Raw genomic sequence first — 134,513 nt, 5'->3', positions numbered from 1 at the left:
CCATGCCGTGAGACAGAAATGATCCGTCTCCTCCAAACGGACGGGGCCTTGATGAAGAAGAGCCGTGGACTTCTGAAACCGAAGCAGCGTCTCGACCGCCAAGTTGAGTAGATCCGCAAACCATGGACGCTGCGGCCACTCCGGCGCCACCAAAATCACCTCTGTCGGGTGAAGTTCTATGCGCCAAAGCAACTTGCCTATCAGGGGCCAGGGAGGAAACATGTACAGCAACACGTTTGTTGGCCAGGGAAGGACCAGGGCATCGACTCCCTCGGCCCCTCTCTCCCTGTGCCGGCTGTAGAACCATGGAGCCTTTGCATTTTGGAAGGTGGCCATCAGATCCATGTGTGGCGGGCCCCACCACTCGCAGACTAGCTGAAACGCCTCATCGGCTAATTCCCACTCTCCGGGATCCAGATGGTACCGACGGAGGAAGTCTGCCTGTATGTAGTCTACCCCGGTGATGTGAGATGCTGCAATGTTGCTGAGATGTCGTTCCGCCCAGTGATATATGAAGACTTTGGCTCAGGCCTTTGGCTCATTCAGCTTCTCCCAGAACCCTTTGCTGTCTGACTTAACTGAACCTGCTGGTATACAATGAATTTTTAACTGACCTCAGATTCAAGACTTTGGAAGATATCTGGAATACCTGTAGGCTCTACAAAGCCTATAATTAAAAGGTCATGAGGTTATCGATGGCAGATGGCTGAAACTGTATTCTTTGCTTATCTGGCTCCAAGAGACTCCAACTGAAATCAGAGTTTCTCCCTGCCCCCTGGAGATGAAATGCTTGAGCTATCGACAGAATAAAGAAATTCAGAAGAAACAGGGCACACATCAAAAGCAAGGCCAGAAACAAAGGAACCTTCATAAGGGTGGGGATTTCTCAGGCTAAAGAAGGTTAGCTTATTACACTGTCATACGTGATCCTCGTCACAGGCATCCTCGTCATAAGTGATCCTCGTCACAGGCATTTTCTATGTATGGTTTAAACCTATAAAATACAGCTTTTACAAGATACTGAGAGAGACAGGCTGCAGTGCTTTCCCCTGTGTTGAAGTTCTGACGGTCTGTATCTCCCAAGGATATGCAATAATAAATTTATCTTTGCTTTTACTAAATTCCTTGTGATATCCTTGTGTGTCCTGTAGCAGAGAAGCGCCGTGTACACAGTCAGATAATATATACACCAGCTTATCAAGTGTTGCGCCTCCGTCGCAACTAGTCGACTCCTGGTTCCTCCTTGGCGATCGATGTATGCCACTGTGGTTGCATTGTCTGACAAGACTCTTACCAACTTCCCCCGAAGAATCGATAGGAAGGCTTGCAGGGCCAGAGCCACCGCCCTGGTCTCCAGGCGGTTGATGGACCACTGAGACTGTGCTCTGGACCACTGCCCCTGTACAGACCTTCCCAGACAAACCGCTCCCCGGCCGGAGAGACTGGCATCTGTGATGATCTCTGTCCAGTTGGGCATCATCAGGGGTACTCCACACGTCAGATGATCCGAGACCAGCCACCAGTCGAGACTGGCTCTCACCTGGTCCGTAAGCGGAAGGGGTAGATGGAACTGCTCTGACACAGGATTCCAGCGGGACAGCAATGCGGATCATAAGGGATGTAGATGTGTGAAAGCCCAGGGAACCAAAGCTAGCGTGGACGCCATGGAACCCAAGACCTTCAGATAATCTCTCACCTGCATCTGTAGGGACAACAGGTGCCTCACTTGACTCTACAGCTTGACCACTCGTTCGGTGGTGAGGAATACTTTGCCCTGCCTTGTGTCGAAAAGAGCTCCCAGGAACTCCAGGGACTGTGTAGGGGTCAAACGACTTTTGGCAAGGTTGACCACCCAACCGAGAGACCGCAAAAGGTGAAGAACCCGGCTGACTGCTGTCTGACACAGAAGCTCGGACTTCACTTGAATCAGCCAATCGTTCAAGTAGGGATGTACCAGAAAACCCTCCCTCCGAAGTTGAGCCGCAACCACCACCATCACCTTGGTGAACGTGCGGGGAGCGGTGGTGAGGCCGAAAGGGAGAGCTCGGAACTGATAATGCCTGCCTAGAATGCAGAACCTGAGGAACCTCTGGTAAAAGGGCTATATGCCGATATGGAGATATGCTTCCGTGAGGTCTAGAGAGGCCAAAAACTCGCCTGGCCGGACTGAGGCAATAACCGAGCGAATAGTCTCCATTTTGAAACGTGGTATCCGAAGACACCTGTTGATCCTTTTTAAGTCTAATATCGGTCTGAATGTCCCCTCCTTTTTGGGGACTATGAAGTAAATGGAGTAGCGGGCCCTGCGCTGTTGCTCGGCTGGAACTGGAACTATGGCCCCCAAGTCCCGTAGGCGGTGTAGAGTTCCCTGCACCACCTCTCGCTTTTCTCGGTACTCGCAGGGAGAGATGAGGAACTGGTCTGCAGGAGTCTGTACAAAATCTAAAGCGTAGCCTTGACTTATCACAGTAAGGACCCACTAGTCCAACGTTATTTTGGTCCACTCCTCAAAGAACAGCGACAGTCTGGCTCCCACATTTGGTACTGGGTGAGAAACCTGAAGAGAGGAATGGACCGGACGTATCTCATTGCGAGGTCTTAGTACCTGCCCCCGATTGAGGGTTACTTTGTTTGCCGAATTGTCTGCTGCGAAAGGACTGAGGCCGTCTGGATGAACTTGTGTGGTAAGACGACCTGGAAGACCTCGCTGGACGAGACCTCCTGTTCCCCCAGAACAGAGTTCTGGTGGAAAATGAGCCCCGAGACCGAGGCCTGACCTCTGGAAGTTTATAAGCCTTCTTTTCTCCTAGCGATTGCATCAAATCATCCAACTCCTTGCCAAACAACAACTTCCCTTTCAAGGGAAGGGAAGCCAGGTGGGCCTTGGAAGAGCCGTCCGCAGCCCAATTCCAGAGCCAAAGGAAACGGCGCGCAGAAACCACGGAGACCATGGATCTGGCCGACGTGCGCAGGAGATCATACAACGCATCTGCGCTGTAAGCGATCACCGCCTCCAGGCGATTTGCCTGAGCAGCTTCTCCTTCCGATAGATTGGCATTGGCCTGGAGTTGCCGAGCCCAGCGAAGGCCCGCCCGCAGTGCAAAGTTACTACATATTGTCGCGCGGACACCCAGTGCAGACACCTCAAAGACCTTCTTGAATTGAAGCTCCAGCTTCCTGTCCTCTAAGTCCTTAAGAGCTGTAGCCCCTGTAACTGGAATCGTGGACCTCTTTGTCACAGCCGACGCTGCTGCGTCCACCCTAGGAAGGCGAAGAAGCTCCAAAGCGTCCTCTGGGAGAGGATATAGCTTGTCCATAGCCTTGCTTACCTTCAGACCCAAATCCGGGGTGTCCCATTCCTTGAAGAGAAGATCCGTCGCCGAGAAGTGGAAAGGAAAAGACACCGTAGGACCCCTGAGGCCTAACAAGACTGGATCCATAGCTCCCAGACGGGACTCTGCCGGTGGAGCCTCTATTCCGAGCTCCTACAGGATGGCTGGGATGAGCAGTGCCAGCTCATCCCTCTTAAAGAGATGTACCACCCGCGGGTCGTCCCCTTCCATCGCTTGTGCTCCTTTGCTGGTACCTGGCCCCAGGGGCCTTACCTGCAGATCTGTCTCATCCTGAGATGTGGAATCCGTGTCCATCCCCGGTGGGGCGGACTGTAACGGTCTTTTATCTTTAGGTGGGTCCGAGTCCCCCGGGACTTATTCCTTTTTCGTCTCTCCTGGGACTTCGGCTGTAGCCCCAGCTTCCCAGGAGCCAACTTTCTCCCAGCTTTCTTGGCCTTAAAAACTTTGTGCATAAGTAGCATAAACTCTGAAGAAAAAGAAGATTCCAAGGATGAAGCGTCCCCAGGGCTATCCTCCTGCAAGGGAGAGGCTTCTCCCGCCGGAGCGCCCCCCCCCCCCCCCCCCCCCCCCCCGGTGGGAGCTGCTGAGGAGAAAGCGTGGGAGGTAGCATCCCCTCCCCCAGCGCTGACCGCGTGGCTTCTCGTAAGGAGCCCAAAATGGCCACCGTTCCCGTGCTCAGTGGGAACGGATCTTCAACCCCTGAATCACCCGGTCCGGCGTGCACCAGCGAACGCGGCGCCCGAATCAGACCCCCCTGACCGGGATCGGATGAACCCTCGCTGCCCTGCACGCAGCCGAAACACAGGCCTTCGCACGAAAGACGCATGCATGGCACGATAACCCCCGGGGCATCTCCCCCAGCGCCGCTTGCAAACAGTAGCCGAAATTAAACTAAATTGAAACTAAACCAAATAACGAACGACTGTAGCGGAGAGTCGGCATGCACAGAAAAAACAAACTTTTTTTTTTACAGAGAAAATTTGCCATTTGCTGTCCCTGGTACTGGACCTCCTACTCCAGTGGGGGGTGAGTGAGCCGGGCTCCCCGGTATCACCCCCGACGCTGCTAACCAGATGGGGCCGGGTCCTCAACCCTTAGCAGCGGCCTTGACCAGTGGGGGGATGGTCCCCTCAGAACCTTCCAACCCCCTGGGAGGATCTCAGAAGCGACAAGGGACTTGACTTGACCTTCTAAAATTTTGCCTTTTTTTTTTTGTAAACTTTAAAGGAAAAAAACTGATCAAAGCAAACAGATCCTGACTAAATACTAAACTACCAAAAACTTTACAATCAGGGATCCCCAGAGACTGTGGGCTCAGCACCTGCACCATCTGCTGGAGACAGAGTAAGACTGAGAGGCTGTGGGTGGCACCCTGGTATATGTGGCAGAGCCTGTCAAATCTTGCTCTGTCTCCATCTGCTGGTGCAGAGGCAAAACACAGGTGTCTGGACTGATCCGGATATGTACAGGGAACAAGGAATTTATACTGTTTTTGCTAGCTGAAGTCCTGGTTTTACTTCCCCCCTTTTTGACCACACTGATAAGCGCATTCTTGCTTGTTCCACCCCTTTTAGTTATCTCTTCCTTTGCAACTGGGAGGGGCCCCTTTCCTCCATCCCCTGATGCTTATGTGTCTGGCAGGTCTTTGTACATGCGTTTTCTAAAAGGCATGGCTACAATATCTTATCTTGTAAGAAGCTAATTTGCACAGAAGCAGAATTTTAAAAGAAGAAGGGGGATTAGTTCTAACCTCATGCCTTCACTTTATGCTTTGTCAGGAAGAGGCCCCTAACTGCTTTCCCGGCATATTCTGGGCAAAGGCATCTAGAAAGGGAAGTTCTCTTTAGCAATGTTTAAAGATCATTTTAAACAAAAAGATTTTTAATATCTGGCTTAATTACTGAGATGGCAACATTAAAAGTCATTTGTCACACCCCTGATGCTGGATGAATAGAAGACGAGCTGCTGCAGGCCCAGCAGAGAGCTATTGTACTCAGTGTTTAGCCTTTTTGTTCCGAAATTTGGTACTTTTTCAACCCAATGGAGACTTTACAAACGTGAATACAAAAAAAAAAGAGAGCTTATTTAGCTATTTTTTTAAATGTAGGGACAAATCTGACAACTGTTTCATATTTTTTAAATCTCCATCAAGGTCTCACACAACTAAGGATCCAAATTCTCTGAAGCAAAAAAAACCAAAAAACCCAACAGTCTTTCAGCAACTCCCCCCTCCCTTTTTGGGCTTCTGATGACGTATTCATTTCCATCGACCAATCCTATTCAGGAAAGGTCCAGGGGTCGGGTAAACTGAATAGAACACAGCCAATGGGGAAGCGCTGGTGGCTGCCTACTGGGAAGCGAGCTTCGGCCATAGGAAGGGAGGGGCCGACTCAGCGAGGAAGTGCTTGTGCTGTCCCGGTAAGGTGTCTGGGCTGAGCTGGGAGAGGCGGTGTAGCTGGTGAGTGCCCTAGGGGGGTCGAAGGAGGAATTAGGCGAGGGTGCTGCTGCAGGCTGAGGAAGACCTGGCGATAAGCACAATAATTTTACAGGATGATGCCGGTCTGTGGGAGGAGAGGCAGTGGCTGATTGAGCAGTAGCACAACAGATGCAGGCGTGGGTGTGTCTGAGAGAGAGCGTAAAGTTCCTAGTTGGCACCCTGCAGAACCTTAGTTCCAGCTACTCCGTACCCAAGCTGGAGACTTTTCGCAATAAATCTAGTGACTTTATTCAATTAGGAGTTGGCAGTGCTGCTGCTGTTCTTCCAGGTACCGGGATCCGGAAATGGTCTTAGAAGCCAAGCTCCACCTCTGCCCATGCTGCAGCCTCCCAGATCCACACCAATCAGAGTTGCCAGGTTTTCATGAAAGAACAAGCACTTTTTTCCAAAAAAACAAGCCCAAAAAAAGCCCAAAACACGTGAAATTGAAACACCAATGTCTGTGAGTCGCATAGATGACAAAGGAGCTTAGCTTTTTGCATGTTTCTCTGTTTTAGCATGTTGCAGAAGGTCTGCATGATATGCACGAATGTCACACTTACAAAATTTGCACGTATCCTTATTCTCATTGCTGAAACAGGCTGAATCCATGCTTTTCGTTCACGTTCCTCTTCCCATGCTTTGCAGTACTTTTTACTGTATTTAGCCCAGTTCTTTACTGTAGCCATAGTAGCTCAAAACCATTTAGTAGTGTAGCAGCCAAGGACGGAAACAGTAGGTATGGACTGGCTTTCTTACAGAGGTGATCTTCTACAGGGAGAAGAAATGAAAGAAAAAAAAAAGCTAAATTAGAGGAAAGCAAAAGTGGTGTAGAAAAATAAGAAAAATAGCATTACAAGTTTCCATGTCACATTTTTTACCTGTAGTCAGCAGGTATGGACAAGCTTTATTTTTGTCAAAATAAGGGTTTTTTTTTTATAAAGGTGATCAGCTACAGGGAAGAAATGAGAAAAAAAATAGATGAAATCAAGTGGAGTAGAACAAATTGGAGAAATTACTTACCTGATAATTTCATTTTCCTTAGTGTAGACAGATGGACTCAGGACCAATGGGTATAGTGTACTCCTGTTAGCAGCTGGAGACGGATCAGATTTCAATCTGACGTCAGCCCCTAGTGCATATACCCCTGCAGGAAGTGCAGCTCCTCAGTATTCTTCCTTGAAAAGCGTTGTGGATATATATATGTGACTGACAGATAGTTAAGTTAACCATAATATGAAGTTCATCAAACTTCTTAGAACGTTTAAACTTGATTAAACTTGATTAACTTGAACTGATTGGTTGACTATAGCTGGAGACCGCCAGTGTACGGAAAGCGTAGACACCGGGCAGGGTGGACGTCTTAGGTAAATAAAGACATGGCTTACCCGTAACTCATTGGCACAATGCCTCACGGCAGCCCAGGGTGGGATGCTGAGTCCATCTGTCTACACTGAGGAAAACGAAATTATCAGGTAAGTAATTTCTCCATTTCCTAGCGTGTAGCAGATGGACTCAGGACCAATGGGATGTATAAAAGCTACTCCCAAATCGGGTGGGAGGCTGCCCATGGTCCACTTAGAATTGTCCTTGCAAATGCCGTGTCCTCCTGAGCCTGTACGTCCAGACGGTAGAATCTGGAGAAAGTGTGGATGGAGGACCACGTTGCCGCTCTGCAGATGTCCGCAGGTGACAGCATTCTAGTCTCTGCCCAGGACACCGCCTGGGCTCTGGTTGAATGGGCCTTGATTTGTAGAGGTGGTGGTTTTCCTGCTTCTATGTAGGCCGCCTTAATGACTTCTTTGATCCAGCGGGCAATGGTTGCCCACGAGGCCGCTTCCCCTTGCCTCTTTCCGCTGTGAAGGACGAAAAGGTGGTCTGTCTTTCGTACCGGTTCCGACCTTTCCAAATATCTGGCTAGGAGTCTGCCGATGTAGAGGTGACGTAGGCTACGGTCTTTTCCCCGAGTTCTTCACGCCGTCTATCGTTGGTAGTGCGATGGTTTGGTTGAGGTGGAAGTGAGAGACCACTTTGGGGAGGAAGGAAGGAACTGTGCGTAGTTGGATGGACCCTGGGGTGAATCTGAAGAACAGTTCACGGCAGGACAGTGCTTGTAGCTCCGAGATGCGGCGGGCCGAACACACGGCCAGCAAGAACACCGTCTTTAAGGTTAACAGACGGAGAGATAGGACTCGGAGGGGTCTGAAGGCGGATCCCGCTAGGAACTCCAAGACGAGGTTGAGGTTCCACAGAGGTACCGGCCACCTTAGAGGTGGGCGAATGTGTTTGACTCCTTTCAGGAAGCGTGATACATCCGGGTGCGAGGCTATGCTGTCACCCTCGCTCCTGGAGCCATAGCATGACAATGCTGCTACCTGTACCTTGATGGAATTGAGGGACAGACCCTTCTGTAGCCCATTCTGTAAGAATACCAGGATCACGGGAACTCTGGAGGAGCGTGGCTTGATGTTGTGGTCTTCGCACCAGGCCTCGAAGACTCTCCAAATCCTTATGTACGTTAGAGATGTGGAGAACTTGCGTGCTCGGAGGAGAGTATCTATTACTGCCCCCGAGTATCCGCTCTTCCTCAGTCGAGCCCTCTCAATGGCCAAACCGTAAGCGAGAATGGAGTCGGGTCCTCATGAAGGATCGGGCCATGTTGGAGCAGGTCTCTGTGCGGCGGCAGGGGTAGTGGGTTCCCTGCCAGCAGTCTTCTCATTTCTGCATACCAGGGTCTTCTTGGCCAATCCGGGGCCACCAGGAGAACTAGTCCCCTGTGTCGCTGTATCTTGTGAATGGCTGCGCCCAGCAAGGGCCACGGCGGGAAGGCGTATAGCAGGGTCCCCGGAGGCCAGGGCATCGATTCCCTGGGACTGTGGGTCCCATCTGCGGCTGAAGTATCTGGGTACTTGAGCATTGGATCTGCTTGCCAGAAGGTCCATGTTTGGGATCCCCCACCGATTCACTATTATTTGAAAGGCTGTGGATGACAGTTTCCATTCTCCTGGGTTTAGACTTTCTCTGCTGAGGAAGTCTGCCGCGATGTTGTCTTTCTCGGCAATGTGGATGGCCGAGATCTCCTGGAGATTTGCTTCCGCCCACGCCATCAGGAGGTCTATTTCTAGGGACACCTGTTGGTTTCTGGTTCCACCCTGTTGGTTGACGTAGGCCACAGTCGTGGCATTGTCCGACATCACTCTGACCGCTTTGCCTCAAAGTCTGTGGGCAAACCGCAGGCAGGCTAATCTGGCTGCCCGCGCTTCTAGGCGGTTGATGTTCCATCCCGCCTCTTCTACGTTCCACTGCCCTTGGGCGGTCAACTCTTCGCAGTGTGCTCCCCATCCGTGTAGGCTGGCATCTGTGGTGAGCAGGATCCAGGTTGGAGAGGATAGGCTTGATCCCCGGCTCAGGTGGCTGTTCTGCAGCCACCACCGTAGCTGGGTCCGGACACTGCCCAGGAGTGGAAGGCGTACGGTGTAGTTCTGGGACCGTGGACTCCACGGTGATAGAAGTGAGCGCTGTAGAGGTCTCATGTGTGCTCGCGCCCATGGCACTACTTCCAGCATGGACGCCATCAGTCCGTGGACTTGCAGGTAATCCCATGCTGTGGGACGAGGAACGCTCAGCAAGGTCTGAAGCCGGCCCCGCAGCTTTGACCTCCTCGCGGGGGTCAGGCTGACCTTGTCTTCCTTGGTGTCGAATCAGACTCCTAAGTATTCCAGCGACTGTGCGGGCTGTAGGGAGCTTTTGTTTATGTTGACCACCCATCCTAGGCTTTCCAGTAGTGCTATGACTCTGCTGGTTGCTTGGTGGCTTTCCTCCGGTGACTTCGCCCTGATCAGCCAATCGTCCAGGTAGGGATGAACGAGGATTCCCTCCTTCCTGAGTGTTGCCGCCACACTATTACCTTGGTGAACATCCGGGGTGCTGTGGCTGACCCGAAGAGTAGTGCCCGGAACTGATAGTGACGATTCGGGATCTTGAAGCGTAGGAAGCGTGGGTGTTCCTGATGAATTGGGATGTGTAAGTAGGCCTCCGACAGATCCAGGGATGTGAGAAACTCTCCTGGTTGTATTGCCCATATGATGGATCGTAAGGTTTCCATGCGGAAGCGGGGAACCCTTAGGTGGCGGTTGACCGACTTGAGGTCCAGGATGGGCCTGAATGTGCCCTCTTTCTTGGGTACGATGAAGTAAATGGAGTAATGTCCAGTATTAATTTCCCATATAGGCACCAGGGTTATGGCCTCGAGGGTCAGAAGCCTATTCAGTGTAGCTTTCACTGCCGCCCTCTTGAGGAGGTCGTGGCAGGGAGATTCCACGAATTTGTCTGGGGGAGTTTGAACGAAGTCCAGGTAGTAGCCCTCCCGGATGATGGCCAGGACCCATTTGTCCGTAGTTATCTCGACCCATCTGCGGTAGAATAGGGCTAGTCTGCCCCCTACAGCATCTTCCCTTGGATGGGTCGGCTGATTCTCACTGTGGGGTGCGGCCGGAGCCTGCACCCGCGCTGGTTCCTCTCTTGGTGTGCTTGTTCCGAAAGGACTGGTTCCTGCCCGTAGGGCGGAGTGCTTGATAGTTGCTTTTGAAAGAGTTGAAGCGCTGTCAGCTTCTGCCTCTGGCGGATCTGTGGAAGGGACGCTGGTTTCTCTTCGCTGCCGAAGAGGAGGGATCCTTTGAAGGGCATCTTTGTTAGGCTCGTCTTGGAAGAGGCGTCCGCCGACCAATTTCGGAGCCAGAGCTGTCTTCTGGCTGCCACAGTGGATGAGACTCCTCTGGCTGTTGTATGCACTAGATCGGAAGCCGTGCCGGTGAGAAAGGACAGAGCTGATTCCATGTCCTCTCCCGGGGTGCTGTTCCTGGCTTGAGATAGGCAGGCACGTGTCACCACGGTGCAGCAGGCCGCAATCTGAAGGGACAGAGCTGCAACCTCGAATGACTGCTTTAGCAAGGCTTCTAGGCGCCGGTCATGAGCGTCCTTGAGCGCCGCTCCTCCCTCCACTGGGATGGTAGTGCGCTTAGCGACCGCGCAGACCATGGCGTCCACCCTAGGGCACGCCAGGAGTTCTTTGGTCGCTGGGTCCAGGGGATACATGGCCGACAGTGCTCGACCCCCTTTGAATGAGGACTCTGGAACATTCCACTCTAGGTCAATTAGCTGTTGTGCCGCCTGTAAGAGAGGAAAATGGTGAGACGTCTGACGAAGGCCCTCCAGCAGGGGGTTCATTCTAGGTTCCCCTGAGGGCCCTTGGCCCGGGATAGCAAGTTCCGTTAGACATTGGAATACTAGGTCCGGGAGCTCATCCTTTGTGAAGAAGCGTCTCATGGTTCGGTGTGGCTCTGTCCCCGGGGGGAGTTCCCCTTCTTCCAGGGGCTCAATTTCCTCTTCAGAGTGGTCCATGTCCCCGTAGGCGGAACTTCTGGATGGTGTGGACCTGTGCCTATGCCTCGAGGGTCCTGGGGCATGAAGGTCCTCCAGAGGCGCCTGTGGCTGGACCTCCCGGGGTTCAGTTTGCATCCTGACAAAGGCGTGAATCCCCTTGAACAGCTCCACCCAGGATATCGAAGCTGGGTCTAAGTTGAGGGGCGCCGGTTCTCTGGGAGTCCCCGAGTGCGGGGTGGACTCCCTGGGGCCAGCTAGGTCCGGGGTGCCCCCTGAAGAGCTAGCATTGGGCCCTGGCTGGGAACGGCCCTGGCCTGGATCTCCCAGGGCCTCCTCACACTGTGCGCACAGGGCGTCGGCCTCCTCGCTCTGTGCGGCTCTGACGTGGCATGCTGGGCAGTGGCCTTGCGCTTTTCTGCCCGACTCTGGAGGTGCCATGACTGTGGCCGCGTGAGCTCTTGTGCGCTCCAGTGCGCCTCAGATGTGCGCGGAGATGTGCGCCTAGCCGCAGATATGCGCCTTGTTCCGTGCGCGCAACTTATGCGCGTGAGGTATTATGTGTGCCTAAGTTTATGCGCACAAGGGACTTGTGCGCCTAGCTCAATTTGTGCGCTTGAGTTGAACGGTGAGGCGAGTCGGGTCAAGATGGCGACGGCGAGCATGCGGGCAATATGGCGACCTCCTCGGAGGGTCTCCATGTGGGTAGACCCTCGGGAACAGCCAGGGCCTAGCCCTGCTAGGGCGGATCAACCCGGCGGCACTGGCTCCGATCGGCGGCCTGTGCTCCTCTTCGATCCTCGGAAACCGTTTCCATAGAAGATTTCTACCTTACCTTGTCTTCAGCGCTTCCCGGTTTCGTCCCGGGCGGGCTCCGGCTGCGGGGGGAGAGGGCAAATACCTTCACCGCCGCGCTCGAGGAATGCACCCGCTGCCTCTCAGCCGCACCCGAAATCGGGGGCTAAGTCCCTGCCGCGATTCAGCCACCGGACCGAGGCTCACCTCCGAGGGACCACGGAAATCACCTCGGGAATCTCAACTGGGGGAGGGACCCGAGGGTATCACCGCAGGAGAGCGGGGCTAGTCTTCAGGTAAACTTTTCTTCTTAAATTTGGGTTTTTCCTTGAATTTTGGTTCTACGCTCAGAGAGCGTGCAGATAGTCCCTAACTGCTTTGGAGACGGAAAATACTGAGGAGCTGCACTTCCTGCAGGGGTATATGTACTAGGGGCTGACGTCTGATTGAAATCTGATTCGTCTCCAACTGCCTACAGGAGTACACTATACCCATTGGTCCTGAGTCCATCTGCTACACGCTAGGAAATAAAAGATACCAGCCCCTCACACTCATTTCCTCCTCTGAGCACATCCCTGGCCCCCACACACTCATTCCCCTCTCCCTACCCCCCTCCAAGCACATCCCTGATCGCCACACATTCATTCCCTTCTCCCACCCCCTACAAACACGTCTTCAATTCCCTCATGCTCATTCCCCCCTCCAAGCACATCCCTGGACCAGGGCCCTCACACATTCATTCCCCTCTCCAAGCACATCCCTGGACCAGGGCCCTCACACACTCATTCCCCTCTCCAAGCACATCCCTAGACCAGGGCCCTCACACATTCATTCCCCTCTCCCCACCCCCCTCCAAGCACATCTCTGGCCCCCCCACACTCACTCATTCCCCTCTCCCCACCCCCCTCCAAGCACATCTCTGGCCCCCCCCCACACTCACTCATTCCCCTCTCCCCACCCCCCTCCAAGCACATCTCTGGCCCCCCCCCCCACACTCACTCATTCCCCTCTCCCCACCCCCCTCCAAGCACATCTCTGGCCCCCCCACACTCACTCATTCCCCTCTCCCCACCCCCCTCCAAGCACATCTCTGGCCCCCCCCCCCCCCCCACACTCACTCATTCCCCTCTCCCCACCCCCCTCCAAGCACATCTCTGGCCCCCCCCCCCACACTCACTCACTCATTCCCCTCTCCCCACCCCCCTCCAAGCACATCTCTGGCCCCCACACTCTCATTCATTCCCCTCTCCCCACCCCGTCCAAGCACATCTCTGGCCCCCACACTCTCATTCCCCTCTCCCCACCCCCCTCCAAGCACATCTCTGGCCCCCCACACTCTCATTCCTCCCCTCCTGATACCTGGCTGTAGCTGCACAGTCTAAAGATTCCTTTGCTGTTGCCCTCCAATGCCGTGCTGCTGGCCTTCCCGTTCCAGGTCTGCCAACAAAAATGTGCTGGTGAGGTATACATCAACAAGGCTTGCAGCTCACTATTTGAATCCTGCTCTGATTGGCTTACTGCTGCAATATAGGGATAGGGTGTGCCTGCTATGGACAGGCTTCATCGCAGCAGCAGCCAATCACTGTAACATCAGAGCACAAGTCCCGCCCAACAAGCCCAAAAAAACGCGACTGGCAGAAAAAATAGCCCAATTAAAAGCAACCAGCGAATCGGGGGGAAAAAACGCGAATGACTAGGAAAAGAAGCCCAACTCGCGGTGAATAAGCGAGGTTGGCAACACCGAGGTCACCAGTACTCTCTGAGGATGGAGCACATCAGAACCACCAAGGTACCGCCTCGTCAGGAAGGGAGGGGTGTTGGTAAAATCTCAGCTTGCTGGGGTAGGGTGGATTGGATTGGCCTGTCTCTGCGCTTCCTGGGGTAGATGGATAAACTTCCGGCGATATGGTTCTGGGAGGTGGTTCTTGTGTATATGGTTTGTTTCTGTTCTCCTGAGGGGTGGCGGGGGAGGAAAGGAGGTATATTGATTATTTCTGCTTTCCTAGAGTTGTTGTTGTGGATCCCTGTCCTTCCGTTAGTGCACAGGGTGTTATAACAGAACTGTATTACAGAGTTTCTGTGCTTCCTGTGTCAGTTGTACAGTAGAATCATAACTTGTAGGCTTGATTAGGACATAGCTGAGAAACGACGTCAGTATTAGCATGGCAAATCTGTTTGCCCTTTTGAATTATGTTTAAATATTTCAGCGTGCTTCTAATTTCACAATAATATTTGGGGCTTTGATGAGAGAGCAGTTGCCGAATAATCTCTGATGGAAGAATACAAATTTCTGTCTCTCCCCTTGTACTTTCAGTCTTTATTCATTGCAAATCTGTGAAATCCATGATTACTGTTGTTACCTAGTTTGGATGGCATGCTAAGGTCAAGTTTCAGTCTGTAAAAGAATTCTGGACCCAGTGTACTAAAAGATTTTCTCCTTTTGTATGTGGGGAAAATACTTTGCATATGACCCTAAATATTGAAATGTGCCATGTAAATGATGATTTCTGAGTTAAAGCATGTTAACCCAAAAGTGAGTGCACTTATAAAAAATATGATTAGCACACACAAAACATGATAGAGAGAGATTCACAATCAAGGCTCCCTTATTTGATATTAGTGATAAATACATATAAAAAAATTAACACAAAATTCTGTGGATTCACAGTTCGTACAACAGTGATATTTTCATAGACCTGACCTAGCCAAGTTTTGACTAACACATCTGCATTAGGGTATATTAAACCAGTGATTCTCAACTTTTTTTCCCATCGTGACACATCAGACAGACCTCGTTCACATGTGTGACACACTGCTCATTTCAATTCATGGCGGAAATTTAAAAAATAAATAAAGGCCCAGTATTATTATTGTTAAGAATGAGACATTTTCTTTTCTGCCTGAACAGAAATTGAATAAATAGTAAACATCCCATACCAAAATAGCACCAAGGCAACACTGAACATATTACACTAGGCCTTAAGATATCAATACACCACCTATTAGGAAAACAGAACAAGCCAGGCTGCTATAGAGACCTACACAGAAAACTACATGCCAGCAGAATAGCTCACCTCAGTCGCATGTGCAGACCCTCACCTAAGAAAGAATAAAGAGACCATAAAGCTTAACTAGAAATCTGCAGACAAAAATTGAACTTGAAACTGCAACAAGCCAGAGAGACTGTGTGCAGTGTAACAAAGAGAAACATCACCAGTCCTCACAAAACAAATCAAGAAATGTAAAATCAATAGCATTAAAACCATACTAACAAAAAGAACAGATTTCAAAACTGCTGTTGAATAGAATATCCAATAATTAAAAACTCATATCAAAAAGTTCCAGATGCCAATAAAATATTTCAAAATAGCAGACACAAAGACCCAATAATGAAAAATAAGGATAAAAAATGCTTTGTTCTCCATACCTGGGAACATTTGATATCCAGGTACCCTGAGATTGTTTTGAATTAGCAGGAAGGGGGATGGTTTGCTTGCAACTTTCTCCTCTCTCTGTCACACACAAGCGCTCTCTCTCACACTGGTTGTCAATCACATACATTATGCTAATGCTTCTTCTCACTTACATAGGCTCTTATTCACACATTTACACACATGCTTTCTCTGTTTCTTTCTTACACTCAGGCTCTTAATCACACTCACATGCTCTCAATCTCACACACACACATGCTCTCACTTACTGATACACACAGGCTCTTAATCATACATACACATGATCTCTCTCACACATACAGGTTCTCAATCATACACATACATTCATGCTTTCTCTCTCGTACAAGGGATCTCAGTCACACACTTACACATACAGGCTCTCAAACATATATGCTTTCTTGCCCACTCTCTCTCCCTCCTGCAAGCTAGGGGCAGCAACAGCCTCCTCCACTTCCAGCCCTTGCGACCTCAAGAAAGGAGTCCCATCTGCTGCGGGGGCTGATGTTGCTCTTTTCTTGCTCCGAGCCACACTGCTCTTCTTTGTGCCAATGCTGCCATGCATGGTCTCTCCTTCCCGTGCACGTGGCCGCTGCACACTACTTCTACTTCCGGGGGGTGGGGGGGTGGGAAGAAGAGACCATGTTGGTGCCGCTGATTCCAGCTCTCCTGCTGCGTTCCGCCCGGGCTATCAGCATTTTAAGCCCAGGCAGAGGAAGAGTTCCTATTTTGCAGGGGCAGCAGCTGGGCCAGCGGGGAACCGGAAAGGGTGGCGACATACTTGCATGTGCTTGGTGACACACCGGTTGAGAACTGCTGTATTAGACCAAATTCTTCTGTGATGCCTATAAACATAACTGTTCAAGAATATTGTAAAGTATGATAATATTGGAGAACACTTAACTTATAGCTTTTAATAAAATTGCAACCCACTTGTTAAAATCAATGATAAACAATAACAAATAATTTTATTAAAGTTTATTCAAGAGGTAATTAAAAACAGATTGAAAAATTCATAAAAATGAGATGAAATATAATGGAAAACTACTAATTTACCTATAAGCATATACACCAGTGGAGAGAGAGAATGAAAACCATATGTTTGACCAACAAATTTGAAATTAAAACAGCGCAAAAAGTAGTACTACTTAAAATAAGTACATGAAAAATATTATTTAAATTTAAAACTACCTAACCACTTATTTGTGGGATATATCTCTAAATATAAAAATGAAAACAAATTAAGATAGTTTAAAAAAGGAGATAAGAGCAAAGTGAGAGAGGGTATGTGTGTGTGTATGTGTGTGTGTGTATATATATATATATATATATATAGGGGAATAGAAGCGGAGCTGAACTGTTTTATATACTTCTATAATACTATGTGTTAATAACATGTTCTCTGCATTGAGAAGTAATACACTAGCTAATGCCTCAATGTGAGATTTGTATGGAAAAGTGCTAATTTATGCAAACATTTTTACTCACATCTGTGTGCACGTTTTGTGCCCTAAACTCCTTGTTAAATCTGGAGTAAAGAGCACACAAAAATGTGCAGACGACCACTCATTAACACGTGTATAGCTTAGCACACCTTATTCCACTGAGGCCTGACATTGATTGTGAGGAAAAAGGCACTCTACTCTCATAGGTGACTTATTAGGAAATGAATACTGACTCGGAACAGCTTACTGTATTTATAGAAACAAGTTGGTGCTTTCTATCGATTAATTCTTTTTGTTGTGAATTTGTGCTCTTTGAGTTTTTCTTCCCATATCCCTTGCACAGTTTGAGTAGTGAATGTGTTCCCTTATTGGCCTTTTTTGGGAGGGTTGCACCTCATAGGATCTGATTGTATCTTCCCTTTCTGGGATATTCAGTTTGTGCCATTAGCTCTAGTTATTTAATTTAAAACATTTGTTATTCACATGTCCTAGTTCAGGGCGAGGTATATAGTAAAACATTCTCAATATCAGAGCATGAAGTCATTCTCTATTATAGAGAAGGAAGGAAAGTTAGCTTTTATTAATTGGTGTTTTGCTGCCCTTTAAAAATATATATATATACCGTATATACTCATGTATAAGTCAAAATCTTACCCCAAAAAGCAGTCCTTTAAAATCGTGGTCATTTTATCTACGGGTTAATCCACATTAATGCCAGTACCGTAATTCAAGATGCATGATTGAATCGTCCGCACGCTCCTCCTCCCAATCCCTTAACTCACCTGCTGCTATGAGGAGAACAGTTGCTAAGGCACATCCTCCCTCCTCCCTGTGGGGTTCCATTGGGGCATTCAGACAGCTTCTCCTCTGCACCCCCCTCCCTATTCCTTAATTCACCCGCTCGCTGCTATCAGAACAACGACAGGACTTGAGGTTGCGCAGGCGTGTCCTCCCTTCTCCCAAGCCAGGGTCTGATTGGCACACTCAGAACCATGTGGTTAAAAGCGCTCCACTGGGACCCCATGGGGGAGGATGGAAGGAAGCGCCTGAGCGACCGCAAGTTCATCATCGTCCACATAGCAGTGAGCGTTTTGAGTTAAGGGATCCGGAGGAGTTGTGGGGGAGAAGCTGTCCTACCGCTACACTGGGACACCGCGGGGGAGGCGGGAGGATGTTCCTAAGCCAACTGCAAGTGCTGTTGTCCAGATAGCAATGGGTGAGTTAAGGGGGGGGGGGGAAGGATTCAAACAGGAGAGACAGCCATGGGGGAGGGAGGGAAGGATTCAGGTAGCAGGGATTTCCATTGGAATAATGACATCTTACCCTCAGGAAAATGAGCTCTGAGAAGAAAAAGAGAGCATCTTACACCGCATCACTGAAACTGAAGGTTATAGAACATGCAAAGGAGGCCAATAATTGTGTAGCTGCAAGAGAATTTGACATTAGTGAAAAACTCGTCAGATTGGGGGGGGGGGGGGGAAGAAAAGCTGCTAGAAATGCCAAAGTCAAAGAAATCCTTATGTTTCAAAATTGCGCCTTTTGAAGGAATGGAAAAGGATTTGAATAACTCGCTACATTGTGACTCGCTCGAGCATTAGGATTTGTGCCCTTCAAATGGCAAAAGGAGAAAAATATTCAACGACCAAAGGTCTGAAAGAATTCACAGCATCATTTGGTTGGTGTTTGTGGTTCATGAACCGATATGGATTTGCCTTCATCAGCACACGCAGATTTCACAGAAACTGCCTAAAGAGCTTGATGAAAAGATTTGTTCGTTTCACAAATTCATTATTCAGCAGAGAATAAAGAATCACTTCAGTATGAATTACATTGGTAATGTAGATGAAAAGCCTTGACATTTGATATGTCTGGTAATCGTACAGTAGCTGACGGTGAGAAGACAGTACTTGTAAAAACAGCTGGTCATGGTGGTCCAGTCTTGCCTGGCAAATGGCACAAAACTGCATCCAGTGGTAATATGCAATAGGAAAACGATGCCCAAGAACCTAAAAATTCCAGCAGGCATAACAGTTCAGGTTCATCCTAAAGGCTTGATGGAGAGGAGGGAGCAAAATGATGGCTGTGTGATGTGTGGGATAGGCAACCAGGCGCAGGGCTAAGAAAACGGCCATCACTATTGGTGTGGGATATGTTCCGCTCACATAAAACAGAGGATGTGAAGGACTAGGCAAAGAAAACGGTGATCACATTAGCAGTGATTCCAGGAGGTCTGACATCAATGCTCCAGCCGTTAGATGTCTATCTCAACAAGCCTTTCAAGGACCAATTGCGGAATATATGGCAACAATGCATGTGTCCTGGTCAAGCAAAGTTAACAGAAGGAGGGAACCTGGTGAAGCCAGACATTGCTTTGGTAGCTAAATGGATAAAGGAAGCCTGGGAGTAAATTCCACCAGAAATGGTCAAGAAATCATTCCTGAAATGCGGCATTAGCAATGACATTGATGGATCAGAAGATGAAACCATCTATGAAGACACAGATGAATCAACATTAGATGATGATTCAACAGATGAAGACAACATTTACGCTGATGACATCACCAAAGAACTATTCCATGATTTATTCGTATATTCCAACAATGAAGAATCGGACTTGGAAGGATTTGAATAAAAGAAAAGGATTCAAGCAACAGGGACAGCCATAGGGGAGGGAGGGAAGGATTCATACAGTAAGGACATTTTCTTAAGTTGTTAAATGATGTTTCTTATGAGACATTTCATTTTGCTTTTAAAAAAACTAAAAGCAATTTTCTTAAGTTATCGGTTTGTTTCTTATTATGATTTCACCATTTAATAAGCCTCCCCCCCCCCCCCCCCCCCCAAGGTTTCATCCTCTACTTATCCATGGGTGATAGATAATTCTTGATTTTGGGGCCTAGAAAATACCCTTGACTTATACATGAGTAGCGATACTAGATTCTAGAGAAGTATCCTTTAATCTTAGGTAGTGATGGTGCCTCCAAGACTAGATTGACTATTTGAGCCTGAAATGCTTTCTTTTAGTTGTTACTTTAAAGGGAAGGAGAGAAATGAAATGGGCAAGGACAAAAATATTAATGAATGGTTGGATGGGTAATGAAGATCTGTACTTGAATTTCTTAGCTAGTGGGATGCAGGAACTTTGCAGAGCTTCTGTGCCCATTCTCTGGGAGGGAGAACAGTTTGCAACGCACTCAAGACCTCTGCTGGTGCAGAATGCTGAATTAGATTGAGCATTTGGAAAAAGAAAAGGGATGGTTGTGGTATTTGAATCCTTGTTAGGGGAGAGAATGTGGAAGAAAATTCTGCTTGTTGGGTTTCTTTAAATACTTTTCATTTTTATTTGATTCTATTTTGATTTCATTTATATTTCAGTGGTGATAATTATTGTACTGTTATTATGCTGAACATAAGATATGCCATACTGGGTCAGACCAGCAGTCTGTCAAGCCAAGTAACCTGTTTCTAACAGTAATCGATCCAAGACACAAGAACCTGGCAAATACCCAAACATTATAGATCCCAAGCTACTAATGCTGGCAACAAGCAGTGGCTATTCCCTATTGATTAATAGCAGTTTAATGGACTTCGTCTTCAGGAACTTATGGTTTAATGGGACACGGTTAGCATGGATTTACCCAAGGGAAGTGTTGCCTCACAACTATGCTACATTTTTTTTGAAGGGGTGAATAAACATATTGATAAGGGTGAACTGGTAGATATGATGTATTTGGCTTTTAAGAAGGAATTTGACAAAGACCCTCATAAGAGGCTTCTAAGAAAACTATAAGTCAGGGATAGGAGGTGATGTCCTTTTGTGGATTACAAACTGGTTAAAAGACAGGAAACAGAGAGTGGGATTAAAGGTCAATTTTCACAGTGGAAAAATGTAAACAGTGGAGTGCCTCAGGGATCTGTACTTGGATCGGTGCTTTTTAATATATTTATAAATGATCTGGAAATGAGTGAGGTGATCAAATTTGCAGATGACACAAAACTATTCAGAGTAGTTAAAATGCAAGCAGATTGTGATTAAATGCAGGAGGACCTTGCAAGACTGGAAGATGGCAGATTAAGTATGTGGACAAGTGCAAGGTGATGCGTGCAGGGAAAAATAACACATGCTGTAGTTACACAATGTTAGGTTCCATATTAGGAGTTACCATCCAGGAAAGAGATCTAGGCGTCATAGAGGATAATATATTGACATTGTCTGCTTAATGTAGTGGTGGTCAAAAAAGTAAACAATGTTTAGGAATTATTAGGAAGGGAATGACGAATAAAATGGTGGATGTCATCATGCCTCTATAAATCGCTCCATGGTGAGACTGCACCTTGAATACTGTGCGCAATTCTGGTCGCCGCATCTCAAAAAAGATATAGTTGCGATGGAGAAGGGCAACCAAAATGATAAAGGGGATGGAACAGCTCCCCTATGAGGAAAGGCTGAAGAGGTTAGGGCTATTGAGCTTGGAGAAGAGTCAACTGAGGGGGGATATCAGGACTACAAAACCATGAAAGGACTTGAACGGGTAAATGTGAATCAGTTATTATGACTATATGTTCTATGATTTTATTCTTTATAACAGTTTCCATGATTTTTCCCGACACTGAAGTCAGGCTTACCATCTATAGTTTCCCGAATCACCTCTGGATCCCTTTTTAAATATTGGGGTTGCATTGACCGTCTTCAGGTACAAGGGATGATTTTAATAAGTTACCAATTACGTGTTAATAGGTCTGAAATTTCATTTTTGAGTTCTTTCAGAACTGTGGGGTGCATACCATTTGGTCCAGGTGTTTTGCTACCCTTTAGTTTGTCAATCTGCCTACTACCGTGATTTGATTCAGTTTATCTGAATCGTCACCCTTGAAAACTGTTTTCCAGAACGGGTATCTCCCCAATATCCTCATCGGTAAACACTGAAGCAAAGATTACATGTATTCTTTCTGCGATGGCCTTATTTTTCCTAAGTGCCCCTTTAACCCCTCGATATCTAATTTTCCAGCTGACTCCCTCGCAGGCCTCCTGCTTTTGGATATGTTTAAAAACGTTTTTATTAGTTTTTGCCTCTAAGGCCAACTTCTTTTCAAATTCTCTGTTAGTCTGTGTTATCAGTGTTAACTTGCCAATGCTTATGCTTTTTTATATTTTCCTCAGATGGATCCTTCTTCCAACTTTTGAAGGAAGATCTTTTGGGTAAAATTGCTTCTTTTACCTCACCTTGTAACCATGCCTGCAATTGTTCAGCCCTCCTTCCACCTTTCTTAATGTGTGATAAACATCTGGTCTGTGCTTCTAAGATGGTTTTTGGGTTTTTTTTGGTTTTTTTTTTTTAACAATGTCCACACCTGTCTACACACGTAACCACTGTAGCTGCACCATTCAGTTTTTTGTAACTTTTTTTTTCTTATTTTATCAAAGTTTCCCTTTTGAAAGTTTAGTGCTGGAGCCGTGGATTTACTTATTGTCCCTCCTTCCAGTCATTTAATTCAAATTTGATCATGTTATGATCACTTTTGCCAAGCAGCCCCACCACTTTTACCTTTCTCACCAAAACCTGTGCACCACTAAGAATTAGATCTAAAATAGCTCCCTGTCTTGTCTGTTCCTGAGCCAGTTGATCCATAAAACTGTCATTTATTCAGTCTAGGAACTTTGTCTGTCTAACATGCCATGCTGTTACCCCAATAATGAATGAGTAAATGTAACTGAAATCTCCCATTATTATTGCATTACCAAATTGGATAGCTTCCTTAATTTCTCTTAGCATTTCATAGTCTGTCTTATTTTGGCCAGGTGGATGATAGCATACTTCTATTGCTATACTCTTCCCCCAAAATTTTTATTGTGCCTTTAGTTTCTTGCAGGATCTTTATACTGTTTGATTCTATTCCATCCCGGATATAAGGCATCACCCCACACCAAGTCACTCCTCCCTATCATTGCAATATAATTTGTACCCTGGAATAATATTATCCCTTTGGTTATCCTCCTTCCATCATGTCTCTGGGATGCCACTTACGTCTATTTTATCATTCACGTCTATACACTCTTAACTCTCCCATCTTCTTAGACTTTTGGCATTGGCATACTGACATTTCAAAGTATGTGTTTTGCTTGTATTAACATTCTTCTTTTCAGCTGACAGGGATAATATGGAATCTTTTAGCGCAGGTAATTCTTTACTTATAGGCACATGGACTACTTCTGGTTTTATTGGAAGCTCTCTGTTGGGATGCCCTAACTACTGCTTCATTAGTATCCTTTGAAGAGATTCCTCCCTCCAAAGCATGTGTTGCTTGAGTGACTGTTGGCTTTCCCATTTGTTCTAATTTAAAATATGCTCTACCTCCTAACATACCATGAGTCCTTTTTTTGGAGTAGGGCAGTCTAGAAATGTAGCAATGAAATGATTCTTTGAAGACTGTTGCTTGGGTTTGGAACAATCCTAGGCAGCTAAAATTTGATGACTGATGCCAGCTTGGGAGAAGAAATTGTTGGAGGCCTCTAGGAGAAAGAAATATCTGCTCCCCCCCTGCAACTTGGCTGCATTTAGAAGAGGCTGGAAATAGGGAGGAAGAGAGACTGGAGGAAGGGGTGAGAAAAGAAAAAATGAAACCCACAACACCATAAACCCATGAGAAAGGTGGGAAAAAGTAAAGGGAAAATAGAGAAAAATTATCTTCCAAAAATTCTGACTGGTGCCTTTTGTGTTTGAAATATTTTTCCATCCCTGCTGTCACCTTTGCTCACAAATGCCAAGACCTGTGTGCCATTCTTTGGTGTACAGGACCAGGTTTGTGTGCTGTGCAGGAGGATGGTGGAAAAATACTTTGTCCTGTACCATGAATCTGCATCATATCCAGGGCCAGAAAATTCCCAGGTGCCAGGTCACCTGGGTACCTAAAAATTGCCACATGGTGCTAGCCTGGGCCCAGAAAGAGCTGCTGCTATCATTGGAAGCTGCTGTCTACTTGCAAAAAGAAAATACAAATAGATAAAGCAAACAAATCCTGAGCAAAATAAAAGATGAATCTAAAAACGAAAAAAGAAATCCAAAATATAGACATCATAAGAGAGCAAAATAACAAAAATAAATTTTGCCCTGGTTCCTAAAGAAAACAATTGATTGACATCCAAATATTCTAAATATTTTTTTCATTGTGCTAACATCCTTAAAGAAGAATGCAAGGAACTCCTTTTAAGGGTAAAAAAAGATTGTGATGGGCCTTGAACCTGCTGCTTGGATAATCCCTAAGGCCAGTGACCTGGGCTAGTTCCTTGGGCAGGGGACTCTGGAGAGTAGTAGGTGGGAATGTATGTGCCCATTGACTAACCTGCTCCTGAGCAAACAGATTGGCCTCCATGACAACTAAAACAGTTGGTGGGAACTAGAAAGTTGTTCCGGGCAACTAATTGACTGCGAACTGAGCAGAGAGGGGCCTGGACTTCCAAGCCTCGAGACTAGAGGGACGTGCATGCCCTAATATAAACTGAAGGTACAGAGGACATCTGTTGTGCAGGAATAAAGCTCTTTCTTCAGCCCATAACCGAGGTGTGCATTCTTTCAGGGTCCAACCTGACAACAGCTTAACCTCTTGCTAAGTTGCCCTTTGTAGGCAAAAATTGTAGAGTATGCAGAGCTATGGATAAAGCATAGAAAACAACCTACCTAAAAGTGGCTGAGCTACTGGCCTGTGGCACATAATGACAAGATGGATGGCTGTCAGATATTTCTGTACCCATGGAGTGATCCTGCATGCATTTCCTATTATTATAAGGAAGATCTGCTAGTCTGGTCAAACTTTTACTGCTGAGACCTATCTATAGCAGTCTAAACCAGAGAAAACTGAGCACACTGGATGGACCATTTGATCTTTATCAGCTGTCATCTACTGTGTTACTGTGATAAAAACCATGGTGCAAATACACAAATAGCAAGTTAGGGAATAGACCTGGAGGTGGAATCTTGTGCAGGGTGTGATGAAAAATGAAGGCTGAGATGTAGATGGGGGCAGAAGCATGCAGGACTTTATAGCGATAACTATATCTTCTAAGAATAGATTTTTTTCAGAGTAATTTTTATTTAGGATCGGACTGAGAATAAAGAATCTCTTCTTTCATTTGAATTCAGTAATTCTTTGAGGTTTGTTTTTTTTTTTTTTTTTTTTAATAAATTGAACAATTTTTTTATTTTTATGAAGTGTACAATATGTAGCATTTAACTTTATAGATTTGACAGGTATTCATATCTTTCATAGCAACTAAATTGACTTACTAAATCAATTGAAAATCTGCACAGATTTCACAAATAGACAAATCCTAACCACTAAATAACCCCAAATTACTTAAGAGCACTTCTCTGAACCTTCAGCATAATTAGGAATTCATGTCTGTTTTAAGTTCAGTGCTGTCTTGCTCCCTGTTGGCAAATAGCTTTCATGCTAGACAGGAACTTCAGGTTCTGTAGGTGTGCATTTGACACCAAAGAGAAACAGAGGTACTGGCTTAGTGTAGAAATCTTCAGCTTGGTGATTTGATGTAGGTATCTCCACATCTAGCACTGGATTTAAGAATTTGGTGCCTATAGGCAGGAGTGGAGGGTGAGGGCAAAGTCTCCCTGCTCCCACCAGAGTTGGAAAGTGGGGCATTCTTCTCCCAGGAAAATGGAGAAGGCGAAGGTGTATTGGGCCAGAGTGCCACAGTGGTGCCTCTTTAAAATAGTTTAAAACTGTACGTTGTTGCTAAGTGGGACAAAGTACCTCTTTGGCCTGGGTATTTGGCACCCTAGGCAGTTACCTAGGCCTTCACTCAGGATTCAGGAAAGCAGGCAGTTTCTGTTTGCGTACCAGCAGTTGCAATACTGCCCTTAGGGATGTGTCAAGTGGCTGGCTGGGCACTGGGATGATGGTGGGCTCTGATGCTAGCTGCAGCCTGGAATGTTACTTTTTAGGAAGTAAACAGGCTGTCGGGCATGTATATGGAGAAGAGCCAAGCACAGCTCTTGATTGGCGGATTGTCCTTTTTTTTTTTGTTTTGTTCATCTTTTCCTAGATGACCGCACAGCTTTAGGAATGCCTACAGATAATCAGTATCCAATCCATGTTTTAGATATTTGTTTCCGACAAGGCCAGAGGTAAACAGTTTTGGGACCTTGACAAATATAGTTTTGTTTTTCTGTAATGCGAAGTCCTTACTATTCTTCCATCTTAGTTTTTGTTCAGAGAAAACGACTCTAGGCTTAACTCAGGTTTGTGACTTACTGCACCTAGATCTTAATAAAGAAGATGGAGAACCAGAGAAGGAACCCGAGGGGAGAAGCAGAGAGAGATTGTTGGAAGATTCTTGACCCTGGATTCTGAATTGTGGAGCAAAAGAGGATATTGTAGCAGTAAAGTGAGAACTGATCTAGAGCGGGTTAAGTGCTCAATTAGATTTGGACTGTAATTGAGTAAATCAGACTTTGTATCTGGATACTGTGTTGTAAAGAGTCGGGGGTTGGGGGGAACCTTTGCAAGGAAGGCTTAGTATGCTGGCAGCTATGAAATGGGAGTTACTACCTTCCTAACTGACATTTTTTTATTTTCTATGATATAACTTTTTTGTTTAATTTTATTACTGTTTTAACATTGTATCTATTAAAATCTCTTCTTGTGGTCTGCTTTAGATTTGCTAAATGCTATGAAAGGCGACAAATATTTCTATTTTTTTTTATTTAGTAGTTTTTCTAGCTCGCAACTTCCCAGTCGTGTCCAGTGCGAGTTACAATAAAAACATTCATAAAATCTCAAAATAAGCAATTAAAAACAAAATCCATTATAAAACCAAAACTCCTTTAATTTCTTCCTGAAAGCTCTAACACAGTGGTTCTCAACCCTGTCCTGGGGACCCCCCCAGCCAGTTGGGTTTTCAGGATATCCACAATGAATATGCATGAGAGAAAATGTGCATGTTATGGAGGCAGTGTATGCAAATTTTCTCTCATGCATATTCATTGTGGATATCCTGAAAACCTGACTGGCTGGGGGGGTCCCCAGGACAGGGTTGAGAACCACTCTAACATCAGGTTCCCTGGCAAAGCATTCCATAAAAAAGGGGCTGCATAGGAGAATGCCTGAGAGCATATTCATTTATTTATTTCTCATTTCTTATATACTGCTCAACAGATGCCAGAGTGGTTTACAACAAAACACAAACAGTATATACCAATTTTTTTTTAAAATTTAATTTTTATTCATTTTCATCAACATTTAATAACTGTTACTTACAGAAAAATCAGAGATGCATAAGTATATGCCTTAATACATAATTATCAGCAATAATAATCATTCAAGGAATACTGCAAATATTTTAACAAAAATCCTTAATTTAACCATTTACTCATGCCCCCCACAATAAAGGTAGAGGAGGGGGACAGAATCATCGGGAGTTAACAAAGAAACTTAATATATAAAGAAACAGGCTTTATGGCATCTGTACCTTATTATTACTATATACCTTCAGAGGTTAGATTTTAACCAAGGATTGGGTTGTTATATTCCTAGCGTTAATAAATGACTTCAATTGCTCTGGTATGAAAAAAATAAAGGATTCATCATGCGCTCTAATTAAGCATTTACATAGATATCTTAGTGAAAAATTATAACCAAGAGAGATTACTTGAGGCTTTAGAGCAAGAAATTCATGCCATCTCAAGTGAAGTCAAGGTATATTCTGACTTGCTGGGAAAAGAAACTAGCTGAGATGTGTTAAAAATATCTCTGCATTATTTGAATCAAGTCAGACTCATTAAAAAAGGTTACAAACAGGGTTCCTCGTTCATAAACTTCCTCTACAGAACTTTCCAAAAATTGAGTTAAATTCACAAGAGCCTCTGGCTGATTTTGAATATTTCTCACATTTGATGATACAGGCAAAAATACCAACTTATTCACAACAGGAAGTTTTTGATCATCAAACGCTGAAAGCTGAACACACAAAATCTTTATACAGCACTAGCACATTTTATGTATGTACGTCATGGTTTGTTTATTGCACCTCTTAAATTGAATGTATAATCTAACAGTCTTTATTGTAGTCACAGGTCAGATTAGACAACACTGAACATTTAGCCATTATTGTGAAACTGTTACCGAGCTTATCAGGCACCTCTATTACTAATAATAGGAACAGATGCATGTACAATTTACTATGTGCCTCTATGTAAACCGTTGTGACGGTAATCTACTGAACGACGGTATAGAAAAGATTTTAAATAAATAAACTGCAGAATTATAAAGGACTTTAACAATACTAGCAGGAGGTTGGAATATTTAGAAAATTATAATACTAATTTTAAAACAATACAGATTAAAACTATAATTCCTTATTGAAGGGACAACGAGTGAAGCTGTGTGTTCAGCAAGCTCAGCATTCTAGATGATGCATACTCTCATGTCCCAATTCTTAGATTCCCTTTCTTTCTTTTAGACCAGTCTATACAAGTGGGATTTCCCACTCCACAGTTGCTGGAGACATCGTTGGCTATAAGAAAGGTGTGGTCATAGTTACAAGTAGGCTCTGTCTCCAGCAGTTGTGGGCACAAGAGAATATGCTATTTAAAAACCAAAAAAACAAAACCCTTCATAAAAATCCCAGAGCCAAGGCTAGGCCTCTGCCTGGTTGAGCAAACCCACTCCTGGGCACAGTGGGCCTAATTTCCTCGGTAGAGCTTGCCTCTTAGGATTTGCTTGGTTGCAGGCATCCTTGGAGTCTGTCTCCAGTACCTCTTGGGGATCTGGCAAATAATCCCTAGAGGATGGTTACCAGGTCCTAGAACTCATGGAGCCTAACAGGACAACCTGTTTTTTGGCCTGGGGGTACTTGAGCCTTTTTACTGGTCTCTGTGTCTGTCTCTGTGTCTCTCAGGGAATACTCTGGCCATAGTACACTAGTGAACTCCAAGGAGGAAGAGGAATATTTCTCCAAAGAGGCAGATTCTACAGTGGTGTTCCAGAAAGAGGAGCTCTGTCCTCATCACAGACTTAACCCTTCTTAAGGTCATCTGCCTTAGCACTTGTTACCCTCTTTTGTTGGGCATTCGCAAGCCCCAGAAGGCCTTTCTAATACACAAGGCCCTTAAGAACATGGTGTTAATTGAGTGGGACACCCCTTGAAGTGGGGCTTAAGGGTGGAAGAGTCCTAATAAACTGTCCCCTTGCCACTGGAGGGTAAAAACAAGTTTCTAAGAATTCCCAGGGCAGACGCCCTGGTATCAGCCGCAACTCACAAGACAACCATTTCAGTAAAGTGTGTGACAGCCCTTAAGAATCCACAGGATAGGAAGATGGAAGCAGTCCTGAAATAGGTTTTTGCCACAAATGTTATGGCAATACAAGCAGAGGGTATGTTTCCCATGCAGTAGTATGCTGAATCCAACAGCTTGTTTGGAATCAGGGTTGGTGCTCATAGTAGATGCCTTGTATGACTTAGAAATCCCTCCAGAGCAATAGCTTTGGAGACAGCCTGCCTATGTAACTGGGTGGCAGTCTCTGCATCCAAAACTTGTCTTTGCAAGCTCCCCTTTAGTAAGGGCCTGCCCAAAGAGTTGGAAAGGTTTAGGCTTGCTCACTCGAGTTCTTGACTAAGAGACTCCCAGAAGCAAAACCTGTCATGGGGTGCAAGGCTGGAGATACCACCAAGCCAGAGATTTTCAAGGATTCAGACTATCCAAAGGATCCTCTCCACAGTCCACTAGGACTAAGGCTCATTCCTTCCGAGGAGCCTAAAACCACAAAAGGTGAATCCACCACAGCTACAACCAGTAGTCACTATTCCCAGTGATGCTCAGCAGGTCCCTCCAGTGGTAATACTGGTAGGTACTTATCTTTTATTGTTTTACCAGGAGTGGGCCCAAATCACAGACCAGTGAGTACTGCATATCATACAAAGAGGATATTCTCTGTAGCTGGCTATGCCCATTCCAAGCACCTCATGGTTTCCCCTTGTACCTCCCCAGCCAAAAAAGAGGCTATAAATATCAGCCTTTTAAAATTACAAAATTTGCAAGCTATAATCCCAGTACCTCCTTACAAACAGGGCCAAGGGACACAATCTATTTTGTAACCCCAAAGAGGAGTGTTATTTTGAGCCCATTCTGGACCTAGAAGGGGATCAACAGTTGTCTTCAGATATCCCACTTCTGAATGGAAACACTCTTCTAGGTCATCATGGCAGTAATAAAGGGAAAATGTCTCACCTCCCTAGATCTGGCAGAGGCCTATTTTCATATCCCTATCTGGAGTGCCAACCAAAGGATTCTCGGATTCTGAATCCTAGGTAAATATTTTCCGTTCCAGGCACTAACCTTTGCACTTGCAACCACCTAAGAACATTCACCAGGGTGATGGTAGTAGTGAAGGCCTTATGCAAGTAGGCCAGATACAGGTGTACCATTATCTCCTATCAGTTCTTTGGTGCCAAGTCCTTTCAGGAGAACCAGAGAGTGTCATTCACAGTTCCTGGAGTACCTAGGATAGATGGGTGAATTATGCAATGAGTTTTTCTAGGAGCCTTGTTTGACACCAAAGATGGATGAGTTTTCTTAATCCACAAGAGGGTAGCCAAACTGACCACCTATGTTTGAGCCTTCCAAGTGCAAAAAGTGCCCAGTGGGACTATCTCCAGCTCCTGAGTCTTATGACATCTGCTTTGGATTTAGTTCCTTGGGCTGGGGCACACATGCACCTGCTACAATGGTCTCCTCTCACTCAGTGGTCCCATATCTCACAGGTCTTCAAATCCCATCTTCTGCTACTTTTCAGGGTGAAGAAAAGCCTGGACTGATGGTTAAACCCTGCGAATCTGAGGAAAAGCGTAGAGCCTCAGCCGCCCAAATGGGTTATCATAACCTCAGATGCCAGCATGCACAAATGGGGGTGCTCACTGCAAGGGCCAGACAGCTCAGAGCCATTGGATGGTAGAAGAATCAACCTGGTCAATAAACAGATTAGAGATGAAGGCTATCAGATTGACTCCTGTGTATTTTCTTCTGATAATAAAGGGAAAGACCATTGGGATCCTATCAGACAATGCCCAGCAGTGGCATAGGTAAAAAAACAGGAAGGCATCCCAGCTCCCTACTGGCAGGAGAAGCAAACCTGCTATTCATGTGGGCAGAGCAAAATTTACTTTGCCTTTTGGCAGCCCACATGTGGGAAGCGAGAACTTTCAAGCAGACTTTCTCAGCAGAATCAGGTTGGATTCAGGAGAATGGGAACTTGGCCAGGAAGCCTTCCACCCCTTTATGAATTTAATTGCAAATCAAGCGAATTCCCAAAACTGGCAGATTTTTCAGCAGATAAGCAGGGTCCAGTGGAATAGACACCCTCGCCATGGGATGGCCTACTCTGTCCCTCCCTCCCCCCCATCCCAATCACTTATAGGCAGAGTATTGGAGGATCAAGGATCATCCCACATCAGTAATACTGGTAGCTTGGTAACCCCCAATTAGCCAAGATGACCATGGTCTGTGGACCTAATAAGGATCCTGGATGGTGCCCCACTTCTCCCTCCCTGGTGTCTTCCCAGTGGGCATGGGCTATTGTGGTGTGACCTAGTCCTAATGGAAGACCCCCTTCTGTTTCTATCTTAGAGCCTGGCCCTTGAAAGGGCACATCTATATAGGAAAGTCTACTCTCTGGTAGTCGTATTGACCATGTTAAAAGCATGTAAAAGTTTTTATTTCCTTTTCTGAATCTAGCACCTGTTTGAGCATTTCTGTTGTGAACTTAAGTCACCTTAGAAGGCAGATGTTGAATTTATCCTGAGCTTTATCCAAAAAGGGCTAGACAAGGGCCTAACCCTTAATTCCCTGAAGATGCAAGTGGCAGCCATATTTTGTTATAGGGATACAATTAAAGGTATTCATGCAACACTCCTTTCAAGCATAGTTTGCTTTTTATGAGGGTAAAGTTCATCTGTCCCCCCATTTAGGCCTGTATAATATCGGTCTGGTTCTTGGGGCCCTGGTGGGTCCTCCCTTCAAATCAGTGAGGCATGCATCATTGAAGGATCTCTCCTTGAATATGGCCTTTCTAGTGGCTTTCTGTTCCGCCAGACCACGGCTTTCTGTTCCGCCAGACCAAGGACCCCAGGTTCCCAACCTGGGGTCCGTGGACTCCCAGGAGTCTGCGAGACCATCCCAGGGTAGAGAGGTCTAGAACGGGTAGATGTGAATCGGTTTTTTACTCTTTCGGATAATAGAAAGACTAGGGGGCACTCCATGAAGTTAGCATGGGGCACATTTAAAACTAATCGGAGAAAGTTCTTTTTCACTCAATGCATAATTAAACTCTGGAATTTGTTGCCGGAGGATGTGATTAGTGCAGTTAGTATAGCTGTGTTTAAAAAAGGGTTGGATAAGTTCTTGGAGAAGAAGTCCATTACCTGCTATTAATTAAGTTGACTTAGATAATAACCACTGCTATTACTGGCAACTGTAACATGGAATAGACTTAGTTTTGGGGTACTTGCCAGGTTCTTATGGCCTGGATTGGCCACTGTTGGAAACAGGATGCTGGGCTTGATGGACCCTTGATCTTACCCAGTGTGGCATGTTCTTATGTTCTTAATGCTTGGGAGAAAATGAGTGAGCTGCTGCCACAGACTTAGGAGCATGAGCATGGGGCCTATTGTGGCCTCAAAAAGTCACCCCATATTACTACAGATGAGAAATAGGAAGGACAAAGAAGGGGCTGTTTGCACCATTAGAAGCCTCAAACAGCACTGCTGCATGTTTAGCGGAGGTGTAGAAGAGAGGGACCGTTTGTAGCCCTCAAGAATCATAAACTGCACTGCTGCAGTTCATGATGATGGAGGGAAGAGAGGGGCTGATTGCAACTTTCAGAACCTTTGCAGCCTTTGCTGTACACTGAGGAAGATCATGGTGGAAAGAAACATTTCCCACTATTGTCATGTGCTCTGCCACTGTCCTGACAGAGAGGAGACGAGAGCTGCATCAGAAAAGTGAGTAGAATGGTTGAAAGGAAGAAATGGGACTGGGATGATAGTATGAGGAGAAAGGGAGACAGGAGGCTTTGCCTCCTAGGTGTTATGATGTATACTATTAAGATATGTAAAAGTCACTAAGTCCTTCAGGAAAACGAATAAACAGTTTGTGTTGTACGGAGGCTCCTGGAAGGGTGAAACAGCCTCTAAGGCCTTGCTGGCAGATGGATTATGGAACCAATCTCTTTAGTCTAGCTACTCAGTGGTCCACAATTGTCTGCAATGCTCCACGTGCATTCCACAAGGGTGCAGTCATCGTCTTCGGCGGAGGCATTTTTACTGCCCCCAGATGAAATCTGTAAGGTAGCCAACTGGTTGTCCTTTTACATTTTGTTTATTAGATTTTACAGGCTAGTCATGCTAGCCAGGGCAGGGTCCTTAGGGAAGCCCTGTCTTCCTCCTACCTGGTTTAGAATCAGCTTGGATACCTCCCAGTAGTAGAAACTGATCTACGGGAAGAAAAGAAATGTGAAATATAATCTTACCTTTCCTTGTGTCCTGCTAGATGAGTCTAGGACCCACCCCAGAATACAGTGGATGCCAGGATACACTGTAATTCGCCTTTGAGAGAGGCACTATTGCTTTTATTTTCCTTTTCTTTTTTCCTCCTACCACTACTTGGGGGGGATTTAGCATTTTGAATTCCCTCTGTTGCTTCACAAAGAAAGGGCATAAATATGGAGGAAATTAAGGAAGATCTCCCCCCCCCCCCTCTTGTTTTGTTTTTTTTTTTTTAATTTCCTTAATTGGGGATTCTTTAAAGCTGTCTCATTGCTCTCACAAAAGACTACTGGCAACCATCTAAGACCACCCCTCCCTTTTTGCTGGCAATGATGTCATAAGGTAAAAAGGCGTGACCTCTGTCTCCAGCAGCTGTAGACTGGAGTAGCAAGACCCAAGGAACGGAAATTAACAAGTAAGATTCAATTGTCATCTCTGGAAGGAAAGTGATAGAGGTGTTTAAAATCATGAGAGGTCTAGAACGGGTAGATGTGAATCGGTTATTTGCTCTTTTGGATAATAGAAGGACCAGGGGGTACTCCATGAAGTTAGCAAGTAGCACATTTAAGACTAATCGGAGAAAGTTCTTTTTTACTCAGTGCACAATTAAACTCTGGAATTTGTTGCCAGAGGATGTGGTTAGTGCAGTTAGTGTAGCTGGGTTCAAAAAAGGTTTGGATAAGTTCTTGGAGGAGAAGTCCATTGCCTGCTATTAATTAAGTTGACTTAGAAAATAGCCACTGCTATTACTAGCAACAGTAACATGGAATAGACTTAGTTTTTGGGTACTTGCCAGGTTCTTATGGCCTGGATTGGCCACTGTTGGAAACAGGATGCTGGGCTTGATGGACCCTTGGTCTGACCCAGTATGGTATGTTCTTATGTAAGGAAGGATGGTTCTTGAATACTGTATCTGCAGGGGAGAAATTATCAAACATAAATGTGCCATGAGAATTCTTGGCTTGAATTATCCATGTGTTGACAGGTGGCCTCAAAGTGACTTGACCTAAACAGGGAAAACAAACATTATAGTCTAGGCGTGCATCTTTCATGGGACCATGCCATAGGCGAAAATATTTGAATCTGGCCCAGGCTTGTGAGAGAATCAAGACTTTATTCTGAGAAATCAGCAATATCCAGCAGAAAGTTACCCAGAGAGGAGCCTGCCCAGACTATTCTACACAATCAGAAATTGTATGTGTTTCACATGGTAAGAAGCTGGGGGCTTATCAGCCCTTCTTGGGAGATGAGCAGTCCTGGTTTAACTCTTGGCTCATTAATTCAATGCTGTCAGCTAATCCTCCATCCTGCGTTCTGTTTTTCAGGTGAATTAGCATGCACAGAAAAGTAGAGCAAACTTGTACAATTGATGAACTATTGTTGACTTTCTGGACATGCTGTACAAAAAATTAAAATTTCAACTACAACAATTGCAACAGATGCAAATCTTCAAGAAGTGTGCTTCCTGAGACGAATTAATCAATGCTGGGAATAAATTTGCACACTTGCCCCTTTGGGTGCTGACACTGACTTTGTTGCTCTGTTGGTCTCATTACAGCATCAACTTGGGAATTTAATCCTCTTCCTTCCTTCCTTCTCCCCCCAATTTGTGCTTCTGGTTTTTATGTTAAACATGTAGAATTCATAATGTTCCTGCAGTCTCTCGGAATCCAGCTAAAAGCAAGGTTGGTGGCCTAATCTGTGCTTCCTGTTCATTTTATATTAATTGCTTATCAGAAGAAGAATTTAACAGTTCAGATATTTTATACTGTAGTTCACACTCCTCTCCCCCTGCTGCTCTTGTACCTCCTGTCCCTCACCTGCTGGTAGAAGTACCTGTTCTTTTGTGTGTGGAGTTATGGCTTATTTTGTAAGGCCCTAAAGACTATTTGGTCAGATATTGAAGGATGACTAGGTAGTCTTGATGTATTATGGAGGCTCTTGGGGCTTTACTGTACCTGAGCATTATCACTGTGCACTGCAATTTAGTGCACAATTCTCTAATGCACAAGCTAGGTTTTTTTAAACTCCCAAAGCAGTAAGCTAATGGTATGCTAATGCAGCAGAGCTTCAAACATGCACTCACCCAATTACAACATGGCTTTAGCATGGGCTGAACATACATTTTAACTCGAAGGGGGATGAGGAAGCCTCCAGCGGGAGACTTCTGACATCCTCCGCCGCTCTCTGACCGCAGTTTGCCGTTACTTAGCTAGATAAGTATTCGGCTAAGTAGCGCTGAACTGTACCAGATAGCTGGATAAGTACTGACTTATCTGGCTAAGTGTCCGTGGCTAACTGTGGCCAGATAGCTAGATAAGTCTGTACTTATTGAGCAAAGTAGCAGAAGAGTGGGAAAGACATTTTATTTAAAAATTTTATGTGAGTACAGTCATACTGCAAGCATTACGCCATCTCTGACCCAGGCGTAAAGTTCCAGTGTTAGAAACAAAAAAAAAGTGCTCTCAGCCAGCGCACCTCTCTGCATTGGGAGGGCATCCTTAATGCCCTCATTAGTATGGAATTTCTTTGCGAGGGCACTAAGCTGACCACACATTTTTAAGTGCTCATTTTGTGACTGTAAAACTCCTTGCTGCATCAGCGGTAATGTTTCCACTCACGAAATGAACGTTCGAGCAGGTAAAACGTGTGTGTTCAGATGAACGCACCTTTCTGCAGCGGCCTGTGAGTGATTTTGGGGATGAGGTCATAGGAGAAGAATTTGTGGGTTTTAATCTGGTAGATTGATGTTTTTTTTGTTTTTTATTATTCATTGATGTATGATATACCGTATTTTTCGCTCCATAAGACGCACCTGACCATAAGACGCACCTAGGATTCAGAGGGGGAAAATTAAAAAAAAAAAAATTGTGCTAAACCGGCTCTGCGTCTGGGCGTCTTATGGAGCAAATTAGGGGAGTGCATAGTTTTTTTTTTTTTTTTTCTCCCCATTTTGTTTTCGGGTCTGGGGAGGGCCATTTCGGTCCACTCCCCAGATCAGAAAATTTTTCTTTCTGTGGGAACCCCCAAAACCCCCCCCATCCCAACCCTTTAAATTAACAACCTCCACCCCCCTGACCCCCCCAAGACCTGCCGAATTAATTTCCTGCAACCCCCCCACCCTCCTGACCCCCCCAAGACCTGCCAAACGTCCCTGGTGTCCAGCGGGGGTCCAGGAGCGGTCCGGGAACGATCTCCTGGGCGTGAGCCGTCGGCTGCCAGTAAACAAATGGCGCCGACGGCCCTATGCCCTCACTATGTCACTGAGACCGACCAATAGCAGCGATCGGTCTCAGTGACATAGTGAGGGCATAGGGCCGTCGGCTGCCAGTAAACAAAATGGCGCGACGGCGCTGCTATTGGCGCCGACGGCGCTGCTATTGGTCGGTCTCAGTGACATAGTGAGGGCATAGGGCCGTCGGCGCCATTTGTTTACTGGCAGCCGACGGCCCTATGCCCTCACTATGTCACTGAGACCGATCGCTGCTATTGGTCGGTCTCAGTGACATAGTGAGGGCATAGGGCCGTCGGCTGCCAGTAAACAAAATGGCGCCGACGGCCCTATGCCCTCACTATGTCACTGAGACCGACCAATAGCAGCGGTCGGTCCTCAGTGACATAGTGAGGGCATAGGGCCGTCGGCGCCATTTTGTTTACTGGCAGCCGACGGCCCACGCCCAGGAGATCATTCCCGGACCCCCGCTGGACCACCAGGGACGTTTGGCAGGTCTTGGGGGGGTCGGAGGGTGGGGGGTTGCAGGAAATTAATTTGTCAGGTCTTGGGGGGGGGGGGGGTTGTAGGAAATTAAGTCGGCAGGTCTTGGGGGAGTCGGTGGGGGGGGGGGTGTTTGTTAGATTTTTGTTTGGTTTTTTTTTTATATTCGCTCCATAAGACGCACATACATTTTCCCCCCACCTTTGGGGGAAAAAAAGTGCGTCTTATGGAGCGAAAAATACGGTATATTCCTCTGCACTCAAGCAGGCTAATCCATACCAGTGGGTTATGCACCTCTACCAGCAGATGAAGACGGAGCAAAACTTGATGACACAGAGCACAGGAGAGGGGTATAATTTGAACGCATACTGTGTATGTACTATTTGAGCGCATACTGAGCGCCCACTTTTTGAATGCCAGCCATTTGAGTGCATACTATCTGATCATGTACTGGGTGCACGTTATAAGAGCACACACTGTCTAAGCGCTTACTGTCAGGGCGCATGATATCTGTGCGTATACTGTTTGGCTGTTTGTTTAAGAGCATCCTGTTTAGGTGCATGTTGTCTGAGCGCATGTTGTCTAAGAGCATTCTGTCTGGGCTCATACTGTATGGAAGAATGCTATTTTGGCCCTTTGCGGGCGTGTGTTTGCGCTTGGTGCTGGGGACAGAGCTCTCAGCATCTAACTCTGCTGGCCTGGAGGTTAAAACTCCAGTCCTCAACCTCGCAGCTGATGCCCATTGAGGATCTTTTGGGAGTTCCTTCCGGTCAAGCTTTTTTTTTTTTTTTTTTGTAGGAGTATACAAGTGTTCCTGCTTTGATGAAGTCATATAAAGACAGTTGGTACTGTGTACATGGTGTAATTATATTTATGCGGCTTGCCATAAGAACATAAGAAATTGCCATGCTGGTTCAGACTAAGGGTCCATCAAGCGCAGCATCCTGTTTCCAACAGAGGCCAAACCAGGCTACAAAAACTGGCAAGTACCCAAACACCAAGAAGATCCCATGCTACTGATGCAATTAATAGCAGAGGCCCTTCCCTAACTCAACTTGATTAATAGCAGTTAATGGACTTCTCCAAACCTTTTTTTGAACCCAGCACTAACTGCACCAACCACATCCTCTGGCAACAAATTCCAGAGCTTAATTGTGCATTCTATGATTAGTCTTAAATGGGCTACTTGCTAACTTCATGGACTGCCCCCTAGTCCTTCTATTATCTGAAGGTGTAAATAACTGATTCACATCTACTTGTTCAAGGCCTCTCATGATTTTAAAGACCTCTATCATAACCCCTCTCAGCCGTCTCTTCTCCAGGCTGAACAGCCCTAACCTCTTCAGCCTTTTCTCATAAGAGATTTGTTCCATCCCCTTTATCGTTTTGGTTGCTCTTCTCTGTACCTTCTCCATCGCAACTATATCTTTTTTGAGATTCGGTGACCAGAATTTTACACAGTATTCAAGGTGCAGTCTCACTATGGAGCGATACAGAGGCATTATGACATTTTCCGTTTTATTAACCATTCCCTTCCTAATAATTCCTAACATTCTATTTGCTTTTTTGACTGCTGCAGCACACTGAGCCGACTATTTCAAAGTATTATCCACTAGGAATCCTAGATCTTTTTCCTGGGTGGTAGCTCCTAATATGGAACCTAACATTGTGTAACTACAGCAAGAGTTATTTTTCTCTATATGTAACACCTTGCACTTGTCCACGTTAAATTTCATCTGCCAATTGGATGCCCAATCTTCCAGTCTCGCAAGGTCCTCCTGTAATGTATCACAATCCGCTTGCGATTTAACTACTCTGAATAATTTTGTATCATCCGCAAATTTGATGATCTCGCTCGTCGTATTCCTTTCCAGATCATTTATAAATATATTGAAAAGCACTGGTCCAAGTACAGATACCATAGGCACTCCACTGTTTACCTTTTCCACTGAGAAAATTGACCATTTAATCCTACTCTCTTAAGTTCTCCCTTAAGTTCTATGTCAACATGTTATAATGTATTCCGCCCCTGAGGCGACAGTTCAGTTCCATGTAAACCGGTGCGATATGTATTGTATACAGGAACATTGGTATAGAAAAAATAAAAATAAATACTGTTTCCTGTTTTTTAATTTTTTATTTATCCAGCTTTCAATAATTACAAGCAAACAACTTGCACAGAAATATCAGTTCAGTACAGAAAATTCCATATTAGGCAATCATTCTTTATATACATCTTAATTCTGTAGTAAGACATAAATAAAAGAAATAAGGGGGAGGCCCTGAAATATGGGCATTTAAATGACTAGGTAATAAAAAGAAAGTAGTAATGGACAGTAGAGGAGTTAGCAATATCACACACTAACGAGCCTACTAGTGAAATTATTATTAGGCGCTTGAATCCAAGAAAGCTCTAAGTTGAGGAGGATCGAAGAAAATATAACTCTGATTTAGATATTTAAATCAACATTTTCAGGGATAGCACAGTAAAAACTGCTGCCCCCTTCTGTAATACATCTGATCGCATATTTTGGAAGCTTTTCCTTTTAGATTGAGTGGCCTTTGAAAGGTCCTGGTAAACCCAGATCTTTTGGCCATAGAACAAAACATCCCTATTTTAAAAGAAATGTTTAAACACATTATTGCAATCAGTTAAGAATGTAAAGGAATCTAAAAGAGTTCTCCTTCTAGATACCACAGTCTCCAAAGACATCTCTAATAACTCAGAGACGCCTAAGGAAGGCTGCGGTTAATCCAGCTCTTCAGAGGCAGCCCTGGTTTGAGGTAGATAATACACTTTAGTAATAACTGGTTGAATTGGATCAGGAATCTTCAAAATTTGAGAAATATAAATTTTAAAAAGCTCCAATGGATAAATCATGCTTACTACAGGGAAATTCAAGATTCTTATGTTATGAGATCTCAAACTATTTTCAATGTTCTCCAATTTTTTTATTATAAACCAATGCCATTTGAACCATGTTCTGTTGTATTTTTTCTATAGTTGTTACTCGTTGATCTAATACTTCAATTTTGGTATTTTGTTGAACAATCCCTTTGGCATTTAACATCACTTGGTTTTTACTTTCCACTGTTATTCTTGTTAAGGATGTTATTGAGGCTTCCAGTGATTTTAAGGCAACCCAGATTGTGTTCAAAGTCATTTCTCCTGGAGACTGATTGTTAACTCCCAAATCTTGCACTCCTTGGATATTGCCACCTATTTCAAAAGTAGTGTCTGTCCCATTATCCGTAGTTGGAGGCCTCTTAAGGCTTAATGATGTTCCAACTTGCTCAAGCAGTTCAAGTCCCCTTTCTCTATTTTGCTCTTAGGACTATACCTGCAGAGGATCTTCACTCCCATAGGTCTCCCTCAGGGATTCTCCAAGCATCGCCACGGTCTCCTCCCGGAGGATTCTCTGTTAAAATCGCAGTTCTCCGCTGATCTCTCTACGAGGTGGGGCAGGCCTGCTCGGTGATCCGGGGCTCAATGATGTATCTAAGGTCAAGGGGGATGGTGTACGCCCTACAACCATCCCCTCTGCAACCAGCTCTCCCGATGTTCTTACCATCGCCGAGAAAAAACTCCCAATCTTGGGCTGTATGGTATCCGGAGAGGAGCTTCCTCCAGCCCCCTTCACTCTTGCCTTTCTTTTCGTATGAGGCATACTCCGCGGCTCTCGCAGCCGATACGGTAATCGGAGTGGGATTACATGAAAAGCGAAGGTTTCTTTATGAAGAAGGCCAGTGAAAAGAGAGAGAGTACTGTCATTTCAATGAATTGGCCCAGAAGAGGGTCCCCATACAGAGGAAATAGTTACCAGATGTTCCAAGGTTACGGTAGTATAATGATACTGTTGGACTAGGGCTTTATCATTAAAGTTCCCACCTGCTCCTGAATCCAGGAATGCCTCTGTCTCAAACTGGCCATGTTTGGTGGCCAGATTGACTGGAACCAATATTTGGGGGAGGAGAATGTCCGACCTAGGGTTACCCTCCCCTGTCAACCCTAGTTGTGGGAGTTTCACAATTTTTCCAGACACTGGAATGCCATATGCCCATGACCCACACAGTATTAACATAGGCCCAACTGTCTTCTTTGAGCCAATGAGATCAAAGCATTCAGTAAAATGGGAATGTCTCAGCCAGCCAATTAATTTTATTCTGCCCAAAATGCCTTGCCAAAATATGTCCTTTTCCCAGTGCAGTTCAGATGCAATGGTGTAAAATTGGATAGCATGTTCTCCAAGGGTTCAGGAGTCTTGCCAAATTCGGAGTAGCTCGGCTGCCAAAGAAGATGTCCAACCTGGTTCCTCTAAAACGAGCTGCAACCGCTGGAGAATATTTGAAAGATTTCGAAGTAGTGGGTCATCATGCTTCCATAAGGGAAAAGCCCATGCTAAGGTGGTACCACCCTGAAACAACAAGATGTAGGTAACTTTGGAATTGTTGGAAGAAGTACCTTTTGTGCCCTGTTGTCATATACCTCCTGGAGGAGGAAACCAGGTTAAGTGTCAGCAGTGAGCTGCTGTAGCATTGCATCCTGGTACCTGTTCCAGAGACCCCTCTGGTTAGAGGGAGGATACAGTTTTACATAAACTTGTGGCCAGAGGTAACTTTGAACATGTGGGGTCCTCAGCATCATCAGGAAAGGATACAGATTATAATTATTGGGTCCCCTGCCAAATTGGCCCCTAGACCCCACTTAGGGTCACTTACCACATCAGAAACTGCTTCAAAAGGAGCTTTTCTCCCTCTTACTGATCAATGCATTTGAGCCTGTTCCACCAAGGCAAAGAAGGTGGGCATTTTTTCCTCAAGTATTTTCTGATTCCAAGCTCTGGAATTTCTTTGCCAGAGGATGTGGTTACAGCAGTTAGTGTAACTGGGTTTGGATAAGTCCCTACATGAAAAATCCGTAAACTGCTATTACGGTAATTAATAAGCAATAGTAGCTTGTGATTTATCTGATGTTTGGGTACTTTCCAGGTACTTGTGACTTGGATTGGCCACCATTGGAAACAGAATACTGGGCTTGATGGACCTTTGGTCTGACCCAGTATGGCATATCTTATGTTCTTATGTAAAACATGCCCTGTCCTGGTGATGAGACAATTCCAATCTGGTCAGAGGAATCCTCTACCAAATTTCTTTGATCCATATTGTCCTCAAGATGGATGTGTCCAGTTTGGACTGAGTAGCTCATATAGAGCCCAGAAAGAGTTCTATTATTTATTTTAGATAAACTTCCTGACGTTCCAGGCAATCTAGTGCACTCTAAAGACTTTCAGAGATCGGTTATCCAACAAAGTTATCCTTGACCAAACAGACAACAGTTGTGATGTGCTACCTCAACGAACAGAGAGGTATGGGTTAATATCACCTGTGTCAGGAGGCGTCCAGCTTTGGGATAGGACCATATTTTGGGGTATACTACTCAGGGGTACATAGCTGGTGGGTACAGAGAATGTCCTAATGGAAGTCTGGCTGTCCATGGAACCCTACGAATGGTCTCTCAACCAGGAGGTAGCAAAACTTTCCGTGATCGTGGCAAGTGGATGTGGATCTATTCATGCTTTCTTGGAACAGAAAGGTCCCACTCTTCAGTTCCAGAAAGAGGGCATGTGGTAAACTAGCCTCAGATGGTTTTTTTCCCTGAAATGTGGCAGGAGACTTCGTACATGTATCTTCTTACATAGAAATGACTGCAGAAAAAGACTAATTGGCCCATCCAGTCTGCCCAGCAAGCTCCCATACTTATGTTCCCATACTTATCTGTTTCACCAACCACCAAGTTCAGGGCCCTTGTTAGTAACTGATTCAAATTTCCTGCCATTGTTGCAGAGAGTAATGTTGGAGTTGCATCAAAGGTGAGCATAAGGCTTAATGGTTAAGGGTAGTAACCGCTGCATCAAGCAAGTTACCCTGATGTATTCCACACATTAAGAAAGGTGGAAAGAAGGCAAAACGATTACCGGCATGGTTAAAAGGGGAGGTGGAAGAAGCTATTTTAGCCAAAAGATCTTCATTCAAAAATTGGAAGAAGGAACCAACAGAAGAAAATAGGATAAAGCATAAACGTTGACAAGTTAAATGTAAGACATTGATAAGACAGGCTAAGAGAGAATTTGAAAAGAAGTTGGCTGTAGAGGCAAAAACTCACAGTAAAAACTTTTTAAAATATATCCGAAGCAGCAAGCCTGTGAGGGAGTCAGTTGGACAGATAGATGGTCGAGGGGTTAAAGGGGCACTTAGAGAAGATAAGGCCATCGCGGAAAGATTAAATGATTTCTTTGCTTTGGTGTTTACTGAAGAGGATGTTGGGGAGGTACCTGTAATGGAGAAGATTTTCATGGGTAATGATTCAGATGGACTGAATCAAATCACGGTGAACCTAGAAGATGTGGTAGGCCTGATTGACAAACTGAAGAGTAGTAAATCACCTGGACCGGATGGTATACACCCCAGAGTTCTGAAGGAACCAGAAAACGAAATTTCAGACCTACTAGTAAAAATTTGTAACCTATCATTAAAATCATCCATTGTACCTGAAGACTGGAGGATAGCAAATGTAACCCCAATATTTAAAAAGGGCTCCAGGGGCGATCCGGGAAACTACAGACCGGTTAGCCTGACTTCAGTGCCAGGAAAAATAGTGGAAAGTGTTCTAAACATCAAAATCACAGAACATATAGAAAGACATGGTTTAATGGAACAAAGTCAGCATGGCTTTACCCAGGGCAAGTCTTGCCTCACAAATCTGCTTCACTTTTTTGAAGGAGTTAATAAACATGTGGATAAAGGTGAACCGGTAGATGTAGTATACTTGGATATTCAGAAGGCATTTGACAAAGTTCCTCATGAGAGGCTTCTAGGAAAAGTAAAAAGTTATGGGATAGGTGGCGATGTCCTTTCGTGGATTGCAAACTGGCTAAAAGATAGGAAACAGAGAGTAGGATTAAATGGACAATTTTCTCAGTGGAAGGGAGTGGACAGTGGAGTGCCTCAGGGATCTGTATTGGGACCCTTTTCAATATATTTATAAATGATCTGGAAAAAAATATGACGAGTGAGATAATCAAATTTGCAGATGACACAAAATTGTTCAGAGTAGTTAAATCACAAGCAGATTGTGATAAATTGCAGGAAGACCTTGTGAGACTGGAAAATTGGGCATCCAAATGGCAGATGCAATTTAATGTGGATAAGTGCAAGGTAATGCATATAGGGAAAAATAACCCATGCTATAATTACACAATGTTGGGTTCCATATTAGGTGCTACAACCCAAGAAAGAGATCTAGGTGTCATAGTGGATAACACATTGAAATCGTTGGTTCAGTGTGCTGCGGCAGTCAAAAAAGCAAACAATGTTGGGAATTATTAGAAAGGGAATGGTGAATAAAACGGAAAATGTCATAATGCCTCTGTATCGCTCCATGGTGAGACCGCACCTTGAATACTGTGTACAATTCTGGTCGCCGCATCTCAAAAAAGATATAATTGCGATGGAGAAGGTACAGAGAAGGGCTACCAAAATGATAAAGGGGATGGAACAGCTCCCCTATGAGGAAAGACTAAAGAGGTTAGAACTTTTCAGCTTGGAGAAGAGACGGCTGAGGGGGGATATGATAGAGATGTTTAAAATTATGAGAGGTCTAGAATGGGTAGATGTGAATCGGTTATTTACTCTTTTGGATAATAGAAAGACTAGGGGGCACTCCATGAAGTTAGCATGGGGCACATTTAAAACTAATCGGAGAAAGTTCTTTTTTACTCAACGCACAATTAAACTCTTGAATTTGTTGCCAGAGGATGTGGTTAGTGCAGTTAGTATAGCTATGTTTTAAAAAAGGATTGGATAGGTTCTTGGAGGAGAAGTCCATTACCTGCTATTAGGTTCACTTAGAGAATAGCCACTGCCATTAGCAATGGTAACATGGAATAGACTTAGCTTTTGGGTACTTGCCAGGTTCTTATGGCCTGGATTGGCCACTGTTGGAAACAGAATGCTGGGCTTGATGGACCCTTGGTCTGACCCAGTATGGCATTTTCTTATGTTTTGTTTACCTAGATTGTGCAGATCAATGCCTTGTTGGATGTTGTCTGAATGTAAATCCTGTCTTCCACATTTCCCGCTGCCGTTGAAGCAGAGAGCAACGCTGTATATGCATTCAAAGTGATGTATCAGGCTTAATTGGTTTAGGGTAGTAACCACCATAATAAGCAAGCTACCCCCATGCTTATTTATTTACCCAGATTATGAAGTTCAGTCCTTGTTGGTTATCTGAATGCAAATCGTCTTTTCCACATTTCCCCTTGCCATTGAAGCAGAGAGCAGTGTTGGAGTTGCATTAACTGTGCAAAGGCTTATTGAGTAAGGGTAGTAATCACCAGGTAATAGCCTCCACTCCAGCAATCCACCCCCATGGCTCTTCTCTTCATTCCCATCCTCTAGCCTTTATGGATCCACAGTGTTTATCCCATGCCCCTTTGAAATCCTTCACAGTTTCAGTCTTCACCACGTCCTCCGGAAGGGCATTCCAGGCATCCACCACCCTGTCCATGAAGAAATACTTCCTGATATTGGTTCTGAGTCTTCCTCCCTGGAGCTTCAAATTGTGACCCCCTAGTTCTACTGCTTTTTTTCCAGTGGAAAAGGTTTGTTGTTGACCTTGGATCATTAAAACCTTTCAAGTATCTGAAAGTCTGTATCATATCACCCCTGCTCCTCCTGTCCTCTAGGGTATACATATTTAGGTTCTTCAATCTCTCCTCATAAGTCATTTTATGAAGACCATCCACCTTTTTTGGTCACCCTTCTCTGGACCGCCTCCATTCTGTCTCTGTCCCTTTGGAGATACGGTCTCCAGAACTGAACACAGTACTCCAGGTGAGGCCTCACCATGGCCCTGTACAAGGGGATCATCACTTCCTTTCTCTTACTAGATATTCCTCTCTCTATGCAGCCCAGCATTTTACTGGCTTTAGCTATTGCCTTGTCACATTGTTTCGCCGACTTTAGATCGTTAGACACTATCACCCCAAGGTCTCTTTCCTGCTTCATGCACATCAGCCCTTCACCCCCCACCCCCCCATCAAATACAGTTCTTTTGGATTTCCACACCCCATATGCATGACTCTGCACTTCTTGGCATTGAATCTCAGCTGCCATATGTTCGACCATTCTTCCAGCTTTCTTAAATCATGTCTCATTCTCTCCACTCCTTCCGGCGTGTCCAATCTGTTGCAGATCTTAGTATCTAACTCTACCAGAGCCCACTGTATTCCTGTTGTTTTTTTAGTTTCTTAATGCCCTGTGTGAGTAGGGGGCGGGGGTGGTGGGGGTAGAGTTCTGGGCTGAACGGTTGTCTGTGGGTCACAGGTCTTATCATACCTGAGCCCACTGTAAACCCCTTTTTCCTTGATTTTTGTTTTTCTGTGGTAATGGAGAATTAATTCCTGAATAATGTAAAGTGGGTGAAACTTTCTTTATTGCAGCTAATTCAGCTTTAATTTCAGCCAGCTCCTTTTTCAAGGAAGAGAGTTCTGAACAAATGGGGCAAGCCCTAAGTTTCCAGATGATTTCCCTCAGAATAAAAGCTCCACAATAATTACATTGGATAGTCCTCATTTTGGTAAATTTATTTGGTGGATAACACCTAAGGAAATACCAAATTTCTAATTTATCTTGTTGCCAATTATGTATTTAGGCAGACTATATCAGAAAAACAAACCTGTGGGAGGGAGTTAAACAGTTAACACTTGGTCAGGGCTGTTCACTGGACACTGTATCTGCTATTGATTTTGAAAAGTCCCTCCCCCAGATTTGGCTAGCTAATTTAAGCTTTTTCCTTAGCTCTCCCCAAGAATTTGTACTTCTGGCTGTCTCCTTCAAGTTCAAAGCAGACTGAGGAAACTAGTAACAGAAAATTCTGTTGAAGCACAAAGAAGACAGGGGCACCATAATTCTCATAACCTCCCTTTTGGCTGAGACAGATCTAGTTCCTGCTGCTTGAGAGGTGTCCATTAAGGAACCAATCAGATTGGGAACTTCTCAAGATCTCATCACTCAAGATCAGGGCAGGTTGCACCATCCCAAAGTCAAATCCCTGTTCTCCTAGTCCCAACTGGGCCTATGAGAATAGGCATTTGGGCCTATGATTTTGCAACCCCTTGAGTTATTTGATGTCTTGTGTTCTTTTAGCTTCAAGAAAGGATTTCCCTAGAAAATTCTATGGATTTAAGTGAAGGAGGTTTACCATGCGGTGTGATCAAAAGACCCTAAATCCTTTCTTCTGCTCCACACACAAAATACTTGATTACCTTCTAAATTTAGACACAGAAAAAATACCACCATTTGTTGAAACACCTGAGCATTATTAACTCTCTTTTTAAAGGAGGGAGAAAAGGCTTCAGATGCCAAATGTAAAAGCTCTATACTTCTAATTTGGTATACATGAGCATACTCATCAGCCAGAAAACCTGAGGTCAATATTCAAAACTAAACATTTAAATGGATAACTTATGAGTTAGAGGGGTAACTTGCCATTTAGCTGGACAACTTGTGAGTTATCCATCTAGATGGCTTTGAATATTGGCCACCTCATCTTTTAAAAATGTATTTATAAATGCTTTAAATGTGATCAGAAGTGCTCACTGTATTTAAAATCCAGATTATTGAATGAATACTTTGCTTATAAACTTGAAAAAGCTCAGCAGATGTCTGAAAAATAGAAGGAATCACACAGGAAGCGGTATTTGTGTGTAATTCTGTTGAATCCTTGTTGTTTTACCTGTTAGTGGTTGCAAATTGAATCGTTTTCTGTTCACTGTTCCTAATTTTTATTAGTAAACTTACTATTTTCTTAGCTCTGTCTGTTCTGAGGTTAATTGTCCCACTATTCTATATGTAATTGGTCTATGGGTGCATTTCTTGGATTTGTGATTTCCCCCCCCCCCCCCCCCCATATGTTATGTGTGGTCTCATTGTCCCTAGAAACCACCAGGAATATGAGACGGGCAGAGGCAAGTGGGAACCAAATTGGTAAGTGGGAGGCTGCCAATGTAGGGGCACATGTACAGCTGTAGGTAGGCCTGAACATTGCTGAACAGAGCCTTGTGAGTGGATGTCGGCGGTAGCAATGAAACATTACATGGCAAGGATTCCATATTGCTGTTGGGGGAACTGTACATTGACAAAGTTTCACTGGAAGTGAGATGCTCAGGAGAGGAAACTTCCAGTTTGGCAGCTAGGTTAGACATTTGTTGAAGTGAATGCTTGTTCTACAAATCTTATGTCTGGTGCTAGCAGTCTGGTGCTAGCAGCCTAAGGAGAGGAAGAGAATATGTTATTGACTCTGTTCTTCTGCTTTCATGTTGATAAACACTTCCTGAACAGCATGTTTCTTTTAAACTACTTTGTGACACGAGAATACCTTTGTCCCTTCACAGGTGGAACAGGTGAAGTTACTGGACCGGTTTAGCATCAGCAACAAGTCGACAACAGGAACTCTATATCTTACAGCAACTCACTTACTATTCATAGATGCAGCCCAAAGAGAGACCTGGGTAAGGGTGAAAACTTCACCAAAGGCAACCAGAAAGAAGAGAACTTGTTTTTCATGTTTGCGTGCTTTCTTCACTTTCCCTCTCTTCGTTCTGAGTATCTGTACAATATTGCTTATCAAATTAAGCAAAGTTAAATGTAGAATAAACCTACCCCTCCATACTAAACATGTTTTACAGAGTTAAGCCTTCTCTTCACCCCTTCTGGATCTGCTTTTGTAGAGGACTCACCCTACAGCAAGTTCTTGGCCTTTTCTGATTTAAACTTTTGTGGGGCAAATGCAGAAGAATCCTGTATTGAAGGGTAGCACCAGAAATCAAGTAGCATCCACACTGTTGCATCTAGTAGGGAGAATGGGAAGATTCAGTGGGCTTTGTGGTCTTCATCTGCCATTAGATTTCCTGTTTATAAGGTCTTTCAAGTGCTGATTGAACTTCATGTTCTCGCTTTATATGTAGGGACCAATGGGTTCAGGCTTTTTTGTTTTGGCTGAGAATTTCAGTGTTAAAACAAAAAAAGAAATCAGTGGGAAAAAATGACACTTTCATTGATTTTTCTCCTAATTCTTAATCAAATGATTTTTTTCTACTGACTTTTTTTTTGTGTTTATAACATCAAAATTCCCAGGCAAAATAAAATAAAAACTGAAAACAAAGGTCCCTAATTTTGTGTCGGCCATGTGCTGCATTGCTGGCTGACATGGATGTTCATAACATTCTCTGCCAAGTATTCTAATGCAGTGTTTCCCAACCTTTTCACACCCAAGTTTAGACTATATTCAAGAACTGTTGGCCTGAAATTATCCAGTTTATATCTTTATTTTTTGGTGGCTAGAGCTTCTAGGTATCTGAGGATGGCTGGGAGGCGAACAGGGCTCTAAATGACATGCTTTGGAGAGCTTGCAGGCATTCGGGCCTAACTTGGTGTCTTTGATTAATCCGTAGCTTCACCTCTTATGCAATATGTAGAAGTAATCCAATCATTGCACATACTTTAAAAGTTTGGTGAGCTATTAATAAGATAATGGGGTCACGGGGGGACCATTGTTGCCAATCTTGCCTTTTTTTTTTTATAATAATGCGCAGCTCTTCCCTGTTACCTTTTTACCTGTGTGCCTGAAGGAGAGCTGGATTGAAGTTTTTTGGGCCAGATTTAGGAAGGGTCCATTTTTCTGTCTTGAAGATCTTGGAAATATATAAACTTGGAAGTGCATACTCATTATACATATTTGCAGGGATATACACAAATTTCTGGGGACTTCTAGTGAGCTGCAGCATAGAAATGGATTTGAAAAAAGTTTCACAGCTATCTCTTGTTTTTTGAGAATTATTTCTCAACTATATTCTTTATTGAATACAAATCATAAGAACATAAGAAATTGCCATGCTGGATCAGACCAAGGGTCCATCAAGCCCAGCATCCTGTTTCCAACAGAGGCCAAACCAGGCCACAAGAACCTGGCAAGTACCCAAACACTTCAGCAGATCCCATGCTACTGATGCAATAAATAGCAGTGGCTATTCCCTAAGTAAATTTGATTAATAGTAGTTAATGGACTTCTCCTCCAAGAACTTATCTAAACCTTTTTTGAACCCAGCTACACTAACTGCATCAACCACATCCTCTGGCAACAAATTCCAGAGCTCTACTGTGCGTTGATTAGTCTTAAATGTGCTACTTGCTAACTTCATGGAATGCCTCCTAGTCCTTCTGTTATTCGAAAGTGTAAATAACCGAGTCACATCTACTCGTTCATGAGCCTGAAACTAGCAAACCTTATTGCAATGTCTGCTACACCTTCCAATAGAATGGACTTGTCAAGCATGCTGCATTCAAGAGATGCGAGACCAACTGGTTTGTATTCCTCTGCATTCCCACAGTTCCTAATAAACCAAAAAGGCACAGCTGGGGAGGGGGTTTCCGATCGAAAATGGACAATCAGCTGTATAGTCTCAAAAGGACCAAGTCAGTTGGCAAGACCACCCTCACACCCTCCAAAGACAAGTGGCATTGCTGAATGTCGCAAAAAATACATTATGGAAGCAAAAAAATACAGGGCATCTGTGTGTGTGATGCATCAATTAAAATAACTTTTTTTGTTACAGACATAAACCTGAGATTGAGGAACATATGTTACTCTTCCTCATTCAAATCCAAACCAAGATCTGCGTTCCATCTGTCAATAATGGAACTCATTACTTACTTAAATTTTATTTATTTATTCCACTTTTCAGCATTTCAAAATGGGTGACATTCAGGTACTACGCATTTCCCTGTCCCTAGTGGGCTCACAATCTGTTTGTACCTGAAGTGACTTGCCCAAAGTCATGACTCTAGCTAAATATGGCAAGGTGTGGGACCCTTACTGGACATGGAGAAAGTAGACTGAGGGTTGAGGGATTAGCTGATTAGGATTGTCAATATTTTCCATTTTAAGTTATGAAAGAGGGCAAATGTCTTGATGTCAAACTATTTTTATTTGTGCTTGCTCTTGTTGGGTTTTTTTTTCCTGTCTACTTCCCTTTGTTTGCCAATGTTTTATGATTGTTTAACAGTAAATGTTAAATAGAGTTGAAAGGGAAAAAGTGTCTGTAATATTTCACAAAATAGTACACAATCCAGTATTTCTTTGACTGGGCACGTCATCTACGATAACAACCAAAGGTCATCAGATTTAACGAGTGAATGTAAGAAACTTAACACAACGTACTGACTAATATATGAAATTTGTTGTATTATTATATGATCTGTATTTCTCGCCTTATGTCCTATACCTTTAGTTAATGTGTAATGGAACATTTCATTTGATGCCTGTTGATGAATACTACCTCTTTATTTGTTGATATATAGCTATGAATGTTACTGTTGTAAACCATTGTCATCTTTACATGGAATGATGGTATATAAAATATCTAAATGTGTGTTTCACTGTTAAGCTTCATTGGTGGAGAGGGGGAGGTTGAGACTGAGAGTCTGATGTCTTGCCAAAGATGATCTTGCATATTTCTTTGACATGAGATCTGTGCAGCTGGTTGTGGTTTTGCCATGAAGAGATGCATGAGACTGTTCATCAATTAAACTTTATATTAATAAAGAGGGGTAAAGAGGAGACAAGTCTTTCAAAACTGTATAAGATTTTGCAGTTTGTTGCATAAGATCATAAGGTATGCCATACTAGGTCAGGCCAAAGGTCAATCAAGCCCAGTATCCTGTTTCCAAAAGTGGCCAATCCAAGTCACAGTACCTGGCAGGATCCTAAAGAGAAGTTAGGTTCCATGTTGCTTATCCCAGGGGTAAGCAATGGATTCCTGCAACTCCACCTTTTTGCTATATGGATTTTTCCTCAGGGAACTTGTCCAAACTTTTTTTTTTAAACCCAGCTACATCAACAGCTTTCACCACGTTCTCTAGCAAGGAATGCCAGAACTTAATTGTGCTTTGAGTAAAAAAAATATTTTCTCTTATTAGTTTTAAATGTGCAACTTAGTAACTTCATTGTATGTCCCCCCTAGTCTTTGTACTTTTTGAAAGAGTAAGCAACCGATTCACATTGTTCCACTCATTATTTTATAGACTACTATCATATCTCCGCTCAGCCATGTTGTTTTCAAGCTGAAGAGTCCTAACCTCTTTAGCCTTTCATCATAGGTGAATCATTCCATCCTCTTTATCGTTTTGGTCACTCTTCTCAGTACCTTTTCTAATTCTGTTATATCTGTTTTGAGATGTGATGACCAAAACACAATACTCAAGAAGAGGTCCCACCATGGAGTGAATTAGAGGCATTATGATAGTCTCCATTGCTTTCCAATTCCTAGCATTCTATTTGCTTTCTTGGATGCTGCTGCACACTGAGCAGAAGATCTCAACATATCAACGATGATGCCTAGATCCTTTTCCTGAATGGTTGCTCCTAATGTCGAATCTTTATTGTATAGCTATAAGTTGGGTTTCTCTTCCCTAAATGCATTACTTTGCACTGTCCATTTTACATTTCATTTGCCATTTGCATATTCAGTCTCCCAGGTTTGCTATGTTTTCTTGCAATTTCTCACAATGCTGTTGTGATTTAATAACTTTGAATAATTTTGTCATCAGCAAATTTGATCACCTGATTCATTAGTTCCTATTTCCAGGTCATTTATAAATATATTAAAAGCAGTAGTCCCAGAACAGATCCTCTTTCATCTGCCTCCATTGAGAAAATTTACAATTTCACCTTACTCACTGTTTTCTCTTTTTTAACTAGTTCCCAGTCCACAATAGGACACTGCCGCCTATCCCATCACTTTTTAATTTTCCTTATTTTCTTTTGAAAGTTAAATGCTGTCACAGATTTCTTTCTTTATTTAAAATGTATATACTGCCATATACCTAGGCCCAATTCGGTTTAAAATAGGTTACATACACATAAAAACAATAAATAACAATACAATGCAATTTCTTTAGTGTTTTCCCTCCAGTTAAGTCAAATTTATTATGTTGTGATCACTGTTGCCAAGTGGCTCCAACAATGTTACCTCTTGCACCAAATGCTGTGTTCCAGTAAGGAGTAGGTCTAAAATAGTTTCCCTTTTTGTTCTTGTACCAGCTGCTCCTGAAGCAGTCATTTATTTCATCTTAGGAATTTTATCTCTCTGGCATGTCCTGATGTAACATTCACCCAGTCAATACTGGAGGTAATTGAAATCGCCCATTATTTCTATGCTGTTGATTTCGTTAGCTTTCCTAATTTCTTTAGCATTTCATTGTCTGTCTGTTCATTCTGGCCAGGTGGATTGTAATTCACCTTCACTGCTATTGTATTCCCCTTTTCACCTGGAAGTTTTATCCATAAAAATTCAACATCTTGTTTCCGGCAGAACTATTATCCTGTCTGACTCAGTTTTCTAATACAGCGGTTCTCAACCAGAGTGTTGCAACACACCAATGCGTCGCCAAGAACCAGCTGGTGTGTCGTGGCTCCTAGTGTCCCAAAGCCCCAGTTATACTTCCCTTTACCTTTTTCCTACTCCCGTGGGCCAATCAGAAGCCTCCTCCCTTCTTCCTGCCCCTGCGGGCCAATCTGAAGCCTCCTCCCTTCTTCCTGCCAGTGGGAGGAGGAAGCCGCTGATTGGCCAGGGGGGCATCTCACAGCCCGTTTGTGGGGTGGTTTGAGGGGGGCTGGGAGGTGTGGCAGTGTCCAGGCCCATGACGGCGAAGAAGCCCGACCCTATGACCGCCATGTGGAAGTGCTGAAATTAAACAAAGTGGCGAGCCATAAAGAAAAGAGGCCAGCCGCGCCAAGATTTCCCACTTCCAAAGCAGCAGGGAACCGTGATAGAGTAGGGATTCCCCAAAGGAGCTCCCAGCGGCCGTAAAAGCAGGCAGATGGGGGGCCGCGGGACCCTAGGGATATCCCGACAGCCAGAAGAAAGGCTTGAGAAATCAGCGGCAGCCTTGGGAAATCTGCCACTGCGAAATTAAAGGGGAACACAGCAATGGGGCTCTAAGCAAAATGTGTGTGTGAGAGACTGGGCAGGGAGGTGACTGGGGTGTGTGTGAGAGAGAGACAGACTGGGCAGGGAGGTGACTGGGGTGTGTGTGAGAGAGAGACAGACTGGGCAGGGAGGTGACTGGGGTGTGTGTGAGAGACAGAGACTGGGCAGTGAGGTGACTGGGGTGTGTGAGAGAGACTGGTTGTAGGGTTTAATTGGGGGGTGTGTGTGTGTGTGTGTGTGTGTGTGTGTGTGTGTGTGTGAGAGTGACTTGTGGGCCCTAAAGAAGAGGACCGTGAGGACAGAGCTTCAGCAGCCACTGCTGCTCTTGGTATGTGCTTTCAAGGGAAAGGAGTAGGAGAGTTGCTGGAGAGGGTAAGTAAAGGTGGCATTTTAAGTTTATTTTTCTTGATTGACTGCCATTATAATTATTGAGTATTATGTGATGTCTGCTGTTTTGAAATATTTTATTGATATTTGGACAATTTTAAATAATTTGTATGAGTTTTAATTGTTTGACCTTATTCTGTTCATTTATTTATTTATTTCGGATTTTTATATACCGGCATTCTCAATACAAGTATCGAATCAGGTCGGTTTCATCAGCTGTTTTGTAACATTTATTAATTTAGTTTTACAATTATTTCTGTGTGGGGATCTATAGCAGCTTTGCTTGTTCGGTTTTCCTAATAGGAGGTGTATTAGTGTTTAAGACCTGATTTATATTTGTAGTGTTGCCTTTTCATAGATAAGGTTGTTATGTGTTCCATAATGCAGGTGTAACTTTGTACAGATTAATTTCTGTGCATTATTGTAGATCCTGGGACTGTTAGGTGCTATATTTCTCTTTCCATTTCTCCAGGTTTGCACTGAATGCAGAGTGGCTTTTTTTGGTTTTCCATTCCAGTTTACCTCCATATTTATAATTTGTGGTCTTTCTGTACTTGGTGAAGGTCGGTTCTGTGTGTGTGACCGAGGTGAGGTATTTTACAAGCATGTAGGCAATTGTATCAATCTTATTTGTTGTGTTTTCTCAATAGGATATGCATTAGTGGTAAATTATTGCCTTTTCATAAGGAGGGCTATTGTGCCTGGTAGTAAAGGGAGTTTGTTTTGCTTTTACTGAGATGTCATCAGAACCAGAATATCTTTTTTTTTTGCATGGTGAGTTCTATGAATAATGCTCTAGTTCTGCTCTGCATCTATTGTTGGAGGTCAAGGGGATTCCCGTGGATGCAGAGTGTATGTTTACATATAGCCCCATGACGGGTACATGTTCAGTGTGTCATGCATGTGAGAACCATCTGTCAGGTGTGTCCCGGCCGAAAAAAGGTTGAAAACCATTGCTCTAATATATAGTGTCACCCCCACCTCCAATTTGATCCATCCTATCATTTCAATATAATTTCTACCCTGGTATCTGTCCCATGGGTTATTCTCCTTCTACCAGGTCTCTGAGATGCCAATTATATTTACCTCTTCATCCAGTGCTATACACTCTAACTCTCCCATCTTATTGTTTAGACTTTTAACATTTGTATACAGACATTTCAAAATATGTATTTGCTTGTATTAACAACCTGCTAATCAATTGGCAGGGGTAGCTTGGAATCTTTCTGCTCTGTCTACTCTTTACTTAAAGGCGCATGGCCACTTTAGCATTTATTGCAGCCTCTCTACTGAAATGCCCTTACTTCCTTGTTCTGTTAGTATCCTGCAAAAAAGCATCATTCCGAACCATGCACTTCTGAATGACTGTAGGCTTTCTTCCATCATGTAATTTAAAAGCTGTGCATACGATTGTCGTTCCAAGAACCGAGGTATGAGATCCTCCGATAGAATTAAGATTTCACTGCCCAGTAAGTGATCATCTGTTTGTTGGTATCGTGAAAGCCAGCATCAGCTTTCAACTCCTTTTAGAACCTATACATGTACTTGCGCATACTTTTTTTTTTCTTGTCTTTCTTTATGCTGATGTCTGTTTCTTCTATACTCTGCTTAGAATTGGTTTCCAAAATAGGCAGATTATAAAAATGTTTAAACTGAATAAAGTATTTAATTTTTTAAAATATTAGTGTAGTAAAGTTGTCTGTCACTATTTCAATATCTAAGAATACACACTATCCGGAGTAAGGAGAAGGAAAGCCAGCCAACAGCCTGACTGACCAAATAGGTTGCCGTTTTTAAAGCAACAAATCGCATCTCAGAAGCCAGCTTCTCAAACCAGTATCGGGCAGTTTCCTGAAGAAGAGACTTCATTGGATACTCAGGAAACTGCATACTCTTCTACTTGATAGATTCATGGTTCTTCTTCTAGGGGAGATGTTGTGGAGTTATGGTTAGAGCTGTTACTTAACAGGCTTCCTATGGCTGAGCTGAAAGCTCCTGCTGCCCGGATTCTGTCTGTGATCCTGTGCATGTCGTTTATATCTCTCTCTTTGATTGGTCAACAACAACAAAAATAGGGTCAAGGAGCTGGTGCTAATGTTAAGAATTTTGCATTTAGAGCTCACCCCTTAAAATACAAATGAATGTGATGTTAGGATTTCATCCAAATCATTTGGCTCCCATTTACAGTGTGTAAAAGGATACTTAGAGGGCTCAAACGATATAATTGCAATGAAGCATGAACCAAGTGTATAGCTTGACTCTCAGCAGTATAATTAGAAGGCTCCACTCGTCTATTCATGTTTTAAAGATATGACAGGAACCATCCACTATATTTATTTATTTTAAATCATGGAAATTGTAGTTTATATCCAGAGGCCTTCATTTTCAGTTTTTGTTTTGCCTGGGAATTTCAATGTTTTTGAACACACAATAAATCAATGGCAAAATTACTTTTCCACTGATTCTTTTTCTCCTATGTTTTATATGAAAGTAAATTTTTCATTGACCACTTTTGTTATAACATTGAAATTTGCAGGCAAACTGAAAATGGAGGTCCCTATTTATATTCCACTAATCTCTCTGGAGAGAGTGTGTTCTGTCATTGGGTTACAACACTCTCCGCTGCCTTTGTCCTTAAGCTGCTTCAAATGAAAGATTAGTACAAATGTTGTCCGTTGGGTCCTTATTGCTAAAAATCAGGTGCCGTTTTGTGTGCCGCAGATCTTGCATCACCACATTGCTGCAGTGGAGAAGCTTGCTTTGACCACTTCTGGCTGCCCTCTCATCATTCAGTGCAAGAACTTCCGAGTTGTGCATTTTGTTGTACCCCGAGAGAGGGATTGTCATGACATTTACAACTCGCTTCTGCAGCTCTCAAGACCAGGTATGTCTTTCGGCACATAAGAGCGGATTGCATTTTGTGTGGATGATAGTCCTCGAAAACCACCTCCTATGTAGTTGAATCCCATTATTACTTTTAGAATTGACCTCTTTTATCTATCTATTTATTTATTTTTAGATTCCATTTACTAAACTTAAAAAAAAAGTTGTTTTAAAATTGTGTGGGACTTATTTAAAGCAGCTGTGACTGTAAGATGTGTAACCAAGGCAAGTCGCTGGACAAAACAGCATCCCCAGCAAGGGTTGCTTCTGGCACCCCCTTATCTTTTGGGCTCACATCTGGCAATCAAAAGGGCAGCATGCTGCCCATCCCTTGTAACAGCCCTGTGTGTAATTTTGGAAAATTATTACTATGTCTTTGCCCCAGGAAAGGTTTTCTTTAGTTTGTTCTGGTTTTTCTTTTTTTTTTCTGTTTTTATAAATTTAAATTCTTAAAGCAAATACATTTTCTAGTTCTGTACTCTTAGCTACTACATTACATTATCAGCAGTCTCTGGTTCTCCTTTGCTGGTGGTTTGATGCTATCCCTTACCTGATGATCTTCAAGAGAAATCATGATCTGAACACCTTAGACAATTGGAAAATCTGAGTTAGTTTAAAAGTTCTGAAAACAATTAAAAGCATCTTAAATTCCACACTACTTCCAAGAGTCCTCCCAAGATACTTGGGAGGACTCTTGGAATATTAGCCATCCTTTTGGTGCCACTTCCTCTGTGTGCACCAAGAGCAAAATGGGAATAAAATGTATATGATGGCAAATGGACGGTCAAACATTCTTTCAAACCTATTTATAGAGGGCAGATGAGATAAGCAATGATATTGCTATGTTCTTACCTGCTAATCAATAGATGTTCAATAACATTGGATGTAAAAGTGAATAATGAGATTTACAGTACCTTCAATCAGAGGCCAAACAGAAATGGTCTATGCTGACAAAGATATAACAGTAACCATTTTATAACAAAAAAATAATCTATTTGTTTTTTTTCGTAGCGAGATACGATGAACTCTATGCATTTTCTTACAATCCAAAACAAAGTGAGTCTGAAAGAGCCCTAGGCTGGCAGCTCATTGATTTAGCAGAGGAGTATCATCGGATGGGTGTGCTTAATTCCAATTGGCAACTATCTGATGCAAATCGAGACTACAAGGTAAAGTTTGTCTAAGCAATCTGCAGGGTAATTTTTTACATCCATGTCGTCGTATGATACAAACTCTGGGTTAACTTCAAATTAGAAACTGCTCTATAGTGATTTTATTTTTCTTGGCTATTGCATTCATTACCATGCTCTGAAAATAATATCAAATAAACCTTTATTGCAGCATGTCTGGGACAGAGTGATGCAGCATTTCTACTATTCAAGCACACTGTACACTGGGTAGGGAATGAAAGATTTCAGAAGGAGAGACAGGCTAAGGAGAGTTAATACTTGATTTTTCTCAGCATAGTAATGAGTTCTGGAGATGGAATTTGAATATGAGTTTCATGATTGCAAAATCGTATGCTCTGATCTTTAGATTTTACTGTCAACCATGTAGTGTATAACTATATACAAATATTGGCTAATAACTTCTTGATACTTCTGTCTAAAATAAGTAACAAAAAAAAATCTTTGCCCAAACAGAAGCAGAGAATCTTGATTTCAAGTAATATTTGTTTTCAATTCATTTTTAAGTTTAAAAGAGAGATTTAAGAATTGCAGTAAAATTCTGAATGTATCTCTTTCCATCAAGATATTTGTTTCTGCCATACTTTCAGTGAAGTCTTGAGAGATACTTTCAGTGAAGTCTTGAGAGATATAATCGGCCCTATGAGATTTGAGTCCCTGAGGAAGCCTGATTGAAAGGCGAAACAAGGAGATCCTTTGTTGGACAAACAGGACAAACACAGAGAAATATGGGAATAAAAATGATGTGAATAACCTTAATGTAGTAATAATTCTATACACCTGATATTGTTAGATAATCAATTGTAATCTTGGATTATCAAATATTATTTGTGCAATACAGATATTTTTATATGGTTGGTGTGTGATTGGTGGATGAATGTGTGAGTTTAGATTTTAAATGTCTAGATAGGTAAATACCTTGTGATTTCTAATAAATGATAAATTATAATTTACATGTATGTGGTCTCTCTGTGATGTGATATAGTTATGTGATATCAGAGAGTTTAGCTAAAAAAGTATTTCCCTCTGTATAATTACCTACTTTCAGTGAAGACATTATGTAGCAGATGCATACCCACAACCTGAAGCTGTACTGCTTAGATGTTATGTGAAGTTTTATTGTGTGTGTGTGTGTGTGTGTGTTTGTACACACTACTGGAATTGCATTTTGCACTTCCAGCTATTTAATTATGTCCTGAATGATCAGGATACAGAATGACATGCCATGGAATCAGGCTCCGAGAGTGAGCTAGGATGTTGTTGATAAGATCGCCTTTACCAAGCTCTGCAGTAACTGTTAACATGAGGAAGAAAAGGATTTTTGCAGTTATTAGACAGTAAATGATATCTTACAGCTTTCCAATCTTTCTAAAGATTTAATTTCTGCAAAATGTGAGTTCAAGAGGAGCTGCAAAATCACTTTTTAATACTGATATTACACAGGTCATTCCACTAAATATTCATGTTGTGTGTATTTTTTTTCCCCAGATTTGCGAAACCTATCCAAGAGATCTCTATGTACCAAGAAATGCCAGCAAGCCCATGATAGTCGGTAGCTCCAAGTTCCGAAGTAAAGGAAGATTCCCAGTATTGTCATATTATCACCAAGAAAACCAGGTCTGCTTAGGTGGCCTTGCATATGTCCTGCATTTAATAAAGTGTCCAGCTATGATACAATAAAAATGTAATCTGTAGAATGGTTAGGATAGAAAATATACTAAGTTCAGTTGTGGTCTTTTACCTTACCTTGAAACATGGGCTTTCCTGAATTGCTTTAATGATTTATGCTCAGCTTCAGTGAATAAACCGGTCATTTCTGTCAATGGCAAATGGTAATGCACAGTACTGTACTTATACAGAAATACCTAATGTCTACTGAAAAGAGAAATGAGTATGGATTTACCAAGGACTGTTGCTTCCTTATCATCCTTCCATATCAGTCCAGATAAGTGGGTTATGCCTCTCTGCCAGCAGGCAAGTTTTCTGTGACATCACTCACAGAACATGAACTGGTGCAGTAATAAAACTTGTCAGAATTTCTCTGTTTCCAGCAGGTGCAGACATATTTGGCCTGATGCAGCATTTTGAGGGCTTCTGGTTGACCACCCTTTAGAGTTCCTAGTAAAGCCAAAGGGGTAAGGAAATAGCCTCAGGATTCCTGAGACTGTGAGGGGATCCAACCCCCTTGGGAGGGGGTTGAAATTCTCTTCTCAGGGCTGTGGCCTGTTGATTTCTTCTCCTTCCTATCTTTCTCTTCTGCTGTTGGAGCTTTGGTCTTGTTTCCTCTCCTATTTAAAAGGGTTTTGCAGGATAGTTGATCAAGTTTTAAAAAAAATAAATAAAAAAATAGAGATCAGGATTCCTGTGGCTTGCGCGACTGTTCTGGGAGAGTCCTGAGGGAAAGGAAAGCATGGCGGGCCTAAGAAAGTGCTGCATGTGTATAATCTGCTGCTAGAGTTCTCTGTGCACCTGAGTGTGAGTGTGCCGCGGCTGCGGGAGGCAGGAGCATGGCCTGCTGTGTGTCAGGGTGAGGATCCAGAAGATTTTTGGCAGAAGAAGCCACCATTTTAAGTGCACAATGAGCACAAGAGATGTTGAGCCTAGTACACAGTCTTTCTTGACCTCTGCATCCTCGAGAGGGCCCCACCTGGAGCTATATCCTGAAGAATTGAATGCTGCTCCTGGTGGGGGTCAGATTAAGATGTACCCTCCCCCCCCCCCCCCCACCAGAGTTTGTGCTACTTTTGCACATAGCCTTTCTCCTGCAAGGCAGGCCTGGAGGACACAAGTTGACTGATAAGAACCTAAGTTCCTGTTCATACCTCAGATCAGTTCAGACTCCTGGGTTTTGCCTCCCTGCCAGCAGATGGAGACAGAAACTAAATGCTTTACTGACACTGCTACTTAACCCAGTGTGCCACCTGCAGTCTCTCAATATTTCTCTGTCTCCACTAGATAGTAGAGGTGTAGAATCTGCAGTCTGGATTTAAAAAAAAACCAAACAAAAAAAAAAACACAACTTGACAGGCAGATTGGAGAGGGATTCTTGACTCTGGCTGGCTCTGGTGAGGTAACTCGGGATCCTGGCATCGATACTGTTCCGGCAAGAAGGCAGTGCGGGGATATGCACGCTTGTCTTAGCCGCGTGGATTTGTGCGTGCACTGCATCTCCAGCAGAGAGAGCAGCTTGGATAGTGTATACTCCATTTCGGCGTGTACAGTTACTGTGTATAATAGTGCATACTCCGATTCACAACATAAAAGACCATCGCACTTGTTGGGAATCATCACAAATCCTTTTCCTGTGAGCACGGGAATAGCGGCCATCTTGAGTGCATATACAGCAGCACAGGAGGCAAGGGATTTCACTTCTCCCTTAGCGCCAGCCATGCAGAGTCCCATGGAAAGGCAGGAAGCCTCTGACGATGAGGAGGCCTTGCTGCTGGACAATTGAGGATTCTCAGGCCTTTACTCAGATTTTGTGTTAGGCTCTGTGGAGAAATATCAGGCTAGAAAGGCAGCAGGGGAGAAGCACTTTCATATCCAGGGTCAGATGCAAAGTGGCTCACAGCCTGCTAAATGGCCCAAAGTGACCAGCAAGAATGCATCAACTAACATCTGGAGGGTGCTTGGCTGAGCAGCACAGCAGCCCTGTACAGGAGTCTTAGGACTCCGAAGATTAGGTTGGTCCACCGAATGGGTCTCTGGGAGGCGTAGTCCATGCAGGACTTGACTGATCTAGAGAAGGTGGTCTTGTCTATTTTGCAGGGAAAGGTTGTGGCCCTTGATTCCACATGTGCTTAAAGAGAGGCATAAATCTTCCTCATGAAGAGTTGAACCAGGATCAGTGAACCCTGTCATGGACAGCTTGAGAGGGCCGGCTAAGGCTTTTCTCTTCCATAAGTCAGTAAAGAAGTTGGTCGTCAGGTAGTGGGTTACCCCAGAGACCAGTCTGAAAGTTGGAAGGGCAATGGCGAGACTGTACCTGTTGCTGGAGGAAACACTCAAGCTTTTGTTGATTCTGAAAGTTGACACTTTGGTCTCAGCAGTGACAAAACTGTGGTAGGTCCGCCACGCTGAAAGATGTGCAAATCTGAAAGCTGGAAGTTTCCCTCGAGGATTTTTTAAGTTTCTCCTTTGGGTGTACAGGCTGCCATATGCAGCAGTTTCATGCAGAGAACTTGTTTGTGCTGGGTTCAGCAGTTGCAGGTGAAGGAGATGTCTTCATTGTCCTCCACGAAGCAGGCAGAGCACTTGGAGACAGCATAGCCTATGTGGCGGATGCTTTGTATGACTTGATTAGAGTATCATCCAGAATTATGTCAACTATTTTGTCCAGGCAGCTACTATAGTTAAACTGGTCTGCAGATGTTTGCTCAAAGTCTGTTAGAGGCCTTCCCGTTCAAGGGCAAACTGTTGTTCGGGTAGGATTTAGAGTAGCTGGTGAAGCATCTTGGAAAGTCCAAAGAGCATAATTTGCAGAGGACAAGCTGAAAGGGGGAATGAAATTATTTCCTGCCCATTTGTGTTTTAGAGACTATCAGCAGAACAGAGGCCCTTCAGCAGTACAGAGGTGGGAGGAAACCGATCAGAGATACCCTGGTCAGGGAACCAGGGGGGCCAAGTCTTCTCAATGAAGTGAGGCTGGTCCACTCTTCTCTTCCGGCTGTCAGAGGAGCAATTATCCCACTTTTACGAAGAGTGGACCAGAATCATAACAGACCAATGGGTCTTAGAAGTGCTAAAATATGACTGCACGATGGAATTTGCTTGTCCTGTGAGGGAAGCCTACATTGACTCTTTGCGCTGCCCGTGCCAAGCAGGTGGTGGTTCACGACGCAATGCACTGCTTGTGGCACTTTGGAGTGATAATGCCTGTTTCCTGGAAGGAATGGGGGAGAGCTCAGTATTCCATTTATTTTGTGGATCCAAAACAAGGAGGAGATGTTCAGACTCATTTTGGATCTAAAGATGGTGAATGTGGCCCTTAGGGTGCCACGGTCTTGTATGGAAATGTGTTTGGTCATTGAGACCAGTTTGCAAGGGAGAGTTCCTGGCATCACTAGACCTCACAGAGGCGTAGCTACATATCCCAATCAAGTAGGAGCACCAGAAGCTCTCGAGATTTATGATTCTGGGAGATCATTTTCAGTTTTGCACCCTTCCTTTCGGGTTGGCAACAGCACCGGGCACATTCACCAAAGTTATGGTGGTAGTGACTGTTCCCCTTCAGAAGGAAGGAGTACTAGTACACCCATATTTGGACAATTGGCTCATTCGGGCAAAGATTGCAGACCTCTGTCAGCTGGTGGTACAGTGGGTCCTAGAGAGGTGTGGAGGGCTTTGGGCTGGGTGGTGAATCAAGCGAAGAGCCATCTAATGCCTTCCCAGATCTTGGAGTATCTGGGGGCTTGATGTGACACCTGGATTGGCAAGATGTTCCTCATAGAGAAGAAGATGGTGAAGTTGCAGAGTCAGGTGCGCCACCTATTATGACTCAAGGTGCCCAAAGTTTGAAATTATTTGCAGGTCCTGGGTTCTGTGACTTGGATGCTAGAACTAGTTCCATGGGCGTTATGCACCCTCTTCAGAAAGACCTCTTCTCCCGCTGGAATCCGTTATCAGACGAGTTTCAAGTTCCTCTTCCCCTCAGAGGGGAGTCCAGAATCAGTATTTTCTGTTGGCTTGGTTGGGTCAATCTGGAGAGGGATGGAATTGGACATCCCAGATTGGGTGATGGTGACCACCGATACCAGCCTATCCAGTTGGAAAGCAGTGTGTCAGGTGCAGACTGCACAAGGCCAATGGTTGAAGGAGGAGGCATTAGAAATTGAAAGTGGTGCGCTTCATCTTGCTTTCCTTTCTGCTATGATTACAAGGTTGGCCAGTGCGAGTTCTCTCGGACAATGGAATGACAGTGGTGTATATCAACCGACAAGAAGGGACCAAATTCTGGATGGTTTTGTTTTGTTTTTTTCGGGAGGCTCAGGATTTGGTTCATTGGGCAGAGCATCACTAGGCGGTTCTGGTAGCATCTCGCATAGCCTGTGTGGATTTTCTCAGCAGGAAAACGTTGGACCCCAGAGAGTGGGAGTTGTCAGAGGAATCATTGCTTATTTGGACCAGGTGTGGAACTCCACGCATGGATTTGGCGGCATCGAGACAAAATGCCAAGGTGGTGCAGTTTTACAATCATAAATATGGAGCAGACGGAATCTGTACTCTGGTACTTCTGTTGCTGCTAGGGAGTCTTCTTTACATCTTTTCCCTATGGCCATTGGTGGGAAAAATACAAAGATGCATAGAAAGACATTCAGGTGAAGTGATTCTAGTGGCTCTGGAATGGCCACTTCGGCCGTGATTCATGGACTTAGTAAACTTGACGATAGATGGACTGTTAAGGTTCAGTCACCTTCCGAAGCTATTACATCATGGTCCAATATTTTTGGATCAGGCAAATCGCTTCTGTCTCACGATTTGGCTTTTGAGATGAAACGCTTGTGATGCAAAGATTATTCCGAAGGCGATTTCGCTGTCTTGCTGCAAGCCAGGCAGACATCCACATCGGTGTGTCAAACAAGGCATGCAGTCTACTCGGGCTTTAGTTTCCAGTATTTTGACCTTTCTGCAAAATGGCCCAGTGAAAGGTCTAGCCTATAATTCACTTAGGTGGCAACTCTAGGCTGTATTTGGGATAAGGTACAGGGAATGACCCTGGCCCCCCACTTGGATGTGATTTGGTTTCTTCATGGAGCGAAACACTTGCAGCCGCCGGGTGGTGTTAGAATATGTTATAGCTGATACAGAGGACAACACTAAAGGATTTAACCCTGAAGGTAGGTTGGTTGTTTTTTTTTTTTGGTGGCGATTTGTTCAATTTATGGAGAATGGGGAGTCTTCATTTCTGCCGAAGGTGGTTTCAGCTTTTCATCCACTTTTCCTAATTTGGCTTCGTCAGGACCACACGCGAGAGAGCTTCATGTTGGATGTGAGGCGGCCATTGTTGAGGTATCTCAAGGTGACTAATAGTTTCCAGAGATCGGATCATCTCTTTGTGCTATGGAGTTGTCCCAGGAAGGGGGTGCAGGGCGTCCAAGGCTACTATTGTGTGCTGGCTGAAGGACACAATTAGCTTAGCATTTCTGAGATCCGGATTCCGCGGGATTTGGAGAGAGTGTATTGTGAGCGGGGTTAACATATTCCCACCCAAAATAGATGAGCTTGGGTACATCCCAGGGGTCTGAACTGATCTGAGATTAACAGAAAGGAAATACCACAGATCAGTCCAGAACCCTGCCTGTTCAGTAAAGTCCTTTCGTCATGGCAGTATATAAATAATGCAGAGTGCCTTGGTTGGTTACATGATGTTCTGCATAGTATTGTTGGAACATGTTTTCCATAGAGGCTCAGCCTTTCTCCTGCTTCTTGAGTGGGTTGAGGGACTCAGTTATTGTTATAATTAAATCTTGTTTTCAAATATTAATAAAAATATTTAAACAATTATTTTCATCTTGGCTTGGGTATGGGTCATACTGAGGTACTGCAGGTTGCACAATAGGTTAAGTAGCAGTGTCAGTAAGGCTTTTCTTCTCTATCTCCATCTGCTGGCAGGAAGGCAAAGCCAGAAGTCTGGACTGATCTGTGGTATTCAGGAAATGAAAATTAGCAGGTAAGAATCAATTTTCTTATTTGCCTTACCAAAGGTCCATCAAGTCCAATATCCTTTTTCCAACAGTGGCCAATCCAGGTCACATATACCTGGCAGTATCCCAAAAGGTTGATAGATTCCATGCTGCTTATCTCAGGGATAAGTAGTGGATTTACCCAAGTCCACCTTAATAATGGTTTATCGACTTTTCTTTCAGAAACATGTCCAAATCTTTTTTAAATCCAGCTACACGAACATCTTTTACCACATCCTCTGGCAACAAATTTCAGACTTGAATTATGTGTTGAGTAAAAAAGTTTTTCTCCTGTTTGTCTTAAATGTATCACCTAGTAACTTCATTGAGTGTCCTCTAGTCTTTTTGTACTTTTAAAAAGCATATACAGCCAAGTTGCATTAACCCATTCCCCTCCACTCATTGTTTTATAGACCTCTATCATGTTGATTTCAAAGGTGAATAGTGATCCATCCTGTACTCTCCTTCTTAATTAAAGTAGTCCAAGACTTTCATCTTAATCAGTCGGGTTTTTTTACCAACATTTATACTGAAGGAATGTAAGAGTGAGAATTGAAGTCTACATAGATTGGTTGTACATAGTGACGTTTTGAGATACCTTAAAGTGAACAATTCATTTTGGAAGTCAGACAAGGTCTTATGTAACAAGCCTTGTAAGGATGAGGCAGCTTCTAATTCTTCTATAACCAGGAAGTGATTGGCACAGCTTATGTTGGTCAGGAGCTACCAATTGCAGAAGGCCTAAGGGCACATTCACTGAGAACACAAGTGGCTTCCTAGAATTGAATCTAGGGTGGTCTCTCCAGAGAAGAGATGTGGTCATCCTTGCATTCCTTTGCTAAGCATTACTGCTTGGATGTCTGGGTTGGGAATAATGCTGCCTTCAGGGCAGTGATCTTGAAAATAGCCAGGAGCACCTCCCACTCAGTTTGAGAGTATTTTGGGTATATCCCACTTGTCCGAACTGGTATGGTAGGGTGATGGAGAGGAGAAATGTAATCTTATCTGATAAGTTAATTTCCTTGAATTAATTTACCAGTCCAGAACCCTCCCAGCTTTGTTTAGGCTGATGAAATTACAGAAATTACAGTGGTTATTCGTTGAGAGAGCAGAAGGGTACAGGGCCCATTTAGTACTTTTCCTTCTTTAAGCTTTCTCTTCCCAAAGGGGAGAAATATTAGAGAGAAGGCTTTGGAGTAGTTCCTATTTCTAAAAAGTGAATTATGCCAGTTATTACTGGTTTGCTGTTCTGATGATTGTTAACTTGATTAACTTTGACAAAGGTATACTGACAAGATTTACTACTGTACCAGCTCATATATTGTAAGTGATGTCATGGAAAACTTGTACTTTTGTCTTCACCTTCTGGCAGGAAAGCATAACCCACTTGTTTGGACTGGTATTGCAGGATTCAAGGAAAAGAAATGATCAAATAAGATTAAATTTCTTCTTGACTTCCGAGTCTTCTAGGGGTTGTGTGTATGCATATTGATTTTTAGACAATATTTTTTTTGTAGATATTAATTGCTAAACATTTGTTCCCTGTACGTACCAGGATCAGTCCAGACTGCTGGGTTATGCCTCCCGTCCAGCAGATGGAGTCAGAGAGAAACTGAAAAGGCACCACTGATATACCCTGGTGCGCCCCCTGCGATCCTTCAGTATATCTCTGACTCCAGCAGATGAGAGAGCATAACCTTGCGGTCCTGATCTCCTGTAAATTGAATTGTGAAGGGGTTTCCCTATCAGGTTTGATTAGTATATAGGAGAAATCCTGTGACTGGATCAAGGTAATATTTTGTACCTAATGAGGTACTGCTAATTTGGTATTGCTAATAGGAGCCGTAGCAGGCAAGGCAGGGCACTGCCCTACAGCCTTTTCCCGGGGTTTCTTTCAGCCCTACCCAGTGAGAGGAGGGGAGAATTAATCGGTGGGCCGGTCACTCTCCCTTTCCGACTCCTGAGAAGTTTAATTCCTCGGAGAAAAAGTTTAGCCGGGTGCACTACACCCCCTACCGGCTCCAATAATAAATTGTTTGTGAGGTAATTTACTTAGCTGCCGGTGGCAGCGCTCTCAATAAAAAAAACAAAAAAAAACGAGGTAATTTGGTCCCAGCCTGCTGTACTCACTGTGGTCTCCGGAAGGGGTGGCTTGTCACCCAGCCCTTGTTCGCGCCGTTTTTCGCGCCGTTTTTGGATTTTCTTTAAAAAAAAAAAAAAAAAAAAATGCCCCGAGGAACTGTTTGTGCGGCGTGTGGGGATCACGGCCGCCGGCTCTCCCGCGAGGGCCTTTGCTCCCGGTGTCTTCCCGGGGGTGAGGGCTCCTCGCGGGGGCCAGCCGCGGCCGGGGGCTCCCCTTCCCCTCGGACTGGTGCACGGGCAGCATCGGGCAGATCTCGGCAGTCCTTGCTGCCGATTCCGGGGGTGGCGGCCATTTTGGAAAATTCGGCGGCCATTTTAAATGAGCTCGAGGGCGACGCGATTTCCTCCGAAGAAGGGGAGGACCTCCCCCCTCTGTCCCCGCCGGACCTTAGCCCCCGCGGACCAGATTTGCCACCTGGGGGAGCAAAAGGAGGTTCCTTGAAAAGACCTCATCCCTTTACCTCACAATTTGTTCTTTTGCTTCATAAGGCGTATATGGAAGCCGAAACGGAATGGGATCAGGGTAATCCTGGCCCAGCTAAACAGGGAAGAGTTTCTACAGGTCTCTTTGGATTGGGAGATCCAGCTCCGGCTCCTCCTAAACCCCCGCAGCAGGCTTCTCCGGCTCCCCCTCCAAAACCACAGCCTGCAGCTCCGGTTCCCCTTTCACAGGCTCCGTCCCCTCCGGATCCTGATACGGACGTGGGGGGTACGGACCCTGTTGACCCGGTTGAGGGGGATGATCCTCAGATTCTCCGGTTATTTCATAAGGAGGAATTGGATCCGTTGATTACTCATGTCCTTAGGGAACTAAAGATTCCAATACCCCAGATAGACTCAAATGCCCAGCCAGGGGATTTTGAATTGGATGGGCTCCGCACTCCCGCGCATGCTTTTCCTTTTCACAATAAACTGTTTCAGCTTGTGTCCCGGGAATGGGATAATCCGGAGGCAACTCTTAGAGTCAGCCGGTCTATGGATAAGCTTTACCCTCTTCCTACTGAATCCTTGGAGCTCCTTAGGGTGCCAAGGGTGGATTCGGCGGTCACTGCCATGGCAAAACATACCACCATTCCCGTAACAGGGGGTACGGCCCTTAGGGATCTTCAAGATCGGAAGTTGGAGACGTTGCTTAAACGCATCTTTGAGGTGTCAGCCTTGGGAGTACGGGCGGCAGTTTGCAGTTGCATGGTACAAAGGGCTACCCTTCGCTGGGTACAACAGATGTTGACATCTCAGGATCTGCCTCCGGATGAAGCAGAGCAGGCAAACCGCATAGAATCTGCGGTGGCTTACGCCGCAGATGCCTTCTATGACCTCCTCCGCACTTCGGCCCGGTCTATGTCTTCGGCAGTGTCGGCTCGGAGGTTACTCTGGCTGCGTCACTGGGCAGCAGATTCTTCCTCCAAGGCCCAACTCGGTTCCTTTCCCTTTCGGGGAAAACTGTTATTTGGCACCGAGTTAGAAGACCTTATCCGGTCTTTGGGGGAGAATAAGGTGTTCAAGTTACCAGAGGACAGGCCTAGATTTTTTCGCCCTTCGGGTACTTTTCACGGACGATTTCGCGGGCATCGACGTTTTCGATCGGGGAGGGGCTCCTCCTTTGCTACAAGGCAGCCATCTACGCGCTCCCAGTCATGGACTCCTTCCTTTCGTGGTAGAAGGCCGGCCCGCGCAGGGGCGTCTCATACCTTCGCCACCTCTAAAGCGGCTCAATGAAGGGACGCCGGTCCATTCCTCCGTCCCGGAGGTCGGAGGACGACTCTCTTACTTTCGGGAGGAATGGGCCACAATTACCACGGACCAATGGGTCCTCGACATTATCTCTCACGGATACGCCTTAGATTTTGCAAAACCCCTGCGCGATTTGTTTCTAATCTCTCCCAGCGGTTCTCTAGTAAAGCAACAACGAATTGCTCAGACCCTGGAGCGGTTACAGGAGCTGGGAGCGATAGTGCCAGTGCCGCCCGCCGAATAGCGCACAGGCCGTTATTCCATCTATTTCATCGTTCCCAAAAAGGAGGGCACGTTCCGGCCGATTCTGGATCTCAAGCGGGTCAACAGGGCTTTGCGCATACCGCGGTTTCGGATGGAGACCCTGCGCTCGGTCATCGCCGCGGTACACAAAGGCGAGTATTTGGCTTCCTTAGATCTCACGGAGGCTTACTTGCACATAGGAATCCAAGAGTTCCATCAAAGATTTCTGCGCTTTATGGTCCTGGGATCTCATTTCCAGTTCTGCGCTCTTCCGTTCGGTCTGGCGACAGCTCCGAGAGTGTTCACCAAGGTAATGGTGGTCGTGGCGGCGAGTCTTCGGAGAGACGGAGTGTTGGTACACCCTTATTTGGACGACTGGCTCATTCGGGCGAAATCGCGCCGTCTCTGCGAGGACGCAATTCAGGCAGTTCTCCATCGCCTCCACTCCTTGGGGTGGGTAGTCAATTACCCCAAGAGCCATCTGATCCCCTCCCAGAATTTGGAATTTCTGGGCGCCTCGTTCGATACCGAAGTGGGGAAGGTTTTCCTGCCACGGGCAAGGATGGAGCGGCTGATGGCGCACGTTCGCCGTCTCCTCGCCCTTTCCTTGCCAGTGGTATGGGATTACTTACAGGTCCTTGGATATATGGCGTCCACTCTGGATTTGGTTCCGTGGTCTTTTGCGCATATGCGGCCCCTACAGAGGGCCCTTCTGTCTCGTTGGGACCCCAAATCGGAAGAGTTTCAGATACCTTTGCCACTCTTACCCCCAGCGCGGACCAGTCTGCAGTGGTGGTTGGATCCGGTCCACTTGCTCCAAGGTACCGATTTGGAGCCACCCCAATGGATTATTGTCACGACCGATGCCAGTCTGACGGGCTGGGGAGCAGTCTGTCAGTCTCAGTCCGCTCAGGGACGTTGGACGCCTTCTCAAATAAAGTGGTCTATCAATCGTTTGGAAACAAGGGCGGTTCGCCTAGCGCTACAACATTTTCTGCCTTTGATTCGGGACAGAGCAGTTCGGGTTTTGTCCGACAACGCAACCACGGTAGCGTATATAAATCGGCAAGGCGGTACACGGAGTCTACCGGTGGCAACCGAAGCCAGCCAATTGATGGTGTGGGCAGAGCAGCACCTGTCTCGGATTGCGGCGTCTCACATCGCAGGAGTCGACAACGTTCAAGCAGACTATCTCAGCAGGCAACGCCTAGATCCGGGAGAGTGGGAACTATCTCCCGAGGCACTCAGACTCATCTGCCGCCGGTGGGGAACTCCATGGTTGGACCTCATGGCAACTCGTTTGAATGCCAAGGCAGCTCGCTTCTTCAGTCGCAGAAGGGAACACGGGCCGGAGGGTGTGGACGCGCTAGTTCTTCCCTGGCCCACGCACGTTCTTCTGTATGTGTTTCCACCGTGGCCGTTGGTGGGGAAAATATTGCGGCGCATAGAATCCCACGCAGGACCCGTCGTTCTCGTAGCCCCGGAGTGGCCAAGGAGGCCGTGGTTCGCCGACCTCATCAATCTAGCGGTGGACGGCCCCTTGCGTCTCGGGCATCTGCCTCGGCTCCTTCGGCAGGGTCCAGTATTTTTCGATCAGGCCGATCGCTTTTGTCTAGCGGCTTGGCTTATGAGAGGCGGCAATTGAGAAAGAAAGGATATCCGGAGTCGGTCATTACTACTCTTCTGCAGGCTCGTAAACCCTCTACCTCGGTTGCTTATGTCAGGGTATGGAGAGTTTTTGACTCCTGGTGTCAGGGTCTGGAGGTGCCGCCGCAGAAGGCTACGGTGTCTCATATTCTGACTTTTTTGCAAGAGGGTCTAAAGAAGGGTTTATCTTATAATTCTCTGCGTGTGCAGGTGGCAGCCTTAGGCTGTTACCGCGGTAAACTTGACGGAATTTCCATTGCCATGCATCCGGACGTTGCACGATTTTTAAAAGGAGTTAAGCATTTGCGACCCCCGGTACGACCTATCTGTCCTTCTTGGAGTTTAAATTTGGTTCTCCGGGGTCTTTGTACTTCTCCGTTTGAACCCCTACGAAGGGCTACTCTCAAGGATCTCACTCTCAAAACTGTTTTTCTCGTCGCTATTTGTTCGGCTCGCCGAATCTCGGAACTTCAGGCGTTGTCTTGTAGGGAACCTTTTCTCCATATTTCTAATTCGGGGGTTTCTCTACGTACCGTTCCCTCGTTTTTGCCTAAGGTAGTTTCCGCTTTTCACGTCAACCAGACGGTGGACCTACCGGCTTTTGGGGTTGACGGAGCGGAGGCGTCGCGGCAACCGGAACTTCGCAAGTTGGATGTTCGAAGGACGCTCTTGCGGTACCTGGACGTTACCAACCCTTTTCGGTTGTCTGATCATCTGTTTGTCTTGTGGGGTGGTCCAAAGAAAGGGAATAAAGCTTCGAAAGCTACGATAGCACGCTGGTTGAAAGAGGCGATTGTTTCTACTTACATTTCCCAAGGTCGCGCCGTTCCGGAGGGTCTTAAGGCTCATTCTCTGCGCTCCCAGGCGGCGTCTTGGGCAGAGAGTGGTTTTATCTCCTCACAGGAAATTTGCCGAGTGGCTACTTGGAAGACATTGCACACATTTGCAAGACATTACCGTTTGGACATGCGCGCTCCGACGGTGGACTCCTTTGGCAGTGGTGTGCTTCGTGCGGGGCTGTCAGGGTCCCACCCCGTTTAGGGCAGCTTGGGTACTTCCCAGCAGTCTGGACTGATCCTGGTACGTACAGGGAAAGGAAAATTAGGACTTACCTGATAATTTTCATTCCTGTAGTACCAAGGATCAGTCCAGACGCCCGCCCATATCAGTGAAGAGTATAAAGTCCCGCAACTGTTGTTCTTTTTTTTTCGGGTTCCGTTTTTACGGGTACTTGTTCTTTTTTGTATGGTTGACTGCATGGTTTCCTCGTTTTCCACATGTTCATACTTTTCATCTTTATCTTGATCTAGTCACAGAGTTTGCCATAGTTTTCTAATTTTCATACTGCTTTGTTATGGATTATACTGAAGGATCGCAGGGGGCGCACCAGGGTATATCAGTGGTGCCTTTTCAGTTTCTCTCTGACTCCATCTGCTGGACGGGAGGCATAACCCAGCAGTCTGGACTGATCCTTGGTACTACAGGAATGAAAATTATCAGGTAAGTCCTAATTTTCCTTTCCTACCATCAGCCTTTGCATGTGAGTATTGTCGTTTTAATTTGTTAAAAGTGAAGCTTGATTGAACAGGTGGGGCATCGACTAGAAGAAAATACACAGAAAGGGAGAAAAGGCAACAGTGGTACAAGATTAACGACCAGACCTGCAAACTATTCAACATATTTTACACTGCACAAAGTGAACTAAAAACAATTTTTATTAGCTGGTAAAGTAAAATTTAAAAATACTGACTAAAACTTAGAGCAGGACTGTGCTTTCCTCACATTCTCTTGTCATGCTAATATAGAGTTGCCAAGACATTTTTAATTTTAATTTATGGATTAATAAAAATGTATTTTAGCTCTCTTTGTTCAGGCTAATCATTTTTTGATAGTTTAGGAATCAGACAAACCTAGTAAGGTTTGTCTGATTCCTAGTATTCTAATCTGAATGAAGTCCATTTGGTTTTGTTAATATCCTTCGGTGTGCCTTGGAAATAAAAGCTCGTCTTCTACTTTCTGTTTGTAATTGATTTGGTATTAATGCTATTGTTTCTTTCTACCAGGCGGCTATTTGTAGGTGCAGTCAGCCTCTCTCTGGTTTCAGTGCCAGGTGCTTGGAGGATGAACACATGTTGCAGGTCATCAGTAAAGCCAATCCAATGAACCGTTATATGTATGTCATGGATACCAGACCGAAAGTAAGAACAGTGTGTGTGGCGTGAAGACCTCTTGTCGCGTGCTAAAAAGTGCCATAGGGTAATCTTTCTGCAGTAATTAAGGAATTCAATTCATAATGACAACAACTTGGGATACAGTTTTCTCACAAAAATGTATAAGTAGTTTCTATTGATGAGACCTGGCAAAAAATAGGCTGTCATTTTGGACAGACAGAAGTTTGTTGTTTTTTTTTATGCATCAATGGCAGGGGATGGCAGGAAATTTGAATCAAACAATTACCAACAAGGGCCCTGAACTTGGTGGTTGGTGAAACAGATAAGTATGGGAAAATAAGTGTGGGAGCTTGTGGGTAGACTGGATGGGCCAATTGGTCTTTTTCTGCCGTCATTTCTGTTTCTATATTAAGACATTTCCAAGTTCTGAGCTTTAATAGCAGTCCAGCAAAGTATGGTACCCGATGCCACCCCTGCTGCCATATGTCTCTGGAAGAAACCTCTGGCTCAGATGTGATGTGTTTGAATTAGGATATTAAGTGCTCTGATTTTTGGGTGTCAGGAATAGGCTTGGAAATTGCCCACCCTGATAATCCAGAATACCAGGTTTAACTGTTCATGTGTTGATTCCCCTTTTTCTGTCCTCCACTCGTCTGAATTTAGCCTTTCTGCCAGCAGTAATGTAGTTTTGACACACATTTAGTGTGGGTTCAGTCAAAGTGTTCATTCTTTCTTTACTCTTTTGTCATGCTTGTATATGTTTATATTGCATATACGTTGAGGATAATTTTCAGTAATGTGCATAATTCAGCACATTAAGCAGATGTGCCTAGAATTACACTTGTATTTCATAATCGGTGCAACAGGAGCCACATAGTTTATACAATACTGTGTATCACTGCTCTGAAAGTATATGCTTATGTTTCCTGCTTTTTAAACGCAGGAATCTGCATAATTTGTATATCTATTTTATGAAAGTATGCGCATCTATTTTACACGTTAAATCATTGTAATGTGCTTATAATAACCCTCAGTTTATGTGCAGAGGCAAGTATTCTATTAAGTTGGCTGATGTATGTGCGTGTATCGCTTGTGAAAATACTTGTGCATGTAGTTCCAAGCTCCGGTTCACCAATTGTTCCAGGCCCCTCCAATCCAAAAAATGTAGATAAGTTAAATTTAATATCTGCTACTTGATTAGCAGGTGTAAAAACGGACACATGTTTGATGTGTACACATACATACCCCACACTGGAACACCCTTGAAAAACACCCTCTTTGTATGCACAAACGTTTCCCTCTGGCAGCTCCATTACACGCATACTCCTACCCTTCTTATGCATGTATATCATTTTAAAATAATTTATGTAAACTTATTCTGCAGCTTCCAACAACGCTGGGTTCAGTGCACAGTACAATAGAACATATATAAAAAAAAATATAAAAACACATTACATATTCATAACTGTTAAACATGTAGAACATATAATATATTTAATAAACTGGCGTGTCGCATGAACGCTTCCCTAAAAAAGACAGCTTTCAACTGCTTTGTAAAATCTTGCACATCCTCTTCAATCCTAAGCCCTATTGACAAATGAATTCTAGAGGATTGGAACAGCATATGAAAAAGCCCTGGACCTGGTCCTCTGAAGTCTATAGTTTTGAAGAGCTGGCACTTGCAATGAGCAGGAGGGGCTTATGCCATCTGGTCAAGTTTTTAAGGATAAAAGAAGAATCAGATCACAATAGTTTATGGGCTAAAACTAGTAAACAAAACTTCTTCCAACAGACCAGTAGCCAGTGAAGGTTTTGGAGTACTGGTGTGTCAGGATGGTTTCTACGTAGCCCTGTCAGCACGCATGTTGCTGCATGCTGTACAAGTTGAAGAATCCTCAACATCTTGCCAGGCAGACCTACATATAACCCACTACTGTAGACTAATTGTGATTAATATGAGTGACTGAAGTACGATCCTAAACAGATTGGGAGGCAGTATGTGCCTCAAAGGCTGCAGCAGCTAAAGTTTTTGTAAAATGCAGTCTGCCGTGTATCATATGTGAGGAATCGTGGTTAATTAAGAATCCAAAGCTATACCCAAATTTCGAGCGTCAGACTATCAGCAAGGATTGCTCTTCCGCATCTATTGAAGATAAAATGTTGGAGGCATTCTTGCTGATCTAAAGCAGTCTGGGTTTTCAAAAAATTTAGAGTAAGGCCATTGTTGGGAAGCCATTGCTTAATACGTGAATTACTTCTCTGAAAATCTTGAACTGGAAAATTCCCAGAATCTGTACAGGGAAAAAAAAAAATACCTGCATGTCAGCTGCATACAGACTTAGGCCCAAACATTTTAGCACTAAAACCTAGCAATTCTAGGTATAAGTTAAAGGGGGCAGACGTATATGCTGACTTTTAGATGCAGAACATAGAAACCTGAAGGCAGAAAAAGACCATATGGCCCATCCGTTCAACAACACATAAGTCTTTTTGAAAATTACCCCTTGTATTTCTTTTATTGTGCATATGCATGAATGTATCTTTTTAATATAGATTTTGATTAATTTTTTTATATGCATGGGCACTAAGTAAATCAGGATACAAAATTATATAATATATCATTTTAATGGGACTACCTTAAACACGCAGTATTAAAACTGTTTATTGCAGGAGACCACGTGGTAGGCCCATTGTGCTGCTTCGGAAGAGCTGTGGTTGCACTCCTCTTTCTTTCAGTGACTACATGAAACATGTCTTGGACCTGATCCATACAGAAATCTTTCATTAGAGTTTTGCGCACAATACCTCTTAAATTATACCAATGGATTTGCTTATGGTAATCCTGTGCTGAATGTGTTTTTCTACTTTCAGCGGCTTTTGTATTCAGCACCCATGCTCAGTCCTTTCTGAGCACAGCCCTAATCAATGGATGCTGGTCTAGCAGCTAAGTGTTTTTTTTGTTTTTTTTTGTTTGCTTTTAGTTAAGACAACACAGATATGGATTTAGTATGTGTAATATTAGTGTTTGAGTAAATGGGTGTGATATTTTTGAATTAACTATCTAAAACACCAGTGCTTCCTGCTTTACCTTAACTGAGGGAAGGGAACCCTGGGGATCACTTTGGCAGAAATGATTCGGGTTTTTTTGTAAATAGTAACACAGTAATGACAGCTGAAAAGTAATTGGTCTATCCAGTCCGCTCAGCAAATTTCTTATGGTAGTAACTGCCACTCAGTGCAGGTTACCCCCATGTTTCTGTTAAGGGTAGTAATATATACATTCAAAATGAAGCAACTGTCAAACCCATAACAACATTACTGCTAGCAACACTTTTTTACGGGGTAAGCAGACCGCTCGATAATTCAGACAATGCTTCTTGAATGTGATTTGCTTTAGGACTTTGCCTTAGAAGAAGTCCTGTGCTTTTTTTCTCTAATATCTGCATATTAGTATCCCGGACTTGGTCTTCCTTTTCCTTTTTTTTTTATGTCATCATGCCCCTGACTGCTGACTGAGTTTTGCTTCCAAAGCTCCCAGTCAGTAGTCCAAGGCCTTTGAAGAGAGAAGGGAGAGGTAGGTTGAAGGGGGCCTGCCAGACAGTTATTTTCACTTCCAGTTTGTAAATTTAAATCATACTTGTTTTTTTTCCCCAAAAAAAGTTGGCTCACTGTTGAAAAGCAGTGCTTGTGGTTCTTATTCTCTTGTCTACTACAGGATGCGTGGTTTCTCTAGTTGTCCCAAAGTGTAGTTTTGCTGCAAATGGAATGCATTGTTGCTTTTACTCTTGGCGTAAAGCACTTCCTTGCATTTCATCATAACTGAGTCTGCTGCACTTTATTGTATTGTTTCAGACTAGTCATTCCTACAGTTTGTATTAGTTCAACATCTAGAGGTGTTTAAAATCATGAGAGGTCTAGAACGGGTAGATGTGAATCGTTTTTTTTTTTACTTTTTTGGATAATAGAAAGACTAGGGGGCACTCCATGAAGTTAGCATGTGGCACATTTAAAACTAATCTGAGAAAGTTCTTTTTCACTCAACGCACAATTAAACTCTGGAATTTGTTGCCAGAGGATGTGGTTAGTGCAGTTAGTATAGCTGTGTTTAAAAAAGGATTGGATAAGTTCTTGGACGAGAAGTCCATTACCTGCTATTAAGTTGACTTAGATAATAACCATCGCTATTACTAGCAACGGTAACATGGAATAGACTTATGTTTTGGGTACTTGCCAGGTTCTTATGGCCTGGATTGGCCACTGTTGGAAACAGGATTCTGGGCTTGATGGACCCTTGGTCTGACCCAGTATGGCATGTTCTTATATTAAGTTTTTTGTTTTCTCAAAAATTGCATTTCTTCTGTTTAATTTTAGCTGAATGCGATGGCTAACAGAGCAGCTGGGAAAGGCTATGAAAACGAAGACAACTATTCTAACATTCGATTCCAGTTTGTTGGTATTGAAAACATTCATGTGATGAGAAGCAGTCTGCAGAAACTTCTGGAAGGTACAGCATTGTGGTAGTGTATGCCTTTGTTTGGACAATGCTATTTATATGCTTACAGGTTGAAATAAATGACTTTGAAAGGTCATTCTGTAACATTGCAGTTTATGATAACACCAAAGAGCTTTGCTTTGGCATTAGGTAACAGTTTGGATGTTGAAACCCTGTGTATTTTTTTGGAGAGCAGAGTTTTTAATTTTATTTTTTATTTATTTAGGGTTTTTATATACCGGCATTCGAGAACGCAGTCCCATCATGCTGGTTCACATTAAAACAAGTGTGCATCGTAAACAAAACTAAAACAATGGTGTGGAAAAAGGCAGTTACAAATAACAGGGAGATTAGAACTTGGCAGAGAGAGAAGAGAAAGGACAGGTTATTAATTCAAACATGTAACGATAGTGTAAAATAATATAAAATTCTTCAGAGAAGACAAGAAAGACAGACAAAGTCTGACACATGATTCTGTGCAAATCTCAAAACTGCAGGGAAAAATAAACCAATTACAGAAAAACAGTACACAAGAAGGTAAAGAATCCTAAAATCTAAACAAAGACATTTGTCCATCATGTTTGGTTTCTCCGAGTCTCTTCTGTGCTCATTTTACTCTGTATATACATCCCTGTCACCATTGATAGATTTAGCAGCTAAGCGTGCTCAGTATATGCAAAAATCCCATATTTCTCCTTTAAAAGTACCGTATTATGTGGCTTGGACCTGCTCTGCAATTCTCTTTGCTGTCAGCCAATACTGTTCCAGTTCTAATCTTGTGGTGCCCTCTTCCCACCCCTTAGACTGAAGACCACCTATCAAGCCTTACTCTCAGGAAAACTGAAAAATGTGAATGTAACTGAGCAATTCCCCATAGAACGATTGCAGTAACACATTCACCATGACTGTTTCATGTGTTCAAGTGTTATCAGTATATTCAGATGGGGTGAAGTGAAGCCTCTTCGTCATTTTATTCCAGGAGAATTTGGCTGCTCTGTCAAATATTTATCCAAAATTACTTTAGGGAATAATGTTTCTTACAAAAGAGAATATTTTCAGTAGAAGGATACTGTCCAGTGTGCTATGGTGGGGTTACTGTAGTTTGTACAGAAGAGGAGTCTATCTTTTTATTAGCAAGAACCTATAGTAAGTTTTTATGGAAACAAAGGTAAGTCATTAGGCTTATGAAAATTATCTTGCTTGATTTCTAGTCTTTTTTTTTTTCTTCTTCTTTTAGGTAGGGCTGGCTTCTAGAATCACATGAATTTGAGAACTAATACATTTGTATTTTTCTGCTTCAGTTTGTGGGATGAGAGCTCTATCTGTGAACGAGTTCCTGTCAGGTTTGGAAAGCTCAGGATGGCTTCGCCACATCAAAGCTGTGCTGGAAGCTGCCATCTGCTTGGCTAAAGTAAGACCCTCTGTCATCCTCCATTTCGGGAAGGCAGAAAGCTTATAGTTTGTGTTGGTGCATCCAGAATATGCCCTCTGCTAATTCTCAGTCATTACTTTTGCACTTTCTTATTCCCTCTGCATTACTCCTAGAGGAATTCTGTGCAAACAAAAAGTACAAATTCTGTGCACAGTAATTTAAAACTCTGCAAAATGTTGCAGACTTTTTATTCAGGTAACACAATATAACTGTCTTTGAGTAGTAATTAATTTAGAATGCGATACAGAAAAAAGTTATTACTCAAAGATGCATATCTTTTTTTCATTTTTTGTATAGCATTTTTCCATCATAAGGCTTGGCCCTTCCATATGGCTTTTGCCCTCTCCTAGGCTCAAAGACCCTTTCTAGTTCTCTCCACTTTATGGCTTGAATGCCCCCTCCCACCAGCTTTTTTTTCTCTGTGCTTCACCAGGCTCAACCCCATCCCCCATTCTCCCCCCCCCCCCCAATGCCCCAGGAAGATCCTCAGCTCATTCTCTCTTCCCCACAGACCCCATTCCCCTAGCTTTCTCTTTCTTCACCTCCCCACCAGCGAGACATCCCAGCTTTCTCGCCCCTTCTCCCACTCTCTGCTTTCTCTCTGCCCCCACAAGGCTTGAATCCTTCTTCAGCTCTCTCTCTACGCTCTTCCAGTTCTGTCCCCTCACCCCAACAAAACCAGTTGTCTTTCTGTCTGTATACCCCCAGCTTTCTCGCCATCTGGCCCACGGTCAGACAGAGAAAACCTCGACTTCTTTCAGTTCTCTCCCCTCACCTCAAGATAGCCTAGCTTTCTCTGTTTACCCTCCCCCCACTCACATACTTTAGCAAGACTCCCTAGCCTTCTCTCTATCTACCCATCCCCTGCCTCTTTTCTACCTTCTCCCAAGTTTGTTGTCTACTTCTGTCATTCAGGCCCCACCCCGTGCCAACTGGCCAACGCCGACTCTCCCCAACTCTCTTCCAGTCTGATCAGGTCAGCCCACAGCCATTTCTTCCTTTCTTCCAGCCTGCACAGGCCTCCACTGCCCTTGCTGCTGCTTCCTGATCTCTGTGCCTAATTCTGTGGAGCAGATACAGAATTTTGGATGGAATTCTGCACAACACAGAATCCCCCCCAGGAGTAATTGCATGGAATGAGAATACTTGTCAAGGATTTTATAGAGCAGAGATGGAGCTGGTACATCTGATGCAGAGATATAGGAGGAGTATTTGAGGTTTCAACTTTTAGTTGCTTGTTGAATGTGATGGGTGGGTATTTGACTGCCTACTACAAAAATAACGGAATGTAGGAATGCGAAACCTTCTTCTGCGGGTGCTGCTTTGATGATCTTGAATGATGCCACGTTTATACAGTGTCATAATACCTCTTCCCCCTATCAGCTTTTTGGTATAAGTGGTCATTTCCACCAACAGACCTGAAACTACTGTATTAGTAAAGCAGAAAATATTTTACTTGGTACATTATGCACCTGCAAATACATTTTTGTTGACAAGAAAATCATTGTTGGCTCTTTTCAAATCTTTTAATACCGCAGATACATAAATGCATAATGTCCATATAAACAGGTTTCAGTCTAATGTATTTATTCCTTTACTCAAGTTGTGCACATTTTAAGGCATTTTGGAAATGCTGAGGTTGGCATGTCCCAAGTTAACCTTCCTTTTGTACATATTTATTTTTTAGTAGAAGTTTCCTATGAAATAATTTTCCTGCAATTTGTTTTTATGCGCTGGTAATTAGATTAGATGTGCATTAAAACCAGCCTGATTTATTAGTAATACATGTCTAATAAAATGAACTGCTGTTTTTGTTTGTGGGTAAGTGGTGGTTAAAAATTTCACTTGAAATAGGACTGCATAGAGCAGGGCTTCCCAAACCTGTCCTGGAGGCCCCACTGTCAGTTGAGTTTTCAGGATATTCATGCTGAATATGCATGAGATAAATTTGCATATACTGGGTTTCCAATGTAGGCATATTCATGTAGGATATCCTGAAAATCTGCTTGGTTGTGGGGTCCCCAGGACAGATCTGGGGAGACCAGCCCCTTCCTTTGATGGCAGCACTGAGCTTTGTCTCCCCTTTTCCATCTGGGCCATGGGGCTTTGGGCTCATTGCAAAGGTGACACACACTTGGATATATATATATATATTATCCAGCTATATATATTCAAAAGCCATTGATAAATTATCTGTCAATGTCAAAACGGTCATATTAAAAGACTTATGCGCCTAAATTCTAGCTGGTTAACTAGTTATGTGGTTAGAATTTAGGCGCATAAATCAGGGGCAGGTGGGAGGTGTGTTGGGGAGGAGCGGAGTTAGCTACTTAACTTATGCGGCTAACTCTGGTCATGCCGCTGACCTGTCCTAAAGTTAGCTGGATAAAGATATATGACTAGCTTTTAAGATAGCCGACTGCCACTGAATGTACCCTGCTAGTTAGCTGCCAAAATTAGGCAGCAAATAACACTTGCAATTTAAACCAATTTTTCAGTGCAAATTCATGTGCGCAAGATCACTGTAAAAATTCACACCAAACTTACCCACAATTACACTTGCTATATAGATAGGAAAATGTATGTGGATACTTATGAAAATGCAAAACCTGTGTGTATAAATCCAAACCCCTCCCCACCTCCACCCCGAGAATGCTTCTGCTCATTCCAGGTAAAGCTATGTGATAACACATTGCAATTTTGTAAAAGGCAATTTCTGTAATAAAATGCAGTTTTATCCACAGAAATGCCTTTGAAATTTGCTCTGTTACAAGTGAATTTTCAAAGGAATTGTGCATATAAATGTATCATAATATAACAATTTTCAAAAAACATTTACCTGAGTTAGGTGCACTTAATGCAAGTAAATCCTGTGGATGATTCAATGGCATATATTTGAGCAATTTTCAAAAGCCTGCTTACATGGGTAATGTGTATTACACATAAAACCCATTTTTTTAAACAAGTACCGTATTTTTCGCTCCATAAAACGCACTTTTTTCCCCAAAGGTGGGGGGAAAATGTCTGTGCGTCTTATGGAGCGAATATAAAAATTGTTTTTAATTAACTACAACCCCCTACCCTCCTGCCCCCCCCCCCCAAGACTTGCCAAAAGTCCCTGGTGGTCCAGCAGGGTCCTGGGAGCGATCTCCCCCTCTCAGGCATTTGGCTGCCAGTAATCAAAATGGCACCGGTGGCCCTTTGCCCTTACTATGTGACAGTGGCTACCAGTGCCATTGGTTGGCCCCTTTCACATGGTAGGAGCAATGGATGGTCCATGCCATTTTTTGCGCTGTACATCCATTGCTCCTACCATGTGACAGGGACCGACCAATGTCACTGGTAGCACCTGTCACATGGAAAGGGCAAAGGGCCACCGGTGCCATTTTGATTACTGGCAGCCGAATGCCCGAGAGGGGGAGATCGCTCCCAGGACCCTTGGTGGGGGGGGGGGGTTGTAGTTAATTAAATTTGAAGGGTTGGGGTGGGGTGTTTTTTGTGTTTTGTTTTGTTTTTTTTTCACAAAATAGCACGATAAAAGTTTTCTAATCCGGGGAGTGGACCGAAATGACCCTCCCCAAACTTGAAAACGAAACAGGGACAAAAAAAGTTGTGTGCACACCCCTAATTTTAATGCCGGAAACAATCGCTCCATAAGACGCACAGACGCCTGGGAATGGAGCTGGTTTAGCACACTTTTTTTTTTTTTTTAATTTTCCCCCTCTGAACCCTAGGTGCGTCTTATGGAGCAAAAAATACGGTAAATGCTTTTGAAAATCAGCCCCTTAATGTTCCTCCTACAACCTAAAATTTAAACATGGACACACAAATATCTACTACAGCCTTTCCATTCTTCTTCAAATGGTTCCTCTGTGCTTTAGTTTATTTAATATATTTATATTACTCTTATTCCTCATTCAGATGTCTGTAGGGCAACTGAGTGTGTAATAAGTCTCTCTCAATACAAATAGTTGCTGTTCATGCTGGCAGTTGTACATTTGCTCCCAGTCTGTTATAGATTCCTAGCTAGCAGAAGCACATGTCCCTGAGAAAAGAAAAGTAATAGGCATCATTAGAGATGTCCAATCCGCACTGGGTTGCCTGAATCTCTCAGATCCTGGAAGCATGCATGTGCTGCTTGCTGAGGCCCACAGTGGTAGAGGATGGGAAGGGTCCCCAGCGTGAGTTGCAGGCATTGGCATCACAGCAGCCGCCTTCGGTTGATTCTCCCTGGCTGTTTAACAATCATGTTCAAATTTCCGCTATTAAAATCCCTCCTAAAAACTACCAATCACAGACATCACAATTAAGAGGCAGAAATTTTGAAAGTAATCATGTTCAGTACTAAAAAGAAGATGGGAGAAACTTTAAATTTTGAACATGGTGCAGTTATTGCATTTTATGCAGTATGGCCGGTAAACCAGAAACATCCCTCACTGATAAATGGTTTGTGGATGCAGAATGGATTGAGTCCTGTGTCCAGCCAATTAAAAGTGAAAATGCTCGTCTGTGCCATAAATTGAGTTTTCTGACTAGTATTCATTTTTCTACAGGCAATATCTGTTGAAAAGGCAAGCGTGCTGGTGCACTGCTCAGATGGCTGGGATCGAACATCCCAAGTTTGTTCTCTTGGCACTTTGCTGTTGGATCCTTATTATAGGACCATAAAGGGATTCATGGTGAGTTTAGTGTCTGTGCTTCTAGCTGCTTTTCACCTAAGAGATAAAGTAAATAAATTCATAAAAAGTAAACTTCATTTGTACACTTTACAGGAGGCATTCTAAAACGAGCTGTTTATCATTATTATTAGTTTTATAATTCTTGCTACCATGTATGTCATTTCAAAAATTGGTACCATATAAATAGCATAGAACTTAGTTCACCTGCTATCTAGGTTTGTATAAGTAGAAATGGTTATTGGCTGCGCCCTTGCAGACTGAATCCTGTGAAAGTTTGTGCACAGGACTTGGAGAATGGTACTAGTGAAAGGAGAGTGATTAGCAGGAAGTCACAAGGATAAGTGCTAGGCCCAGTCCCTTTCAATGCCTTTATAAGTGACATTGGGGAAGGATTGGAAGGGGAAAATGTCTGTTTTGCAGAAGACATGAATGATTAAAAAAGAGTAGACATGCCAGAGAGAATCAATAAAGTGATTTAAAAAAAAAAATGGAAAAAGTGTTACAGGTATGGCAATTATACTTTAATCTTAAAAAAAAAAAAAAAAAAAAAAAAAAAGCAAAATCATGCACTTGAGATGCAGAAATCCAAGTTCCAAATACCTTTTTAAAGGTGAAGAACCGCCAGTCATGAAATAGACTTGAAGGTTGTCCTCTCTGAAGACATCAAGGTGACCAGTCAGCAAGACAAAGCAGTTGGTAAAGCCAGTAGCTCTTTATGCATCCAAGTATGCTTTCTCTGAAGATAAGGTGAATCAACAAACCTGCAGATTGATGACATTGTCCACAACTAATGCCGGTATATAAAAATGTTCAAATAAATAAATAAATAATCATTGCTTGATACTAATTGACCTCTTTTCCAGAACTTTCCAATAAATCCTTAGAAATCCTCCTGGGCATGCACAGTAGGTCACATGTTTCAGCAGCATGCTTCAGTTCATTCTTTTCTGCATGGTGCTTTTTGAAGACAAAGCAATATTCTCTTACTCTGAATTTTTTTCAGTATATTTTTTTTCAACTTCAATTGGGTTGTTTTGGTAGCTTGTTCTGGAAAACTTTTTGTTGCCCTTCTATTTCCCTAGGAACATTTTGGCATTTCTAAAGCTTTCTTGTTTTTCATTGATCTGTCACTGAGCCCTCTTGAGAGCTCTGGCAGGGACTGCAGCCTAAACTGTAGTTTTTTTTTTGGTTTTTTTTTCCTCCTTGGAATGTCTTCTAAGATTTTCAAACATTTTATCTCTTTGGTTTTGCTTTCATTTTTTTTTCCTATCAATGTCCAAAAGAAAACCAGTGACTTCTAGCCTTGACCAAAGTGCAGGTAGAAGATATTCATCGCAGACCATCACCAGACCTGCTACAGGTGTTTGGGTGGGGAGGGGGCAGGTCATGTTTGGAACTTTTGTAACATCTCAAAAATATCGCCAAGGGTAATCAAGATCTGTAAGATGAGACTACAGAAGGACCACTGAACTGGCACCAGCCTTCCCACTCTGTCAGTAAACCATACAATGCAGCAGTATGAAACAATTCACTGGCCCCTGTTTGCATATCTGTTGCTGCACCACACAGGAAAACTGAAGTACAACAGAAAATTCAAGTAGAGACATCAGATAGTAAGTACCTTGGTCTAACAACATGTCCAGATATTTAAACAGTTATTTATTTACTTGCAGTTTTTATATACCGACATTTGTTTAGTAACATCACATCGGTTCACAATCAACAGAAAATTGCATCAGTGCTATATAAACAAGAGGTTAGCAACAGTGCATTACAAATAATGAATTAACCAAAGGGAGGTGGGGAGGGTGAACAAAGGAGCATAAATAAGGTAAATAAGTAAATAGTATTACAAAGTAATTTGCAAATTCGTGGAACTTAGATAACTAATTGGAAAATAGTTTCTAGAACAATGGAAGGTAAAGTTAATTAGGACTGGGGTAACATCTTAAGTAAAATTCTATTGAGCAAAGTTGAGTGCATAAGTGTAAGAAGAATGCTTATAAGTTAAGTATAAGCTTGTAGGAATTTAAAACTTTTACAGTGATTGGCTGAGCTTGGTGAATCCCTTTACTTTCATTTGTCATCTACTGTGCAGCAGCAAAGATATGAAAATTGAAATTTATTTTTTTTATTCTGCTTTTTCAGGCACTTCAAATTCAGGTACTGTAGGTACCTGAGGACTTATAATTTGTTTTTATACCTGAGGCAAAGGAGGGTGAAGTAACTTGCCCAAGGTCACGTGGTACAGCAGCAGGATTTGAACCTTTGTTTGCTTGGTTCATAGCCCGCTGCTGTAATCACTAGGCTGCTACTCCATTCCAATAATAGAATGGTGTGGTTGTGCTGAGCTCCACTCACACTATGAGAATGTGAGCCATTGTTAGTATGGCACATCAAGGTTATATTAAAAAAAAAAAAAAAAAGTTACAAAATTAATATTAAAAATTAACACTATGAGGAAAGACTAAAGAGGTTAGGACTTTTCAGCTTGGAGAAGAGACGACTGAGGGGGGATATGATAGAGGTGTTTAAAATCATGAGAGGTCTAGAACGGGTAGATGTGAATCCGTTATTTACTCTTTCGGATAGAAGAAAGACTAGGGGGCACTCCATGAAGTTAGCATGGGGGCACATTTAAAACTAATCGGAGAAAGTTCTTTTTTACTCAACGCACAATTAAACTCTGGAATTTGTTGCCAGAGAATTTGGTTCGTGCAGTTAGTATAGCTGTGTTTAAAAAAGGATTGGATAAGTTCTTGGAGAAGAAGTCCATTACCTGCTATTAAGTTCACTTAGAGAATAGCCACTGCCATTAGCAATGGTTACATGGAATAGACTAAGTTTTTGGGTACTTGCCAGGTTCTTATGGCCTGGATTGGCCACTGTTGGAAACAGGATGCTGGGCTTGATGGACCCTTGGTCTGACCCAGTATGGCATTTTCTTATGTTCTTATGTTCTTATAGAAAGATCCTTTGTTTAAACAATGCTCTTTCTCTGCCATACAGCTGACTTTCACAGGCCTGGGGAGGCAGGAAAAGGTGTTTCCACTACAGTGATTAACTTTACCAGCCACCTAGTGGTGATGGGGTGCACTTTGGAAGTAATGCGCCTCCAGCCCTGAGACTAGGAAGAGGCATCTGTGTTACCCAGGCAGTCCGTCTTGGGAGGGCTAGTGGTAGCAGAGAACACTAAGGGGGTCGGAGGAAGAGTAGAGAGTGCTCTTTTCATTATACTGTCTGACATCCCTTTTAAATATCAAGATTACCCACTGAAGTTATTCAGCATCACAAACATCCGCTGTTACTCAGCAGTTTGGAGGGTATGCCCTTGTTTCTTATCCTTTCTAAACTTGATGCGACGTGAGTTTGTAAATCTGTCAGGAATGGCAAAGCCACATTTCCAAAGCTTAAAAGCCCAGTGGCTTCCATGGTACATGTAACTGAATTACATGGTGGTATTTGGAAGTCTGTCGCAAACAGTGTGAAGGTAAGAGAGATACCTCAGGGTTCACTTTCGTGCTGGGCTGCTATTCATTTGGGTTCAGAGAATATAAAAAGTTTTATAGTTATTGAACATCATCTTTTAAGAATAGTTTGTTTTTTCATGTTTGAAAAAAAGATTAAAGTACTTTAATTGTTACTAACATTTTGTTCATTTTGTTTCTCAAGGTTTTGATTGAGAAAGACTGGATCTCTTTTGGACACAAGTTTTCTGACAGGTAGAGCACAAATATAGCCAACCAACTATCAGTGCAGATTGTCAAAATTGTACAGTTCAGTAAACCATGATAAATGATATAGGGTATACAGATACAGAAATAATTAACATTAACATTACAGGTTAACATTAAAGAGTCATTGACAACAAGCAATGTTTGTTGTTAAAACAAAACTGTAAAGACTAATCCATTCTCTATCTAAGTCCCTAAATTTAGGAACCTGTTTTTTTTGTTTGTTTGGTTTTTTTCTAAACTAAGACCCCTAAATTTCTGTAGCTCAAAAAGTGGGTTAGGGCCAGGGGAGGGGTCAAGTTGGAACAAAGTTAGGTTCTCAGCACCACGTCCCTAACTTAACTGAAGTTAGGTGAGTGAATAGCAGGCCTAAATTTAGGATCCTATTTTCAATGAATTTAGGATCCTAATGCCACGTAATGCCTCCATACTACCCTTAACACCCATTTAAGATTAATCCAATGGCCACTCAGAGTCCTGTCCAGCCCTATCAATATGGTTCCCAATTATCTCTGAGTAAGTACCTCACACACAAGCTATTCCCTGGTAATTTCTAAGGACACTGAGATCCTGTACAGCCTAAAAGTCACTCATAGGCCGATACAGTAAGGGCGCGTAAGAAAAAGTGCGGCAGAGCCGGGTGCCCGCTCGTTTGCCGCGCGCACAGTTCAGATCATATACTGCTCGATACAGTATTTAAATTAGATGCAAATGCAAGCCGCGTCCAAAGCGGGCGCGTACATCCGGGCGCTCAGGTCACGGAGTGCGCTCATGTGCCTTCGCTGCCTTGAGTGCCCAAATTGGACGTGCATTCATGCACCTTCGCCGGCGGGGTTGCTAGAAGCCGCTTTCGCCACCGGCTGCCCCCGGGAGGCAAGGGAGCCGCGGTGCGCGCCTCGGGAGGAGGGGAGAGAGGACTGGGGCTGCTGGAAGCATGCAGTAAGTTTACTTTTCTACAATTTCTATTTGCTTTAATAACATGTCGAGTCTGTTTTCGCCCTGCGCCTTGCTTCAGGAGGGGGGGGGAGAGGACTGGCAATCCCCGATGCCCGAGCGTAGGAGAACCAGGCCTGAGCGTAGGAGAACCAGGCCACACCATGTTACTCGCTTGCTCCAACCAACCCACTTATTTGACCGGAGCCTGCCTATTGCTGTCACATCCCTCTAATGCCAGGGTCAGGGTAGGCGGTAAATTAGCGGGTTAAAGACACGGCAAAACAGTTGGTTAAAAAGGTGATAATCGGGCCGCACGTTACTGTATGGGAGGGAATAGCTAATCCGATCATTTACATATCATATACATGCCGCGGGCAGAAAGGGATACGCGTCGATTTAAAGAAGCGGTAAGGATTGGTAAAAACAGATGGTGAATCGTGGGTTAGAAACAGGGTAACCGCGGCCGCACTTTACTGTATAGGCCTGACGGTTCCTAGAAACATGCCTACCTACCAAATACAGAAAAATACTGGGTTCATGAATTTGTCTCGTAACAGAGCTAACAAACTGAAGAGTTTATTGAAGAAAAGCAGGAACAGTGAACAGAAAAAAGATTTTTTTTTTTGTAAATAGTAACAGGTAAAATAACAAGGCTGTAAACAGTAAATGCTAGCTAAATAAAGCAGTGCCTGGGGAGCTTCAGGGGTGGCTGTCCACATGAGTTGGAAGGCCTTAGCACAGAGATCTCTTTCTGTACTCCCAGCCAAGACAGAGAATTCTGGCAACTACAGGCCTTGTTCTATGAGTTGTGTCTGAAGGGCCAATCGGGGCACACAGCATTGGTAAAAGTTCTCTGACCAATGGCACCGCAGGATACTGGGAGATTATGCTGTTCAAGCCTCGCTCTGAATAGAGCAAGCACCCCAAGTCTCAGTTTAAGCTACATTATTGTAAATATTAAACACCACCTTCAGGTCAGCTCAAAGCAAATGCGCTTTCTCTGGGGAAACACAAGCCCTAGGGCAAAACAAATCACAACTCCTATAAAACCCATTTTGCTATACCTAACTTAGGCTGACAATTAGGTACCTAAATTTAGCTGTTTTTGAATATCTGCTTCCTGACTGTGGCAAGATATAGGCAAGGAGAATTCATCTATCTCTCTGCTTTTCTTGCTTTCTCCTTGCAAAATCAGATAATGGATCACGTTGTATGAAAAGTAATAGGCAGCTGATTTATGCTTATGCATGCAGACTGGCGCTTCATGTGTATATTTTTATGTGAAAATGTTTTGGATAGCTGGTTAAGAGAAGATGTTGTTAGTTTCATTTTTTTTAAATTCTGTACATGGTGGGCATATTATTTCAAATCTGCTCAGGTGTTCTCTATGTAGTCAATATTCAAAGGGTTTGTCAAGGTTCAAAGTGTTTACCGCCTTTGTATCGCTGCTGTTCAAAGGTGAAGGCCTGGAATGCTGCACCCTCGAACCCGAAAGGAGATAGGAATTTGCGTAGGCCCAGGATTCCCCTTTCCATGATTTTTTTTTTTTTTGGGTTGCCACTTATTTTAATTTTATTATAACTAGGGCTTCTGATCCAAGCGGTTTATAAAGTGTAAATTTAGGGATTTATTTTGCAGGCAATTAAGGAGTTTTGGTGAGTACTAAAATTCACTATTTATCTGTGTTCACTGCACAAAGTGTAACTTTCAGCCCATATTTAGGTGAATTAAATTTAAAAGGCATAAATCAAATTGTTTAATTTTGTTGATGCCTTTATTTCAATATTAAAATTACAATAACTCCACATTTACATGATTATGAAATTTTGCATTTTGTTAAGTAAAAATAAGCTAGGAAGGTTTTGTACATGACAGGTAATTTCCTAGCATGTAGTCAGATGGACTACATGCTAGGAAATGGTTGTGCTCCCCTGCCAGCAGATAGAGACGGAGTCAGGTTTCAAAGCTGATGTTACCCTAGATCAGTGATGGCTAACCTATGACACGCGTGTCAGAGGTGACACGCCGAGCCGTTTTTGCTGACACGCGTAGTGTTTCAGGACTATCGAATTTTTTTTTTTAATTGGCTGCGCCGAGCCTTTTTTTTTTTTTTTTTATCGGCTGCGCCAACCCTTTAAAATTAGTTTTTTTAATATCCCCCCAATGCCCCCGGGCGCATGCGGCGCAGCGACAGGCCCACGTCACCACAGCCCAAAGAAAAAGATTGCGTTTAAACGCGCTGATGCTCCTCCTCCTTCCTGTGCGGCCCCGGAAGTAAATGTTGCCGGAGCCGCGTGGGCAGGAAGGAGAGAAGCATCAGCGCGTGCAGAAGAGGAGCAGCGCTTGCGCGTACGGGCCGCCGCGAATCCCAAGTCGCAGCGGCCCGAGAAGAGGAAGAAGCCCGGTAGCAGGGCTGCTGCAGAGCCCATCCTGCGGCGACCCGCGAAGAGGAGGCCGAGAGGTGAGAGAGAGGCTGAGGGTCTGTAGAGGGTGGGTGGGTGTGTGTGTGCGTGCGTGTATGAGATGAGTTGAGAGATTGTGTGTGAGGACCTGAATGTTTGCAGAGACTGCATGTGCTTGAGTAAGACAGCATGTGGGAGTGAGAGAGAGAGCCTGTGTGTGTGAGTCAGACAGCATGTGCCAGTGAGAGACTGTGTGTATGAATGATTGTATGAGAGAGAGCGTGTGCCAGTGAGAGCCTGTGTATGAATGATTGTATGAGAGAGAGCATGTACCAGTGAGAGCCTGTGTGTATGAATGATTGTATGAGAGAGAGCATGTACCAGTGAGAGCCTGTGTGTATGAATGATTGTATGAGAGAGAGCATGTGACAGTGAGAGCCTGTGTGTGAGAGAGAGAAATGCATGTGAGAATGAGAACCTGACTGTGTGTTTGAGGGAAGAAGATGAAGAGAAAAGAAACAGAAAAAAAGACAATATAAAAGGAATTGGCAAAAAAAAAAAAAAATAAGAAAGGGAAGGTGGAAAAAAAAAAAGCCTGTGACCAACCAATTAGAAAACAAAGATCAGACAGCAAAGGTAAAAAAAAAAAAATTCTTTTTAGTGATTGGCACATGTAATCTTTGGGAATGTGCAAGAATAGCAACATCCCCAGTAGTCATGTGGCAGCAGTGACAGAGGCAGCAGAGGAATGAGAGAGGTTCTGAGGTTGCTGGCAAAAGAGAAGGGGGGGTCTGCCTTCAGTGTGTGCATGTGTATGAATGGGACTCTGCCTGGGGGTGTATGTGTGTGAATGCATGGGTGCTTGCCTGGGGTCTGTGTGTGTGAGAATGAATTGGTGCCTGCCTGGAGGATGGAGCGGGAGTGGTGTGAAAATGACTGGGAGCCTGCCTGGGTGTGTGTGTATGTGAGGGAGCCAGTGAGTGTGAGAGCATGAGTGTGTATGAGAAAATCTAGGGGAGTAAGAGTTTGGGTGGAGGGGGAGAGAGTGTTTTAATTGAAGATTTAGCCGATGAAATTCAGCAACAAAAAAGTCACTAAGCAGGTAAGGTAAAGAATTATTTGTTTTTGCTTTATTAATAAATACAGTACATATTAAAATTATAACTTTGTTATTAATTAGAGCTACAAATATCACAATTATGGATTTTTCTAGAAGTGACACACCACCCGAGTTATGCTCGGTTTTTTTAATGAATTTTGACACACTGAGCTCAAAAGGTTGGCCATCACTGCCCTAGATACACCCCTTAGTGACCTCAGCCCTTCAGTATTTCTCCGTCTCCAGCAGATGTAGACATGCTTTCCCTATGGGGATCGCTGTACCATTTGGAAGAAGAAATTCCACTTTTAAATGGGAGAAAAGATTAAGCCCTGCTTTCCTGCGGTGATGCCTAAAGGTCCCTCCCCAAACTGAGAATTCCTGAGGCGATTTCAGAGATCTTGGTCTGGTAGCCAGTTCCCAGCGTGGACTTTGCTGCTTAAGCAGCTGAAGGGCAGCGGGTGCAAGAAGCCGAGCGTGACGGTGACACCAGAGCCCTCTCCCCATGCAGCCAGAGACAGTCTCTGTACTCAGCCGGTAAGTGCTGAGCCTAGGTAAATAAAAAAAAAAAACCCCCAAAAAAACTTTACCTACAGAGAAGAGGGGTTTCGGTAAGACTTCCTCCGGTTTCCTTGCTTGGTGTGCCGAACCAACATCTTTCCCGATCCGTTTGGGGCATAGGGAAGTAGGCTTACGAGCAGGTTGAGTGCCCCCCCCCCCCCCCCCCCCCCCCGGTGGGCTAGGCCCTGCTTTAATCTTGGTCAGCACACTTTGCGCTCATCTTTGTGCATTTCATATTGCCCGCCATAGGATGTCGGTATGCGCAGTGCGTCGGCTTTGCACACGCACGCATAACATTGTGCGGGTACTTAAGCGCACAATAAAGTGCAAGATACAGGAAAAGCTGGGCGCACGGGCTGTGTGTGCACTTCACCATGCCTAGGCGCTCAAAATTTGTGCACATAAAATGAAGCACGAACCAATCGAACATAGTTACCGCCACCAATGGCGCCGGCAGCCAAGAAACATAAGCGCCTTGCTCTCTGCGCTGCTTGTCATGATAGGGTTTCTCAGCTTGACTTGGATTCTAACTTGTCTGCATTGTGAGGAAGCCCAAGGGGATTTGGCCTCCCCTGACTTTGCTGAGCCCAGCTCCTCCCATTCAGATAATGGATTGGCTGCCTTAACTGGAAGTACTCCAGATCTGAGTGCCCGGAACTGATTAATGGCAACCCAGTATGGCAAGCGTAGGAAGCATTGGTGTTCTTGACGGATTGGAATATGTAGGTAGGCCTTGGATAGTTCCAGGGAGGTTAGTAACTCTCCCAGTTGTATGGCCATTATCACAGAGCGCAAGGTTTCCATGTGAAAATGACAACCATCACTTACGCTTTGCTGTACTGGGTTGCCATTATCAGTTCTGGGCACTGCCCTTTGGCCTAGCCACTGCCCCAAGAACATTTTCCAAGACAGAACAAGGAGACAGGGGGTCAACTCTCTCTTTTACCAAAGGTTCCTTTCGCCCCATCCTGGATACGATGAAATAGATGGAATAACGCCCTGTATTTTCCTGGGGCGTAGGTACTGGGATTACAGCCCTCATCCTGAGGAGCCTTAAAAGAGTAATCTCCATTGCCTGCTTTCTTGCTAGGAGTGGCAAGGAGACGACATGAATATGTCCTGAGGAGTGCTGTGAAATTCCAGTGCATATCCTTTTCATATGACTTCCAGTACCCACTTGTCCGAAGTGATCTCGACCCACCTTCAGTAAAAGAGAGACAGTCGACCCCCTGTCTCCTCGTTCTGAAGATGGGTCGGTAAAATTTATTCGGAGTTTCGGGACAGTCTTGAACCCGAACCTGCCCCTCTCTTGGGCTGTCGACTATGAAAGGACTGAGTTCTTCCAAAGGGCCAAGACCTCTGAAATGTCGAGTTTCTGTAGAGGTGGAAACATTGAGAGCCCCTGGGCTGGCCAATCATAGACAAGGGGCGCTGCAAAATTATGGTGGTCATGGTGGCAGTATTGAGAAGAGAAGGAATCCTGGTACACCCATACTTAGATGACTGACTGATCCGGGCTAAGTCCATGGAAGAAAGTCTCCGGGTGACCTTGCTTCAGGAACTTGGTTGGTTAGTAAACCTGGACAAGAGCAGTCACGAGCCTTTACAGTTGTTGAGGTATCTGGGAGTGTTTGTATCAGTCTTATTTGTTGTGTTTTCTGAAGAGGACATGCATTGGTGGTTAACTGCTGCCTTTTCACAAGTAGGGCTATTGAGTCTGGTAGTAGAAGGAGTTTGAATTGCTGTTACTGAGATGACACCAGAACCAGAATATCTTTTTTATAGGGTGAGTTGTATGGGGAATGTCGTAAATCTGCTTTACATCCATTATTGTGGGTCAGGGGGGGTTCCCGTGGCTGCAAACTGTACTTTTCCATCTAGCCCCGTGACGATCATGGGTTCAGTGTGTCATGCATGTGAGAACCATCTGTCAGGTGTGTCCCGACAGAAAAAAGGTTGAGAACCACTGCTCTTGAATGCTCCAGGAGCATTACAGCTTCGTACAGTTCCATCTTTCTTGCTCATGGTAGTCTCAGAGTTTCATTTGAATCAGTTCATTTCATTGCCTTCCCTAGATAAGCTCAGGGACGCGGAGGAATAGTGCCTCCTCCGTCATTTGAATGTCTATAGACTTTTGGTGCTGTATCTAGAAGTTTCAGAACTGGTCCGAAAGATGGGACCACCTGTTTGTCCTTCTCGGTGGAAGGAAGCAGTGCAAACCAGCTTTGTGGGCTACCATAGTTCACTGGATTAAGGAGGAGGTCACGGGAGCTTATGCAGAGGCAGGAAAGCCATTACCTTCTTAGGTTAAAGCTTATTTCACCAGGGCTCAGGCAGTCTCATGTGCGGAAGCTTGAATGCTGTCCCCCATTGATATCTGCCGAGCGACAACGTGGTCCTCCTTGCACACCTTCTCCAGATATTATTGCCTGGACTTAAAGGCTCAAGAGGACACGGCCTTTGCAAGGGTGGTGTTAACTGGACTGCGAGCAGCCTCCTGCCCCGATTGGGAGTAGCTTTTGTATATCCCATTGATCCTGAGTCCATGTGGCTACACGCTAGGAAATGGAGAAATTACTTACCTGATAATTTTGTTTTCCTTAGTGTAGACAGATGGACTCTGCATCCCACCCACGGCTGCCCAAGAACTGTGCCAAGTATTCGCCCGTGGAGTGGATATAGATTCCAAGAGATTAAGGGTAAGCCGTCATCGAGTCCCTAGTTCAGGGCATCTGTATTCTTAATGGGGTTCAGTGTTTTCTTGAGTACAGTTATAGTTATCCATTTTAAATTGAGTTTTTTCGTTCGTATGTCCACGGTGGATTTTGAAGAGAATACTGAAGGGCTGAGATCACTGCAGGGGCATATCTAGGGTGACGTCAGCTTTGAAACCTGACTCCGTCCCCATCTGCTGGCAGGGGAGCACAACCCATTGGTCCTGAGTCCATCTGTTTACACAAGAAAACAAAATTATCAGGTAAGTAATTTCTCCAATTTTTATTTTTTTTTTAAATAAAGTTAGCAGTTGCAGTACATGTCTCAGAAAAGTTACGACATTTGGAAGCCAGCAGCTTTACTTTTTCCTAAGTTAGAGCAGGAGAAGCATGGGGAAGGTTGCACTGAAGTACATAGAGGCAACAGCAGTTAAAAAGCAAAACACATGTTTAAATGATAACAGAACTGTTTGTTTCACTCAGCAGGTGTGGTTTTTTTTATTTTTTTGTGGGGGGGGGGGGTTGGCCCTTGATCAGATACAACAAGAGAGGCAACAGGTCCTAAATAACAAGACAAATGGAATTACCATGTTACTCCTTCCCTCTTCCCCCTCTGCCACACAGCATTCCCTGGGTTTCAACACACTATAAAGCATAATAATTTATAGTGCCTTAGTATTGTATTGCAATCCAGGGAATGATTTAGAAGACTCCAGCATCCTAACTGAAGCCAATGTTTTCATACAGTTTGAGATATGGTTCATAAAAATCTTCCACTGGATATTTGTACACACATTACTTGTTTATTTGCAGATGTGGCCAGTTGGATGGAGAGCCCAAAGAAATGTCTCCGGTATTCACTCAGTTCTTAGAATGTGTGTGGCACTTGACTGAGCAATTCCCACAAGCTTTTGAATACAATGAAGCACTCCTGCTGCAGATCCATGAGCACGTTCACTCATGCCAGTTTGGAAACTTTCTTCGAAACTGCCAAAAAGACCGTGAAGAGCTCAAGTAAGGAGGCTTCCCATCTATGGCTGCTGCACTTGATGCAAGTGAACCTAAACCAGATTCACGCCCTTAGCTAAAACCAGTGTCCAGGTACCAGTCAAGATTTGAACAGAATGAGCTGCTCAAATGTCTATTACTACAAACACAATATAGTTGGTGCATTAGATCATGCATAGCTGGTGTGGAGAATCTCAGTGCAAGGGAGACTCCTGCATTTTGTATGTCTTGTTTTTGTGGCTAGGGGTTTTCAGCATTATAGTCTCGGCAATAGCTTTGTTTCCAATGAAACTAGCGTTGTGAAGGCATTATAGGCCATCATTACTGCAAACAAAATCTCCAGTTTATTTAAGAGAATAAACATAGATGTGTTAACATGCTGAAACTGCTCTATCAGTGTGCCTCTGCCTTATTCTGGAAGAATTGTCTCCAGGGCATGAAGGTACTTTAATTTCTAGGTTTGGTGCCTATTCATATGTTAGCATCTTTGTAGAGATCACCAACAGTGCAGGATATTTGTGAGGGAGATTCTAATGATGTCAACATAAACTCCCTTGAAAACTGATTTGAAATCACCAACAGCCCTTGATGATAACATTCACTTATCTCAGACCTGTGCTGGATTTTACCTGTGATTATGAAAAACTGATATTATGTATATAGATTTTAAATGGTTAATTTTAATTTGCAAATGTGTTAATTGATATTTGCCCAGGGATGTAAACCGGCATGATATGTTTTTATATGAATGCCGGTATACAAAATCTAATAAATAAATAAATTTAGTGTTAGTTTCATCTTACACTTGTAGTAATTTCTTATCCTTTTTTTCACTTAACTTTATTCATTTTCCCTCCCTATAATTATTGCCTGGGTGATGCTGGACCTGGTAGTGGTGTGGGGCTCTCCTTCATTCCTGTACATACCCAGATCAGTCCAGACAAGTGGATTATGCATCCCTACCAGCAGATGGAGGCAGAGAACAAAATCTTGAGGCACTGCTACATAACCAAGAGTGCCACCTGCAGTCCCAACAGATGATAGAGGTGCAAACATGCAGTCTGACCACATTTAAATTGAGAGAGAGAAGTGGTTTTCAAAGTTTTCGAAGGCTCCCTGAGTTGTTAGGCTCCTTCGTGGACCATCTTTCGGGTGAAGCAGGGCGACCGGGGATTGGAAACCCCTGGCTGGTGTTCATCCTTGGCCGGCTGGAGATCCTGATAGCCAGGGGACTGGCTCCCTCAGGGTCACTGATGCTTCCTTCTGAGTCTTCAACAGCCTATCAGGGAAGGGCCCTATTGTCTGAGTTAAACTGTTTAAAAAAAAAAAAAAGGTATTTGACTTTCTTAAGGGAATAGTCGGGCGGTGCCTCTCTGGTACATGTGCTGTCAGCACTTCAGGAGAGCATGGTAGGGTTTTTTTTTTTTCTCCCTTCTCCCTCGTTCTGGGGGCCCTGGGGGTGGTGAGGGAAATGGCAGCCTGGCTAACAGGGACCGCGGATGCGGTTCGATTTGCCGTTCTTTTCTGGTCAGGGTCTCGGGCCTGTGCTGCCGTATGACTTTGCAGTGGGACAGACTGGAATTTTCCACGTACCGCTCAGGCTGGTTTTTGTTACTGGCTGACACGCGCTGTTGCTGCTGCATGTGCAGCCTACTAGGCCTGTTGTCCATGCCATATGTGTTCGCACAGCGTGACAGTTGAGCAACGTGTGGGGCCTGTTCTGCAGTGTGCCTCTTGTGGAATGGCACCAAAACTGCGTGTGGTGGCCTGCAGGGCCTGTGGGGTTTGGTCTGCTCAGCTGAGCAGTAAATCCCTGTGTTCCAGATGCAAGGCGGGGGATGAAGGGACCTCATGGGGTTCCTCGAAGAAGAGGGTCCTTCATTCGTCGGGGACCCCGGCTGTGGCCCCAGGGGGTCTGAGGGGGATAGCTGTACCTGCTGGGGATCACGGACATAAGATCTCGATTGGGGTGAAGATTCGGAGGGCGGCCTTCCTGAGGACCCCAAAGACTTTTCCTCAGAGTTCATTCTACTCCTACATAAGGCCTTCCTGGCAAGGAAGGGCATGGGGATCAAGCATCCAAAGGGGAGACTGCTCTTTCGTGTTTCCAAGAACCCTAAAGTGGCCCCTGCAGGGGGATCCGGGGACCTGTTGCAACACCTTGGTTTGGGTCGAGCAGGTTCAGAGGCTGACCCCAGGGATGGGGAAGATTATGATGATATGCTGGAGGATCCCCTCGAGTTGCAGAGCACCAACCCGGATGTGGACGTGGATGCAACCCCGAATGCGGACCCAGATGCGAATAATGATCCGGACCCGGATGAGTTTCTGGATTCAGAGGGTGATGACCCTCGAGTAGTCCACTTGTTTAAAAAGGAGGAATTGCGTCTTCTTGTTCCACAGGTTTTGCAGGAATTGGGGGTGAAGGTGACTCGAGGAGTTGGGTAATAAGGGCGTGAATCCTGTCCTGGATGCTCTGCGGAGGCCCCCTAGTGCCTTTCCCTTGCTGAAGAAGATTCGCAAGTTGGTGAACTGGGAGTGGGACTCCTGGAAGTGGGTATGAAGGTCAGAAGAGTAATGGCTAAGCTTTATCCCCTGTGGAGGAGACCTTGGAGGTTCTGTGGATGCGGTGGTTTCAAGCAGTGACCAAGAAGACGACCATCCCAGTGGCGGGGGCTGCCGCTTTGAGGGATGTGCAGGACCTCAAGTTGGAGATACAATTTAAGCTGCTTTTGAAGTGTCTGCCTTGAGTCTCTGGGCCGTGATTTGTGGTAGCATGATGCAGAGAGCTTGTCTATGCTGGGTGCAGAAGATAAGAGAGCAAGCGTCTTCCGGGGATGAGGATTCTCTGCAGTCAGCGCGCTTGGAGGCTGGAGTGGCTTTTGTTGCAGATGCGCTTTATGACTTGGTTTGCACTTCGGCCAGGAGCATGGTCTTGGCTGTAGCAGCTTGCAGACTTTTTTGTGGTGGTGAAATTGGTCAGCAGTCATGTGGTCCAAGGCCCAGCTGTATAATCTTCCTTTTTAAGGGAAAGCTCCTGAATGGGGAGGGTTTGGATCAGTTGATGCAGACTTTGGGCGAGTCCAAGGGAAATAAGTTGCCTGAGGATCAGAAATCTGGCAAGAAGGTGTTTCGGGATTCACATAGGTTCGGGTCTGGCAAGCCCACCTAGGGGACAGGGACTTAGCAGTCAGCAAGATGTTGGCAGTCCTTTCAAGGAGCCTGAAGACTAGCCAGGGATGGTGCCGGCCAAGGAGCCGGTGGTGGAAAATCATTGCAATGAAGCCAGCATCGCCCATTCTTCCATAGAAGCGGTAGGGGGCAGATTATCCAGCTTTTACGAGGAGTGAGCCAAGATTACCTTAGACCGCTGGGTATTAGAAGTGGTCCGAGATGGCTATGCACTAGATTCTTCTCATCCTGACAGGGAAGCCTTTCTGGAGTCCCACGTTGAGAGGCATGGTGCAGGGGAATCTGCAGAGGCTGTAGTGCCTCAACGCGATCGTTCTTGTTCCAAGGGAGGAGCAGGGATGAGAAAGTTACTCCATTTATTTTGTGGTGCCCAAGAAGGAAGGCATGTATCTGCCCATCCTCGACTTGCAGAAGGTAAACAGGGCCCTAAGGGTGCCGCGTTTTCTGATGGAGACGTTAAGAATGGTAATGGCGGCAAACTTCATAGGAGAGTTCTTGGTATCATTCAGTGCCAACAGTCTGGGCCTATGTACAGGTTCTGGGGTCCATGGCTTCCATGTTGGATTTGATTCTATGAGCATTTGTGCACATGAGACCCATTGCAAAGCACACTATTATCCATGTGGAATCCCATGTCAGAGGTGAATCATCTGCCATAACTTCTCCTACAAAAGTCCAAATCCAGTCTGTTGTGGTGACTGTTGCGTCCCAACTTAGAAAAGGATGTGGATCTGGAGACCCAGGACTGGGTGGTAGTGACCACGGACACCAGTCTTCAAGGATGGGGTACGGTGTGCCTGGGGCGGTCGGCCCTGGCCTTTGGTCAGTGGAGGAGAGGACCTGGTCCATAAATTGCCTGGAAACAAGGGCGGTTCAGGTGTTAGAGGAATTTCTCCCCTGGATCAAAGGCAGGATGATCTGGGTTTTTTCAGATGATGTAACGACAGTGGCATACATCAACTGCCAGGGGGAGACAGTCATGCGGTGGCGCTGGAAGGTCGACTGTTGTTTGTCTGGGTGGAGATCCATCTCGAGGTGATAGCAGCATCTCATGTCTTAGGTGTGGACAGTGTGCAGGCGGATTTCCTCAGCAGGCAGCAGTTGGACTTGGGGGGAATGGGAGTTGTCCCTGGAAGCTTGAGATTGCATCTGTGCCAGATGGAGCATGCCTCAGTTGGATCTTATGGCATTGCGGGCCAACTCAAAGATGGCAAGGTTTTTCAGTCGCAGAAGAGAGGTTGGTACAGTAGGCATGGAAGCCTTGGGGTGCCCTTGGCCAATGGGGATCCTGTTGTACATGTTTCCTCCTTGGCTCCTCATTGGATGTGTTCTATGGTGCATAGTTGCATCTGGAATCAGTGGTGCTGGTGGCACCAGAATGACCGCGTCACCCTTGATTCGCGGATCTCGTGTATCTCAAGGTCTAGGGGCCCCTCAGATTGGCCCCTCTGCCCCGCTTGCTGCGACAAGGACCTATATTTTCAGATCGGGAGGATCACTTTTGTCTCGTGGCTTGGCTTTTGAGAAGCAGCGCTTGCATCTGAAGGGCTGTTTGGAGCAGGTAATTTCTACCCTTCTCCAGGCATGGAGACCCTCTATCTCTGTAGCATATGGCAGGGTCTGGAGGGTCTTTGACTTCTGGTGTCAGCAGCGCCGGCTAGATCCCCCTATCTGTAGATGTGCCCCAGATTTTATCCTTTTTGTAGGAAGGGTTGTCTAAGAGCTTGGCCTATACTTTTTTCGCGTACAAGTATCCTCTTTGGTTCCCTTAGGGGCAAGATGCGAGGGAGGTGGTTAGCCCCCTATCCTGATGTGGTTCTGTTTCTGAAAGGAGTGAAACATTTGCGACCGCTAGTTTGGAAATTGTGTCAGGCTTGGAGCCTCAATTAGGTTCTTCGGATTCTCGGGGGGGCAGCCTTTGAGAAGGGCAACATTGAAGGACCTGACCTTGAAGACAGTGTTTCTGGTGGCAATTTGTTCAGCTAGGCGGATTTTAGAGTTGCAGGCTCTGTCGTACAGAGACCCTTTTCTGTGTATTTCTAATGATGGGTTTACACTGCGAACAGTTCCCTCCTTTTTACTGAAGGTGGTGTCTTCTTTCCATGTTAATCAGACGGTAGATCTTCCGGTCTTCCCAGTGTGGTCCAGGGATTCCCCTCAGGAGAGGGAACTACATCTTTTGGATGTACACTGGATTATCTTGCATTATCTGGAGGTCACTAATTCTTTTCGGCGCTCAGATCATCTTTTTGTATTTGGAGGAGCGAAGAAAGGTGATAAGGCCTCGAAGGCCATGATTTAACGGTGGCTTAGGGAGGCTATTTGCTCTGCGTATATTTGTAAGGGCTGTAAGATTCCAGAGAGGCTGAAAGCGCATTATACTAGGGCGTAAGCAGCTTTTTGGGCAGTGCATCAATTGTTTTCTCCCCAGGAGATTTGCAGAGCGACAGTGTGGTCTTCGCTTCACACTTTCACCAGACGTTACCGTTTGGACGTGCGCGCACAGCAGGATGCATCTTTGGTGAGTATATTGCATGTGGGTTTTTCGGGTTCCTGTCCAGTTTAGGAGTTCTTGGATACATCCCACTTGTCTGGACTGATCTGGGTATGTATAGGAAAGGAAAATTGGTTCGTACCTGCTAATTTTCATTCCTATAATCCCACAGATCAGTCCAGAGACCCTCCCTCTCACTGCCGAAAGACTGTTTCCTGATAGTCTATGTAATATAGTCTGAAGAGTTTTTGTACTTAATTTTTGTGTTTCTGGAGATGACAGAGACTCCAGGGCAGGGGGTTCAGCCCTGCTTTACCTGTTGGCCCTAGATGGGATTTTGTAGCTTCTAATTCTTTGGCTTGGGTACAGTTCAATACTGAGGGACTGCAGGTGATATTCTGTTATGTACCAGTGCCTCAAGGCTTTGTTCTCTGCCTACATCTGCTGGTAGGGATGCATAAACAACTTGTCTGGACTGATCTGTGGTATTAAAGGAACGAAAAATAGCAGGTAAGAACCAATTTTCCTATGCTGTCCTTATATCAGCAGGGATCACACCTGTCATGTCTGCCATCATTTCTCTCTCAGGGCTCAAGCCTATTGACTGGCAAAGCACCCAGATTTTGCCAGTACTATCAGGAGAGCACTGCCAAGTCCAGGGCCAGTACATCAGACAGCATCTTAACTTTTACTTGATTTATTTTTATTATTACATCAGGTTTGTAATAGGAATTTAATTTGCATTTTCAGATATAGTGCTTTTTGTTTTTACATTTCTAAGGTAAATCAGCATTCGCATCAAAGCTTGTGCGGGCTTTTTTTTTTTTTTTTTTGCAGGTTGAGAGAAAAGACGTATTCCTTATGGCCATATCTTCTGAATGACAAAAAGAAGTATCTAAATCCTCTCTATGATGCCACCTTTTCTCAGAGGTTCACAGTTTTGGAACCAAATACAGTACCCTTCAATTTTAAGTAAGTTGATTTTTCTCTGTTACCTGCCAGTGGTACAGCCGTATGCTGCATCTAATGTGAATGTGCTTTCTCTCTCAGGTTTTGGGGACATATGTATCATCAGTTTGATCAGTCAATGCACCCAAGGCAGTCTGTCTCTGATCTCATTATGAGAATGAGTGAACACAATATACAGCTGGAGAATGAAATTAAAGACTTGGAAACAGTAAGTAATTTGTCTTAATATGTGCAATTGTTGTGGGGAAAGATGGTGCTGAATTATTTTTTCTTAGTGTTTCCTCTTAAGTTTAGTTGTTAAAAAATCTCAGGTAAGTTGCTCCCCCCACCATTCTTTGTAACATAATGTGTACAGTCCATCCAGAAATAGCTGTCATGTTCATATCGTTGCATGGGGGTATGGTCCAGTGGTTGTTTGTTTAATTCAGGTTATAACTCTGACTTAAGAGTCAGAAGTGCTAGGATGGACGTTTAAATCCCTTCTGAAACTGACTCTGGTATTTTGGGCAAGTACTCTGACTGCCTCAGGTTACTCAATTATAATTGGTCAATGATCATAATAAGCATTGCATTCTTCCTTCTTTGGAAGCTCACATGTAAGGTTGACTGCAGGTATATCTGTGCAATGCTAAAATTAATTTTGTGACTGGATAAAAGATGCCATGCTCTGTGATTGCAGATGCTAGACAATGTTCAACAGCCACGACATCGTTAATTTTAAAGCCCACAAAATGGGGAAGAGATGATGCACCAAATACATTCTATTTCCTAGCGTGTAGCCAGATACAGTAATGGGTTAAGCTCTCCTGCAAGCAGTTGGGAGACAGAGACAGATTTCAAAGCTGACATCACCCTACAGACATCCATGCAGTAATCTCACCCTTCAGTATTTCTCCATTTCCAGCAGATGGTGTCTGTACCTCTCCATGTGGGGATTGCTGTACTTTTTGGAAGATGAAATTCTTCATTTAAATTGGAGAAAAAATTGAGCCTTTCTCTCTTGCGGTGATATCTAAAGGTCCCTCCCCCAGTTGATAATTCCTGAGGCAATTTCCAAGATCCCTCAGAGGTGTGCCTTGGTCTAGTAGCCAGTACCCGGCATGGACTTTGCTGCTTAAGCAGCTGAAAGGCAGCACGTGTAGGAAGCCGAGCAAGCGGTGACGACCAAAGCCCTCTCCCCCTGTAGCTGGAGACCATCACTGTACTCAGCCAGTAAGCGCTGAGCCCAGGTAAGTTTAAAAAAAAAAAAAAGTGTTGCGTCCCGATTTAGAGACCTGAGGGGTTTTTGAGAGAGACTTCCTCCGGTCTCCTTGCTCGGCGCGCTGTACAGACGTCATTCCCAATCCCGTTGGTGTGAAGGACGTGGGCTTCTGAGCAGGTTGAGCGGTCCCCTGGTGGGCTAGGCCCCGTTTTTAGGCTTGGTTGGCACACTGCATGATAGGCTGCGGCAGCGCCATCTTGCGCGTCTTTGTATGTGCCATATTGCCCTCTGTAGAATGCTGGTATGCGTAGTATGTTGGCTCTGCGCACATACTGCATGCATAACGTCGTGTGCACACATACATGCACAACCTACTAAGTGCAGAATACAGGTAAAAGCGGGCACACGGGGCTGTGCATGCGCCTTGCAACGACCCACCTAGGCGCCCAAAATCTGTGCGCATAAAATTTTAAGCATGAGCCAATATAATGCACAGTTAACGTCGCCAATGGCTCTGGCAGCCAAGAAACATAAGCACCTTTCTCTCTGCGCTGCTTGTCATATTATGCTTTCACGGTCTGACCTGGATTCCAGTTTGTCAGCACTGTGAGGAAGCCCAGGGAGAGTTGGCCTCCCCGTACTTTGCTAAGCCCAGCTCCTTGCATTCAGAGGATGGGTTAGCCACAGCCATAACTGGAAGAACCCAAGATCTGAGTGCCCCCATGCCTGAGTCATCCATGGGAGAGGGAAATTCAGAGGCGCCTACCCCAGTACCTCCTGGGCTAGGCATGGACTCAGCTGTCTTCTCTTGGGTAGAATTTTTCCAGGGCCTTCAAGTCTTTGTGCAGTCACAGTCGGCTACCTCACTTGCCCCTGTCCGGAAGGAACCTCAGCCAGTAAGCCCTCCCTCTCCCAGTCCTATCAGCAGACCTCGAGGCATGCCCCGCCTCACCAAGGGTATCCCTGGCAGGGACCTTGACAGAACGGACGAAGAGGATACGGATTCCTTGGACGATGGGGAAATTCCCCCCGCCTTAGAACTGTATTGGACTATGTTACATTTTTTTCCATAAAGATGAATTGCCGGCCCTGGTTTACCAGACCCTGAAGATGCTGGGAGTTCCTGGGGCAGGCTCTGATGGAACCAAAGAAGAATCCCATTCTGATTTCCATACGGAAATCCTCTTGCTACTTTCCAGTACTGGAAGCCATTCAGGAGTTGATTGACCTGAAATGGGATGCCTCAGAAGCAAATTTTAAAGGGGGATGAGCGTTAGAAGCTCTATACCCTCTGGATACGAGCAGTGAGAGACTGTTTTCTTTTCCCTATAGTGGATGCACTTGTCTGTGCCATCTCTAAGTGAACTATCCCAGTGGAGGGAGGAGCAGCCTTAAAGGTTGCGCACGATAGACTGATGGAGTCCATCCTTAAATAGGCCTTTGATGCAGTAGCAATGACCTTACAGATTGCTTCTTGTTGTGCCCTGGTAGCTCGTTCGTGCCTACTCCTCTCTCAGCAGGTGGATGATGTGGGAGTGAATTCCAGAGTGATTTTGGAACCCACCACTGCCTTTTTAGCTGATGCGGGCTCGGATCTAGTCCATACTCCGGCCAGAGGAGTGGCCTCAGTGGTGGTGGCCAGAAGACAGCTATGGCTGCGGAATTGGTCAGCAGATGCAACATCCAAAATAAATCTTACAAAGATGCCCTTTAAAGGATCACTCCTTCTCAGAAGCGAATTAGAAAAGCTGGCCAGTAAATGGGGCGATTCTCCAGCTACAAGAAGACATGAGGGGTCGATCCAGGGGCTCCCAAAGCTTTTGCACCTACAGAAACTCAACATTTCAGAGGTCTCAGTCCTTTTGTAGTAGACAGCCCAAGAGAGGGGCAGGCTCGGATTCAGGTTTGTCCCGAACCCCCCAATGAAATTTTGCCGACCCACCCTTGAAATGAGGAGATAGAGCATTGACTGTCCCTCTTCTACCATGTCATCTTGGGACATATTCATCATGTCTACTTGTCACTCCCAGCACAAGAAACAGGCAGTGGAGACTCTTTTAAAGCTCCTCAGTATGAGGGCTATAATCCTGTACCTGTACCCCAGGAAAATACAGGGCGTTATTCTATCTATTTCATCGTATCCAAGAAGGAAGATTCCTTTCGCCTTATCTTGGACCTCAAGAGCATCAACCGACATCTGAGTGAATCATTTCCGCATGGAAATCCTACGCTCCATGATAAAGGTCATACAATCGGAAAGTTCTTAACCTCCCTGGACCTATCTGAGGCCTGCCTACATATTCCAATCCATCAAGAACACCAATGGTTCCTATGCTTTGTGGTAATGGGTAGCCATTCAATGCTCACTACTGTCACTTTGGAACCTGCAGTCTCAAGACTATTCGATTTGCCTTCACTTACCAATGGCAGTATGCTCTCAGCTCCAGTAGTGGCTGCAGGAAGCTCATCTTAGCAGGGGTGTACCCCTGTCCTCCCCAAACTGGCTGGTCCTCACAACAGACGTGAGCCCAGGAATGTTGGACCAAGGAAGAGGCCCTCTGAAACATCAACCGCCTGGAATCCCAGGCAGTCAGATTGATGTGTCCACAATTCTGCCACAGACTCCAGGGTCAGGCAGTCCATGCAATGATGGTAGCCTACATCAACCGCCAGGGTGGAACCAAGAACCAGCAAGTGTCACAGGAGATATATCTCCTTACGGAATGGGTGGAAATTCATCTGCAGATGATCTCAGCCTCCTACATTGCACGAAACGACAACATGAGAGCAGATTTTCTAAGCAGGGAGAGTCTGCATCCAGGAGAGTGGGTGCCATCAGCTAAAGCCTTTCAGCTGATAGTAGATCGCTGGGGTCGCAACATCTCAAAAAAGATATAGTTGCGATGGAGAAGGTACAGAGAAGGGCGACCAAAATGATAAAGGGGATGGAACAGCTCCCCTATGAGGAAAGACTAAAGAAGTTAGGGCTGTTCAGCTTGGAGAAGAGACGGCTGAGGGGGGGATACCATAGAGGTCTTTAAAATCATGAGAGGTCTAGAACGGGTAAATGTGAATCGGTTATGTGGGCAACGATTGCCTGCTGGATTAAAGAGGTTATCATGGCCACGAATGTGGATGCCGAATTGGCTTTGCCTAAACTGGTTAAGGTGCATTCCACCAGGGCTGAGGCAGTGTCCTGAGCAGAGCTTCGTTTGGTGTCTCCACTTGAGATTTGCAGAGAAGCGATGTGGTCCTCCTTACGTACTTTTTCCAGGCATTATCACCTGGATGGGCAGGCCAGGGAGGATGCAGCCTTTGCTCGTTCTATGTTGGTTGGACTGGGGACAGCCTTACACCCTGTTCTGGAGTAGTTTTGATACATCCCACTGGTGATGGATTAACCTGTCTGCAAAGGAAGGTGAATTACTACTTGACTGATAATTTCCTTTCCTTGTAGGAAGACAGGCTAATCCACCTCCCTGCCCTTGGCTGCCTGTTTGTTTCAGTTTGTCCTCTTAGGTGGCTCTGGTTCCCGGGATGTCCGGTAAGTAACAAAACCAGTCCCTTAGATAATGTTATTGCATTCTTACCTGAGCTCAATGTTTCCTATTGGTTGGGTGCATAAATGGTTGTCTGTTCATGATTGTGTTGAAGAATCAGTTTGTCTATAGTTGGCTTTTGCAGAGAATACTGGCGGGCTGATGTTAGTGCAGAGCTATATATATATATCTACCATGACGTCAGCTTTAATCTGTCTCCATCTGCTGGAAGAGGTAAGTAGTATTTTCACCTTAGTTGTCTTGCTGCTTTGGCAGCCCTATAAAAGAATATTTCAGTGCTATGAATAAAAAAAGTAAGAAATGTCCTCTCTGAGGCCTTGCTGCCTCAAAATGTCATAGAGAAAAGAACTAATGGTGAGTGGCTTCAAGTGCTGTAACTGTGGGAAGGTAACGTCCGTCATGGATGGCCATGAACTATTATGCCTATGGAAAGTTGTCCCTGCATTCCAGGGTGCACTGAATTGAGGAGCTGTTTAAATCTTTGAGTCAAGGCAGATCCTCATCCCACAGTGTGGCATCGTCTGCCTTGGTGGGAGAAAACTTGCACGACAGCTCCATGAAGATTCTCATTGGCGCAGGCCGAAGCTGTGGGGTCAAGTTCAGTCAGCCACCCAGCATCGAAGAAAAAGCGCCATCGGTCGCTGGAACTAGCAGAGCCAGCGTCGAAAAAACACAAGCGTTTTAAGCACGGTGCATTGGCATATGCTGTGCATGATGCATGGAGACAACTGGCGTAGGATTCCTCGATGCACTCAACACGCAGTGAATCAATGCACATGATGCATCAGATCACTTGATGCATGAAACATTGACACACAGTCCATCAAAACATATCACACAGACACATATTGTCTCAGCAAACTATATGTGCTATGCACCCAATTACCGGTAAGTCAATGCACGTGGCTCCCTACTATTGGGTCACAATGCAGAATCGCATAGCAGTGTGATGCTGTTGAAATTGGCACACTACTCCAGATTCCTTGACATAATTAGAACAGCATCCATCAAAGCAATCCAAGTCAGATCTTCAAAATTTTTAAGAATTCTACTCCATCAAAGCATCCATTTCTTCAGGTTGCTTTATATACAGCTCACCCTAAATCTGGAGAAGATGTAAGGTTGCCAGTATCTCCTCCAGTAACTAGAGTGCTCATCCCACTTCAGCTGCTGGCAGAGAGGTTTCAGCTAGAAACACTATACTTCCACTTACTTCTAGCAGATCGGAGCCCCAGACACAGGGACCAATCCTGATATCTGAAGAGGTTGTCCAACCACCTACAGCAAACCAAAGGACAAATTAGTCCCTGGATCAAATTACAACTTTGAAAACTTTCTTTGCCTCCCTTTCTAAGGAGTTGGGATCCCTTCAAAATATTACCATGGCAATCCGCCCAGGAGAGTTCCAGTTTTACTTATTGGGCTAAACACTTCCTCAGAACCAAAACTTCATGCTTCTTCATCATCCTACTCTATTGCAGTGGAGTCTAGCCAGTCGATGGTGAGGGACCGTCCTATTCCATCTCCAATTCTGCTGGAGGAACCTCCTGGTTCATTAGAGTCCAGGGTGAGTGACCCCATTCAGGTGGGTTCAGAAGACTCTACTGGCATACCCTCTGACCCCTTGTCAGAACCATTAGGCCATATTTAATTTTCGGAGGGCCTTTTGTACTGAAAGCTCATCGAAAAATGGCCTCGACCCTTAGTGTCCATGTTCATAAGGACAAAGACCTTCGCTCTGAGCATCTTGGTCTTCTCCAAATTCTTGATACTTCAACTGAGCTGGAGGCCATACTAGTCCATACTATTCTCACAACTCTTCAGATGGAGAATGTAGGAAACGCTGATTTCTGGCATGCCTATTGCTAGGAAACTAGACCTGCAGTTCAGGATTCAGCAGTCTCCATGGTTCAGTTGTGCTCAACTACCTCAATATTTGGTAGTGGTCAAATTCCTTATGAAAAAAGCAAAAAAAAGACACTGATCCATTCCAAGTCACGTCTAGGAAAAGACCATAAGTTTCTAGACGACTTTGGAAAGGCCTTTCAAATTTCCATGCTCACTGCTTGCATTACCATTCACCAGTTCTACATAGTACAACATGTCCATGACTATTCAGAAACTAAAGCCTCTCCTCCATCCTGAAGAAGGATTTTCTGGCTATCCTCAACCACTTTTGGATGTGGGGGAAGGCATCCACCATCACCTCCATTCGGTCTACAAAGCTTTTGATTCCATTTCACATACCTCTGCAACATTGATTGGAGTACATCGCATGGGGTTGCTTAAGGCCAGCAGCATTTGTGAAGCTATTCATGAGAAGTTGGCAGACTGTCCCTAGTAAGAAGCTCAGGGAAACGGTTGCAAAGATAAAGGAACAGAATATGGCAGTTCAGTCCCTCTCAACGGGCCTCGAACAAACATCTGCCCAGAGATGGCGTGTCTATCATTACAAACTGCTTTATTTTCAGAAGCAGTCATTCCATCCGTTTCAACAATACCATACAGCACCTGCTCCGGCAAAACGTCAGCATCCTCTCTCATCCATATTAGGAGCTACCACCCAGGTAAAAGATCTAGGCATCATAGTGGATAATACTTTGAAATCATCGGCTCAGTGTGCTGAAGCAGTCACAAAAGCAAACAGAACGTTAGGAATTATTAGGAAGGGAATGGTTAACAAAATGGAAAATGTTATAATGCCTCTGTATCGCTCCATGGTGAGACCGCACCTTGAATAATGTGTACAATTCTGGTCGCCGCATCTCAAAAAATATATAATTTTGATGGAGAAGGTACAGAGAAGGGCAACCAAAATGATAAAAGGGGATGGAACAGCTCTCCTATGAGGAAAGGCTGAAGAGGTTAGGGCTGTTCAGCTTGGAGAAGAGATGGCTGAGGTGGGTATGATAGAGGTCTTTAAGATCATGAGAGGTCTTGAACAAGTAGACGTGAATCAGTTATTTACACTTTCAGATAATAGAAGGACTAGGCGGCACTCCATAAAGTTAGCAAGTAGCACATTTACGACTAATCGGAGAAAATTCTTTTTCACTCGACGTACAATTAAGCTCTGGAATTTGTTGCCAGAGGATGTGGTTAGTGCAGTTAGTGTAGCTGGGTTTAAAAAAGGTTTGGATAAGTTCTTGGAGGAGAAGTCCATTAGCTGCTATTAATCAAGTTGACTTAGGGAATGGTCTCTGCTATTACTGGCATCAGTAGCATGGGATGATCTTAGTGTTTGGGTACTTGCCAGGTTCTTATGGCCTGGTTTGGCCTCTGTTGGAAACAGGATGCTGGGCTTGATGGACCCTTGGTCTGAACCAGCATGGCAATTTCTTATGTTCTTATCTAGGCCCAGACAAAGACAACACTGCCAGCTAAAGAACATTCAACAGGCCCAAGCCAAACCTGAGTCCAGACAGCGCCATATATCCAAGAACCCCTGGTGTTCAAAATGGTGCAGTTTGGGTACCAGTTGTTTCTCCCTCCTACCATCCTTTCCACATTGTTCAACACTTCAACCAGATCCATCACATCTACCGCAACTTTCCCTGGACGTTCAATCACTCCTGTAGCAAAAGGCCATAGAGCTCCTCTCCACATCTCAACATGTGCAGGGCTTCTATTCCGGATACAACCTCATCCCCAAGTAATCGGGAGGCTCGCAGCCTATTCTGGATATGAGACAGCAGAACAAACACTTACTGCGGGAGAAATGCAAAATGAACTCCCTCAGTAGGGTCCTTCCCTACAATCAGAGGAACATGGATGTGTTACTTGGACCACAAGGATGAATATTTCCACATACTCATTCACTGTTCACATTGGCGCTATCTTTGCTTCATAGTGGGTTCTGCCCACTACCAATACAGAATGTTCCCTTTTGGGCTTTCAGCTGCCCTGAGTGTCTTCACCAAATGTGTGGTGGTTGTAGTGGCTCATCTGTGGCAACAGGGTAAACAAGTCTTCCCTTATCTGGACAACTGGTTAATCACCTTCTTCATGATCTCGGGGTGGGGGAGGGGAGTGATCAACTCTCTTCACAAAACGATCTACCTTCTAAAGAGCTTAGATTTTCTAATCAACTTCAAAAAGTTGAATCTGGCGCCCAATCAAAGACTCAAGTTTATAGGATCATGGATAGACTTGATGCAGGAGAGAGCGTTCCTACCCTCAGATCAAGTGGTTGCCCTGTCCTTGCTTGGCCGCAAGTCGTCTTCTCTTAACACTAGACAGCATGATTGGTCCTAGTCTTCTTAGGGCGTATGGCAGCGGCCATCCATGTGATTCCATTGACCTGCCTCCATATACATTACTTCCAATGGGATCTGTGTTCCCAGTAGGATCAACTAACTCAACCATTCTCCAGTATCGTTCAGATTTTCCAGGACATGATTCAGGAGCTGAGATGGTGGTTGTAACCAGTTCTTCTACAGCAGTGTCCTTCTCACTCATTCCAAGTTTCTGCCAGAGGGTAGCCTTGGCCTTCCATATTAATCAATCCATTGTGCTATCAACCTTTTTTTCCCAGACCTCACAATTATGAGGGAGAGAGAGAGACCTCCGTACATTAGGCTGCAAAAGGGCTTTGGCTTATTACAAGAAACAAACTCAACCATATCAACAAACCTCCCAGCTCTTTATATCTTACAACCCTAATAGTCTGAGCCTGGCAGTAGCAAAATGAACTTTGTCCATTCAGCACTGCTACTTAGCAGGATTTCAGATCACAGACTCTGTAAGAACACATCAGGTGAGAGCAATGGCTTCTTCAATGGCTCATCTTCGAGAAGTTCCTATTGAGGATATTTACAAAGCTGCTATTTGGGAATTGATCCACACCTTCACATCCCAGTACTGTCTTGATACATTTTGAAGACAGTGACTTTGGGCAAGCATGTTTGCGTAACCTGTTCTTGCTGTAGTCCACTATCCACTGTGGAGTCTGGATTGCTTATTCAAAAAGGCTCCATTGCAACCCTCATGTAATGCAACCCCACATGTAATGGGTAATTCAACCTGCTTATTGATAGAAAAAGCAGGTTTGCTTACTGTAAATGATGTTTTCCATAGATAACAGAATGAATTAGTCATGAAATGCCCCCCCATTTCCAGGGAAGAGTAGACTACATAGCTTTCTAGTTATGGTACAGACTCAGGAGGCTCACTAGACAATGCCTATGTGGGAATTCCTGCACGTACTTAGTAGATCTCAAAGGCCTACTATCTTGGAGAACGAGTCAGTCTAGCGCTGCCGGCTGACATCTCCCACGTGTTACTGGCTAGTTCATCCTGCTATCTTCAGAGAACACAGTTTATGGTAAGCAAAATTTCTGTTAAGCTGGTGTATTCATGAGTGGCAAATCTGTGCTGATAGGTTGGTGGAATTTGTGTGAAATGCTTTCTAAATATCCATTTCAACTCTGTGCTATAACTAAATATACTTCATCATCTACTTACTGTTGTGATACTCAGTGCTGCTAGAATGTTGCTGTACTCGGTGGATACCAAGTAGAACCAGGTTTATATCAAGAATTTCTAAATAATTGCCTATTGTAAATACTCCTTTGATTTAATAACTTAATGACACAGCAAAAACTGAATCAAATAGACTTGGGATTGAGCTTGATGAAGAAATTGTAAAAAAAAAAAAAAAAAAAAAAAAGTCTAATTATGATGATGACAATTTCTAGGAGAATTTGAAAGAATTGGAAACTACCACTGCTAAATTTCTTTATGATTTAAAACAAGTGAAATATCACAAATTTAAATAGGACCAATTTATTACTGGCTCAGGAAGCAGCCCTGGAATATATAACTAGGAGAGTTACATTTGCAGACTCTAGTGAAGAAAATTCAAGGAATGAGCTTTGGAGTAACCATCAAGCTAGGGGGTAGTGCTTTTTTCCTTCTCTTTATGAATAATTTTGGTCCAAAGTGGCAGAGACAAAGGACATCCCAGAGGGAAGAATCCAAAATCAGTGGAAGTAGAGATCACTGAAGATAAGAACATAAGAACTTGCCATGCTGGGTCAGACCAAGGGTCCATCAAGCCCAGCATCCTGTTTCCAACAGAGGCCAAACCAGGCCACAAGAATCTGGCAATTACCCAAACACTAAGATCCCATGCCACTGATGCAATTAATAGCAGTGGCTATTCCCTAAGTAAATTTGATTAATAGCCGTTAATGGACTTCTCCTCCAAGAACTTATCCAAACCTTTTTTGAACCCAGCTACACTAACTGCACTAACCACATCCTCTGGCAACAAATTCCAGAGCTTTATTGTGCGTTGAATGAAAAATAATTTTCTCCGATTAGTCTTAAATGTGCTACTTGCTAACTTCATGGAATGCCCCCTAGTCCTTCTATTATTCGAAAGTGTAAATAACCGATTCACATCTACCCGTTCAAGACCTCTCATGATCTTAAAGACTTCTATCATATCCCCCCTCAGCCGTCTCTTCTCCAAGCTGAACAGCCCTAACCTCTTCAGCCTTTCCTCATAGGGGAGCTGTTCCATCCCCTTTATCATTTTGGTTGCCCTTCTCTGTACCTTCTCCATCGCAACTATATCTTTTTTGAGATGCGGCGACCAGAATTGTACACAGTTTTCCAGGTGCGGTCTCACCATGGAGCGATATAGAGGCATTATGACATTTTCGGTTTTATTAACCATTCCCTTCCTAATAATTCCTAACATTCTGTTTGTTTTTTTGACTGCTGCAGCACACTGACCTGACGATTTTAAAGTATTATCTGCTATAAAGCCTAGATCTTTTTCCTGGGTGGTAGCTCCTAATATGGAACCTAACATCGTGTAACTACAGCAAGGGTTATTTTTCCCTATATGCAACACCTTGCCCTTGTCCACATTAAATTTCATCTGCCATTTGGATGTCCAATCTTCCAGTCTTGCAAGGTCCTCCTGTAATGTATCACAATCCGCTTGTGATTTAACTACTCTGAATACTGTTGTATCATCCGCAAATTTGATAACCTCACTCATTGTATTCCTTTCCAGATCAATATATATATTGAAAAGCACCGGTCCAAGAAGAGATCCTTGAGGCACTCCACTGTTTACCCTTTTCCACTGAGAAAATTGTCCATTTAATCCTACTCTCTGTTTCCTGTCTTTTAACCAGTTTGTAATCCACGAAAGGACATTGCCTCCTATCCCATGACTTTTTAGTTTTCTTCGAAGCCTCTCATGAGGGACTTTGTCAAACGCCTTCTGAAAATCCAAATACACTACATCTACCGGTTCACCTTTATCCACATGTTTATTAACCCCTTCAAAAAAAATGAAGCAGATTTGTTAGGCAAGACTTCCCTTGGGTAAATCCATGTTGACTGTGTTCCATTAAACCATGTCTTTCTACATACTCTACGATTTTGATCTTGAGAATAGTTTCCACTATTTTTCCTGGCACTGAAGTCAGGCTCACTGATGTCACAGCTATGAAAGAGTGGCCAGTAATTAATTTGTCAAAAAATTAAATTTATTTACACATACAGCAGTTTTTAGGAACTTGTAAATTCGAATCAGAGCAAATATACCGGTAATTTATTCTAGTCACATATAGATCTGTTTAAATTTTTTTTTGGAAATACAGAGAATAAATGAGATCACTTCGCTAGGAAAAGTTTATTGTGCTCATAAGACCCAGTGGATCTTCACATTCATTCATTCTGAAGGTTGTTTGTATGTGGTATTGAAAAGCTGGACAGACTTATTTTTTGTCATAATTTATTTTATATTCCTATTATATTTATACCCCACCTTTTCAATCCCATACGATTGCCTAAAGTGGCTTACAAAAGATTAAAAGTACAATTCATAAACAATTCAAAATTCTTGCTACAAAATGATTGCTTTAAAAAAAAAAGTTGTCAACACCTACCTTAGTTATTGTTAAGGCAGCAGATGAATGAGGAGGCATCGTACTAATGGATTATGAAAAAGATAAGTACAGAAGTTGTGTTCTAAGGATGTTCTAAAATATTCAGATTCAGTGCAGTTCTGTGGTATGATATCCTGCCCTGAAAGTGCCATGATGCGGGAAGAGTGTTCTCTACAAAAAGCATGCCCTTAGGCAGTAACTTAAGAGGCTAACTTTCTAACAATTGCACGTGGTGGTATATATGCACATACATTTACAGTAGTATCTTATAACCCGTGCATATCACATAGGGGTAGATTTTAAAAGCCCTGCGCGCAAGTCCGGGGGGCTTGCTAAAATGGGCGGTCCAGGGGCGTGGTTGGGGGCGTGTCTGCAGTCCGGGGGCGTGGCCGAGTGCCCCGACACAGCGGCCTGTGTCAGGGCCTGGCCAGCCAGCAGGCGTAACTGCATCGAACAAGGTAGGGGGGGGGGGGATTTAGGTAGGGCCGGGAGGGTGGGTTAGATAGGGGAAGGGAGGGAAAGGTGGGGGGGGTGGGACAAAAAAAAAGTTCCCTCCAAGGCTGCTCCGATTTTGGAGCAGCCTCGGAGGGAACGGAGGCAGGCTGCACAGCTCGGCGTGTGCAGGCTACCAATTTTGCGCAGCCTTGCGCGCGCCAACCCCGGATTTTAAAAGATACCCGCGGCTACGCGCGTATCTTTTAAAATCTGGCCTACTTTTATTCATGCCAATTGCGCGAACAAAAGTACGCGTGCGTGCTGTTTTTTAAAAATGTACCCCTTAGTGCTTGTTATTAAATACCCACATCTCTGCTCTGCGGCATACACACGTGTGTATGCTTACATATGAATACATGCAAAGCGTTGAAAGCAAGTACTTTTCCTACCTATTTTAAAAATATACGTATATATTTTACACCTGAAAATAAAGTAGGACTTGTGTAAATCCCGATTTGTATGTGCAAAATGGAATATTTTAAAACACATAATTGAAATTACCAGTTTTACCAATTACTCCACCAATTCACCCAGTCCTTCTCCGGGTCCTCGAGACCCCCCTGGTTCTTCAGCCTGAACTCCTCTCAGTTCATCCAGACCTCTCACCTGGCCAATAGCACACAATAAACATGTTTAGTCACAAGATGTGCCCGCGTAAGTTGCCAAAGCTACATGTGTAAGTATCATTTAGAATAACATCATATGCGCTTAAATGTTTTTGCACGCATATGTTTGAGGTTTATAAAATAGCATGTGTGCGAGTAGATACTATTCACACACGTAACTCATTGAAAATTCACCCTTAAAGGCTCTCTTTCATAAAGAGAGAGCTGCCAGCATGTGGAAAATAAAGTACCATTACCTGCTATTAATTAAGTTGACATAGAAAATAGCCACTGCTATTACTAGCAACGGTAACATGGAATAGACTTAGTTTATGGGTACTTGCCAGGCTCTTATGGCCTGGATTGGCCACTGTTGGAAACAGGATGCTGGGCTTGATGGACCCTTGGTCTGACCCAGTATTGCATGTTCTTATGTTCTTAAAGTAACCATTAAGCAGGAGAAAGATAGACCCAAAAACACTTGTTATGGTATTCACATCGCCTGAAACAAAATCTGAGAACTGTACAGAAACAGACAGGGTGGATCGGCACAAAATGTAAGATTTGAAACAGCAAACACAATACTTAGGTTAGCAGTTAAATATCAGGTAAAATGAGACCAGCATTTAGAATAACATCCATTAGAGATGATGCTGCTAGCGAGACATCTTTCATGAGAGAGAAAATCTTGTGTCTGTCGGTCGCAGACGACTGCAACCGCTCTGCCTTACCTTTTCTTCCTTTTTCTCTTTCCTTGGGCAAGATGGCTGCCTCTGGTGCCAAGGGTTTCGGCATCTCAAACCTAGCAAGGGCGTTCCAGTCCGCCATACTCACTCCCGTGGCCTCCTAGGGCACAAGCATGCACATCTCCTACGCTCAAATACATGTCATGGTGGGAACCTCGGGGGCGGCCCCACTGCATGATGTCAATACTGCTGGGTATATCAAGCCTCCATTTCGCTACCACCTTTGAGTTAGCAAGAACTTCGGTTTAGCTACTCTGACCGCTCTAAGCTGCACGCTTAGATGCCGCTTTCACTCCAAGGGCCTCACTCCTTCAGAAGCTCTAGGCACCCGCTCCTCGGGGGGTCTCTCGCTTCCAACTACCCTTCGGAGCCTCTACTAACTAAATATAAATTTATTAGAAACAGGCCATATATGTTCTTTTACCACAGCTCACTAATTCTATTTGTTAAGGAGTGATCAAACACCTTTCTAATGCAAGTGTCAAATTTTTATTCATTCAGTGAAAAATTTCTAAATAAGAATGTACATATCACTTCCTACTCAATCTGATTCAATATATATCAAAAGTAATATGATTTCCATTCATAACTTCACACACCATTCACAATTTTCCCCCAGTCATACACACCCCATAAAAAAACTTTTATAAATACATTCTGTGACACAGAATTTTTTTTAAAAAAAGGTTATTGTGCTTTTCACATGACTACTCCCACAAAAACAAAATTGCGATGAGTTTCACATTAGTTCTTCGACACAAACAGGTCCTCCAATATTATCCTCCACCGGAAAAAATGTAATCAGTCACTTAGTCCGGCACGGGCTGCTCAAGTTCACATGTATCCTTTCACTTTACTTCATCAAACTCTTGAGTCACATAAATGTCCCAAACCATGTGATTCAAAGCACAGTTCAATCCAAAAAACCTGAATGCCGCAGTAGATGATCACATGCTCCAGTTCTCCAAATGAATGTGTTTTACTACACGCCAGACACCATGGCGTTTCGGCGGCTGTCCCGCCACCTGCATCAGAGGATTGTTTCAACTTAATCCTGAACCCGGACCTCAGCTTTCGGATTAACACTGGCTTGCTGGTACTGGCAGATCTTTATATATGTCTTCCGACTGCCAATGTTGCGTCGGGCATGTGGTAAAATACGTTCATTTGGAGAACTGGAGCATGTGATCATTGGGGCCTCTACTAACTAAGACAACCACTTCTCGGGGGTCTTTCTCTCTCTTCTCCATTTCAGGATATTGGACTTATCAGGTACTCGCTCCTCGAGGGCCTACCAGCCTATGTATCTTGCACCACTGACCTTCAGTCCCACCATTTCATCATCAGGAAGACGCTTACATTCCTGTGAGTACCTCTACGATCTGGTGCTCCACCCACCAGCCACGGCGTTATCCCTTCTGCGGGCTCCTGCCTATCGTGAACATCTGGGTGAGAATATACATCCGAGCCTGTTGAACGTATTGGCACCTCGTGGATCTCAGTGCCATACCTTCCTGCCTACATCAACTATCTACAGTAGTACAATAAAGCCCTCCATCCATACTGTGTCTGCTAACTGAGTTCAGCCAATCACTGTGGTTCCCCATGGGGCTCCTCCCCATCGGCGGAGTCATCTCCACAGCAACCAAGGGTCCTCAATGCCACAAACAGATTGCTAACTCCATGGACTCGGCTCAGCTCGCAGCCCTACAGATCACGGAACAAAAAAAGTCTTTGGAGAGCCTAGCTATTGCCTTCGATCAGTTATACGCTCAACTGAATTCTTCAGCTCCTCCTGTGAAGGAATTGCTGTCACCAGCAGTAACCCTTAAGACCACTGTTCTTTTATCCACACCTACCCGCTTTACGGGTGAAGCCAAGATGTGCAGAGGGTTTGTTAATCAGTGCAGCATGCATTTTTCATTGCAGCCTATCCTCTTTCCCACTGAAGCTTCAAAAGCCACCTACATCCTGTCGCTCCTAGAAGGACGAGCCCTGGCCTGGGCTTCACTGTTATGGGAACGTGAAGATCCTATCCTGAATGACCTACCAGGATTTCTAAAACTTTTTAAGTCTGTGTTTGATGACCTGGCTTGCCAGACCATCGCTGGATCTGCCTTGCTCAACCTTCAGCAAGTTAACAAGCTGCTTACAGACTTTGCTATTGAATTTAAGACTCTAGCATCCAAACTACATTGGGACACTGGATGCTTACGTGCCATATTCATGGAGGGTCTCAACTCTCGCTTAAAGGACGAATTAATGGCTCCTGATTTGCCTGATACCCTTGAGTCCCTGATGGAATTGGCTGGGAGAATTGACCGCCGTATCCGTGACCTTACTCAGGAGGCTAAGAGTCCACAAAAGTTTACGATGGGGGCTAACCGTGCTAAACCTGTGCCTGTTGCTTCCAGCTTACCGTCTGCTTCCCTAGAGGAGGAAGAGCCTATGCAACTAGGCCAAAACCATTTGACCTTCAAGGAGAGACGTTATCGCAAGCACATGGGGTTGTGCATGTACTGTGGCTAATCGGGCCAAGCAGTCCAAACCTGTCCCATTTGTCCGGGAAACTGATGGGCCTGGGATCTGCAGGAGGACTTCTCCTGGGCCTCACCTCTCCTACTCCTCTATCATTACCAGTATCTCTGCTTTGCGGAGGTCTCAAATTTCAGACTCTCTCATTGACTCCGGTGCCGGAGGTAATTTTTATTTTGAAGCGCATAGTTGAACATCTACGGATTCCTACCACACCAATAGCTAAGCCTCTGCTATTGTCCTCTATCCATGGAGAACCACTTCCTGGAGAAGTTTCCTTGATCACCCAGGCCATTGGCCTGCGCACTGGAGCTCTACACTCAGAATCTATTTCTTTTCTAGTATTGGAGAAAGCCATGCATCTGGTGGTATTGGGGCTGCCGTGGCTTCAAGACCATATGCCACAATTTAACTCTGCTACCTTGGAACTGTCCCGGTGGGGACCAGACTGTCATGGTCGGTGTCTTGCGGAAGTTTCACCGCTCATCTGCATGCCCACTACCCCACCATTACCTGGCTTGCTTCCACAATACGTCTCCTTCCAGGATATTTTCTCAAAGCAAGCAGCTGATGTCCTTTCGCCACACAGAGAGTTTGACTGTGCCATAAATCTGAAGCCAAATTCAGAATCTCCCAAAGGAAGAGTTTACCCTCTTTCAGTAGCTGAGACTAAAGCTATGTCTACCTACATACAAGAAAATCTACAAAAGGGATTTATCAGACCTTCTAAATCTCCTGCTGGTGCAGGCTTCTTTTTCATAGGGAAGAAGGATGGCACCTTATGCCCCTGCATCGACAACAGGGGTCTGAATGAGATTACCATCAAGGACAGGTACCCCACCTACCCTTAATTTCTGAACTGTTCGATAGGCTCCAAGGAGCCAAAATATTCTCCAAATTAGACCTTAAAGGAGCTTACAACTTGGTGCGTATTCGAGAAGGAGACGAATGGAAGACTGCTTTTAACACCCGTGATGGACACTTTGAATACCTCGTCATGCCCTTCGACTTAAGTAATGCACCTGCAGTCTTTCAAAGTATGATGAATGACATCTTACGGGACTTATTTTATCAATGCACAGTAGTATATCTCGATGATATACTGATCTTTTCTCAAGATCTGCAAAGTCATCAGGAGGATGTTAAAGTCCTAAGACGCCTGCTTGAGTACCACCTTTATGCAAAGCTTGATAAGTGCGAATTCCACAAAGAAGCTGTACCCTTCCTGGGATACATTGTTTCTAAGAATGGTTTTCAAATGGACCCCAAGAAACTTGAGTATCCGGGACTGGCCTCAACCCACAGACCTGAAGGCATTGCATCGCTTCTTGGGATTCACCAATTACTACCTATCTTTTATTAAAAACTACTCATCATTGACAGTCCCTCTAACTGCTATGACCAAGAAGGGAGCCAACCCTGCCAGTTGGTTTCCAGAAGCCATCTCAGCCTTCCTGACGCTCAAAGAGGCTTTTCAGAAGAAGCCGTGCTTCCATCACCCTGACAGACCGTCCTTTCATCGTTGAGGTCAATGCATCTGATGTTGGTGTGGGGGCGGTTCTGAGTCAGTACAGCGAATCCAATGTGCTCCATCCTTGCTCCTTCTTTTTCCAGGCGATTCTCGTCTGCTAAGATCAGAGACAAAGAGCTTCTCGCGATCAAGCTGGCTTTTGAAGAGTGACATCCTTGGCTAGAAGGCGCACAACACCAAATAGTAGTATATGACTCAACCACCGTTAAGCAAGATGGTTTCTGTTTTTCAACAGATTTGACTTCCTTCTGAAGTATCGTCCGGGAGAGAAGAACACTCTGACTGATGCCCTATCACGATCTTTCTCACCTCAGGATGTGCCAGATGAGCCCCATCATATTGATCCCAAAGAGTGGTTCTTGCAGCCACCCACATGGTACCTGCCGGGAAGACGGTGGTGGCCAGGAGTTTAAGGAAGAAACTGTTGAAGTGGGCACACGATTCCCGTCTGGCAGGCCATCCAGGGCAGAGTCGTACCCTAGCTATGTTGCAAAGGTTTTATTGGTGGCCAACCATGAAGAAGGACGTACAAGCGTATGTGGGTTCCTGCGTTGTCTGTGCTAAGCAAAAGCCACCACCCGGGCATCCTTGGGGCCTATTATAGCCTCTACCATCACCGGATGAACCATGGACCCATATCGCTACCGATTTCTAGTGGATCTGCCATCATCCAACGGTAATAACACCATATGGGTCACTGTCGACAGTTTCTCTAAAATGGCACATTTTGTAGCACTACCAGAATTAACCTCTGCTACTGAGTTAGCAAAACTCTTTATTAAACACATCTTCCGTCTTCATGGGATGCCTAAACATATCCTATCCAACAAGGGAGTGCAGTTTACTGCAAAGTTTTGGAGAGCATTATGTCAAAAATTTGACATTGCCTTGGACTTAACCTCTGCCTACCATCCTCAGTCTAACGGTCAGTCTGAGAGGATGAATAGAATGCTGAAACAATTTCTGCGATCATATGTCAACTCTAGACAGAATGACTGGGCTGAATTACTGCCTTGGGCAGAATTTGCCATCAATTCGCATCCTGCTTCTTCGGGGTCTTCCCCTTTCCAGCTTGTCTAAGGAAGACAGTCGTTACCTCCTCTGCCAAGTCCATTGTCAGTAGCCTCTCCTGCTGCCCAGGCTACCACAGCAGAGTTATCCCAACTTTGGAGATAGACGAAGGAGCTTCTCCTCAAAGCAGGACAAAAGGCAAAGAGAACCTATGATGCTCATCAAAAGGCACCCCAGTTTCAGCCTGGAGACAAAGTTTGGTTAAGCACCAAGTACCTTCGACTTAAGCTTTCTTCAGCAAGATTTGCACCTCGCTTTGTGGGATCCTTTGCCATCCTTCGGCGATTAGGAAATCTGACGTACAGTCTATCTTCATTGATGGAGGAAGCTTTACACAATACATTTCATGTATCTCTACTAAAGCCAGTAATACTCTTCGAGTTCTCCAGGAAGGACCCAGAACCTACCAGTCTGGATACAGAAGATGACATTGAATATGCAGTGGAAGACATCCTTGATGTACGTAAAAGAGGCAAGACAAGGGAGTATCTCATCTCATGGGAGAGCTATGGCCCAGAGGAAAACTCTTGGGAACCACTGGCCAATATTACAGATAAAGAGATGGTACGCCAATTCCACCAGGCACACCCATGCAAACCCAGACCACCTGGAAGAGGTCTTGGAGGGGGGGCCCTTTGAAGGGGGGGTACTGTTGTATCCGTCGGTCGCAGACGACTGCAACCACTCTGCCTTACCTCTTTTCTTCCTTTTTCTCTCTCCTTGGGCAAGATGGCTGCCTCTGGTGCTGAGTGCTGAGGGTCTTGGCGTCTCAAACCTAGCATGGGCGTTCCAGTCCGCCATGCTCACTCCCGTGGCCTCCTAGGGCGCGAGCACGCACATCTCTTATGCTCAAATACACATCATGGCGGGAACCTCGGGGGCGGCCTCACCGCATGATGTCGATACCTCCGGGTTTATCAAGCCTCTGTTTCGCTACCACCTTTGAGTTAGCAAGGACTTCGGTTTAGCTAAGCTGACCGCTCTAAGCTGCACGCTTAGATGCTGCTTTCACTCCAAGGGCCTCGCTCCTTCAGAAGCTCTAGGCACCTGCTCCTCGGGGGTCTCTCACTTCCAACTACCCTTCGGGGCCTCTACTAACTAAGACAACCACTCCTCAGGGGTCTTTCTCTCTCTTCTCCATTTCAGGATATCAGACTATCAGGTACTTGCTCCTCGAGGGCCTACCAGCCTATGTATCCTGCACCACGGACCTTCGGTCCCACCATTTCATCGTCAGGAAGATGCCTACATTCCTGTGAGTACCTCTACGATCCAGTGCTCCAGCTCCACCCACCAGCCGCAGAGTTACCAGCTCTGCAGGCTCCCGCCTATCGTGGAATCTGGGTGAGAATATACATCCGAGCCTGTTGAACGTATTGGAACCTCATGGATCTCAGTGCCTTACCTTCCTTCCTACATCATCTATCTACAGCTGTACATTAAAGCCCTCCATCCATACTGTGTCTGCTAACTGAGTTCAGCCAGACACTGTGGTTCCCCATGGGGCTCCTCCCCATGGGCAGAGTCATTTCCACAGTGACCAAGGGTCCACAATGCAACAAACACAACAGAAAAACAGTACAGAAAAAAATTGCCTGCTTTAAATCATGCTATTGTTGCTCAGATATGTCTGTATTTTGCTTTCACTCTTTTCTTACTGCTGTAGTGTTCGAGAAAATGTAATTTTATGGAATGCAGATGTTAGTTTAAAGATATCTAAATACTATGAAGATTTTTGAGATGAGCCGCCATTGCCAATATATTGATGCATTTAGCACACAGTCAGTTGTGAGTCTGAACTAAATAGTTATGTAATAGTTGGCTGAATTAAGCTGTCACTAAGTAAACTTTGGGTGTATGTGAGATGACATTGATTCAGGAATGTCATTTAGTGTGAATGAATTGCTTCTTGTAAATAAGTGTTGGTTTTCAATGATTGTTTAGAACTGATCATATGTTTTTGATAAGAGAATAAGTGTGATGCTATATTTGGTGACTTATTATCCCTCATTATAAAAAAAAATAATTCCAGGCAAACACGGTTTATAACAATTCAATTTTGGAGGTCTACTGAAGAGAGATTAATTTTTTATGAATGAAAATGGAGGGGAATTTATGAATTCATTCTTATTCCTCAAGTAAATTAGGACGTTGAGGCAGTATATGAATGAATAAATAATTGTATACAATTTATGATGCATTTTAAACATTTCAAAGATTTGTATAATCGCATTTACATTTTGTTGATGGGTGAACTCCTTTGGGGGAAAAACAATAATTAGAAGACAGGGTTATTAGTGGCCATAGTGCTGAGTTGAAATGGATGTTCAAAAAGCTTGCCTTCCGTGTCCCCATTGCCTTTAACTAGATCTGTTTGCCAAGGACACCAAGGTGCCTTCATCTAGAAGAGTGATGAGAGAGAGAAAAGCAGTTTTAAGAGAAGTTCTATTCTCTTGAGACAGACATATATGGTGAAACCGGTGCAAGTCAAGTTTTTTTTATCTGTAAAATGTAAACAGTTTTTTTCACAATGCACCAGAAACACAGCCAGAACTGTATTTTTTGAGGGGGCACTGTACTAGCCCTCCCCCCCCCCACACACACACTCCCATCCCTTACCCCATCCTAAGCGAGTCTTCATGGCTGTGGCCACAAACCCTTTAATTTCCAACTTGTCTCTTCACACTCTCCTTGCCCTGTCTCTTACTCTCCCTCTGTGCTTAGAGCAGCTACTTTCTGCTGGTGGTAATCTCTCAGGCAATTATGTAAACAAGCTTCCAAGGGCCCAGGCATTCCTCAACCTTTAAAGTGCTGAGAAATAGGGGGAGGATAATTACCTGCCAAAAGTAAAATAGACTTGGAGGGTCTCACAGCTCTGCAGGTCTAGGCCAAGAGCAGGGGTGTTTCCCTGTTAACCTTTTTAAAGGTGCAGGGGATCAGGGTCTAGCAGCAATTCTAGTGCCTCCAGGTCCTCTATCTGCTGCACCTTTAAGGGCTGACTCAGATGTAACATGCTCTTGCTGCTAGGGGAAAGGGCCTGAGCCAAAAGGGCCCCTCATGGCAGTAGGTGTGTTTTGTTTTTTTTTAAGAATGTATGCCTTGAGGTCTTTCTCTTGAACATGTCTCCATCATTTTGAAAAGAGACCGTTGCTGCAGATCTCCATAAGGCATCATAAGCAGTTATTGTTAATTTGTGTAGCAGATACCAGATGCATGCAGCACTGTACAGACATAATGGACATTCCCTACTCCTTGGAGCCTGCAATCTAGTCAAGACAGATTGACAAGTCACACGGACAAAAAAATAAACACGAGACTTTGAGTTACAATAGTGAAACTATAATTGGGAAGAATTAAACCAGGTGGGTTATAGGTGGCTTTATTTGAGGAAGGGGGTAACTTTTTTTTTAACTGAGTGAAATTGCATGGAATGAGGTCTCTTGGAAGTCTGTGTTTAGTATGGTACAAAATATGTATTGGTCATGTTGGAACTATATTATTCCTTCAGATTGTTTCATATTGATCTACCAACTGCCTGTAGGTTTGCTGGGATTAAAAAAAATAATTTCACATTTCTGGAATTCAATTTGCTGCTAATTGGCTTTGGAAATAATGATGAATTCAAGAAATTATTCATATTTTTTTTTAATTTCATCACAGAAACTAAGGAAACAAAAACACGACCAGGCGGATGCTGGCTTCGACTTCGCAAAGGAATCCCTGCACCCCATCCATTCCATGTCACCAGTGCTTAGGACTTCACAGTGCTTCAAGGAGTCGGCCCTGCTGCCAGTGCATAGCAGTATTAGGACTATAGAGGGCAGCAACACAGCAGACAATCGCTACATGGACTACACAGAGGAGTTTTCAAAAACTGAACCTGCCGTAGTCAGCTTGGAGTACGGGGTGGCAAGAATGACATGCTAATTTGAAGGAAGAACGATGTGCCTCAGTCTGCCCCCACGGTGGTATAAAAAGGCAAACTATTGCCTATTGCTGCATGACCGATACTAGTTCTGTTTGATGGTAAACTTATTCACATAGAGCAGGGCTATATGGTAATTCTCCAGACAGTGTTTGCTGTTCACACAGTTCCTATTACTAAGTTTACAACAGCAAAACAAAAGTGGAAAGGCATTCAAGGATTTCAGGTAGTTTTAGGAATAAGTAGGGGCATTTCTTTTTTTTTATTTAAGCAACTGCAATTTGCACTAAATGAACTTAAAATTTAATATTTTAGGGTCTTGCATAATCATAGTAATCAAATCTAACTGGACTCACACTAATTTTAATGGTGAGGAAAGAAACTTGACAAAACATTTTAACTGTTCTGGCAGCTCAAGGGGTAGAAAAATGAATGTGCTATTTAATGTAAGCTGTATATTGTGGTAATGTTGGACATTTAAGTGCTAAACAGAAATGTTTTTGATCTAAAAATAGTTAACTTTACACTTCTCTGGGCCTTTTCACCATTGCAACTTAATACTCTGCTGATTTTGGTATTTCACTAACATTTTTTCTGTTTAAAAAAAAAAAAGCTATATTTGAAAAAAGTGCAAATTTTAAAGCCAGTATTGGCTGTCTGCAGCTTCAGAATTATCAGATTGACTCTCCAGACCTTAGCAAAGGAAAAGGAATACACTTCTGTGGGTTAAATTTCTAATACAGGTGGTTAATTTTTTAGACTCTGACTTAGGTGTATGATTTTTATGAATCAGATGGTGGATCTTTAAATTGTTGAAACCCAAACACACTAGCATTAGATTGGCTCAGTTTATTATTTTCTTCTGATTAACTGAACATTTACATATTTAGCTCTCTCTTAGACTTATTGTTGTACTAGTTCTAGCATGTAGCATGAAAAGAGTAGTTAAAAATATTTGCAGGCCTTAAACCTTACTCCTGATTATAAAAAGCCAAACAAAAAGATATAAAATGAATCATTCACTAACAAGCTCTAGTGGGAAGAAATACAAAATAAGGGCATTTCTGTAGTGAACTGGCTGTTGGAAAAGTCTAATCCAAAGAGCTGAACTTTTATTGGGTTTGGGTTGAGAATTGAGTAGAAGCCTGCTTGAAACACCGTGTGATGTCCTAAGTAACATTTTGCAGCACATCTTTTAAGTCACTTCCATAGATTGTGCATTGTGCTCACAGCACTTTCCCTTGGTTCTTAGTAAGGGGGGAAGTAGCTTTCTCAAACATAAGAAGTTGAAAATATAGTTCTTCTGTGTGTGAAATTTCATTTTTCTAAGTCTAGATTTCTCCTTTTTGAGACTGGATGGAGCGAGCATCTGAAAACTTAAATGTTCAATGAAGCCTTCTAGTGTCCTGCCGGGTGAAAGCAACTGGCCAACTGAGCAAAGAACCAAATGAATTTCGAGCTAGTTTTCTTGACTGTACTGCAGGGCACATCTATTTTGTGCTGTAGGATATTGGCATATCTCATGGTGGGGAATGAGAGCAACCCTGATGCTGCTGCTGCACACATGAATGCTTCCAGCAGCAACGGGAATTAACATGAGCTGGTTCTATTTAACTGAAACTTTTGGTGCAGCCAGGATGAGACTGACTTTAATTTGGATGAATAAGATGCCACTTTGAATTTGAGCTCGAGTTCTCTTAATTTTATGAAAAATAGAAAATTATGGAAACACATACTGAACATTAACTCTTGCTTGCTAAAAAGGTTGCTTTTCCTCTTTCCGGACACAGGGAAGCTGGGGAAGGGGTTGTATTTACATTTAGTCTTGTGTACTGCAAAGTGATGCTTGTGTGCCTTGTTTGGCTGCTGCTCACACTGTTGGCACAACAGTTCTTTTTTTTTTTTACTTGTGAATACCTTGCTTTTGCTTTTACATACTGAAGAACTGGTAGAGCAGAAAAGGGAAGAAAAGCTTTGAAAGGAAGGATCTTACCATTGAAATGTGTATATTTATCACTTTAGTAACGCCTTGTATCACTTTGCAGTCTTCGTTTTTGTTTCTGATATATACGTGAAGGTGTTAGAAAATAGCTGACATTTTGTTTACAGTTTTGGAGGGGTCAGTGGAACAAGCCAGTCCAGCTCCTTCTTTTTGCATGTCTTCGCCGTAACATTGTGGTTGTCAACAGGCAGTCAGTCCTGTCCATGTCCTGTCTGGGCTCAGACTGCTAATGTCACACACACAAATATGTGGAGATGTTCCTATGTTCCACTGGGCTGGGCAGCACTAATTGTTTCTAAGTCTTTGAGAATTTGTGTAATGTGCATTGCTTTACATATGATTTTACATTTAATTAAATGCGTAATTGTTTTTCAGGTTTACCCTTTTTGGTCTATTTATTTTACAAAGGGAGATAAGTGTTGTATTTTTTTGAAATGTTAAATATTTAAATTGTATACAGTGTGCATGGCAGGTCTGGAGATGCAGAAATGATGAGCAGATTGGTCCAAATTTTATAATAAGCAGGCTTATTTCATTCAAAGCTCCCAGAGTGCAGGTATTGAATGAGTGTGTCAGATTATATTGGTGTTCGTCTTTGTCCTATGTTTATTTTCCACTGTGCAGCAAATTACACCAAACTAACTGGAGGTCTCTTTTTTTTTTTTTTTTTTTTTTTTTATAAGAGATTAGGACCTTGACTGTGTAAGTAGCAGAAGATCATGAGCCATTTCTTTCATACAGCTTAAATGCTGCAGAATGTTTGCTTTTTTTAGGCGAGGTATTGGTAATTATCAAAGTTCATAATGCAACAATAGTGCCAGCTAATCAGCAGACTGAAAAAGTCCATTAAATCTTGCATCTGGGAGGAGGGCATCAAGCCATCACACGGTGGTGATACCTAATGGGCAGAGATAGGATGAATGTGCACCAGGTCCCAAAGGGAGCCGCAGTCTATATTGAAGGACTGACACTGCAATGGTTGGACAGGAGGGGGAAAACCAATGGATTGTTGTGAATTAAAGGCTCATGGTGCTGTAGCCTCAGTAGATACCAAGTGAGCTGAAAGCCTAAAAAAGGATAGGAGGAAACTACTGAGCTACAAAAAAATCATCTTAATATTTCATTTTGTGCCCATTTCTGTCATTATCAGATAATTGCTCTTGCTGTATTAAATATCCATCGCCAATGGCCATCTGTTTGTGCCTGTGGTTATCTCCTGGTAATGCCTGCTTTTGAGGGCACAATTGCTGAAATGGACTCCTGTGAGGTTGCTGTGCTTTCTTATTGGCCGAGCATTTGAAGAATCTAGCCAGGAGTCTGATTTCTCTTCCCCAGGAGCAAGCAAAAATGTGCAATATATTTTCAGAAACCCTAATAATAGGTTGCCAGCTTCACTGCTGCATGCAGGAGAGTGTTTCTTCAGTGGTAAAAATAATATACCGGGTTGGAATACTGGGCTTTCAAATGGTGGGGTGACAAAAATAAATGGATCCTAAAACATACAACATTGTCAATCAGATTAAACAATTTGGCAGAATCCCTACCTTGTATTGTTGTACAGGGCTCTGAATGGACTAGCAATTGCATCGTTCAACTGAGGGCAGTGGGGGAACTTTATACTCTGTCAATTTAATAAAAAGAGACTGAAATGTTTGCTTTTTCATAAGTTAGTATGTTGTGGGTGTTACTTCTTTTTTTTTTTTTTGTGTATAAGACAGTTGCTAATGCAAGTTTTGGCTAACAGAACTGTTTTATAAATTTGTGAGGTAGCACACTAATCTTGGGTACATCTGGCAAGGCATATAACATATAGGGCTTCTGATTTTAGGTGTTTACACATAGTAAATGTAGGTGTTTATTTTGCAGCTAATTAAGGGTCCTTATGGGTTTCCAAAAATAGGTGTTGCTCTGTGTTTTTCCGACATAGGTACTATAGTCAGGTACCTTTTCCAGTTGAATCAAATTTGTGCAGCTGAGAGTTGTTAGTTTGGAAAAGGCACAGAGGATCCCAGGATAGGCAAAGCAGTGTTGAGAATGTGCTAGGGGAAGCTGTGCTTTTCCGGTGTTTATCAAACAGCTGTTTGATTATTTTGTATTGGGGGTGTTTTATTGGGGTTTATCAGTTTAAATTTAACGTCAGAAGCCCTACATATAGTATAATATTTATAGCTAAACCAAAACCACTTTCTAAACAGTAAAAAATGACTAAAATCTGATTTTCATCCACTATTATCTTTAAACTGTACGTTGTCTTCTTTAAAACTGACAGATTAATAAAACCTGTCAGACTGATATAGTAATCCACATCCGCAGAGCAGGTACTCCAGCTAGAATTAAGATCATTGTTCTAGAGACTTTTTAGTCTCCCTCACTTGCTTCTTTCTCGTTATTTCTCTATTATTTGCAGTAAGGTTAGTGTTTGGTTTGTATTTAGGTAATCCTACCCTTTACCCCTTGCATCACTGAACCCCTTGGTTTCCAAACACCTCTTACACCTGCCTGCACGAGTACAGAACCCGCCGCATGATAACAATCCAGTTTGTTTTATTTTTTTCTTATTTTTATTGGCAAAGAAGAAATGAGACAACAAACAACTTCATTTATGGAATTCACTAACTTTTTCCTCCCCCCATAGATACAAAATGGGAGGAAAGCTTTATTATGTCTGCTTCAAAGCCTGGCGCTCTAAAGGCAGCTCTATGCTTTACCACTTATCAGTTGTCATCAGGCTTTTTCTATATTGTATAACAAACCATGGAACAAGTATTTAAATCTAATCATAAATGATAAAATCTAACAGGCTATGGTAACAATCCAGTTTTTAACAGTGGAATTCCTTTAAAGCAGCAATACTTGTAAAATCTTAGCTGCCATTCTTTAAATAATGTAGTTACCACTTAATTCTGAAAAAAAAAAAGATGTTAGTTTGAAACCTATTTTGAGGTCAGTGTTCTGCTGTCTTTCTGTTCTAGTATCACTCTGCCCATAATGAATAAAGCACTACTAGCTAATTAGTAGACTTAATGGAGACAATTCTGAAAAATGTAAGCAAAAAAAATGCATGTGTTTTACTACTACGACTATCCTTCACGTCTATAACACTATCAGAAGTATGCAGCAATTTACAGGTATGCATAGGAGAGAGTCCCTACTTTGTGGCAGTTAGGCTAGTCAAGACAAATAAGTGTTTGAAGATTTGAAGTCTCAAATAGATAGGGTTTATGTGACGATAAGGACCCCTTTAATTTCATAAAGCTGCCAAAATTATTTTGCTGTGCAAACAATCCATATAAGAAAAATAGGCCATGGGTCAGATGAGTGAATGCAGGGAGGGTGGGAATCTAGTTGTTTTCTGTTTACTACAAAGGCTTTTCAGCAGCTTGCTTAGGAATAGCCCAAGCCTATTAAGCAACAAAATATTTAGACCAAGTCCACAAAAGAGCAAATGTTTAAAGAAAAAACAAACAAAAAAACCCCTAGTTATGGACCCTGTGGCAGCATAAGCTTCTCAGATTTATCTGGAAATGTCGGCCATCTAGAGCTGCTAAATCAATTCTCTATCAAGATAAATTGCGAGGGGGTTTCAAGTTCCTCATTTGGCGCGTGGTATTATGCCGGGTCTCAACTGAGTGCGTTCATACATTGGCATAAAGCTGGGTAACTGAAACCATGGGCTCGTATAGCTGAGCAGGATGCTGGAGACCCTCCGTTACAAATTAGAGCCTGGCAACAGGGAGAGATCAACCTTCTTGGTTTATCGCCCTTCTCTAGACTAATTTATCAGATCTGGGGGAAGGAGAGGTTGAGATTGGTGGGAGCTAAATATGCCTATCATATGGCTTCTTTTCTTTTTGACAGATCCTTCTCTCCTGTGAAAGAGCCAAGGGGGGGATCGAATGCTGGAGGAGGAAGGGTTTGTTTAAATGGGAACAACTGTGGGATGGCCAGAAACTTTTAACCTTTAACGAATTACGACAAGCGTATCAGGTCTCTGAATTGGATCTTTTTGCTTATAATCAGATCTCTTTTTTTTTTTTTTACCTCCTCCAAGGTTGGGCAGGAGCTTAAAAAGGGTAGATCCCTCTTTGAACATTATTGTATCAGAGCTCATAAGCTCATTAAACCTATTTCCTAGATTTAAGCTCTATTAAGTAGAGAACCCCAGAGGAAGAAAGCGTATCAAATTGCTTGGGAACGAGATCTAAGGGGTATTTTTGAGGATAAAGAATGGGATCAATGCTTTTTCACAGTTAGTAGGTGCTCAGTATCCTCTACGATAAAAAAGCAGGTGATACCTAACGCCCTGCGAGACTGAGCAAGATGTTTAAGGGCTCAGATGATAAATGTTGGAAGGCTGGTGGAGCAAGGGGTACCTTTCAACATTTGTGGTGGGAATGCCTGGCAATTGGGAAAACTATGGGAAGCCGTGCTTGATTTCATTTGTTCATTAAAGTGCCCAAAGATCCCAAAGTTTGCCTGTTTTATGCAAACCAACAGTTGTGGGGTCGGTGTCCTTTAAGAGTTGGGTACAAGTAGTCATGGCTGCTAGATGCAAAATTGCTTACTGGTGGCGAAGACCTGATGTTCCGTCTCTAACTGATGTGCAATCTAGACTGCATAGGATGCACTATGTGAGAAAATTAAGTTATGCGTAACAATCGGGTGGCCAGCTTTGAAAAAACCTGGCAACCCTACCTAAGATGGAAATCTAGGTTCATTGTGTGACTGTTTAATCTGGGTGACAGTGCAGGAAGGGGATGGTCCCTAAATGTGGTAACTTTGATACTAGTGTCTTTTTTTTTAACATCCAGGTCTCAATATTAGGGTGCCTATTGTTCAGATACTTCTATGTAGCTAGTCTGTCTATATCTTCACTATTAGTTACTTACTGAGGAGTATGTGTCTTCCCTCTATATTGCTACTTTCGTATAC

The 134,513-nt window shown here is 44.0% G+C and overlaps 1 protein-coding gene and 1 long non-coding RNA gene across 4 annotated transcripts; one reads left to right on the top strand and one right to left on the bottom strand.

The window, feature by feature from the left end:
- Positions 1-6,249: 6,249 nt before the first annotated feature.
- LOC115092071 lies at positions 6,250-6,764 on the bottom strand. Its single transcript, XR_003856897.1, has 2 exons — positions 6,711-6,764; positions 6,250-6,600 (listed from the first exon to the last, which is right to left on the bottom strand). It is a non-coding gene; the product is annotated as an uncharacterized LOC115092071 (long non-coding RNA).
- A 6,855-nt stretch (positions 6,765-13,619) lies between these two features.
- On the top strand, positions 13,620-129,961 carry MTMR6 (myotubularin related protein 6). Of its 3 annotated transcripts, none has more exons than XM_029602561.1 (14): positions 13,620-13,792; positions 48,618-48,734; positions 57,321-57,483; positions 58,494-58,651; positions 60,158-60,286; positions 74,181-74,315; positions 78,660-78,792; positions 80,082-80,191; positions 84,766-84,891; positions 88,564-88,613; positions 97,151-97,351; positions 103,869-104,003; positions 104,082-104,208; positions 127,315-129,961. In XM_029602561.1, the coding sequence occupies exons 1-14, from the start codon at positions 13,769-13,771 to the stop codon at positions 127,579-127,581; spliced, it is 1,875 nt and encodes a 624-aa protein (XP_029458421.1). In that variant the 5' UTR covers positions 13,620-13,768; the 3' UTR covers positions 127,582-129,961. The 3 variants fall into 3 exon arrangements, with proteins under 3 accessions (XP_029458421.1, XP_029458420.1, XP_029458419.1); XM_029602560.1 differs by lacking the exon at positions 13,620-13,792 and adding an exon at positions 13,881-13,939; XM_029602559.1 differs by lacking the exon at positions 13,620-13,792 and adding an exon at positions 37,435-37,536.
- The last annotated feature ends 4,552 nt before the right edge of the window (positions 129,962-134,513 follow it).

Source organism: Rhinatrema bivittatum, chromosome 5 (assembly GCF_901001135.1).
Source record: "Rhinatrema bivittatum chromosome 5, aRhiBiv1.1, whole genome shotgun sequence".
In the NCBI taxonomy this organism is placed as follows: Eukaryota; Metazoa; Chordata; class Amphibia; order Gymnophiona; family Rhinatrematidae; genus Rhinatrema; species Rhinatrema bivittatum.
This window is presented reverse-complemented; position numbering and strand designations above follow the sequence as displayed.

Bases quoted from the DNA above. Each gene is read 5' to 3' on its own strand.
- MTMR6 (XM_029602559.1), top strand. From the start codon at position 37,453: ATGCACCTCTACCAGCAGATGAAGACGGAGCAAAACTTGATGACACAG. The intron at 57,484-58,493 runs GTATGTCTTTCG...TTTTTTTCGTAG, and splicing joins TCTGCAGCTCTCAAGACCAG to CGAGATACGATGAACTCTAT. The intron at 104,004-104,081 runs GTAAGTTGATTT...TTTCTCTCTCAG, and splicing joins ACAGTACCCTTCAATTTTAA to GTTTTGGGGACATATGTATC.